Genomic DNA, 144,179 nt, shown 5'->3' with positions numbered 1-144,179 from the left:
GTCAATTGATAATGAGCTGACAGCTGATTGTCACTATCTTCTAGAAACTGGAGCTTTCATTTATAAAAAGAAGTGGCCGGAAAATTTGTCCTCTCAATAACTTTACAGTTACATTGGCATGGAATTTTTGGAAATTGGTGTTTCAGGACTTCAAATGGACTATGCTTTTTCCCTCTTAGAACTAATGTCTTTTACTTAAGAATATATTTTTCCGTGGAAAGTCTCAAATTATTTAATAAGTGCTTCATGGTAGAGATGCACATAATTCAATCCTTCATAGACCCTGAAATCATAGGGTAGATTTTGAAATTTTCTAGCACTGTCCAGAAATAATTGATTAACTGATCAGTTCTTAAGTAAATCAATGACTGAAGATAAAATTGGTTTTATATGTCAAGAAAGCTTTAATGAGTGAATTGTGAATATTATATAGACCTGGTACTGCAAAATTTCTGTATTCATTATACAGCTAAGTATGCCCCACCTCACATTAAATTTTTGAGGGCCTGATTAAAATCTTGATCCGAATGGATATAACCTTTCTTTTTTTTTTTTGCATGGTAATAGGAAGTTGTGCCATGAGTCACTGAAATCACCCAGCTCCCAAAATCCAGGGACTTTTATCTATTTATTTTTAAATGGACTAATTTTTGTAGAATATTGGCTGTGGTAAGCAATGAAAAGATTGATTTTGACAAGTAATAAGGGAAGAAGTTAAAATGCTTAAAATCTAACAGCTCTTAAGTCTGGATAATTTACAATTACTTAATATCTTTTATATTGCTCATTAAGCAAATTGTATGTGAAGGGGTATCTTGATTTTATGTTGACTAGGAACCAAAAGGAGATTTTAAATTTATGATAGTTAAAGGAAAAGATGTTTCAGAAATACATTGGTGATATGTCATCTGTTAACATGGGAAATTTGAGGTTTCTGGTAATTGTCTTTTTTAGCATTATACAATTTAAATCTAGACTAGTGTGAGGTAAGGTCCAGCAATCTTGAAATTTAAAGAGGTAGAGGGACTGTGTGCCCAACCACTTTCCCCATAATAATTTATATAATTTTTAGTGGCCTGTAAATGTTTTGAAGTAATACTCTGAACATGTCTTTCTTGCAGCGGAGCGTGCTTTGGACACCATGAATTTTGATGTTATAAAGGGCAAGCCAGTACGCATCATGTGGTCTCAGCGTGATCCATCACTTCGCAAAAGTGGAGTGGGCAACATATTCATTAAAAATTTGGACAAATCCATTGATAATAAAGCACTGTATGATACATTTTCTGCTTTTGGTAACATCCTTTCATGTAAGGTAAGCAAAAATGTGACAGGTAAACATTTACAGTGTTTTACCTTCTTATAGTTTATTCCTTAAAAGAGCAACTATGCTGTCTGTTAATGGTAGTTTTATTTCCCAAATACCCAGGCTAGGAGGCTGACAAGTTCTCTCTGAACACTGGAAAAAATGCTAAATCAATAGCAAGTAATGAAAAATTGGTATCCATTTTTCCCTAGGTGGTTTGTGATGAAAATGGTTCCAAAGGTTATGGATTTGTACATTTTGAGACACAGGAAGCAGCTGAAAGAGCTATTGAAAAAATGAACGGGATGCTTCTAAATGATCGCAAAGTGTAAGTATAAATAGTTAATCATATTTCAAATCTGTTTTTAATAGTCCAAATCAATTCATTTTACAAGTTAATATATTTGTGCTCTTAAAGAGATTCAGCTGGAGTGAAAATAATAAACCACATTTTGGTAGATTTTATCATTGTGTTTTCTCCTTGTAACATACGAATAACTGAATTAATACAATTGGGTCAACATTCAAGTGAAAAAGAAAAAGAAGATAAGTATACTGAGATACAAAGCTTTTTCAAAATAAGTGCATAGTTGAAAAACTAGGAATCTAGACAGAAACTTTTAATCATAATTCCTGACGTAGTCATTGACCCATTTTACATTTGAGGAAACTGAGGCTAAATGTATTTACATGATGGTTCAACAGATAAGCTGGGATATAAACCCAGTGGTCTGAATTCAGAATCTAAGTTGGCTCTTTACTTCGCCATACTACTACAATTTATTTATTTATTTTTTTTAAGATTTTATTTATTTTTTTGTCAGAGAGCACAAGCAGGGGGAACGGCAGGCAGAGCAGGTAGAGAGAGAAGCAGGCTCTCTGCCAAGCAAGGAGCCCGATGTGGGACTTGATCCCAGGACTGGATCATGACCTGAGCCGAAGGCAGACGCTTAACCGACTGAGCCACCCAGGCATCCCACTACTACAATTTATTGATGGACTTGTTGTTTGTTTTACCTTTTCACCTTCCTTCACCCATTTAAAAGTAAAGTAGAATTAAACCAGAAATCTTCATCATTAATCTATCCTGAGATAAACTTTTTTTTAAAAATTGCAAACTTTTTATATAATGGCACTGATAAAACCTATGAGACTATTTCTGCTGCAGGTTATAAAATTAAGATTTTATGAGCTCAAAGAAATCTCAAATTTTTTATCGTTAGTGCCAGTGGATTTTGTTTAATTATCTAGACAAATTCAGCTGTAAGGTCATCTTATAAAATATCTGAGTTGGGATTGGTTGTTCTTACAACTCCACTGCATCACTCTTAAGGTGTGGTTCTTATAAATCACTTCATTAAGTGCTGTGGTCAATCTGTACATGAAAGAATCATTACGCACATGGTGTTACCTATTTGAATTTTGTGTCGCTGCATGATTAAGGAAAGACTTTGTAATGTGTAAAGAACTCAAATAAGTGTAAGAAACCAGCAGTTCCTCAATGTGAACAATGTTTACAAATGCTAATTGTTAGAAGTAGTACATCCTTTTTTTTTTTTTAAATAGTACATCTTTGAGAGAAATATTTAGCATCGTTAGTATTAGAAGATGAAAATATCTTACAGTTTGTCTATCAATGTGTTTGGGGGCGGGGAAGAATGTCCAGCATTGGTGGGTGGGGGTCTAGATTATTAAATAAAGACTTAACTTATTGCTGTTTTGAGTATAAAATAGTATAACCCTTTTGGAAAACAGTTTGATTGTATATATAAACTTAAGGTCATTTCTATGCCTTTTGAACTATCATGATTTCTGCAACTCTATCGTAAGAACATATAACAGAAAGTCTCATTAAGTTCCAGCATTATTAACAAAAGCATAAAGTTGTGATACCCACAATGGAATAGTATGTTCTTATTGAGAATGTTTGTAAAGCTAATAGCATGGAGAAGCACCACAGTATGGGTGGGGTGGGGAAGGTTAAGGAATAAAATCATGGGTATCTGCATTAAAACAAAAAGACTTAGGAAAAGTCGGTCATGATTTGGGTGGTATCATGGAAGATGGTTTTTTACTTTATTGTCTATTACGATAGTCTTTAATGACATGTACTACTTTTATATTAGGGGAAAACTAAATTTTTAAAACATTTAGTTGATAATGCTGCAAAGAAAATTTGCCAAGCTGTTATGTGTTAGAGTACAGAATTCAGAAGTTTAAATTTCCATTTTAGGAGATCACAAACGATGTGCAAGGGCCACTTTGAAATAGCAACGATGAAAGCTTTTATGTCTTTTCCTTGGCATGGTTCGTGTGTTTCTCCCACTCATTTATATTGATAGGCATGATCTCTTTAACCCTGGGTTAGCTAGAAGGAAGGGAGGGAAGTGTTTATGAAGAAAAATGCTTCCTTTTTTCTTGTAGTTAAGAGGTTTGTTCTTATTTTATGCTTCCATTTTTTCACTTCAGGCACTTGTTTTTACTGTGCTCTTTATTCGAGATTCTGAAATTATCAGTAACAGTTACAAAATCAACCATCAGGCTTAATTAATCTGAACTTAATAAAATAGAACCTAATTTTATAGTCCTTACATATTTTATTAGATTTGTTGGACGATTTAAGTCTCGTAAAGAACGAGAAGCAGAACTCGGAGCTAGGGCAAAAGAGTTCACCAATGTTTACATCAAGAATTTTGGAGAAGATATGGATGATGAGCGCCTTAAGGATCTCTTTGGCAAGTTTGGTAATGTGTCTGAATTAAATTTTTACACTCAAAGTTCTGAGTAATTGCTCAACATTAGTTTTGGCTAATACTTTATACTAAAGTGAATGAAATGAAACTTAATACGGTATTTAAAAATAATTGTCATTATCTGGATTAAACTACTGATAGTCCATTATACTACAAAGTAGTATATAAATAAAGGTTAATAGTGTTGTATTAGCACAGTAAGGTGTGACTGCCTAATTGGAACAGATTTTAAAAGGTTATGCTACAGTAAAAAATTGTGCTGGATTTATGCACTTACAGATCCCATCCCATCAGAGGCATGCACATGACACAGCCAACTTGGGTTGGAATGCAGTCTTTAGTTATGGGACAGGAAAGCTGGCCAGCTTTAGGGTATTTGGCCAGTCTTAAAAGCCTCATGTTTGAGCAATTTGAAACAATGACATTCAAAGACAAAGCCAGAGATCCTGATTCCCGTGATATCTCCTTGGGATGGCCTTCTGAATCCATGGGATCTTAATTTGTTCCTTGCATTTCAAATTAACTTAATTAAATTTTAAATCAGTGAAGTGTAACCAGCCTCACTTTAGATAGCTGTAACTGATCAGAAGATGAACTTTAAATTGAATGCTTTTGCAGGTGATTTGCTTTTCCCTTATCATTTGTTGAACTTACTAAGTAGGTGGCTTTTTTTTTTTTTTGAGCACCTCAAATGATACAGAATTAGGAAATCTAATACCTTATTGCCGATCTAGCATGCCACATTGAACCCTCCACTCCTTTGAGCAAAAAACTTGCCCTTTCACACAAGATAAATTGTGGCTTGCATCTTACTCCAAATTCTCTTTAGTGACTGGTTTTGTATATTTCATCTGTCTTTTTTAATTAGAAGCTGTTTCTAAAGTTGAATATTGTTAATCAGTGATCCCAAATGAGTAATGCTATGTGAGGTGACCACCAATATGTAAATTTGTCAAATATTTTTTTTGGCTATTTCTCATAGAGATTGGAAGTACAGCTTTAGGACTAGAGGTACATTCAAAAGAAACAATCTACCTGTGCCCATATATCTTCCATATTCTCTGTAATCAAATACGCTTTTTAACCTTTTCTGGCCCCACCTACCTTAGATAATACCCACCTCAGTTAAGTGTCTTTTTCACTTGGGAGGATTGGGGCATGTGTCTTCAAATATGTGCTACTTTCTCCAAGTAATACTGTGTTTTGCCAAGGGTCAAACCCTGTATTCCCTCCACTCTCAATTGAAAGTCAAATGGGCCAAGGGTTAAGAAAATCTTATTTCTTAATTCTGATGTCAAAAAATTAAATTGTTGGCTAAAAAAAAGCAAATCTGTTTTGCACTAAGAATAAAATTTCATCCTTCACAATTGTCTAAAACATGTACCTCCTTAAATGGAGGGAGAAGTGTTTCAGGGAATAGAGTACTTAGCTTCTTAGTAGAGATACAAGGTCTTTGAAGAGACTATTTTTTAATTTTTATTTTTTTCATGGCTTTGTTTTTGTGTGTCAATTTAAAATGTATAAACTAAATGTTGTGTGGAATACCTTTGAATCATTTAAAAAAATTTTTTTAGGACCTGCCTTAAGTGTGAAAGTAATGACTGATGAAAGTGGAAAATCCAAAGGTTTTGGATTTGTAAGCTTCGAAAGGCATGAAGATGCACAGAAAGTAAGACTCAAATATACTAACTAAAGATAGTATGAATTTCCTGTATTTTATAAGGGAGATGATAGGTTTCCTTGCTCTCATACTGAAATGTACATGCATTACATTGGCTGTCTTACATGTGTTCTTTTGAACTACTTGCATTTTATGTATTAGTTTTGGGGGTATAAATTGGGAATTTATATTCCCAAAACATTGAAGCCAAGTTTTTATGAAGGGTCCATGTTTAGCATTCATAACCTAACACAATTTCTTTATTGTTAAAGAAATGAATTTCTCTATTGCAAGTTAGTAATTAAAATTTCTGTGATTTCTATAAGGCTGTGGATGAGATGAATGGAAAGGAGCTCAATGGAAAACAAATTTACGTTGGTCGAGCTCAGAAAAAAGTTGAACGGCAGACGGAACTTAAGCGCAAATTTGAACAGATGAAGCAAGATAGGATCACCAGATACCAGGTTCATTTTTAATTGACAAGCAAAATAAGACAGGGATGAGGAAACCTATTTTACGTTCATTTCAGTTACTGCCAGGTAACTGGAGGGTTTGTGAGGGGAAAGGAGAAGAAACATGGGATAAAAATACTAGGAAGTGTGCTTAAGTACCACTGTGGTTTTCTTCTTCTTTTTCTACAGTTTCTTTTTCTTTTTTTTAGGGTGTTAACCTTTATGTGAAAAATCTTGATGATGGTATTGATGATGAACGTCTCCGGAAAGAGTTTTCTCCTTTTGGTACAATCACTAGTGCAAAGGTAAAGCGTATGGTATTTTAAGATTTGGGGAATATTCATGCCCATTGATAATGCATATGTAAATTTCACATTAATATGCCAGAGTATTTTTCTTATTTTGTAAAATGAATAGTCACATAGGTTTGTTTTTTTTCTTCCAAAAAAGTCAGTCTTTTTTTTTTTTTTTTTCTTTCTTTTTTGGAAATCAAATTTTTTCCTCATTGTTCAACAGACATTCAAATTTGAAGTAGATGTTGTAGCCTTGATGGTTTATTTTTTGCAGGGGATGAGTTCTGAATTCTTCCTGAGGAAGGCTGCATTCATTGACCATAGTTAGTGATTCATCCTCACATAATATGCATTGTTCTACTCTTTTCAACTATTTTCCTGGTTAAAAGTGGCAGTTTATTAGGGAACTATAATTGTTATCGGGCAAATTTATATTCACTTACACAATTCATTCTGGGGAGTCAAACTTTAAGTTCCCTAGCAGTAAAGATAGATTTTCTTTCACTTGAAATCAAAAATGAAGAATTACAGCAGTACGATTCTATTCTGAATTCTGGGATTTTGATTTAAGAACCTCTGTTCCAGGTGTTTTTTTCTGATGTCCATGGCCCAAGAATTCCTCTGTATGTAAAGCTTTGTGCATATGTATTTTGGGGTATGGGAGGAGTGTCTAAAACTTTAGTCAGATTCTCAAGAGTACAGGAAAAATTAAAATTCAGTGCTCCGGAATGACCTCATGGCTGATCTTCCTACTCATCTTTTCCTGGCAACTTGATTAAGGAAGCTTCTGTGATAGGAAATGTTAGGGGCATGCTAGATGAATACAAATAAAAATGAAGAGTTGGGGTTACCTTGTGTTTTACCCTATGCTTTTGAGTACTTGGAGTATTGCTAGAATTTACTCCTGGGTGTCTTTACCCTTAGTGTGTTCCCTGAAAGTTGTTGAAGTTGAATATTGTGCATCAGTTTTTAAAGTCCTTTGTGGATCATAATATCACTCCTTGGTGGCAAGGATGTGAAAATTTGGCAAGAGTTTATTCTGGAGGAAGAGGTCCTGTGTTAGTAATGCTTGCTGAGAAAAAATATCAAAGCAGAAAGGTAAAAAGTGAAAGGTGATTTCCCATATCTCCCATTTGGGTGTCCTTCCCAGATAATCTTTCATGTTTGTCCAAATGCTTTTTGTAGATGTATAAACAATTTTGAGAAGACCAGGATCATACTATACAGATTCTGTGACTTGCAGTTTTACTTAACAGTAGGTCTAGATACATATATTCATTTCAGGCTTTTTTTTTTTTTCCCCCTAAGGGCTGAGTATTCATTGTATAGATATACCGTAATTTATTTTACTGTAACCTATATTGATAAACATATGGGTTGCTTTGTGTGTTTCCACTGTTAGACCCACCATTCTAATAAACATATCTTTGCAAAAATGCCAGTTTTTCTAAAGTTCTAGAATTAAAATAGCTGGTTAGTGAGTATATTTAAAAATGATACAACCAAATTGTCCCAAAAGGCTGGACAAATTCTTGCTAGTCTTGTCAATTTAGTAGAAAGTGGTATACATCTTTTCCAGTGGTGACCTGCCTTTCATATGTTGACTAGTTCTGCCTGTTTGTATATTTTTATATTAGATTGGTTGTCTTTTTATTGATTGGAGAGATTTTATGTCAGCCTTTTTTTTCAATTGCAAATATTCTCTCCCAGTCTTTAACTTAGGGCTTCGGGAGTTTTTTGTCATCTTTTCCCATATTTTTGCATTTTATGTTCAGATTCAGAATCTGTTTGGCAATTTGATTTTTCAGTGTGATATGAATGAGAGATGTGACTTAATTCTCGGTTGTCTCAATGTACTGTGTACTGTATAATGTAAAGTCCATTTTTTCTGTGTTATTTTAAAATGTTAACTTTAACACACTAAATTCCCATAACTGCATGGGTGGGTATGTTTTAGGGTCTAGTTTTAGGTACAACTGACATATTCAGGTGTATAACATAATGAGGTTTGTGTTGTATATGTTGTGAAATGATCATATTCCATCACTATACATAGTTAACAAAATTGCATTCCCAGGATTTAATTTATAGCTGGGAGTTTGTACTTTTTAATTGATTTCCCCTGCTCACCTCCCTCTGCCTCCAGCAACCATGAGCTCAGTTTTCTTTTTGGGTTTTGGTTGGTTTTTGGTGTTTTGTTTTGATTCCACTTATAAGTGAGGTCATTGGACTCTTTCCTGTTTGTCCTGTGCTACCATATACCGTTGAATGTAGTTGTAGAACATGCTTATGTATGTTGCAGGGCTAGTGAGGAGTTCTTTGCATCTCGTCATTGCTCCTTTAGAAGATCTTTTCAGTATTTGAAAGCTTCCTCCTGGCCAATATTTATGGCCCTTTGGTCTTGAATGTGAAATTTTTATTTTGAAATGTGGATGTTCTAAGATTCAGCTGCTCCCCCTTCACCACTAAAGAATAGTAAAGCACCTTGTCAACTTGAATTGCTAAAATTTTAGTAGGGGCCTTGGTTGTATCATTCAGATTACTTAAACCTTAATATTCTGTTGACAATCTAAAATCTTAGCACATTTGCTGTCTTATGTCTACCTCTTTACTTTCTCTTGCTTGGCTGAGATGCGTGTGTATAGCTTGCCCTTAATATTTAGGTATTAAGGAAAAATTGTGGAAAAAAAAGAAAGCATTAACAGTGTTTACTTATTTGAGTCAGTAGCTGTAATTGTAATAGTAATGCTCTCAGAGCCTCATTCTGTCATTGAATTAACTTTTTTTTTTGTCTTTTAATAGGTTATGATGGAGGGTGGTCGCAGCAAAGGGTTTGGTTTTGTATGTTTCTCCTCCCCAGAAGAAGCCACAAAAGCAGTTACAGAAATGAATGGTAGAATTGTGGCCACCAAGCCATTGTATGTAGCTTTAGCTCAGCGCAAAGAAGAGCGCCAGGCTCACCTCACTAACCAGTATATGCAGAGAATGGCAAGTGTAAGAGCTGTGCCCAATCCTGTAATCAACCCCTACCAGCCAGCACCTCCTTCAGGTTACTTCATGGCAGCTATCCCACAGGTACGTTTCAGAAGAGAATAAAAACCTTATACAGGTTTTCAGTTTTGGTCATTTTTAGTGTCTGTGCCCTCCATAAAGGCCTAAGATTGGAACATGTGAATTGTGATTAAACTTGAAAAAATGCTTTGAGTGTAAGGACTTGCTGAATGTTCTCAGAGTATATAGCTAGCTGCAATATTGCTTTTTTTCATTACATGATGCGTCTGTTTGCTTTCTACAGACTCAGAACCGTGCTGCATACTATCCTCCTAGCCAAATTGCTCAACTAAGACCAAGTCCTCGCTGGACTGCTCAGGGTGCCAGACCTCATCGTAAGCCTTTTGTTTTTAATTAAGGTTGTGAATTATTTGGACTAAAAATATGTGAGATAGATTAGCTGTTATATTTCAACAGTATATTAACTGTTGCTTTTTGTAATTTAGGCTTATAGGTGTTCATTTTGGGGATCCTAGTATTTTTTCTTCTTTTTTTATTATGTTAATCACCATACATTACATCATTAGTTTTTGATGTAGTTTTCCATGATTCATTGTTTGCATATAATACCCAGTGCTCCATGCAGTACGTGCCCTCTTTAATACCCGTCACCAGGCTAACCCATCCTCCCACCCCCCTCCCCTCTAGAACCCTCAGTTTGTTTCTCAGAGTCTATAGTCTCTCATGCTTTGTCTCCCCCTCTGATTCCCCCCCTTCATTTTTCCCTTCCTGCTATCTTTTTTTTAACATATAATGTATTACTTGTTTCAGAGGTACAGGTCTGTGATTCAACAGTCTTACACAATTCACAGCACTCACCATAGCGCACACCCTCCCCAGTGTCTATCAATCACCCAGCCACCCTATTCCTCCCACCAGGATCCTCGTATTTTTTAAGAAGAATCCTGAAATGCCTCACCCTTCCTATCTTATTGAGACAGTAATTTCCATGCTGGTTTGATTTTCTTTTATAAGTTTGGGAATGGATCCAACTCTTAATTTCATATTTGGTTAGGCAGTAGTTTTAAAAAATCTTGTTCCATGTGTGAGGATCAGAGTCCTGGCATGTTTAGCCTTGCCTTGTGGCCCAGTGCTCTGTTGCAGCAGCACTTGGAACCAGGTTTGTGTGTCATGTTCAGATAATAAGAAGTCCTTGTTCTTCTGAATGTGTGTTTTTATGTATTCATTCTCTGGTCTGGGAAGTCTGGGGAAATGGCAGGTGAGAGACTTAGCTTTAAAACACGATATTTGCATTTAGTCACTCTTCGTTCCTTTGTTCAAATCTCAGCTCTAACAAAGCATTGAACACTTCCAGTGCGTTTTTTCCCAGTTAATGTGTGTTCTCATATCTTTAAATGTAGCATTCCAAAATATGCCCGGTGCTATCCGCCCAGCCGCTCCTAGACCACCATTTAGTACCATGAGACCAGCTTCTTCACAGGTTCCACGAGTCATGTCGACACAGCGTGTTGGTAAGCCTTAACACTTTCTGTAAAAATTGATTTCCCGTTTGAAAAAGCGAGATAAAAGTACAAAACCCCATGTTTATTTTTTAGCTAACACATCAACACAGACGATGGGGCCACGTCCTGCGGCGGCCGCTGCCGCGGCAGCACCTGCTGTCCGCACCGTTCCACAGTATAAGTACGCTGCGGGAGTTCGCAATCCTCAACAGCATCTTAATGCACAGCCACAAGTTACCATGCAGCAGGTAGGCCTTTAATTTCTGTATAAAGATGGCAGTCCTTGGTTGCAGTCAAAGAAACTGAAAACAATTATGAGAGCTGAAGCTATCTAGAACGTTTTGCTAATTGATGTCCCATTAATTGACTGTACATAAAAATGTCTTCTATTGTGGGAATTAGACAGGCATTCAGCATTCCTTACCCTGAATTATTTGTGTGCTTTGAGAGCTTTGTTAAGCATAGTTGTAAGGAAGAAAGGGTGAAATACAGTTTGTGAGGTTTAGCTCACCCTCTTTTTTTTTTTTGACCCCGAGACCCAAACTGTCATGAACATAATAGAAATAGAGCTCAAAAGAATACTCCGGGTAGAAAAGACTACCTTGGTCTGTACTTCTGAGGGACTCAGCTTCTCCTATTCATGTTTAGAGTGCAGTCTTCATCATTTAGTGATTTTTTTTCTAGTGAGTATGTGCCATTACTTCTGGACTTAAAAGAATTTTTTAAAGCAATTTGAGGTGGGTAGAGGGAGAGAGCAAATCCCAAACAGACTCCCTCCTGAGCACGGAACCTGACACAGGGCTCGATCTCACCCCCCTGAGATCATGTCCTGAGCTGAAATCAAGAGTTGGACGCCTGACTGAGCCACCCAGACACCCCTACTTCTGTACTTTAAACTTAGGAAAATTCCTGGTTTTTTCTAGCCTGCTGTTCATGTACAAGGTCAGGAGCCTTTGACTGCTTCCATGTTGGCATCTGCCCCTCCTCAAGAGCAAAAGCAAATGTTGGGTAAGTGCCTTTGTCCCACCTAGTCAGTTACAGAGAGACTAGAAAATGGGGAAGATACTTAGCTATCATTTTTAGGTACAAAAGTAGGCCTCAGGTTACAGGATTGGTCTGAATTGGCATGTCTGCTAAACTTCTTAGTAGTGTTCCAGGCTTTTAATTAAATACTTGGCTTTTGATGATTAGGATAATAGGGCATTATTTGCCATGGATCCCACTACATTTTTGGAGGAGGGAATTTGAAGTAAATGAAAAAGAAACGTCAAGCACAGAATTAACAACTTCATTGCCTTGTGGTAGATCTTAATTGGTTTTTAACTATCAAAATGGTGGGTTTGGGGTTAGCATCTATTTGCTATATACAAAAGTCAGGTTGTTTACCCTAGTTCTAATAATGGTGGATGCCTTTACACTTCTTCTGACTGGGGAATTTTGTATGTTTTTGTTCCTAGGTGAACGGCTCTTTCCTCTAATTCAAGCCATGCACCCTACTCTTGCTGGTAAAATCACTGGCATGTTGTTGGAGATTGATAATTCAGAACTTCTTCATATGCTTGAGTCTCCAGAGTCTCTCCGTTCTAAAGTAATTTAAATTTGTCATTTATCTAACAGCCTCTTATACTATGTATTCCAGGGCTTTTTGTAGAAACTTGAACATTACTAAGTGCTTTATATAAACCATGGACAGTTCTGAGTTTTATAAATTTTAATCACCACCACCACCTATGGTGCTGTTATCCCCATTTTGTAATCTAGATGGGGAAACAAGTAATCGGGGGTTGAAAATGTACCCTGTGTTCACACAGCTAGGCAAAGGCAGAGCTTGGTTTCACTTCCAGCTTCTGTGCTGCTGTTTGTGAGGAGAGAGATGTTTGCCATTGTTTCTCAACTTTGGGGCGAGTTTTGGTGAGAGAGGAAGAAGTGCAAGAGGGTTCATAATTCTAGAATAGTGGTGGAGTAGAACCCCAAAGGATATGGATACAGTTGAAATGGTTTTTTGTTTTGTTTTTTTTTTTTAAAGATTTTATTTATTTATTTATCAGAGAGAGAGAGAGAGCACAAGCAGAGGGAGAAGCAGGCTCCCTCCTGAGCAGGGAGCCCGATGCGGGACTTGATCCCAGGACCCTGAGATCATGACCTGAGCCGAAGGCAGAGGCTTAACCAACTGAGCCACCCGGGCGTCCCTTTTGTTTTGTTTTGAAAGCAGTTCTTCCCACTTGCATATGAGGAAAGGAGTTTAGTTTGCCTTTGTTGGACATTTATATGTTGTTGTGAATTTGAAATTCTTTTAGTTACTCCTTTTCAGAGCCAGTTTGTTGTTTTTTTAGGTTGATGAAGCTGTAGCTGTACTACAAGCCCACCAAGCTAAAGAGGCTGCCCAGAAAGCAGTTAACAGTGCCACTGGTGTTCCAACTGTTTAAAGTGAGTGTTCCTCCCTGGGTTTATTGGTTTAAGCTTGTTTTTATCAGTTTGAGCATATTTTACAAAAATTCATTTTACCATTAATACAAATGTATTGCTAACTTTTCAAAAAGAAGTAGAAATAGAAACTAAAAGAAATTTTACCTGTTAGCCTGGTTTTGACTTGAATTTTGAAATCCAAGCACCTTCAAACGTTTTGTATTATAATTTGTATTAAATGGGCTTGGCTTTTTTGTGTACTTATTCTCCCAGGACTTTCATAGCTTATACCTTTCCTTGGGTTGCAATACTGAGAGTTGCCCAGGGCCTGCACTCTTATCCTTCATTACTTCCAAGAAATGGGGTAATGGAGCTGTGTAGCCCAGACCAGAGATTGGGCAAAGCTTTTCTGTAAAGGAACAGATAGGAAATACTTAAGGATTTGTGGGCCATGTTGTCTGTGTTGTAATTATTACAGTTTTAGTGTGAAAGAACTCCTAGACATTACATAAATGAATAATTGTGTCCGGGTGCCAATAAAACTTTACAAGAAACAGGCTGCAGACTGAATTTGGCCATGGGCTTTAAATTTGCTACTGACAAGTGCCAGTATTGGTCATCTTGTTTTGTTTTTGGTACTTGGCCATTTGCGTGCTATACACTTTTTAAATTTGCAGTGTTATGTTTGATACGTTTATACATTGTAGTCTGATTGCCAGTGTAGTAATAACTAGCAGCCCTGTCACTTTATGTAATGATTATTTTTAGCAGTTAGAATCATTAAATCCTAGCCTCTTGGCAAGTTTGATTACATTTTTTTTCTCCCTGCATTCACAGATTGATCAGGGACCACGAAAAGAAACTCGTGCTTCACCGAAGAAAAATATCTAAACATCGAAAAACTTAAACATTATGGAAAAAAAACATTGCAAAATATAAAATAAATAAAAAAAGGAAAGGAAACTTTGAACCTTATGTACCGAGCAAATGCCAGGTCTAGCAAATGTAATGCTAGTCCTAGATTACTTATTGATTTAAAAACAACAAAAAAAAAACAAAAAAATAGTAAAATATAAAAACAAATTAATGTTTTATAGACCCTGGGAAAAAGAATTTTCAGCAAAGTACAAAAATTTAAAGCATTCCTTTCTTTAATTTTGTAATTCTTTACTGTGGAATAGCTCAGAATGTCACTTCTGTTTTAAATAACAGAATTGATAACTGAGCAAGGAAACGTAATTTGGATTATAAAATTCTTGCTTTAATAAAAATTCCTTAAACAGTGCCCAGTGATGTTACGCTATTTCATTTCTCATTGTAATTGGTTTTGCACAAATAGGTGATAAGCTGGAATTGGCAGAAGAACCTCTTCCATGAAAAAGGTGCAGTTAAGTTCAAGGGTATCATAGTTGTTTTATGGAAAAGGGGCACAAGAATTTCTCCAATTTGTCGTATGAATTTAGATTTCCATGTGAATTCTTGAACCAGGGTATATCTGTATTTAACATTTTTTGAGATGATGCCAGTGTAAGGTTTCTAAGCTGGAAGTTAATTAGCTTAACCCCTCATCATATGGTGTGAAACAGTAACAGCACTGGCTCCTAAAGTTAGGATTAGTTTTAAGCCTTATTTTTGAAAAGACCTTTAATTTGATAGGAAATGAAGTCACAATCATCAACTAATACCTTGTCCCCTAAAGTACTTGTGAAAATCCAGTTTTTGGGGTTCTACCTCTAGAAGATGGATTTAGAAAAAAAATACCCTTGGCAGTTAGAATACACTTTTGGAGAATGGTCTAGTTTTAATTTCTATTCCATTCTCCACATATACTACTAACAAAGTTAAGCTTTCTGAGTTGCACATCTGATATATCTAAGACCATGCTAAAATTATTTCAACACCAGCTCTTGAGCAAATAATCCAGATAAAACCATGAATATGACAGTGTCATCCTTCTCTGCATGATGAAGCTTTTAATGCTTTTCACCTCAGCTGCTTCTCTTGAAACTCAAGATGTACATGTTAACCCCCACATACCCCTATGGCTTAAATACTACACCCAGTAGGCATTCTAATTCTTTTTATTTTGTCTGACCATAGACTCACCCTCTTAAGAGGCTGACAGAATACTTACTTAGATGAAAACAATTTCTCTTAGTCACAATGAAAGCTTTTTTCGATGCTTTAAGGCAGAAAAGTATATACCATTTTTTCAAATTTGAATACAGAATGGTTCAAGCTTTGAGACTTTAAAGGAAGAGACTTTAGTTTGAGACACCTTAGAAGCTGTATCCATAAAATTCCACACTTACATTCCAAAATTTAAAGTAGCAGATAGGATTTGCATAGGCGGTAGTGGCTTGCTTTGTACACTGCATAGTTGGGACTTCTTGTGTGAGAAGATCTGTCGTCCCCATCTGTTCTTTTTTTTTTTTTTTTTTTTTTTTTTTTTTTTTTTTTTTTTTTTTTTTAAAGATTTATTTATTTGAGAGAGAATGAGAGAGCACATGAGAGGGGGGAGGGTCAGAGGGAGAAGCAGACTCCCCGCTGAGCAGGGAGCCCGATGCGGGACTCGATCCAGGGACTCCAGGATCGTGACCTGAGCCGAAGGCAGTCGCTTAACCAACTGAGCCACCCAGGCGCCCCCCATCTGTTCTTATAGCAAACTTTCCATGACTGTTGAGAGGAACCAACAAAAGTGTGAAGTAGACCTTTGTGATCTGCTTGTAGGAATTAGGAAAAAAAATAATGTACAGTTGGTCACTTGATCATATATTTGCAAATTCATCTACTCAGCAAAAGTTACCTATAGCCCAGAAATCTGCATGCCTTTACAGTCATTTGCCAACATGGCACTGAAAATTTGAGTTGAAACACGTTCCCAGCTGAAGTCGAATAAGCCTGCTAACCTTTTTTCAGTTTTCACACCATAAACAAGTCTCCTTTTTGAGGTCTATCTACTGCCATGTTCTTGATATTTTTGTGTTTGTTGGTGATTGTGCTGTTTAAATTGCTCCTAAGCATAGTGCTTAGGTGCTGTCTGGTGTCCCTAAGTTCAGGAAGGTAGATAAGCTTCATTCAGGCATAAGTTACAGAGCTGTTGCCTAGGAGTTCAAGGTTAACTATATATTAAATAAGGTGTCTTTAAACAGGAACACACAAAAGCAAGGATATTATGAAAATGTGGCTGCTTACAGGTACCTATTGCCCCTAAGAGCAATGATTCAATATTTGCCAATACATTGTTAGCGAGACTTCATAGAACATAATAACCACAATTAATGAAGGCTAGTTGTATCATAGAGATATAGGTCATAATCTACAATAGTTTATTTTAAAGCACCTAATTTCATGTGGGATTTGAAGTGAAACCGAGTAAGACCACTGATGTGCTACTGTACATTTTTCTAAAGCCTATTGTGGCTGCTTTGGAACTTTTCAGACGAATTGATAGGATGTGTTTTTCTGTAGACACTGGATGTATAATCTAGGCTAATTGGAAACTTTTTAGCCTAGAATCTTCATTTCAACACACCCCCGAAGACTTGCATGGTAACGTATCTTGTTTCATAGTATCCCCTCTTTGACTATACTTCTTACCTTCCCATCAAACTAACGGATCCCAAGTGAGTGACATTGTGGAGAGTACTTTGAAATTTTCTTAATCTTTTGATGTAAAACCGTGGTCCCAGATTATTTATTTGCAGTGAGTAAATGACTTTGACGAGGACCTGGATATTTGGGTATAATGAGTACATTATCCCTATAACACAGTTCTCGTGGGAACAAAGTCAATCAGAAGTTTGGTTGAAGTTGGAAGCAAAATGGGTGGAGTTGGGTCAGTACACTGGCCAGTATCCTTAAACTGTAATAATCTGGTGCACACCACTCTGCTAGGAGACCAAATGGTCAGGAGGACATCTGAGTCTCCTTGTCAGGACAGCCACACCTTTGGACAACGCCAAAGCTACACTGGATTTCTGTTGCCCTTTTTCTAGGCTTCATACGGACTCTTCTGGAAATATAACCTCTTCAGTTAGACAATCGGATTGGTTTGATTTAAGGGTTCTTAGTTACCACTTTGATAACTTAGATGTTGCCGAGTCTTTTTAAACCACGTAGGTGCAAGTGTTAAGCATTTACATGGCAGAATTAGAGGGTAACCCAATTTCAAATTTTAGGTGTTATCCTAGCTTTTTATCTTATCTCAAAATCATGGCAACTTGGGAAGAAAAGATGGTCTTATCCACAAAGGTAGAAAAACATGCAATTTACCTACTTTGTTACTGACGTTATCCCCAGAAAACTTGAAACAACATGGGATATTTATTAGTCTAAACTAACATTCTTTCTGTAGAGAAAAAGCCCTTCACATTAGACGTCAAGAATATTCGTATTTTTTTGGAATGTTCCCACAAGTTGTGTAATAACTGTTGATAAGGTATATATGAGCAGATGAATTTATATGGTGGGTTTTTTTTCAACGTACCGCCCCAAGTAAAAAATAACATTATACGTTTGTAATATAGAATGAGCTGATGCTAAATTGAATGTTAAAGACCTGTCCTTTCCATTTTTAAATTTGAGTAGATTTTATTTTTTACAAGTAACATTGTGACTTAATTTACAATACCAACTGTGATGCACTGGTAATTTGGTGGCACCATAATTACGGCAGACAGCGAAAATGGTGAACTAATGAGGAATGGCGCTTGTCACTGACAAGCAGTGCCGGGCTGCTATAGAGGAGGGGGTCTTCGGGCAGGGCGTGAAAAGTCATGGAACCTTTTCTAATCATGAAAGATGCCTGCTTTTGAACCAGTTAAGTGTTAACTGCTGATATTGAGCATGTACAGCATGTTTACTTACCAAGTGAATTCTTTACATGCACTATTATTAAGCCCACCCTGTGAGATTCAGTAATACACTCCCGTCTTACAGTAGAGGGAACTGAAGCTTTGAGAAGTTCAGTGATTTGCCCAAAAGCACATAGTAAGTGATGGTGAAGCTGGAATTTGAATCCAGACCCACAGGCTCTACAGTTCATGCCAAGGCTCGGGGTAAACGGTCTTTTTAAAAGTCCATTTATTTAAAAAATATTTTTTTAAAAAGTTCCGAAAAAGCAGGTATTTGGGCTTACCTTCAGTCTGGGGGGCGAGAGGTGGCATGACCCAGGTCTATCAAAGCACGCGGTAGGAAGCCAAAACAAAGATGCTTTTCTCTTGCCATATTTTAGGGCAGCCAAAAAAAAAAAAAAACCAAAGGAAAGAGTCATTATTTAGAAGAAAAAGGTCTTTAATGAAGCTGAGCTTAAAATTCTAAATCAGAATATTTTCCTTCCTTCTGAGCATCAGGGACTGCCTGGGAATATCAGACATTTCCTTTAGCAACCCTGTGATGGCTTTTCTGAGCTCATTCGTATTTCCATTCTAGGTTCTCTTGGAATTAATTGGTAAATGGATTTAATCAAAACCTTTTAATTATCATGAGTTTTTTTTTTAAACCTGTGAAATTGACCTTCTGACCCCTGTATTGCATTTCTGTGCCGATTAGGAAGGTATGAACATTTTCTCAACAGTTTCTAAGAAATGCGTTTGATATAATGCCAAGTGCTGCTGCTAAAGAAGAAATTTCCAGCAAATTAGGTATGTTTTAAGTAACACCCACTGCTCGTAAGTAGCAAAGCCAAATCTAGAACTCTAGGCTCTCTGACTTGAGTCAGTGCTATTACTAGCTTTTACTTTAATTTAGCTTTTATTTCTTTTGCTAATCCTTTACGCTGAAAAAATTCAACAGATAGGAATTCCGTGTATTTCCTTTATCAAAATATGAATAGATAATAACTTTTTAAAGATAGAATTTTTTTCTCTTGTCATTTAAACTTAGCTTTCGTCTTGTCTCAGAGATCACTGTCTCAAAGTGATGTCAGAATCATGGTAATGTTAAGTCATTCCTCTTTCCTCTCCCCTTTTATGACAACTAGGCATCCATAACTGGGCAAAAGTGCCTCTGCAGGTTACCCCAAGGGACACACCAGTCCACCTGTGCCCCCCCAAAATAAACAGGTCCTCAGTAAGGGCTACAGATCCAAGGGATTTGGTGAACCCCTGTGATGGGGGATAAAAAGAGCCTGGAGAGTGCAAAATTGGGCAGATACCAACTGACAGAACCCATGGAAGCCAGCCTCCAGAGGGGAAATTTCAGCATGCCATCAGAATAAGGCAGAGAAGGGTAGAGACAGGTTTGGATGCAAAGGAGAGGGAGGAACTCAAGCAGGGCAGTCCCGCCTCCAGAGGGTGATACTGCAAGGGCTGGGCTTTAATACACCTCTATGGCAGAGGAGATGGAAAGTGAAAATGGTGAGTGGACGCCAGGCTACCACAACTGTGCGAGACAAACCTGTTTTTCAGCAGCACCCAGATTTCTCAGGAAGGACCTCTGTGACTTGTAGGGAGGAAGGAGAAAGGGAAGGAGGCAGATAAGGAGGTCAGAGGGCATTAACAGCAGGTGTGTTTGTCAGGACTTCAACAGGAAGTCTGCCCACAAACCTCTGGGAATACCCCACGCCGGGGTCCACCCGCACCAGGCTGTGGGCACCTTCAGTACTCTAAAAACCAAACCCATACCTCCCCACCTCTGCTGTCGGCTCCTTGTGTGCACTCCCAAGTGCCTCCCAAGAACGAGCTCCAGCAGACACAGAAGATGCCCAGATAATAGGCCAAGCTCAGTGCCTAAGGGAGAAACCACAAACTTGAGCTATAGCACCACAATCTGGAAGACAAAAGAAAGGCCAGCCTGTTGAAATGTTAAGAACCAAAGAGGAGATAATATGTTAAAGTGCTTGCTACTTCAAAATGTGAAGGCAGAAATACATACCTACAAACACTATCAAGGAAATACAGTATCTGGGACACCTGGGTGGCTCAGTCAGTTAAGCGTCTGCCTTCTGCTCAGGTCCTGATTTCAGGATCCCGGGATCGAGCCCTGTGTTAGGCGCTCTGCTCAGCAAGGAGCCTGCTTCTCCCTCTCCCTCTGCCTGCAGCTCCCCCTGCTTGTGCTCTCTGTCTTTGTCAAATAAATAAATAAAATCTTAAAAAAAGTACAGTATCACAAAAAGAAAATGATAATTCTCCACCAGGAAATGCAAAGGACCAGAATAATATGATCTAACTGATAAAGAATTCACAATAGCTTTTATGAGGAAATTCAACAAGCTACAAAAAAACCCCAATGAACTCAGGAATAAAATTAGTGAACAGTTATTTACCCAAGAGATTAAAATTATTTTAAAAACCAATGAATTCTAGAGCTCAAGAATTTAATGAATGAATGGAAGAATGCACTAGAGAGCATCAGTAACAGGACAGGAAAGATGGAAGAGAATAAATGACTTGAAAAACAGGAATATAGAAATAATTCAATTCCAGAGAAGAGAAAACTAGGATCTAAAAGGAGTGAAGAAATGCTACAGGAGCTATTGAATTTGATCAGGAAGGCAAATAACAGAAAAACTGCTGTACCAGAAAGAGAATAGAAGGAAAAGAAGGCAGAGAGATTATTTGAGGAAATAACAGCTGAGAATTTTCCAAACCCAGGAAAGGGCTTGGACATACATGTCTGAGAAGCTAACAACACCCTATTATTTCAATGCAAAAAGACCTTCCCTAAGACACATTAATTATACTTGAATTTAAATAAAGAAAACAACATGAGCAAGTAGGATTAATCATGGAGATGAAAAGATGGTTCAACATATGGAAATCAATAAACGCAATGCATTACATTAATAGAATGAAAGATAAAAATCACATGGTTGTCAAAATAGATGCAGAAAAAGCACTTAACAAAATACAATATCCCTTTCATGATAAAAAACCCTCAACACATTAAGTATAGAAGGAACATACCTCAACATAATAAAAGCCATAAATGAAAAGCCCACAGCTAACATTATATTCAACAGTGAAAAATTGAGAACTTCCTCTAAGATCAGAAACAAGACAAATATGTCCACTCTCACCACTCTTACTCAATATGGTACTGGAAGTCCTAGCTAGAGCAATTAGGCAAGACAAACAAATAAAAGTCATCCAAATTGGAAAGGAAGAGGTAAGTGGCACCTGGCTGGCTCATCCAAAGAGCATGCAACTCTAGATCTTGGGGTCATGAGTTCAAACTCCATGTTGGGTGCAGAGATTACTTAAATTTTTTTTTAAAAAAGGAAAGGAAGAAGTAAAATGGTCATTGTTTTCAGATGACATAATTTTATATATAGAAAATCCAAAAGACTCAACCAAAAAATTGGAGGAAGTAATCAATGAATTCAGTAAATTTGCAGATATAAAATTGACCTACAGAAATCGATTGCATTTCTATACACTAATAATGAAATATTTGAAAAAGAAATAAAGAAAACTGTCCCGTTAACAATAGAATCAAAACCAATAAAATACCTAGTAATAAATTTAACCAAGGAAGTGAAAGATCTGTACAATTACCACAAGACTTTTTAAAAGAAATGAAAAAGACACAAATAGACATCCTGTATTTATGGATCAGAATAATTAATATTGTTGAAATGTCCACACTACCCAAAGCCATCTATAGATTCAACTCAATCCCTATCAAAATTCCAATGGCATTTTTCACAGAAATAGAACAAAAAACCCTAAAGTTTGTATGGAATCACAAAAAAGCCTAAATAGCCAATGCAATCTTGAGAAAGAAGAACAAAGCTGGAGCCAATACTTCCTGATTTCGAACTAAACTACAAACCTGTGATAATCAAATGGTATTGGTATAAAATAGATATATAGACTAATAGAACAAAATAGTGAGCCTAGAATTAACCCCTGCATATACAGTCAAATAATATTTGATAAGGGATCCAAGAACACCCAATGGAAAAAAGGATAGTCTCTTCAACAAATGGTGCTGGGAAAACTGGATAATATATGCAGAAAAATGAAACTGGACCCATCTTACACCACTCACAAAAATTAACTTGAAATGGATCAAATTAGACATAAGTCTTGATAACATAAACTTCCTAGAAGAAAACATAAGGAAGAACTCTTCAACATTGGTCTTGGCAATGATTTTTTGATAGGATGCCAAAAGCAAAAAAAAAAACAAAAACAAATATGACTACATGAATCTTAAAATCTTCTTCACAGCAAAAGATATAATCAACAAAATGAAAAGCAAACCTACAAAATGGGAGAAAATATTTTGCAAACCACATGTTAGATAAGGAATTAATATCCAAACTATATAAGGAACTCATAAAACAAAACAAACAATCCAATAAAAAATGGGCAGAGGAACTAAATAGATATTTTTCCAAAGAAGACATCCAGATTGCCAACAGGTCCATAAAAAGAGACTCAACATCATTAATTATCAGGGAAATGCAAATACAAACCACAATGACATTATCACCTCACACTTTACACTGTTTTCAAGAAGATAAGAGAAAACAAATGTTGGTGAAGATTTGGAGAAAAGGGAACCGTTGTGCACTGGTGGTGGGAATGAGCTAACTTCAGCCACTATGGAAAACAATATGGAGTTTCCTCAAAAAATTAAAAATAGATCTACCTGGTTCAGCAGTTCCACTTCTGGGTATATACCCAAAGGAAATGAAAATTGGGTATCAAAAAGATACATGCAGTTCCATATTTATTGCAGTATTATTCACAATAGCCAAGATACGGAAACAACCTAAATACCCATCAACAGACAAATGGATAAAGAATAGGTGGATTATTATTTGGTGTGGACCTCAATGGAATGGAAAATTATTTGGTGTGGACCTCCTACACACACACACACACACACACACACACACACACACACACACACTGGAATATTATTTAGCCATGAGAAAGAAGGACATTTTGCCATATCTGACAACACAAATGGACCTTGAGGACATTATGCTAAGTGAGATAAGTCAGACAGAGAAAGACGAATATTATATAACTTATATGTGGAATCTACAAAAGAGAAACTCATGGGGTTCCAGTTCAAGACAGTGATGTAGGAAGATCCTAAATTCATCTCCTCCCATGACACACCAGATCTACAGCTACATCACTTTCTTCTGGAAAAAAACCCACAAAACTACCTGAGTGAGTCCTACATATCAAGCAAATGAAAAAAGTAACCTACATCAAAGCAGGTAGGAGAGGCTGAAACACAGTATTACCACAAACCCCACCCCTGCTGCAGACACCCTGAATCAGGAGGGAACTTAAACCAGAGCTTCTCTCTGCAGAGTGAAGAGTTTGACCCTCACATCTAGCACCCCAACTTTTAAAACCTGCCTCTGAGAGATGAGCCCCCCAAAACATCTAGCTGTGAAAACCAACAGGGCTTGTGTCCACAATACCACATGGATATAGCAAAGTGAGAAATGATTCCTACAGGGCTCATCTGTCCCAGGGACACAGCAGATTGAGAGGTGCCCAGATTTCCTGCGAATGAGGCTTATGTGCTTATCTTAAAGCATTGGCCTAAGAGGCAGGCATCTAATTTAACACACATCTGGGAGCTTGCTTGGGTACTCTTCAGGGATGGAGGCGGATGGATGCTATCTTTGTCCTCTCCCTCTACCTTGCTTCAGCTTGCTGGTGTCTCCAGAAAAAAGAGTTGGACCCTCTTTTAATGCTCTGATTTTTGTGGTTGCTATCAGGGGACACCTTTAGATTGTCTGGCTTTGTTGGCTGGTGAGGCTTATGTTCTTGGTGCTACAAGACTGTAAATAATGGAGAAAGTGTGCTTAACAAGCTACCACCCTGGGGCACAACAAGGGGCAGCAGACTGAACCCAGTCATACTGTGAAAGATCTAAATGAAATAGAAAATTTAAAGTACTGATCATAAAGATACTCACTGGACTTGAGAAAAGAGTGGAGGACCTCAGTGAGACCCTTAACAAGGGGATAAAAATAACATATCAGAGATGAAGAACTCAATAAATGAAATTAAAAATACAATAGATGGAATAAATAGTAGGCTACAGAAGGAAGAGGAATGTATCAGTGACCTGGATGATAGAGTAATGGAAAGCAATCAAGCTGAGCTGGTGAAGGACAAACAAATACTGCATAATGAGAATAGACTCAGAGAACTCAGTTCACCATCAAACATAACATTTGCATTATAGGGATCCCAGAATGAGAAGAGGGAGAAAGCAGGGCAAAAATGTATTTGAAGAAATAATAGCTGAAAACTTCCCAAATCTGGGGAGGGAAACAGAGATCCAGATTCAGGAGGCACAGAAAATCCCCCAACAAACTCAACCCAAGGAGGTCCACAACAAAACACATAGTAATTAAAATTGCAAAAAATAGTGATAAAATGTTGCAAGAGAAAAGAAAACAGTTACATACAAGGGAAACCCTAAAAGTTTATCAGCTGATTTTTCTGCAGCAACTTTGCAGACCAGAAGAAAGTGGCACAATATATTCAAAGTGCTGAAAGGTTAAAATCTCCAGCCAAGACCACTCTATCCAGCAAGGCGATCATTCAGAATAAAAGGACAGATAAATAATTTCCCAGGAAAAAAAAAAAGAATTCATGACCACTAAGCCAGCACTATAAGAAATGTTTAGGGGAACTCTGTGTGGAAAATAAAACCGTAAGTAAGAGTAAGAAAAATAGGAAGCACAAAAACAAAAAAAAAATTCTGTAAAACTCAGTCAAGAAAAGCACAAAATAAAAAGATGCATAATATGATACCAAATATCTGAAACATGGATGGGAGAGGAGTAAAGAATGGGTTCAAAATTAAGTGACCATCAACTTAATATAGACTGCTATATGCTGAAGGTGTTATGTATTAACCAAATGGTAACCACAAATCAAAAAACAGTAATAGATATGCAAAAAAAAAAAAAAAAAAAAAAAAAAAATAAAAAGTATGAAAAAAAAAAAAAAAAAAGAACAAGGAATCCAAGTGTTTTGCTAAAGAAAACCAACTAAGCAGGAGAAAACAGAGCAAGAGAGAAAGGAACAGAGAGGATCTACAAAGACAACCATGACAACAAATAACAAAATGGCAATAAGTACACACCTATCAATAATTACTTTGAATGTAAATGGACTAAACACTCAAATCAAAAGACATGGGGTGATGGAATGGATAAAAAAACAAGACCTATCTATATGCTGCCTATAAGAGACCAAAAGACACATGCAGATTGAAAGTGAAGGGATAGAGATACATTCATCATGCAAATGGAAGTGAAAAGAAAGCTGGAGTAGCAATACTTAATATCAGACAAACTAGACACTGTATAAAGAAGATATAACAAATGTAAATATTTATGCACCCAACATGGTAGTACCCAAATACATAAAGCATAGCAAACATAAAGGAAATAACCTATAGTAATACAACAATGGTAGGAGACTTTAACATCCTACTTACATCAATGGATAGATCATCCAAACAGAAAATCAACAAGAAAACTGTGGCTTTAAATGACACATTGGACCAGATGGATCTAACAGATCTATTCAGAACATTCCATCCTAAAACAGCAGAATACACACTGTTTTCAAGTGCACATGGAACATTCTCCACAATAGATCATGTAATAGGCCACAAAACAAGTCTCAACAAATTCAAAAAGACTAAAGTGATACCATGCATCTTTTCTGACCACAGTGCTATGAAACTAGAAGTCAACCACAAGAAAAAACCTGAAAAGCACACAAATACATGGAGATTATAGGACAGGCTACTAAACGATGAATGGATCAACCAAGAAATCAAAGATGAAATAAAAAAATACACGTAGACAAATGAAAATGAAAACACAACAGTCCAAATCTTTGGGATACAGCAAAGCTATTCTGTGAAGGACATTTATAGCAATACAGGTCTACTTCACGAAGCAAGAAAAATCTCAAATAAACAACCTAATCTTAAATCTAAAGGAACTAGCAAAAAAACAACAACAAAACCCAAAACCAGCAGAAAGAAGGAAATAAGAAGGATCAGGGCAGATACAAACAAAATAGAAACTAAAAAAAAAAAACAATAGATCAATGAAACCAGGAGCTTGTTCTCTGAAAAGATCAACAAAATTGATACACCTTTAGCCAGACTCATTAAAAGAGAGAGAGAGAGAGAGGACTCAAAATCAGAAATGAAAGGGGAGAAATAACTGACATCAGAGGTACAAAAGATTGTAAGAGAATATTATGAAAAACTATATGCCAACAAACTGGACAACTTAAAAGAAATAGATAAATTCCTGGAAACACAGAACCTACCAAAACTGAAGTAGGAAGACACAGAAAATTTGAACAGACTGATTACCAGCAATGAAATGGAATCAGTAACCAAAAAACTGTCAGCAAACAAAAATCCAGGGCCACATGGCTTCGCAGGTGAATTTTACCAAACATTTAAAGGAGAGTAAATACCTATTCTTCTCAAACTATCAAAAAAATAGAAGAGGAAGGAAAACTTTTTCCTAATTCATTCTGGAAAGCCAGCATTACCCTGATGCCAAAAGCAGAAAAGTCACTACAAAAAAAGAACTACAGGCCAATATCTCTGAGAAACATGGATGCAAAAATCCTCAACAAAATATTAGCAAACCAAGTCCAACAATACATTAAAAAGATCGCTAACCATGATCAAGTGGGATTTATCCCTGGGATGCAAGGATGGTTCAATATTCACAAGTCAATCAATGTGATACATCACATCAACAAGAAAAAGGATAAGAGCCATACGATCATTTCAATAGATGCAGAAAAAGCATTTGCTGAAGTACAACATCCATTCATTATAAAAACCCTCAACAAAGTAGGATTGGAAGGAACATACCTCAACATAATAAAGGCCTTTTATGCCCACAGCTAACATCATACTCAATGGTGAAAAACTGAGAGCACTTCCCCTAAGGTCAGGAACAAGACAGGATGTCCACTCTCACCACTATTATTTAACATAGTACTGGAAGTCTTAGCCACAGCAATCAGACAAGAGGAAGGAATAAAAGGCATCCACATTGGTAAGGGAGAAGTGAAACTTTCACTATTTGAAGGTAACATGACAGCATGTATAGCACATCCTAAAGTTTCCACCAAAAAACTACTAGAACTGATAAATCAATTCAGTAAGGTTACAGGATACAAAATCAACATACAGAAATCTGTTGCAGTTTTGTATACTAATAATGGAGCAACAGAAAGAGAAATTAAGAAAGCAATCCTATTTACAATTGCACCAAAAATAATAAAATATCTAGGAATAAACTTAACCAAGGAGGTGAAAGACCTGTACTCTGAAAACTACAAAACACTGATGGAAAGATATTGAAGATGACAAACAAGTGGAAGGATATTCCATGCTTATGGATTGGAAGAATAAATATTGTTAAAATATCCATACTACCTGAAACAATCCACAGATTTCATACAGTCCCTATCAAAATACCAATGACATTTTTCACAAGACTAGAACAAACAGTCCTAAAATTTGTATAGAACCACAGAAGACTCTGAATAGCCAAGCAACCTTGAAAAAGCAAAGCAAAACAAAATAAAAACAAAAAGCTGGAAGTATCACAATTCCAGATTTCAGATTATACTACAAAGCTGTAGTAATAAAAACAATATGGTTTTGGCACAAAAATAGGCACATAGATCAATGGACTAGAATAGAAAGCCCAGAAATAAAGCCATGTTTATATGGTCAATTAATCCTTGACAAAGGAAAGAATATGCAATGGGAAAAGGACAATCTCTCCAACAAATAGTGTTGAGAGAACTGCATGGGTACATGCAGAAGAATGAAACCAGACCCTTTCTTACACCATACATAAAGATAAACTCAAAATGGATTAAAGACCTAAATGTGAGACCTGAAACCATAAAAATCCTAGAAGAGAGCACAGTCAGTAATTTCTCTGACATCAGCTGTAGCAACTTTTTTCTAGATCTGTCTCCTGAGGCAAGGGGATAAAAGCAAAAATAAACTATAGGGATTATATCAAAATAAAAATCTTCTGCACAGCAAAGAAAACAATCAACAAAACTAAAAGGCAACCTATTGAATGGGAGCAGATATTTGCAAATGACATATCTGATAAAGGGTTAGTATCCAAAATATATAAAGAACTAATATAATTCAATACTTAAACAAATAATCCAATTTAAAAATGGGCAGAAGACAGAAACAGACAGTTCTTCAAAGACAGCCAGATGGTCAACAGACACATGAAGAGATGTTCAACATCACACTGATCATCAGGGGAACGCAAATCAAAACTACAATGGGATATCACTTCACACCTGTCAGAGTGGCTAAAACAACAACACAAGAAACCAGAAGTATTGAAAGGATGTGTAGAATTAGGAACCCTCTTGCTCTGTTGGTGGGATGGAGGTTACTCAAAAAGTTAGGATGGAACTACTCTACAATACAGTAATTGCACTATTGGGTATTTACCCCAAAATACAAAAACACTAATTCAAAGAGATTCATGCACCTCTGTGTTCATTGCAGCATTATTTACAATAGTTAAACTATGGAAGCAACCCCAGTGCCCATCAATAGACAAATGGATAAAGAAAGAAGATGTGGTATATATTACATGGGATATTACTCAGCCATAAAAAAGAATGAAATCCCGCCATTTGCAACAATATGTCTGGAGCTAGAGAGTAGTATGCTAAGAAAAATAAGTCATTCAGAGAAAGACAAATACCATATGATTTCACTCATGAGGAACTTAAGAAACAAAGTAAACTAGCAAAGGAAAAAAAAGAGAGACAAACCAAGAAACAGACTCTTGAGAACAAATTGGGTTACCATAGGGGAGGTGGGTGGGAGGATGGGTGAAATTGGTGATGGGAATTAAAGAGTATACTTATCATGATGAGCATGGAGTAATGTACAGAATTGTTGAAACACTGTAACATACACCTGAAACCAATATAATAATGTATGTAAACTATACTGGAATTGAAAAAATAATAATAAAAAGAAAAAAATACCTAGGAGTAAATTTAACCAAGGAGGTGAAAGATCTGTACACTAAAAACTATAAGACATTGATGAAAGAAAGTGAAGACACAAATAAATGGAAAGATATTCTGTACTCATGTATTGGGAGAATTTAGATCATTAAAATATTCATACTACCCAAAGCCATTTACAAATTTAAAGCAATCCTTATATCACAATTCCAGTGGCATTTTTCACAGCAATAGAACAAACAATCCTAAAATTTGTAAGGAATCACAAATGACCCCAAATTACCAAGGCAATCTTGAGAAAGAAGAACAAAGCCAGAGGCATCACACTTGGATTTCAAACCACAGTTGACCCTGAACAACATGGAGGTTAGGGACTCTGTGCCACCCATGTAGTAAAAAATCTGCATGTAACTGTGACTCCCCCAAAACATAATTACTAATAGCCTACTATTGACTGGAAGTCTTTCCAATTACATAAATAGTTGATTAATACATATTTTATATGTTATGTGTATTATAAACTGTATCCTTAAAGTAAGCCAGAGAAAAGAAAATGTTAAGAAAATCATAAAAAAGGAAATATTTTTATAAAACTCTTCTGTATTTTTTTAAAAATCCATGTTTAAGTGGACACATGCAGTTCAATCCTGTGTGGTTCCAAAGTCGGCTGTATATTACACAGCTCTATAATAAAAAAACGTATGGTTTTGGCATAAAAATGACTCCTAGATAAATGAAACAGAACAGAAATAAACCCAGGCATATATGGTCAATTAATTTGTGCCAAAGGAATTAAGTATAGTGGAGAAAGGACAGTATTCTTTAATAAGTGGTGTGATAACTGGACAGCCACATGCAAAAGAATGAAACTGGACCCCTCCTACATCATAAACTAAAATGAACTCAAAATAGATTAAAGATTTGAATGTAAGACTGGAAACCATAAAACTCATAGAAGAAAACATAGGCAGTAAGCTCCCTTGACATCAGTTTGGCAATTATCTTTTGGATTTGACACCAACAGCAAAGGCAACAAAAGCAAAAACAAACAACTGGGACTACATCAAATTAAAAAGCTTTCAGCAAAGGAAACCATCAATGAAACGAAAAAGGCGACCTATGAAATGGGAGAAAATATTTGCAAATCATGTATCTGACAAGGGGTTAATACCCAAAATATATAAAGAACTCAATGGCAAAAACAAAAAACAAATGTCCCCCACCAAATAATCAAATTCAAAAATGGACAGATGATCTGAATAGACATTTTTCCAAAGAAGGCATATTGATAGCCAATACCATATTGATGGTACATGAAAAGATGCTCAACATCACTAACCATCAGGGAAATGCAAATCAAAACCAGTGAGATTTCACCTAACATCTGTTAGAATGGCTATTATAAAAAAGACAAGAAATGACAAGCAAATGTTGGTGAGGATGTGGAGAAAATGGAACCCTTATACACTGTTGGTGGGGGTATAAATTGGTGCAGCCATTATGGAAAACAGCATGGAGTTTCCTCAAAAAACTAAAAATAGACCTACCGTATAATCCAGCACAACTACTGCTGGGTATAAGGTAATGAAATACCTCAAAGAGATATTTGCACGTCCATGTTCTTTGCAGCATTGTTTACAATAGCCAAGATATGGAAACCATCTAAGTGTCCACCAGTGGATGAATGAATAAAGGAATGTGATCACACACACACGCGCGCACGCGCGCACATGCAACGTAATATTACTCAGCCACAAAGAAAGAAGGAAATCTTGCCATTTGTGACAACATGGATGGACCTTGAGGGCATTATGCCAAGTGAAATTAGTTTAACACTAATCCAAGCAAGACCCTAACTCTCTTCAATTCTATGAAGGCTGACAGAGGTGAGGAAGCTGAAGAAAAGTTTGAAGCTAGCAGAGATTGGTTCATGAGATTTAAGGAAAGAAGCCATCTCCACAGAATGAAAGTGCAAGATGAAGCAGCACATGCTGATGTAGAAGCTACAGCAAGCTCTCCAGAAAATCTAAGATAATTAATAATGGTGGCTACACTAAACAACAGATTTTCAATGTAGGGAAAAAAACAGCTTTCTCTTGAAAGATGATGCCATCTAGAACTTTCAAAGCTGGAGAGGAGAAGTCAATGTCTGGCTTCAAAACTTCAAAGGACAAGCTGACCCTCTTGGTAGGGGCCAATGCAGCTGGTTACTCTAAATTGGAGACAGTGTCATTTACCATTCTGAAAATCCCAGGGCCCTTAAGAATTATGCTAAGTCTACTCTGCCTGTGCTCTAGAAATGACACAACAAAGCCTGGGTGACAGCACACGTGCTGACAACATAGCTTACTGAATAGTTGAAGCCCACTGGTGAGACTTACAGCCCAGAAAACAAATTCCTTTCAAAATATTACTGCTTAATGACAATGCACTCTGTCACTCGAGAGTTCTGATGGAGTTGCCCAACAAGATTAATGGCATTATCATGCCTGTTAACATACATTCTGCATCCTGTGGATCAAGGAATAATTTCAACTTTTAAGTTTAATTATTTAAAAAGTACATTCATAAGGCTATAGCTGCCATAGATAGCAATTCCTCTGATGGAGCTGGGTAAAGTAAATTGAAAACCTCTTTGGAAAGGACTCACCATTTTAGATGCCATTAAGAACCTTCATGATTCGTGGGGAAAAGGTCAAAATATCAACATCAGCAGGAGGTTAGAAGAAGTTGATTCCAACCCCCTCAGAGATTACTTTGAGGGGTTGAATACTTCAGTAGAGGAAGTCACTGCAGATGTGGTGGAAACAGTAAGAGAACTAGAATGAGAAGTGCAGCCAGAAGATGGGACTGGATTGCTGTGATCTCGTGATAAACTTTGAACAGATGAGGAGTTGCTTCTTAGGGATGAGCAAAGAAAGTGATTTCTTGAGATGGAATCTACTTCTGATGATGATGCCATGAAGATTACCAACATGACAACAAAGGACTTAGACTATTACATAAACTTAGTTGATCAAGCAGCAGCACAGTTCAAAAAGATTGACTCCAATTTTGAAAGAAATTCTACTGCGGATAAATGCTATCAAACAGCATCACATGTTACAGAGAAATTGTTTGTGAAAGGAAAAGTCAATCAAGGTGGCAAACTTCACTGTTGTGTTATTTTAAGAAACTGCCACAACCACCCCCAACCTTCAGCAACCACCACCCTGATGGGTCAGCAGCCATCAACATCAAGGCAAGACCCTCCACCAGCAAAAAGATTAGGACTCACTGAAAGCTCAGATGATAGGGCGCCTGGGTGGCTCAGCTGGTTAAACGACTGCCTTCTGCTCAGGTCATGACCCCAGGGTCTTGGGATCGAGCCCCGCATCAGGCTCCCTGCTCAGCTGGGAGTCTGCTTCTCCCTCTGATCCTCCCCCCTTCATGCTTTCTCTCTCCCATTCTCTCCCTCAAATAAATAAAATCTTTAAAAAAAAAGCTCAGATGATGATTAACATTTTTTAGCAATAAAGTATTTTTAAATTAAGGTATGTACACTATCTTTTAGATACAAAGATACTTCATAGACTTCAGTATAAACATAACTTTTATATGCACTGGGAAACAAAAAAATTCCGTTGACTCACTTTATTGCACTATTCACTTTATTGTGTTCGTCTGGAACCAAAGCCACACTATCTCCAAGGTATGCCTGTATGTAAATATCCAGTTCCTCCTTAAACATTCCATTTATTGACTTTTATATCTGTATGGATTCACGGTTTTCTACTTTATTCAATGGGTTATAATCTGTTACCACCATTATGAATTACAGTGCTCACATTGTCCATGATGTGAGTAGTAGCAGTCCCTTCAAGCTGGCTTTTGTGTCCCTTTGACAGGTTTCCACTATTTTTTAGCCCTTTCTTGCTTTGGGGTATAAAATGTTGTAGGCTCTTCTTATATGTTTCCTGCTTCAACCCCTACAATTAGCCATATCTCCAAGGAGGTTTCTCCTAGTGGAAAATAGCACTGACAAGCCAATATCTGATTGTCAGATATGCTCATATGTATTAAGAGGGTCATTGCACTCAAGTTCTCTCAGTGAAAAGTACTAAGGAGTATACCCAAGACCTACTGAATCAAAGTTTGAATTTTAAACAAAATTCCCAGATGATTCATACGCACATTAAAGTTGGAGAAGCACTGCTCACCTGCAGACTCTGTCCGAGCCAGGGGTCGCACCAGCCATCATGGCTGCGCCTGAGGCAGCAGGAAGGCAGAAGGACTCATCTCCCTGTTGAGGCAGCTTCCTTTCATCCCAGAAGACTCTCACAACAATTCTGCTAACATCTCATTACTTAGAACTTAGTCACGTGGCTGTATGCAAGGGAAGCAGGAAAATCTAATCTTCCAATTGGGCTTATTGCCACTTGGAATCCAATTGGAGCCCTGTTTCCAATGATGAAAAGGCATGATGGATATTGGGTCGGTTACAGGATCTCTGCCCCTCTGGCCTTGCTTGGTAATCCTCTGTCCTCTTAGCATGCTGCAAAGCTGTTGGCAGGAGCAGCCACTCTGGGCACAGCTACCAATCACCCAGATGTAGGCAGCAGGGGGTCACTATGGTCAACCCAATACTGAAGCACAAAGGCCTGGCCCCCAACTGGAGCGAGGGCCCGAATTCAAGGAGCAATACGGTAGGGCAGGAAGTACGGAAGGCACAGTTTAGCTCAGTGGCTCAGCTGGCCAACTCTAGAGCCAGACCCCCAGTGCCATCACCTATCAGCGATAGGGCTTCAGTAAGTTATATCTCCTCCTGTTAAAATGGGGATGAGAGCCGGGCTACCTCGCAGGTTGTTGTGAAGGAAATAACCCATACAAAGCTCTTGGAGTGCACCTGGCCCACGGTGAGCTTCCATAAATAGTCATTATTCCTGAGCAGAACTACCATGGGCAAAGATAATAGCCTCCTTGGAGACAGCTACCAACCCTGATGGTGGGCTTGGGCCCAGAGACCTGTCTCACAGGAAGGACAGAAACCACCAACTTGGAAGTTACTTCATATTTTCAGCCCGACATTCCTATCCATTTAGAGAAGGCTGCAACCAGCTCCCCTTTACTATTTAACACCCTCGTGACAAATACCCAGGATTTTCCGGTTTGTTGTTCTTTTATGGCACAGCATCTTTTCTTTCCTTGAGTTTGGTTTTCCCTTCTTGACGACTTGAACCCCTTCCAACACATTTCTTAACAGTACTGGAAAAAAAAGGAAAGAAAAAACCAAAAAGCCCTCCACACTGGATACAGCGTCTGGCTTTGCACACAACCTTTCCACAGTAAAGCCCGCGGCCACCACTGACCCTTTACAAGGACTTAGCAAATGCTGGCCCATCCACTTCGGTGGCTGGATACACAAAAAGCAACACTATCATTTTCTTAGACAAACATCCTGGGCAATTTGGCTTCTTTCACTTTGTCATTAAAACAACTGGTCTCGTGGAGTACCTTAGGGGGCCTTGAAAGGCCAGTTCCTGTTATTTTAACCTCCTCGCTGGCTCATCACTTGGGTTTATAATTCATAGTTGCCAGGGGCTTCTAGGTACCACCGAAAATGATACGGAAGAAAGAGCATTATTTTCTTCTGAAGAGTCGGGTTTCCATGACATGATGGGAAAAGATTTAAGGAACACCAGGTATGTGTGAGCGTGTGTTTGTGCTTATGCAAAACAAGCACTAAGAGCTCCTGGGAGCCCACTTTAGCTCCTTCACCACGCCCCAGTTTGGCGGAAAGAGCTAATGTCTCTGCTTTCTTAACCTCTGATTAAAGCTGGAGCCTAGGGGCGCCTGGGTGGCTCAGACGTTAAGCATCTGCCTTTGGCTCAGGGTTAGGGTTAGGGATCGAGCCCCACATCGGGCTCCCTTCTCGGCGGGAAGCCTGCTTGCTTCTCCCTCCCCCTGCTTGTGTTCCCTCTCTCACTGTATCTCTCTCTGTCAAATAAATAAAATCTTAAAAAAAAAAAAAAAAAAAAAAAGCTGGAGCCTAAAGGACATCTGGTTGGCCACCTCAGGGACCAGGGAAGGAAGTGGGAAGAGGAACAGCGCCCCCTCCAGGTCTGTGCCGGGACAGTGAACTTGGCTATCGGAATTCTCAGTCAGGGTCCCCCTGAAGCCCAGGCCTGTGTTCCGTGGTATCTGGCCTGATGGTGGCACACTGGTGACGAATGGTGACTGCAGGTATGGCGCTTGCTGCCCGTCTCTCGGGGAGGCCCGAGACTGCCCCCCCCTCCCCCCGGTGATCTCTGCCGTGGGCCGTGGTAGCCGCGGGCTGGGGGCTGTAGGCCAGTTTTCCCATTCCTCTTGTCCTGGTAACAGTACCCCGTCTCCCTCAGGAACTCTCTCGCCCACTCCAGGTGAAGAGTGGTTTGACAAGCCACAGTGGCTGACATTATGATCCAGCCGGGCTGCTCTTCGTCCTGCACCCCTCGGGGCAGTGTTGAAGAAGCAAGGGGGTTGGAGGTCGTCCTCGACACCAATCTCTCCTCTACCTGCCACACCCAAGCTCTCAAGGCCTGCCAGTTTTACCTTTTGGGTTTCTTTCCTGTCCGTCCCTCCTATCATCCTGATCGCAGCTGGGACCATCTCTGTCCCGAACCACTGCTCGGCCTCTGAAATGACATTCCCAAGCTGGCCCGCGCGGCCTCCGTCCAGCCTACTGCAGTGGAGTCATGCTTTCAAAGGACAGATAGGATCACGTCACCCTGCCCCTTCCCCAGGTCTAGCCTGGCTTCCTGCAGTCTTAGGAGAAAGAGAAAATGCCTTAACATGGCCCACAAGGCACTGTGTGGCCTGTGCCATCCCGCGCCCCCTCCCCCCACTCCCATTTCTCCAGTCTCCTGAGCGCTGCTTTCTGCCTGGTATTGTCCCTCTCGCTCCTCAGGGGTTAATGCACTGCCCTGTACATGGTGCTCCTTCCGCCCTCACCCCCCTTGCCCTAACCCTGCCACCTAGGTCACTCATCCTTTTGATCCTGGCTCAAACATCCTTTACTTAGGGACACTTTCCCTGACCTCCAAGGTCAAGTCCTCGTGTACTTTCACAGTACCATCTAGCTCTTTCTCCATGCACTTGCCACAGGGCAATATTGTACTCAGCCAATTGATTGAGGTTTGTCTCCCCCACTGATTATGAGCTTCATGAGCCTCAGCATGGGGTCATTTTGCTCACAGTATTTGTTGAACGCCTGACAATGAATGAATTGGTTCGAGTGGTGGGCACCCAACAGGCCAGGCCCGCTGGAGCCCTTCCTCAGAATTTCCCAAATCAGAGGTGGAGGACAATTGTTCTCTTTTCCTTTGGGCTCAGGAGTTACCAGGAGGGAGGCTCTGGGTTGCAGAGGACCCTCTTCCCTGCCCCATGGTGCTCACCCGTCTACAATGAGACTTGGCAAGTGGTAAGGAGAGAAGGTCCTGCCAGAGCAGCGTCCCTCATTCCATCCCCCATGCCCCTGAGCTCAGCAACTCTCCCCTCAGTTCTCTTGTGCTCCCCGAGCTATCCCCAGCTGCAAAAGCCAATAAATCCCCAGTTTATGTAAGCTGGTCTGAGTTGTGGTGTCAGCTGCAACAGAAAGATCCTTGGCTAAGGCAGGTTAACCAGGTCGTGTGACCCAAGAGACCTAGGACTGGAGAGACATTGGGTCAGGGCTTAAAAAAACAAAAGGCAAGTTAAACTGTATTTGATACAGCACATTTTGCCTACTACAAGTAGAGTGCATGGATGCCCGTCGCCACCTGCCATACGAATAATGGCCCTAACCCGCTGGCAAACATTTGGGGAATAAGCTCAGGTATGTCATTCAAAGGCTGAGTTCATCTTGGCAGCGAACAAGCAGCACCCAGTCAGACTAGCTATCCATTCCCGCAACAAGCATGTGTTGCACACCTACTATGTACACCACAGAGCCCACAGGCCACAGTGAATAAGAGCCAGTCCCCGAGAGGTTGACGGCAGACTTTGCTGGGGGTATGGCGCAAACATTAACAACGAGAGAGCAAGTGCTCTGAATTCCCCTCGGGTAGCTGACTGCTCAAGGCTGCATGAGGGAAAGGGCAGCACGCCAGTAAGAGCTGGCTGTGAATGCTGGCTCTTCTGCTCACGGACTGAGGCTTAAGTCATCTCCTCTGCCGTTAATGGGGCCAACAACACCCTGGCAGGTCAGGAAGAGAATCAAAACAGATAAAATATATGAAGTGCAAAGCAGAAAGGTTTCCAGCAAATTGGAGTTAATGTTATTATGTGCTCAGACGGTACTTTGAGAACCACCTGGAAAGAGCCCCCGCCCCAAATTATCCCTCCACCCATCAGCCAGAGCACTTGAAATCCCAGCATGAGGGATTTGGGTTTTGGGTTTATGGGTTGATTGCTAGAAGGTCCCTGTTAAAATGCAAATGTGTTACTTGAAAGCGTTAGCACAGTGAGTCCTTAGAAGATGTGAACACGTATCAAGAAAGGGTTAAGTTGGGGCGCCTGGGTGGCTCAGATGGTTAAGCGTCTGCCTGCCTTCGGCTCAGGTCATGATCCCAGGGTCCTGGGATTGAGCCCCGCATCAGGCTCCCTGCTCGGCGGGGAGTCTGCTTCTCCCCCTCCCTCTCCTTCTCCCCCTGCTCATGCGTGCTCGCTCTCTCTCTCTTTCTGTATCTCTGTGTCTCGAATGAGTAAATAAAAAAACCTTTAAAAAAAAGGGTTAAGTTGATCAAAGACAGAATAGGACTTGGAGAATAAGGCAAAAAGTTAATATGATCTAGCTACGTACCAGGCACTGTGGCCGCATGGCCTTCATGCTCTTCATGCTCAACTGACCTCAGCTCTTGGTGCTTGGTTTCCTCATCTGAGGACCCTAATAATAACAGTATCTCTCTCATAGGACTGTCCTCATAATTATGATAATGCAGGAAAGGTGCAAGCCACAGGGCCTGGACGAACCAGAATCAAAGCCCAGGCCTGTCTGAGTGGTTTGGAAAGCACTTGGAGCCACAATCCATCTAGTATGAAGGAGGCAACAAAAGAAGGAGTATTGAGGTTCGTGGGCCACCCGGTGCGGTTAAGGATGCTGTGGTAACGTGACAACGTTATACTGTTTAAGCAGCTGATTTCATTTCCTTCAGATGTATCACCAGGAGTGAGATTACTGGTTCAACTAGTTCTATTTTTAATTTTGTTGAGGAACATCCATGTAGTGTTCCATAATGGTTGTACCAATTTCCATTCCCATCCAGAGTATACAGGGATTCCCTTTCCTCCACATTGTCACCAATGTATGTTATCACCACCCCAAAATGGCCAACGAAGGGAAGGAAGATGAACTAGTGATGGCGCCAGATCCTCTCACGGTGGCAACCCAAAAGCAAAAGAGGGGATCAGACCTCACTTCCCTTGAGGAAGTTTGTTCCTGAACTTCCACCAATTCCACAAATATTGACTTTTAAGGAGTGTTCTCCCTTCTTGTACTTTCCAAGGCCTGAGACAAGTCCTGTGTCTAATATTCTAAGACAGGTCAACTGACAATCAAATGATGAAGACAGGAAAGAACGGAGGTATTTGGTTAAAAACTATAAAAGCAGTGTCAACACGAAGATTTTGTGTTGCAATAGTCCCCACGGGTCATTGCACGTCCATTCATAAAGTGGGGTATTTCCTGTTCCATCACTAGCCACTTGAAGACAAACAAATCCTACACGCAGACAAAGGACAACTCTGTTATTCTCTTAGTGGGCACGCTTTCTGGTCTTCATGAATTCATATTCCTCCTCTGACTGGAATGCAAGGGTTGATTTTTTAAAAAAAAGGTCAAAGGCAACAAAAGCAAAAACAAGTGGGACTCCATCAGACTAAAAAGTTTCTGCACAATAAAGGAAACCATCAACAAAATAAAAAGGCAATCTATCAAATGGGAGAAAATATTTGAAATCATATGTGATAAGGGGTTAATATCCAAAATATATAAAGAATTCCTACAACTCAATGGCAAAAAAAAACCAAAAAAACGTTTTGAATTAAAAAATGGGCAGAGGATCTGTATAGACATTTTCCCCAAAGAAGACAACAGATACATGAAAAAGTGCCCAACGTCACTAATCATCAGGGAAATGCAAATCAAAGCCTCGGGTGAGGGTCCCGGTCACAGGCAGATTCACAGCAGGCAATCACAATTTAGATTTTGTGGAATCTAAAAAACAAAACAAAAACCTGAGCCCATGAATACAGAGAACAGACTGGTGGTTGCCAAAAGTGGGGATTTGGGGGGGTTGGGCAAAATGGGTAAAGGGGGTTAAAAGGTCCAAACTTCCAGCTATAAAGTAAGTCCTGGGGATATAATGTACAGCATGGTGACTATAGTTAATAATACTGTATTATATATTTCAAAGTTGCCAAGAGAGTAGATCTTAAATTTCTCTTATAGGAAAAAAAAATTGTCACTATGTATGGTGATGGATATTAACTAGATTTACGGTAGTGATTTCACAATATATACAAACATCGAGTCATAATGTTGTACAACTGAAACTAATATAAAACATGCCAACTGTATCTCAATAAAATATACGTTAATTTTAAGGCAGTCCGTCCCTCAGCCCGAGGTGTGGAGAGAACCAGGAGGTGGGTGGAGATTTCCAAACACTGGCCAATCAGCCGGTTGCACTAGGATCACCTGGGAAGCTTTGGACACACACAGTTCCCTGCCCCTTGGAGAACCTGCTTCAATCTATAGGTCTGGGGTAGGAGGTGAGAAAAAGGGGGTGGCAGAGACTTTTATTGTTGTTAACAGCTTTATCAAGATATAATTCACATACAATCCATGCATTTAAAGTATACAATCCAGGGGCACCTGGGTGGCTCAGTCAGTTAAGCGTCTGCCTCCGGCTCAGGTCATGATCTCAGGGTCCTGGGATCGAGCCCCACGTCAGGCTCCCTGCTCAGTGGGGAGTCTGCTTCTCCCTCTCCCTCTCCCTCTGTGTGCTCTGTCCCTCTCTCAAATAAATAGTCTTAAAAAATATACAATCCAATGGTTTTTAGTATGTTTATAGTTATGCAACCACACCCATGATTAATTTTAGAGTATTTTTCATCACCCCTCCCCAAAAAACCTGTGCCTATTAGCCATCACTCCCCAATCTCCCTATCACCCCAGCCCTAGGTAACCACTAATTACTTTGTCTCTATGGATTTACCTATTCTGGACATTTTATAAAAATAGATTCATATAATTGCATTTTTTTGTGACTGGTTTCTTTCATTTAGTATAAGATCTTCAGGGCTCATCTATATTGGAGGAGGTATCAGTATTCTGTTTTAATGGCCAAATAATATTCCTTTGTATGGATATACCACATTTATCAATTCATCACTTGATGGATATTTGGGTTGTTTCCCGTGTTAGGCTACTATAAATAATGCTGTGCACATTCATGTACAAGTGTTTGTGTGGACAAGACTTATTTTTAAACTGAGCCAGGTCGGTGGTTCTCAAACAGGGGTCATTTTGCCCCCCAGGGGAAATGCGGCAATGCAGGGAGTTTGGGTTGTCACACCTGGAGGAGGGATACTCCGGGCATCAACTGGAGAGACGTCAGGGATGCGACTGAACATCCTACAAGGTACAGGGCAGCCCCACAACGAAGAATTATCCCCTTGAAAATGTTAATAGTGACCAAATTGAGAACTCCCTGCCTGAGGGGACGGAGGAACAAAGGGAGGAAGTTGGGGAAACCCTGAGTATTCGCATTCTTTCTTCCAATTCAACCACATCTGGACAATTTCAAATTTCTAAAGCCCAGCTTTATTTTTAAAAAGAGGGCTCACATTCCTTCAGAGCGGTCTGAGATTTCTTGTTTATACCAGGGGAGCTTAATCTGGGATCTAGGGCTGTGCGGAATTCATGAGCCACCTGAAATGGTCTACAAAATTGCAATGTGATGGTTAATGTATCTGGATAGAGGGTCTCATTCTAAACGGGCCCATGACCCAGACCTTAATGTCTTCTAAACCAGTCTCCTCCTACTTGGTTCTCTGGAGCAACACCTCACAGGCAGAAAATTCTGTTGTCTAATGTCAGTTAATCAAGGCTTAGAGAAGAACATGAGCTCCTGGGCAGATAAGATGGAGGGGAAGCTGCTTGTCCAAGGTCACTCTGACAACTGGTGGCAGACGCAAGCCTAGACCTTCCCTCTCTCTGTGCCTCACAGGGAAAGAGGCTTCAATAAAATAATCTAGCAAAGCGGTTAAGAGTGCAGGCCTCGGAGCCAGGTGGCCTGGCCTGGAATCCCTGCTCACCACTTCCTGTTGTAAGATCTTAGGGAAAACACTTACCCTTTTTGTACTCCAATTTTTTTTTTTTTAAGGATTTTATTTATTTATTTGACAGAGAGAGAGAGAGGGAGGGAGAGCATGAAAGAGAGAGAGGGCACAAGCAGGGGGAGCGGCAGAGGGAAAGGGAGAAGCAGGCTCCTGGCCAAGCAGGGAGCCCGATGCGGGGCTCGATCCCAGGACCCTGAGATCATGACCTGAGCTGAAGGCAGACGTTTAACTGATTGAGCCACCCAGGTGCCTCAGATGAAACCTCCAGATGAAACCATTCTAAATGTAAATAATCTCCCTTCAACATGTCAGTGTGAGGTTTTGTTTTTGTTTTTGTTTTTGCTGCCTCTGAAGATATATTTTTTAATTTTGGGCACAAAAAGTATACTCAGTGTATCTTCAATAGCTAATCTGTTGGATGGTGGTAAGTGCTCTGAAGAAAAATGAAGCAGGGCAAGGAGAGTGAGGGCAAGGGTGGCAGGAGGGCACGAGGGTTTTGCACAGGCAGTCAGGGAAGACCTCTCTGCGAAAGGGACAGGTTAGCAGAAGAAAGTGACGGAGGAGCCGGGTGGCCATCTGGGAAGACAGCGTTTCTGGCCGAAGCAGCAGCGAGTGCAGGGGCCTAGACCGGGGGCGCTTGGCTCCACCATGAATCCAGAGTGAGCAGAGGAGAGAGCAGTGGGTTCAAGTGTCCCTAGGGAGAGAGGAAACTGCCTAAGCTTGGAGAGGGAGAGCCAGGGCCGGCTTAGAGCCTCCATTTTTAAAATCCAGGTGAGAGAGGATGGTGGTTAGGCCAGGTGGAAGTAGTCGGGAGGGTGAGAAGGGTGGGATCCTGGATATATTTTAAAGGAAGAGCCAACAGGCTTTGTCGTTGGATCAGAAATGGGATGTGAGCGAGAATTAAGGCTAGCTCCAAAGTACACACCAGCCCCTTCCACAACTTAGTTCAATTCCTATAAATGTCTTAAGCTTTGTATCTACATTTCATATAATCAGTTTTAAGCATTTCCAAAGCTGGACTAATAAGCATAACCTTCCCCAACACGTAAGCAACCATAGAAAATCGGATGAATCAAATGAGTAATGACAGTGATTCGCCTGTTATCTTAAAAGTTGCAATATTGTTAATAAACTTAGGTAAATTCTACCATACTTTTCAACTTAAAATCTAAAGACTACAATTGATTATTCAGTTACACATTTTACGTTAGCATCCACGAGGCTAATACGTTGCATACCCTACAATGCCAGGTCCTTTCAAACATGACCAACATGATAGGTCCCCAAAGGATAAATATTTCATAAGCCATTTTTAAGTTTAACACAAAAATATTAATACAATGGGGTTAACTTCATCGTCTCTAAAATTAAGCCTAAGACTTTCCAAGAATAAAGTCACACACTCAGTAAGAAAACAGTTATCAGCCCAAGTGAACTGGGGAGGGGATACCTTCTCTTTGACTGGGCTGAGACTGCTAATCAATTAGATAGTGTTGGCCAGGACACAAGTTCTAAAGATGCAGAGATCCAGGGAGAGTTGTAGGTGTGTGTTTAAGGAAGAGCACGTTGAGCTTACATGGAAGGACTCCTTGCCCTCCCAGTAGGCTATGGTAGGGTGGGAGTCTAAGGCCCCATATCTCCTAGACTCAAATTACTCATTCCGAATTCTTTTGTAATCTCCTTTATTTTATTCCCAGATTTGATGAGACAATATCTTAGAACCTCCACCCTGGTTGCCTCACCACTTGATCAGATTCAACCATGGGTGTGGTTCTCAAATTTGGCTGCGCAGGGGAATAAGCTGTAGAGCTTTATCAGTACTGAGGCCAGGGTCCGATGCAGAGACGCTGGTTTAATTGGTCTGGTGTGAGGCCTGGGCATCCATTCAAGTTTTAATAGCTCCCAGGTGACCGCACTGTGCAGCCGGCATTGAGATCTGTTACTGGAAGGTGTGATTCTTATCCAATGTGGGTGGTATTGGCCACAACTTCTCAAGTCCTTCTAAACTTGTGAGGATTCAAAAACTCCTTAAATTCTTGTAGTGCTCGGGGACCAGAGTGGGAATACTCAGCATCACCATTCATTCCTCTAGTGTTTGTTGCATGCTTACCTTATGCAAGTCATCCCTCTAGGCCCTCGAGTTACAGTGGCTGCTCAGCCAAATCTCTGCCCTGTTTAAGCTTACATTCCAGAAGAGAGACAGTTGATAGTCAAAGAAGAAAACAGATCAACCATAATGTGAAGAGCAGCCATATAACATAGTGGTTAAGAGTGTGGTCTTGAGCTGGCTGGAGTCTAAATCCTAGCTGTGTGTGACTTTGGTCAGTTTCCTCGTGTATAAAAAGGGGATGATAATAGTAAGTTCACTATCAAATCATAGAATGAAAAGTTAATCCATGTAAAATGCTTAGACCAATTTCAGATGAACAGAAACTATTCAATAAGATTTAACTATTACTTAATATCAGATACTGATAATATTATGAAGACAAATCCAACTAATGGAGGATAGTTGAAAGAAAGGCAGGCAGGGGCAAGGGGCCCTATCCTAAGAGGAAACTACCCTTAAAGGAAAAAGCCCCCATCCTGTTATTCTACACCACCCTGAAAGGAGCCCTCCACCCTTTCCCATGTAAACAACTACCTGATAGGTAGATGAGCATGTGGATAAAAACCTGATTGAGTGACAGGCGCCTGGAGGGTTATTCAGATTAATAGAGCCTGCCAACAATCTCATAAAAACCCCTAGACTTAGAAACTCCAATGGCAACCCTCTAGGGCCCCCTCCCTCTTCCGGAGCTTTGTACTATCGCTCAATAAACTTTGCTTTGCTGCCCACCACTCTTCGTCTGGTCTACCTCTTCATTCTTTGAAGCAGCGTGAACAAGCGCCATGGGCACTAAAGGCAGAGAAATCCCGAAACACAACTGGGTTAGGGAATAAAAGAGATGGGAGTGAGAGAATAAAAGGCTGGGAGGGAAAAGGGAGGATTGTTATTTCGGTTGAGGTAGTCATGAAAGGCCTCTCCAAGGAGGTGACATTGGTGTAGAGGCCTGAATGAAAAAAGGGACAGATTTGCCAAAAGTCTGGGTTCAAGAGAACAGCAAAAAACAAGGTCCTGTGGCAGAAAACTGCTGTGGAGGTCTGGGAAAAAGAAAAGGACTGGGATGCATGGAGTGAATGGGGAAAAATAGCCCATTGTGTCACTCAGCACATCTGTAGACTGAGATCTCTCACTAGACTATGAGTTGCAAGTCTTTGTGTCCTTGTACCATCCTGGGCCATGGAATAGGTTCTATGAATGTTTACTGAATAAAGACATTCATTATTAACCATGTATTGCCCCTCAGCAAATTAGAAGATCAGGATTCTAGGCCCAATTTTTCACTCCCTAGTTCCACGCAAAACCCATCTAGAAGATGTTACATGGATGGTGATCTCCTAAGGCTTTGTTTTATAAAAAATATGGTCAGCAGCCCAGGAGAAGGAACATCAGATGGGCCACCAGTTTATAAGAACAATGCAAGTCCTTTCCTTGGTTCTCATAAGTGAGTGGATACAATTCCCTAGGGTACCATTATTATGTATAACTGTTTATATGCAGTCAAGGGTTACCAAAATTAGTGCTTTGCTAGTGTTTCCTAGGGACTGATTTAACATTCAACTGATGAGCCTGGCTGCCAAGCCCTTCTCTTGGGTGTTGGCCCTCCCACTGTTTGTGTGCCCAGCATTGCTGGAATTCCTGCCAATTTTAAGTGGAAGCTTTGTTATTGCATCATCAATGTTGTTTAGAGTTGATCGTGTTTCTTTCTTCCAGGTTTTCTCACCTTTTAATGATAACTTCCTGTATCTCTCCAACCTTCTCAGTATGGTGTGATGCAGGTTTGTTTTGTGAGCCCTGCAGGCTGTAGTATAAAGTGGTTCATCAACATTTTTCCATTACTTAGGTTTTAAGTTGTGTATTTCGTTGTGTGTTTAAGTGTTTAGGTTGTGTTTTTGTTGCTTTAGCCTGTCCAGCTTTCCTTCCACTTTTTTTTTTTTTAAAGATTTTATTTATTTGAAAGAGTGAGAGCAAGAGAGAGAGCATGAGCAGGTTGGGGGGGGGGGTCTGGGCGGGGAGGGGGGAGGAAGACTTCCCGCTGAGCAGGGAGCCTGACACAGGGCTCAATCCCAGGACCCTGAGATCATGACCTGAGCTGAAGGCAGACGCTTAACCAACTGAGCCACCCAGGCACCCCTCCACTTTCATTTAGTAATGGCATCGCACTTTTAGCTTGGTGACTCCTTCCCCAACTGCATTGGCCCTAGTAGGGTTGTTTAACTTGGAGTCTCGCCTCCCCTGCCTCCCTCCCTCCTTGTCCCTGCCGCAAGGTTGCTTACCTTACCTGGCTAACCAAGACGAGCACTTCCTTCCACTAGTCACAGTGAGCCCCGAGTTCAGGGATGGGTCCTGACCCATATTAAACCATTAGGGTCCTTACTATCCGTTGACAAATCAATGCTCCTTAGGGGGGAGAGCAGCCTGCCCTCTTCCTCTGGATAGTGGTTCTTAAAACCAACAACCTTTTTATAAACAAGTATTTTGTTATTATCCCTTTAATATACCAAAAGAAAATTCATAGATAATACCAATGTCATTTAGAAAAATCAATGATGTCCTAATACAAAAGAGAAATAAAAGTAACATAAAACATAAAAAATAGCTTACTGTAAAATAAAACATAAATATGTAAACTCAAGGACATGCCTACACTAGAAGACAAAATAGGATAAGCAGATGCTTGCCACAAACAGAATCACCATGAGTGTGACAGTGACAGATGGAGATGTGTGCAGGTGACCTGTGTAGTACCTCCAATACTACTAGTGTCATAACCATTGGTGATATCTGAAATAGCAAAATAGTGAGCATTACTTGGTAAAATTTCAAACAAAAGAAGTACAGTTTTCCCCTCATTGTACACATGGTAGTATTCATGGACAATTCAGTGTGTCCCATGTAACCCATGTACTGCCCCACTGAGATGCTCCCTGGGGACAGAGGCCAATGGATGTCATCTTTGGGCTCCCCTCCTCTGCCTCACTCCAGGTCACCAGGATCTCCCCGAAAGGAGCTTGTATACTCAGGTGGCACCCTGGTTTTTGCAGCTGCGACCAAAGGACACCTACACCACCTGGCCCTGGTGGTCGGTGGGGCTTATGCTTGCAGGTGTCCAGGACTGTAACAAATGAAGAAAGAATTCTTAACCTGCTGCTGCCCCAGGGAGATAAGAGCAGCAGAGAGGCAACAGACTGAGGAGCCAGTCTTTTTCTGAAAGAGAACTTCTAGCTTGTCCCTACAGCTGTGACCTGAGGGGCAGGGTTATAAATACACATCTAAGGCCATGTGTAATTCTTTCCAAGGGCTTCCAAGGGTAGGGGCCATCTTCCTGCTTTCTCTGTCATGCTTTAGATCATGGCTTTCTCCCTAGAGTGGAGCTTGTACATGCCTCTGGTGCCCCATTTTTTATAGCTGATGCTCTTTGTGGCTGCCACCCAGGGAATACCCCTTGATTGTCTGTCTCTGGTGGGCAGCGGGGCTTATGTTCACAAGTACAAGGGGGTAGTAGCAGAGAAAGAAAGAGCTCTTAACTGGCTATCACCACAGGGCTCAGCAGAGAGGGAACAGTCAGAAATGCCTAACTCCTAGTCTTCCCCTGGAAGAGATAGCTCTATATACTTTAAAAGATTTTGTCAGAGAGAGCATGCTCACAAGCAGCGGGAAGTGGCAAGCAGAAGCAGGCTCCCTGCTGAGCAAGGAGCCTGATGCAGGACTCAGTCCCAGGACCCTGGGATCATGACCTGAGCCAAAGGCAGACGTTTAAGGACCGAGCCACCCAGGCATCCCCAAGGAATATCTGTATACTTTAAAAGCTGCTGCCTGAAGGTCTGGGTTCCAATCAGCCTGAATCCAGGTGCTGAATAAAATCTTCCCCTTTGGCACACTGCTAGGTCTTGGCATACCCTCAGCTATGGAGAGCCACTAAAAATAAGTTAGGCTGCTTGGGCAATTACAAAGGTTTAAGAGACAACCAAGAACTAGGGCAGGGTTGAACATAAGGCTCATCTTCAACATGAGGCCACACCTTCAAGAAAGGGAGAGGTGGCTGTTTTATCTAATGCATAAAAACCAGCAAAGAGTCAAAGAAAATGAAATAGAAATATGTTCCAAAAGAAAGAATAAGATAAAACCTTAGAAAAAGACATTAATGGAGAGAAGTGATTTACCTGATAAAAAGTTCAAAATAATGATCATAAAGGTACTCACCAAACTCAGCAAAGAATGGATGAACCAAAGGAGAATTTCAACAAAAAGATAAAAAACATAACAAAGTACCAAACTGAACTCATAAAGCTAAAGAATACAATAGATGAACTGAAAAATACACTAGAGGGATTCAACAGCAATATAAAATAGAAGAAAGGATCAGTAAACTGAAAGACAGGGCAGTGGGACTCATTCAGTCAGAGCAGCAAAAAGAAAAAAAGATGAGAAAATGGTAAGATAGCTCAGGGGACTTGTAGGACAACATCAATCAGACCAAGATTCATATTATAGGGGGTTACAAAGAGGAAGAGAGATAAAGGGGGCAGAAAACTTATTTTAAGATAATGGCTGAAAACATCTCACACTTGGGAAAGGAAACAGACATCCAGATCCAGGAAGCTCAGAGTTCCAAAGATGATGAACCCAAAGAGACCAACATCAAGACACATTATAATTGAGGTGTCAATTCAATTCAATTAAAGTTAAAGGCCAGGAAAGAATCTTAAAAGCAGGAAGAGAAAAACAACTTGTTACATACAAGGGAACGCCCATAAGACTATCAGGTTTTTCAGCAGAAGCTTTGTGTACCAAAGGGAGTGGCACCGTACATTCAAAGTGCTGAAAGAAAAAAAACCTGCCAGGGTGCCTGGGTGGCTCAGTTGGTTAAGCATCTGCCTTCGGCTCAGGTCATGATCTCAGGGTCCTGGTATCGAGTCCCGCCTCAGGCTCCCTGCTCAGCAGGGAGTCTGTTTCTCCCCCTGCCTCTGCCCCTGCTTGGGCACCCTCTCTCTCTCTCTTAAATAAACAAACAAACAACCTTAAAAAAAAGAAAACCTCCCAACCAAGAATATTCTATCGTCAGAGTTGTCATTCAACAGTTGTCAGAATTGAAGGAGATATACAAAATGTTCTCCAGAAAAGCAGAAGTTAAAGGAGTTCATATCACTAGACTAGCTTTACAAGATATGCTTAAGAGACTTCTTTAAGCTAAAACCAAAGGATGCTAATTAGTAAAACAAACAAACACAAAACACAAAAAAACATACGAAACATAAATCTCACTGGTAAAGGTAAATATATAATAAAATTCGGAATAATCTAATGTTGTAAAGGTGGTGGGTTAACTGTTTAAATAGCTAGTATGAAGGTTAAAAGAGAAAAGTAGTGAAAAAAACTATATATAACAATTTGTTAAGGGATATATAAGATAAAAAAATTTAAATTGTGACATCAAAACATAAAACATTGTTGGTGGGAATAAAAATGTGGAGTGTTAGAAGGTTTTCATACTTATGTTGCTATCAATTTAAAATAGATTCTTATAAATATAAGTTGTTTTATGTAAGTATCATGGTAACCATAAAGCAAAAACCTATAGTAAATACACAAAAGATAAGGAGAAAGGAATGTAAGCATACCACTACAGAAAAGTCATGAAATCACAAAGGAAGAAAGAGAAGGAACACAAGTCTTACAGAACAGCTGGAAAACAGTTAACAATAGGTCAGTAGTACATACCTATCAATAAGTACTTTAAACGTAAATGGTCTAAATTCTCCACTTAGGGGCACCTGGGTGGCTCAGTCGTTAAGCGTCTGCCTTTGGCTTAGGTCCTGATCCCAGGGTCCTGGGATAGAGCCGCGCATCAGGCTCCCTGCTCAGCGGGGAGCCTGCTTCTCCCTCTCCCACTCCCCTTGCTTGTGTTCCCTCTCTCGCTGTGTCTCTGTTAAATAAATAAATAAAATCTTCTAATAAATAAATAAATAAATAATACATTCTCCACTTAGTCTCTAGAGCATTGAATAGATTAAAACAAAAACAAGACACACTATATGCAGAATACAAGAAACTCACTTCAGATGTAAGGACATACACAGACTGAAAATGAAGAGATTGAGGAAGATATTCCAAGCAAATGGAAACCCAAAGAAACTTGTGAGAGCTACACTTCTATCACAGAAAATAGACTTTAAGAAAATGTTTACATAATGATAAAAGGGTCAATCCAACAAGAAGATATAATATTTGTAAATATATACGCACCCAAAATAGAAGCACCTCAATATATACAACAAATTTTAAGCAACCCGAAAGAAGAAATACACTAATAATAGGGGACTTTAATACCCCACATTCATCAATGGATAGATCAGACAGAATATCAAAATGGCCATAAATGACACGTTAGAACAGATGGACTTAAAAGACATAAACCGAACATTCCATCCAAAAACAACAGAATACACATTCTTCTCATGTGCACATGGAACATCCTCCAGGACAGATCATATATTAGGCCACAAAACAAGTCTTAATAAATTTAAAAAGACTGAAATCATTTCAACCATCTTTTCCAACCACAATGGTATGAAAACTCAAAATCAATTACTAGAAGAAAACTGGAAAATCCACAAATATGTGGATGTTAACCAACATGTCACTGAATGAGCAATAGATCAAAGAAGAAATAAAAATGTTGAGACAAATGAAAATGGAAATATAATATTCCAAAACTTATGGGATGCAGCAAAAGCAGTTCTAAGAGGGAAGTTCATAGTGATAAAGATCTACATCAAGAAACAAGGAAAATCTCAAACTAAACTTACACTTCAAGGAACCAGAAAAAGAACAAAGCCCAAAGTTAGTAGAAAGAAGGAAACAACAAAGATCAGAGCAGAAATAAATTAAATATAGACAAAAAGGACAACAGAAAAGATCAGTGAAACTAGGAACTGATTTTTTGAAAGAAAAAAGTAACAAATCTTTAACTAGACTCATCAAAAAAATAAAAATAAAAAAAAGAGGACTTGTGTAAATAAAATCAGCAATGATAGAGGAGATGGTTCTGCCAATACCATAGAACTACAAAGGGCTCATAAGAGACTATTATGAAAAATTACATGCCAACAAATTGGACAACATAGGAAAAAATGGATAAATTCCTAGTAACATACAACCTACCAAGACTAAATCAGTAAATCTGAAAAGACAAATGGTAGTAAGAATATTAAATCCGTAATCAAAAACCTCCCAACAAACAAAAGTCTAGGACTAGATGGCTTCACTAGTGGATTCTACAAAACATTTAAAGAAGAATTAATACCAAGCCTTCTCAAACTCTTCCAAAAATAGAGAAGCAGGGAATACTTTCAAACACATTTCATGAGGCCAGCATTACTCTGGTAACAAACCAGACAAGGATGCCACATGAAAAGAAAATTACAGGCCAATATCCCGAATGAACATAGATGTGAAAACCCTCAACAAGATATTAGCAAATTGAATTAAACAATATATTAAAAGGATCATATACCATGACCAAATGGGATTTACTCCAGGGATGCAAGGATGCTTCAATATCCACAAAATCAATGTGATATCACATAATCACAAAATAAGGAATAAAAATCATATGATTGCCTCAATAAATGCAGAAAACACACTTGAAAAATATAACATCTGTTTATGATTAAAAATAACTCTAAGAAAAAAAGTGGGTATAGGGGAAACATACCTCAACTTAATAAGGGCCACAGCTAACATCATACAAATAGTGAAAAGCTAAAAGATTTCCTCTAAGATCAGGAACAAACAAGGATGGCCACTGTCCCCACTTTTATTCAACATAACAATTCAACATAACAATTAGGCAAGAAAAAGAAATAAAGAACATCCAAATCAGAAAGGAAGTAGTAAAACTGTCACTATTTGCAGATGACATAGTATTATATATAGAAAATCCTAAAGATTCCAAACACTGTTAGAATAAACAAATTCAGTAAAGTTGCAGAATACAAAAATCAACATACAAAAATCTGTTATATTTCTATACACTAATAGCAAACTATCAGAGATTAAGGAAACAGTCCTATTTATAATTGCATCATAAAGAATAAAATATTTATGAATAAATTTAGCTTAGGAGGTGAAAGACCTGTAAACTGAAAACTATCAGACACTGATGAAAGAAACTCAAAAAACACAAATAAATGCAAAGATACTCTGTGCTTATGGATTAGAAAAATTAATATTGTTAAAATGTCCATGGTACTCAAAGCAGTCTACAGATTCAGTGTGATTCCTATCAAAATTCCAATGCCATTTTTCACAGAAATAGAAAAAAAAAAACAATCCCAAAATTTGTATGGAACCCCAAAAGACCCTGAATAACCAAAACAATCCTGGGAAAGAAGAACAAAGCTGGAGGGATCACATGCCTGGATTTCAAACTACATTACAAAGCTATAGTAATCAAAACAGTATCAGAGTAATCAAAAACAGACATGGAGATCAGTAGAACAGACTAGAGGGCCCAGAAATATAACCACACACATGGTCAATTAATTTATGAGAACAGGAGCCAAGCATATACAATGCAGAAAGGACAGTTTCTTTAATAAATGGTTTTGGGAAAACTGGACAGCCACATGCAAAAGAATCATGCTGGACCTCTAACTTACACCATACACAAAAATCAATTCAAAATAGATTAAAGACTTGAATATAAAACCTGAAATCATAAAACTCTTAGAAGAAAACATAGGCAGTAAGTTCATTGGTCTTGGTGATAGTTTTTTGGATTTGATACCACAAGCAAAGGCAACAAAAGCAAAAATAAAAAAGTGGGATTATACCAAACTAAATAACTCTGCACAGCAAAGGAAACCATCAACAAAACAAAAAGGCAACCTTACCAAATGGGGGAAAATACTTGCAAATCATGTATCTGATAAGGGATTAATATCTAAAATATATAAATGATTCACATAACTCAACAGCAAAAACAAAAACAAAGAAACCCCCAAACCATCTGATTAGAAAATGGACAGAGGATCTTTTTTTCCAAAGAAGACATACACATGGCCAACGGGTACGTGAAATGTTTTCAACATCACTAATCCTCAGGGAAATGAAAATCAAAATGAGATATCACCTCACACCTGTTAGAATGGTTATTCTCAAAAAGGCAAGAAATAACAAGTGTTGGAGAAAAGGGAACCCTCGTGAACTATTGGTGGGAATGTAAATTGGGGTGGTCCCTACGGAAAACAGTATGGAGGTTCCTCAAAAACTAAAACTACACTATGATCTAGGAATTCCATTTCTGGGTATTTATCCAAAGGAAAAACACTAACTCAGAAAGATACACTCACGCCCATGTTCAGTGCAACATTATTTACAATAGCCATAGAAGTAATCAAAGTGCCCATGATGGATAAATGGATAAAGACGATGTAGCATATATATATATGATGATATATATATATGTGTGTGTGTGTATATATATATATATACATATATATATATATGATGATACACACATACACGATGGAATACAATTCAGCCATAAAAAAAGAATGAATTCTTGCCATTTGCGGCAACAACAGCTGGATGTTGGTACGGTATGCCATGTGAAATAAGTCAGACAGAGAAAGGCAAATACCATATGATCTCATTTATAAGTGGAATCTAACAAACAAAAACCAAAACTCCTAGACAGAAGGAACAGAATGGTGGTTGCCAGAGGCAGGGGATGGGGGTGGGGGTGGCTGAAATATTGAAGGGCCTCAAATCATAGTCTTCCAGTTATAAAATAAGTCCTGGGGATGTAACATGCCGCATGGGGACTAGAGTTAATAACACCATATCGTGAATTTGAAAGTTGCTAAGTATGTACATTTTAAAAGTACTCATCATAAGGAAAAAAATTTAGAACTATGTGTTGTGATGGATGTTAACTAGACTTACTGTGGTTGATCATTTCACAATACATAAAAGCATGGATCCCTGTTTGTACACCTGAAACTAATAACATTTTATGTAAATTTTATCTCTGTGTAAAAAAAAAAAAAAACCTGCAAGGACTTTATGTTTGTATATAAAATAGGGTTAAGTCTAGGCTCGGTTAATTATAAGTAGGCTCTGCACCTACATGAATGTCCATTGGGACAGTAGAAATACGTATGGCACAGGAGGTAATTCTTGTCTAAGAGTGTCCCTTGCTTTGCAGGATATCTAAGCATTAAAGTCAAGGAGTAGCTCCCCACCCTCGTTGTGACAACCCAATCTTTCCCAGAAGTTTCTGAGATACTCTCTAGGGGGCACTGTTGCCATTCAACTCCATACCTTGAGAGGCACTGTGCTGGGATCATAAGTTCTAAGCTAGAGCTGCTTGTAGTCCTCTCCCAGCTTCCTGGAAACCGCCATCAGTAGAACATGCGAATGAAGCCAATGTGCAGAGGAAGGTAGAACTGAGAGGTGGCACGAGAGAGAATCCTAAAGACATTATTTGAGCTCCTGGATCCATGTGTGCCTGAAGTCAGAAAACGTGTACTTTCCACTTTACCTGAGCATCAGATTTCCTTTTGGTTTCTGATGCATGCAACCCACCCAAAATTTAGTCTAAGACATGGTTCTAAAGGCAGTTGTAGATATAATTATCCTTTTTGGGGGGCTTGTTTGATGATACTTTATCATTACTATTGACTTTTTTCTTCTGCAAAGTATAAACAGAAAGGGCAAAGTGAGCTCCAGAGTATTATGTCTTAGTAGGTCAGTCTTAGTAAGGTCTTTTTTACATTTTACTTAGATTCAATTAGCCAACATATAGTACATCATTAGTTTCTGATGTAGAATTCAATAATTCATCAGTTGCATGTAACATCCAGTACTCATCACATCACATGCCCTCTTTAATGCCCCAGACTTAGTAAGGTCTTGAGTAAATGACCTTTTCTTTTTATCATGGAACTGATCTACACATACATACATACACACACACACAGCCCTGGCAGACATATTCCTATACTATGGCCACATTCCCTGGGCATAGCTGATTGGTCCAGAGATGAACCAATCAAATTCCCTTTCCCAGGAATTTCAACCCAGGTCCCAGTGGACTGAATCACTCTCTCCAGGTCTGGAACGGTTATAGGTAACATGAACATTAGGGTGGGGGGAGGGGAGAGCTGTAAGGCAGCAATGGTCTACCAGGTGACTTAGGGAAACAGCAAAAATGGATTAGCAAATGTGAAGGAAAAGTTTCAGAAATGTTTCAGTTCCAAGCCCCATCCGTTCCCAAGATCCAGCTATATCCTGCCCTTGTAAATCCTGCTTTTGGTTATATCTCCAGGGGGCTTCTTCACTTGCCTCTAAAGAATTCTAAGCTAATACCTTATTCCCATAGGTATTTTAAGTTCTCTCTTCACCCCAAATCAGATCACCAGGAAGCCACACCACACAGTGAGGGTACGGGGCGGGGGGGTCATCCACTGCAGAACCACCTGGCTGGGGGGGGGCGGGGAGCGGGGCCGGGGAGGGGGTAGGTGGTACATGGGTAGGTAATAGGTTTTCTTTGGCTTTAATCAAAGGTCAACACAAGAAACAACCACACACTTTTTTTGTATTCAAACCCAGGCTCTGACCCTCATCCCTGGAGTTGTTTTCTGAGCCTCAGTTTAGCTCTAAAATGGGCACGTTTTTAAGGGCTTACAGGAATCAAGCAGGACAACATGGTCGAACGCTCATCATCTCATGGAAAAGCCAAACATTCAGCAAGAAGCAAACTCAATGGTCAGTTCCAGCTACAAAAGCTTCGACACATTAGCTCCCTTCTGAGAGCCTCATCTTTCTCGTTAGTTCCCTGCCTGAGCTCCTGGCTCTTCCACTCCAGCTTGATGGCCTGGTTTCTGTTTCTCCAAGAGAACCAGAGGCTTTTTCACATTTGCTGTTTTCCTGCCTTAAACAATCCTCTTTCTAACCCTCTACACAGGCTCTTCATCTAACCCAACTCACATCTCAGGTCTCAGATAAGCCTTCCACGTGCCTCTGACTCAGGGCTGCTCCCCACACTCCCAACCCTGTTCATGCACCATGCTCTAGGCTTCATAGAATGGGTCACACCTGGAATATAGGTGTATGAGCACAGGGACCACATCTGGTATGTCCACCGAGGTAGGCAGAGCCCAGGCACTGGGCCAGATGCACAGCAGATATCCACTAAACATGCTCTTCCCTCTTGACTGAATACCAGTCCACCTTGCTTGACTGGCTCACTGCTGGAACCACCAGCTCAACCTTGCCCCTACAACTCCCTGACCAGAGATGCAGAAAAGCTGGTTGTCCCCAAGTTCATGTTTACTTAACCAAAATCAAAGTCTGATAGCTGAATAGTAAGGCTCAGCAGGCGGGACATACCCCAGCAGCGCGTCCTGGCATGGCTGGTAATGCCCTTCCTTTATCCCCAGCCATGGAGCTGTGCCTCTCATTTCTGTTGAAGAAACAGAATCTTCTTTATATGAACCCTCAGACAACAGGGTTTCAAATGGTAGAGAGAACCCCATTCCGACTGTCTTGGAGCTGTGGGGCATTGCCGTAATTCACACAGTATCCTCGCAACTGAGGAAGAGGAGCCAAAAAGAATCAAAAGCAAAAACAAAACCACTTTTCTGCAAAGGCATTCTGCGAAAGCCCCGTGCACACAGAAATGGGCTGGTTGGGTTGTTTCCAGTTGTGCTGTCGAGAAAAAAGCTATTTCTCTGTAACTCTTAACTATGAAGATACTCCTCCAGGACTATTGTATAGTTATGATTTTCACTCATTTGTTTTTAAAAGCAAAACATTTTAAAAAACTAGGCCAACGGTGTCGTGATACTCTATTGTTGGAACAGAGAGAGGTCTAGTGCTGAACAAATTCATACCTAGAAATGTTCTCCATTCAATGAAAAGCAGAAACAGAGGTTCTAAGGGGACTTAAACATGTGGCAGGACAGTTTAGATGGGAAATGATGGTAGTTACTAAGAGCTTGGGTATTGCAAATACAAGGTACAACCGCCATCCCCCACGGCCATCCCCAGCCCATGACAAGCGCTGCTAAGGGATCGTGGCAGTGTAGCACAACAGTTGAGAGTGTAGGCTCTGGAATCACACTGGGTTTGAATCCATTTAACAGCTGCATGACCTTGGGCAGGTTAGTCAATCATGCAGGGCCTCACTTAGCTCACTGATAAAGTGGGAGCAGAAGCGTACCTACCTCATGTCCTGGGGTTGACTGAATGACCAAATGATTTCCTACATATAAAACACTTAGAAGAGTAACCCAACGCAAGCACTCAAGAAATCTTAAGTCCTTATGCCAAAAACTAGACATAACCCAAGTGCTCATCAACAAGCCAATAAATTGTGATATACACATACAGTGGAATACTACTCAGCAATGAAAAGTGTAAAAAAAAACTTATTAACACGCACAACAACTTGGTTGGATCTCAGAATAATTATGCTGAACGAAAATACACCAAAAAGGTATATATAGTAGATTCCATTTACACAGAACTCCTGAAAATGCAAACCAATCTATAGTGATGGAAAGTGTATCCATGGTTGTCAGGGAATGGCAAGGCAGGGAAAGGTGGGAGGGAAGGATCACAAAGGGTCGGGAAGAAACTGTTGTGGGTGGTGGATATGTTCACTAGGCTGGTTGTGATGATGGTTTCGTAAATGTGTATATATGTCAAAAGTCAAATTGTACACTTGAAATGTGTGATCTGTTGTAGGTCAATTCTCTCTTACTCAAGTTGTTTAAGGAAAAATATCAGCCATTATTATTTCCCACTGACCCCATCCCTGATGGTCACTACTGGGTCAGGGTCAACATTCAATTTGAGTCTTATTGGCTATCCTTGGCTTAGCTGAACTTTTTTATTCTCTTCCACTTATGAGGATGTAGGATTCTAGAATTTACTAGTCCTTGGGCCTTAGACAAGTCACTGAGTGTTCATCAGTAATATGGAAGTTGCAGTAGCTACCTGCCTTTCTGGACTGTTGTGACGGCTGGATGCAGAAATGCTCATCAGACTACTCCGGAACACTGCACAGTGTTAGGCAAACGTGAGGGGTGATACAGGCCGTACGCATTCTCACAGTTCATGGGTTTGCCAGGACTTAGCTGGCCAGTAGAACTTGATGCACCTTTTAAAGCAGCCCTTTAGCAAATATTATTCCAATGTATGAACAGCACGTTTTCAGGGTTGGCCATCAGGATCTGTGGGAGGAGGACTTCAGGGAGGAGGCTGCTTGGAGAGGCCCAGCCGGCGCTGGCAGGAACTGTCGTATATAGACCTTCCTGGGTGGAGAGTCTGCCACATAGAGAAGCTTCTTCCTTCTGCCCAGGGGCCCGTGCCCTTTGATGAATTAAAGCCTGGTGCTGATTGGCATAGCCGGGCCTGGCTTGATCCCTTGTGTAAAAGCAATCGTTTATGTCACTCTACAGAGCCCCAAGGGGTGTTTGCAGGAAACAGCAAATGTTAAGAGACCACATTTGGGGGGATGGGAAGGAATAAACCCAGAGTAAAAAAAAAGACTGGAAAGATACAAACTAAAATTGTACCAAATGCATGCCAAGAGATACAAATCAAAACACTAACAGTAGTTACTTTTAGTCTTGGGATCTGAGAAGTTTTCACTTTATCTGTGTTGTTTTCTACAGTGAGAGGCTATCACTTCTTGCAATAAGACCAAAAAGAGGAAAAAAAAGGTCACAACGTATTTCTGGTATGGAATTGCTGCTACCTTTGTTCGGAAGAGCAAGAAACATTCTAGTTACCTCTAATCAATAGAGATAGCCATCAGCCATAAACACACGCAAATAATTTAAATGCCTCAAGCCTATGCATGTTCTGGCCAGCTCAGGCATCTGACCCTGACATCTGTACCACATGGTAGTTTCTGGAAAGTCCTTCTGTGCCCCTTGACACCCAAATGAGAAGGACAGGGATGTCCCCCAAGCCTCCTTATGTCCTTTAATGCTAGATCTTGCTCTGTAGTCTATACGTAGATCTAAATTCTTGAATCAACAGGTTTTCTGCCTGTAGGACTCAGCTTGAAGTTAATTGAATTGTACCCCGAATTCCCCCAGGCCTATCAGCCAGTGGGTCTAGAGCAGGTCCAGCCAAGAGTGATGAAATGGTGCTCACCGGTTCATGGCCTTCGCCGTCAACCAAGCCCTGGACCCACAACAAAGAACCTCTTCATGATATAGGATCCCCAGAAGCATCTCGTGTGTGTCACACAAACTTCACTCCGGCCACCACCGTCCGATGGTCTCCCTTGTGGAGCCAGCAGTGTCCTTTTGCCCTACATTTCTCTGTAGAGCCCAGGTGGATTTCAAATCCTGCCGTAAGGATTACCAGCTGTGTATTCTCGGGCGAGACACTGCTCTGCATCAGTTTCCTTTTCAGTCAGATGGGCACAGTACTACCTATTTCCTAGGGGGTTTGTGAGGATTAAACGAATATTGCAAGGTGCCCTGAGATGTGCCTGACACAGTAAGCACTCCCTACACGTCCACTGGTATTGCTACTCTCGGCCAACGCCTCTACAGCTTTCGAGAACCCACTCACTCTCTCTCTGCAGGTTCCTGGCAGCACGTGAAAGAATCTTCATGCTACCAATGGATGAAAAAGACTTTGAATAAAACCCTAGGCTTCAGTTTTGTCCCAGTGAGCTGCTTGGATGAAATTCCTAATGCAGCTTTCCCGGGAGGCATTTTTCCAAGACTAGATCTCCTCTCTTATAGAGTGAGCTGGAGCCAAAGTCAACCTTCAGAATTCTAAGAGCTGGGAGGGGCTCTGGCCACGATGGGTTTATTCACTCTCCAGTAGCTTTCATACATGGTTTAGGGTTTAGCCTGGGCTCCCCAACTAAATAGGGATAGCTGAAGGGGCGACCCAGGCATTATTTTTTTTTAAGAGAGAGTGAATGCATGCAAGGAGTTGGGGGGGGGGGGCAGAAGGATAGAGAGAATATTAAGCAGGTTCCATGCCCAAAATAAAGCCTGATGTGGGGCTCCATCTCACAACCCTGAGATCATGACCTGAGTCGAAATCAAGAGTCAGACACTTAACCGACTGAGCCACCCAGGCGCCCCTGGTATTTCTTTAAAACCTCCCCAGGTGATACCAATGTGTGGTCAAGGCTGAGCTGTGCTGCTTCCGCCAAAACCAAAGGCCATGCTGGGAAGGTTTTCACAGGAGTCATGGATCACAGGTGGTGGTTAGCCTATGGTCATATTTAAAGATACAAGCAGAGGTTAAGAAACTGACAAGATTGGGGGCTCAGAAATGGGGTCCATAGTATATCAAAGCTCCAGGGTATTTTCTCACCTTTTTGGAAGACTTAGTTTGAGGGACTCCCCAGGTAGTATGGTTTAGGTCTTGTTATTTAGAGTTCTAGGGGAAGAGTTCCTTTTATGATTCCACCACCCCTGCTCTCAATTAGAGCTCCCTGCCTGAGTCCAAAGGCAGGGCTGGGCAAAGGCAGATCCCAGCCTCCTCACAGCTCTGAAGTGGCCCTGACCTGGAGGCATTCAGTCTCTCAGTGAGAGGAACAGAGCCAACCCTAGAGTACATGCTGAAGGTGGGACAGGAAGCTGTGCCTTGAAGCCTAGGGAGGGGGACTATGCAGAATTTCTGAAGAGGCTGGGGGCAGCTGGGGGGCGGCGCGGGGGTGCACTAGGGAGAGAGGACAGGTATGTCCTTGGGAAGGATCCCTAACTACACTGTGCTTCAGATTCTTCAAACGTCAAATGGGGACAATAGTACCTACCTCACAGTCACTGTGAAGATTGAGTTAGTATAGTATATGTAAAGAAGGTAGTGCTGGGCACTGAGAAAACCCTTACAAGATTAGCTGAGCTCATCATTATCATTGCTGTCAACATTATTGAGCAGCAATGGTTATTCAGACTCTTCTAGAACCTGGATGAAATTTTCCTTGATAATATTCCCATCACCTTTGAGAGGCAGCAAACCCCTTTTCATGGTAGCTTTTGGGTAATGCTTTGGGTAGTCCTTCAAATTCTGATATTCAAGGTCTGTGTGTTATAATAGCGTGTTTGCACTTTATATTCCATTTCTCTAAGGTCGTTTGTGCTTCTCATTAAAACCAACTATCTTTTTCCAAAAAAAAGTTGTGCTGCTCTTTGGGATAATTGCCAAAGGAGCACTCTGGGCCTCACACAGAGTCCTAACAAGTGCCTCCTGTGGCCACCACGGACCCGCCAGGGTACCTAGAAGTGGTCAGGCTCAGAAAGGACAGAAGAACCAAGCTCACAGGACACCAATGTACTGGCCAGGCTCTGATTTATTGAATTACAGGGGGGAAGGCACTTCTTGGTGACAGGACATGGCTGTCTGGGCTCTCTGGAGCACCACTCCCTTACTGGCATCCCCCAAACCCAAATTACTAAGAGAGGGCTGTTAGGGAGCCTCAAGTCCAAGCAGAGGAAATTAGATGGTCAGGAGTGGTAGCTCATTCCAACTGTACAAAAGCCCAAGTGTTCCCTGCCCTACAACTCTAGCGATTAGAATCTCCAAAGCTACAGGGTGCATATATCACTTCTTCCCCTGGGCAGAGCTTGGAGGAGGATCAGGAGGAGAAGCCTGGGCTTCTTGGCCCTCTCCCAGGTATTCCACCAGTGAGAAGCCATTAGGGTTCCACATCCTTTTTTTAGACACTCAATATACAGAACTGGCTAGGTTACAGCTCTGATTTCCTTCATTCCAGAGAAAGTCTTCTAGTCACCTTGAGCACACCTGACAGGTTTTTACTAGGGTACCATAGTGTGAGCCCACTTCTCTCCTTACCTTCTGTGCCTTTGCCGGGTGACTGCATCCTCCCCTGTGACTGTGACCTCCACCTGTATCCCCCTGATTCCCAGTCATGGTTTCATCTTCCAACCCAACCTGGATATCCGAACCCTCCAACTGGCTCCCTCTCTACCACATCCAAACTCAGTGTGGGCTCCCCTACCCCCTCCCTGCTACTTCCCCACATGGTCACCCTATTGTCCATCCAGACTTTCCAGCCCAAACCCTGAAGCAGCCTTGGGTCTCGCTTACCTTTCTTCACTCCCAGGCCTCATCAATCCAAGTCCTGCATAACTTCTCCTAAATTTTTTTAAAACAATGTAACAGAACATTGATTTATTGCAAGGTAGGATACACAGTGACATGCCATCCTTCTGTCTATGTGAGCTTGGTTAGTGAGGAAAGCAACTGTTGAATGTTTGCCCTTGCTCCTTTATTTCTTCAAAATTCAATCCCGGTTTGCTTTTTCCATATAACACCTAGCTGCCAGACTGGGACAGAGCAGGGTCACCTCCATGAACTCCAAAGCTCCTTGGCCAGTGGCCCCAGGCTTCAGAGTCTCTGGGCCTCGGTCTGCAGTCCCACCATGCACCTCTTCTGGCCTCACTTTTATTTCCCTATAACACATTTTTTTTTTTTTTTTAAATCATCCTAGGCCCTTGCTGGCCTATGTTTCAGGAATGCTCTTACCAGCCTACCTCTACTCATCTAGAAAGATTCCTGCCAAAGCTCACCTTCTCCAGAAAGCTTCTCTGCCTACCCGCCCCCCCCATACTGGCCAGCACAGCACAGCGCCCCGGAGCTCACCACAGTGGGGTCTAGCTGTGTCTGTCTGGCCCCAGTAGGCAGTGAGGCTGTCTAGCTTTCAACTCCCACCCCTAATGCTAATGTGGTACCTGCACAAAAGGGAACCTCCCAGCAGCACATTTACATCCTCCTCTAAGGGGGTGGCTTCTCTAACACCTGATTCCCAGTGTCACTTCCATAGCGTCAGCCCCTCCTGACGTCAGTGCCCAGATCTGGGGCCCTTGATTTTTGAGAGTTCTTCCCATTAGCAGGTGCAAACTGAAAGGTTATTTTTGTTTGAAGAAGAGATAAGGAATCTGGAATCGGGGTGCCTGGATTTGAATCCTGACTCCCATCATATACGCTGTGTGACTTTGGACAAGTATTGATCTACCTCAGTTCCGTCTCCCATAAACAAGGAGGACCGTTGTGTCGAGCTCCTACGATTGTTCTGAGGGCTCAAGGAGTTTGTATATATGAACACAGTCTGGCCCATAGTGAGCACTGCATGAGAGTTAGCCAGTCCTGGGATTATTTCCAGAACACTGTCACTCAGATCACAGGTCGCCTTTCCTCTTGGCTGCTCTCACCTACTTCATCTCCTCAGAGGCACACGCGTGGCCTGGGGGCATAACCCTCTGTGCTCTGGCAAAGTCCCTATTTCCAATTAAGGCTTCATTCAGAGCTTCCAGGTGTACCTGAATTTTTGGAGGACACTATCCAACGGACTCTAGTCAGTCTCTGGGTTTAGGTGTTCCAGACCAGATAATTACCCAGGAACTCCAGACATTACAGAACTACCTATTACTGGTGTAATTTTGCAGTGCTCTCACATTTCCTATACTCTTGTGTGTCAAGTTCCAAAGGACACTAAAGCATTCAACATAGCCCAACACACGTAGAGTCAGGACAGAGACACAGCCCAAACTCTCTAGCCTTACCTTTCTGACTCTTTCTTCTGAACCTCCAGAGAATAAAGAGGATGCTGACAAATGAAGCAAGAAAGATAAGGTGGGAGGATTTAACTCCATACCTCTTGCCACTCTCATACCTTTGTGTGTTTGCTCAAAAAACCTGCCCATTGACAGGAAACTCTCACATGTTTGCTCAAGTCTCTTTGTTCATATAGTCTAGAGCTTTGACTATTGGTTCCCAAAGCCTGGGCTATAAGAGGAGCAAAAGGCACCCACAGGCACAGGATGGGCCCCTGCAGTGTACATATAAGAGCACCAGCCATTAGGAACCACCTTGCTGGCTCTGTAGCAGACCTACTACCCTGTCCATCCCAGGGACCCAAGAGTGTGAAGGACTCAGGGGAAGTGGAAAGCTCCACAGTTAAGACAGAGCCATACCTCATCATTCACACCCCCAAAGAGTGTGGGTACCAATATGAAAAGACCAAAAAGATTATATGAAGTAGATAGGCTACATGCAAATAACATTTAAAAGGCTTAAAAAGCAGCACTGTTCTTGGTTATAGTATTACTAACTATGGATTACACTACAGAAATTGCTTCTTTTCTTATCTGTAATCTAGGCTGCAGATTCTGTGAGGTTAGGAGACTGGATCTGTCACACCGTAAGAGGCACTCAATAAATAGTCCTTGGATGAGGAAATGTTAAGCTTTTATTTTATATGGCCACCATGTGTTAGGCACAGAGTACATTAAAATAATCCCCGGAAATAATATAGAATTGATTCAGAAATGGAACACCATAAAAATTTACTTAAAACTGTGTTAAGAGTTAAGACCCATAAGTGGCATGACTGAACACCACCCGGCAGAGAATCAGTTCTCGTAGAGTGTTAGCTATTATACATCTCTGGTGGGCATGTTTGAGCACCATACCTTGCACAGCGTAGAGTACATGGAAGGAGCTCAATAAAGTTTGCTGATAAATTATAACATCAATAAACTAAAATGTGAGGTGGGGGTAGAAGTGAAAGAATTTTCACATGCTATCCAAGTTAACCTACCAGCTCAAAATAGGATGTTATAACTATAAGACATTTTATGTAAGCCCCACAGTAACCACAAAGGAACCACCTATAGGAGATACACACAAGATTATGATAATGGTATCAAAACTTACTACCACAAAAAGTAATCAAATTAAAAAGACTGCCAAAGAGAAAGAAAGGGACAAAGGCATCATAAAACAATCCGAAAACAACGAACAAATTAACAAGTCTTTACCTATCAATAATTACTATAAATGTGAATTAAATTATCCAAAAGACAGAATGGTTGAATGGAAAGAAAAAAAAAAAAAACCCCAAAACACTAGATCTAATGATAAAGAGACTCCCTTTCACTTAAAGATCACACAGCCTAAAAGTGAAGGGTATGAAAAAAAAAAGATATTCCAAGTAAATAATAAATCAAAGAGCAGGGTAGTTTTACTTTTATTTAAAAAAAAAATACTTTGTGCTACAAATGGTCACAGGTGACAAGGAAGTTCATTATATAATGATAAAGGAATCAATTCATCAAGAAAGTATAATAATTGTAAATTTTATGCATCCAACATCAGAGCACTGAAATATATAAAGCAAATACTGAGAGAACTAAAGACATCAACAGGGGCGCCTGGGTGGCTCAGTTGGTTAAGAGTCTGCCTTTGGCTCAGGTCATGATCCCGAGTCCTGGGACCGAACCCTGCATCAGGCTCCCTGCTCAGCGGGAAGCCTGCTTCTCCCTCTCCCTCTGCTGCTCCGCCTGCTTGTGTTCTCTCTGTCAAATAAGTAAAATCTTTAAAAAAAAATAAAAAGACATCAACAGCAATACAATAATGGTAGGGAACTTAAATAACTTAAATAAATAACACAGTCTCAACCAGATCTAATCCCAGGCAGAGAATCTATAAGGACACAGTGGATTTCAACAACACTATAGACTAAATGGACTTAATAGACCTACAGAACATTCTATCCAACAGCAAAATACACATTCTTTTCAAGTAGAAGTGGAACAATCTTAAAGAGGGACATGTTAGACTATAAGACAAGTCTCAACAAATTCAAGAAGATAGAAATTATATCAAGTATTTTTTCTGACAATGGTATGAAACTAGAAATCAGTAACAAAATTCGCAAACACATGGAAATCCAACACACATTCTTTTAAAGATTTTACTTATTTGACAGAGAGAGCACAAGCAGAGGGAGCAGCAGAGGGAAAGGGAGAAGCAGGCTCGCCACTGAGCAGGGAGCCCAACGCAGGCTTAGGCCCCAGGACTCGGGATCATGACCTGAGCCGAAGGCAGACGCTTAACAAACTGAGCCACCCAGGCGCCCTCAACACACTCTTGACCAACCAATATATCAAAGAAGAAATCAAATGGGACATCAAAAAATATCTTGAGACAAATGAAAATTGAAACACAACATACCAAAACTTAAAGGATGCAGCAAAAGCAGTTCTAAGAGGAAATAACTATGACAACCTACCTTAAGAAAAAAAAAATCTCATATAAACAACCTAATAGTACACCTCAAGGGACTAGAAAAAGAACAAACTAGGCCCAAAGTTAGCTGAAGGAAGTAAATAAAATTAAAGAAATGAAATAGAGAATAGGACAAAAATAGACAAGATTAACAAAATAAGAACTGCTTCTTTAAAAATATTAAGAAAAAAAAGCGACAAACCTTTAGCTAGACTCCCCAAGGGAAAAAAAAAAAAGGACTCAAAAATCAGAAAAAGGAGCCATTACAATACAACTGATATCATAGAAATAAGGACAAAGGATCAGAGACCACTATGAACAATGTTACACCCCAAAACTGGACAGCCTAGAAGAAATGGATAAATTCCTACAAACATAGAACAGAATAATGAAGAAATAGAAACCCTATACAAACCAATGATGAATAAGGAGATGAGGCATTAAAAACAAATAAACAAAACCTCCCAACAAACAAATTTCAGGACCAGATGGCTTCATTGGTGAATTCTACAAAACATTTAGAGAAAAACTAACACCAATACTTCATAAACTCTTCCAAAATATTGAAAAGGCACTCTGAAACTAATTTTAAAAGACCAGTATTACAATAATACCAAAGTCAGATAAAGACACTACAAGAAAAGGAAACTATAGGCCAATATCCCTGATGACCATAGATGCAAAAATTCTCAATATTAGCTGGATTTGACAATACATTACAGTGATCATGCACAAGGACCAAACAAGATACATCCCAGAAATGTAAGGATGGCTCAACATACAAAAATCAATATAGGTGATACAGCATATTAGTTGAATGAAAAATAAAATCTTAGTAGATGGAGAAAAAGCATTTGACAAAATTCAACATTCATTCATGATAAGAACTTTCAACAGATATAGAAGGAACTTACTTCACACAAAAAATGACATACATGATAGGCCCATGGCTCACATCATACTCAAGAGTGAAAGGTTAGGGGCGCCTGGGTGGCTCAGTCGTTAAGTGTCTGCCTTCAGCTCAGGTCATGATCCCAGGGTCCTGGGATCAAACTCCATATGGGGCTCCCTGCTCAGCAGGAAGCCTGCTTCTCCCTCTCCCACTCCCCCTGCTTGTGTTCCCTCTCTAGCTGTCTCACTCTCTGTCAAATAAATAAATATAAAATCTTAAAAAAAAAAAAAGTGAAAGGTTAAAAATTTTCCTCTAGGATCAGGAACTAGACAAGGATGCCCACTCTCACCGCTTCAATTCAATATAGTACTGGAAGTCCTAGCCAGAGCAATTAGGACAGAGAAAGAAATAAAGGGCATTCAAGTCAGGAAGGAAGAAGTAAAGCCGTCACTATTTGCAGACGACAGGACATAGTTTATAGAAAATTCTAAAGACTTTATAAAAATACTATTAGAATAAGTGAATTCAGTAAAGTGGAATGGTTCCAAATCAATGTATAAGAATCTGTTGCATTTCTATACACTAGCAATGAAATAGCTGAATAAAGAAAACAATCCCATTTGCAATAGCAACAGAAGGAATAAAATACTTAGGAATAAATTTAACCAAGGAAGTGAAAGATCTGTGCACTGAAAAACCATAAAACATTGATAAAAGAAATTTGAAGAAGACACAAATAAGTGGAATGTTATCCCATGTTCACGGATTGGAAGAATATTGTTGAAATGTCCATTCTCCCAAAGCCATCTATAGATTCAGTGAGATGACTATCAAAATTCCAATGGCATTTTTCATAGAGAAAACAATCCTAAAATTTAAATGAAACTACAAAAGACTCTGAAAAAGAACAAAGCAGGAGGCCTGACACGTCCTGATTCAAACTATATTACAAAGGTATAGTAATCAAAATAGTATGGTATTGGCATAAAAACAGACCTATAGATTAGTGGAACAGAATTGAGATCCTAGAAATAAACTTCTGTATATATGGTCACTAATATTTGACAAGGGAGCTAAGAATACGCAATTAGAAAATAGTGTCTCCAATAAATTGTGGTGGGAAAACTGGATATTCACATGCAAAAGAATGAAACTGGACCCCTATTATATACCCCTCACAAAAATTAACTCGAAAATGGATGAAAGACTTAAATGTAAGACCTGAAACTACAAAACACACAGTGAACACACACAGAAAAAGCTCCTTCATATTGGTCTTGGCAATCAATTTTATATATAGGACACCAAAAACAACAAAACAAGTAGGCCTACATCAAACTAAAATTCGTCTGCACAGCAAAAGAAAATGAAAAACAGCTTATGAAATGTGAGAAAATATTTGAAAGCCATATATATGGGAAAGGGTTAATACGCAAAATACATGATAATCATGTAGCTCAGCTAAAAAGGAAATAATCTGACTAAAAAATGGGCAAAGACAAAACAAGTCTTTTTTTTTTTAGAAGACTGAAATCATATTAAGCATCATTTCTAATCATAGTAGTATAAAACTTGAAATCAATTACAAGAGGAAATGTGGAAAATTCACAATTATGTGGGGATTAAACAACATACTACTGAACAACCAGGGGATCAAAAGAGGAATAAAAAAATATCTTTAAGACAACTGAAAATGGAAATACAACATACCAAAACTTATGGAATGCAGCAAAAACAGTTCTAAGAGGTAAGTTTATAACGATAATGCCTACATCAAAAAATAAGGAAAATCTCAAATAAACAACCTAACTTGACGTCTCAAATGAGAAAAAGAACAAAGCCCAAAGTTAGTAAAATGGAAGGAAATAACAAAGATCAGGAGAAAATAAACAGAGACTGAAAAGGCAATAGGAAAAAAAAAAAATCAAATGACTAAGATTTGGGATTTTTTTTTTTTTGAACAAAATCCACAAACCTTTAGCTAGACACACCACAAAAAGAGAAATCAAATAATATCAGAAATGAAGGAGGAGACATTACAGCTGATAATACAGAAATACAAAGGATCATAAGAGAGTACTATCCCAATTATACACCAACAAATCAGACAATGTAGAAGAAATGGGTAAATTGCTAGAACCATACAACCTACCATGGACATACTTAAGCATGAAGAAATAGAAAATCTGAAAAGACTAGTAAGTACTAGTAAGGAGATTGAATCAGTAGTCAAAAACCTCCCAACAAGCAAAAGTCCAGGACCAGATGGCTTTGCTGGTGAATTCTATAAAACATTTAAGGAAGAATTAATACCAAGCCTTCTCAAATTGTTCCAAAAATAGAAAAAGAGGGAATACTTCTAAACTCACTTTATGAGTTTAGCATTATCCTGATACCAAAATCAGACAAGGACACCACAAAGAAAGAACTATAGGCCAATATCCCTGATGAACACAGATGCAAAAAACCTCAACAAAATATTAGCAAACCGAATTTAACAATATATTAAAAGGATCACACCATGATCAAGTGAGATCTATTCCAGGGATGCAAGGATGATTCAATATCCACAAATTAATCAATACACCACATTAACGAATAAAGGATAAAAATCATATGATCTCAAATGCAGAAAAAGCATTTAATGAAATTCAACATCCATTTAGGATAAAGAGAAAAGAATCTCAACAAAATGGATATAGGGTGATATACATAAACATAATAAAGGCTATATAAGAGAAGTCCACAATTAATATATGCAGCAGTGAAAAGCTTTTAGCTTTTCAGAACAGGAACAAGACAAGGATGCCTACTCTCCCCACTTTTATTCAACATAATATTGGAAGTCCTAGACAGAGCAATTAGGCAAGAAAAATAAAAAGTATCCAAATTGGAAAGGAAGAAGTAAAATAGTCATTATTTGCAGATGACATTATATATAGAAAACCCTAACGATTCCATAAAAAACTGTTAGAATAAACAAATCCAGTAAAATTGCAGGATATAAAATCAGTATGAAAATCTGTTGTATTTCAGTTATCAGAAAAATCATAAATTGTATCATAAATAAAATATGTAGGAATATGTTTAACCGAGGTGAAAGACTAGTACATTAGACAGTATCAGACACTAATGAAAGAAATTGAAGACAATACAAATAAATGGAAAGATATCCTGTGCTCATGGATTGGAAGAATTAACGTTGTTAAAGTGTCCATACTATCTAAAGCAATCTACAGATTAAATGCAATCTCTATAAAAATTCAAATGGAGGGCACCTGGGTGGCTCAGTTGGTTAGGCGACTGCCTTCGGCTCAGGTCATGATCCTGGAGTCCCTGGATCGAGTCCCGCATCGGGCTCCCTGCTCGGCAGGGAGTCTGCTTCTCCCTCTGACCCTCCCCCCTCTCATGTGCTTGCTCTCTCATTCTCTCTCTCTCAAATAAATAAATAAATAAATCTTTAAAAAAAAAAAAAATTCCAATGGAATTTTTCCACAGAATTAGAACAAACAATCCTAAAACTTGTATGGAACCATAAAGACCCTAAGTAGCCAAAGCAATCTGAGCCTCATGAGCCCTGATTTCAAGCTATATTACAAAGCTATAATAATCAAAATGGTATATTATTGGCATAAAACAGACACGTAGATCAATGGAACAAAATAGCCCAGAAGTGAACCTATGAGGCAAGAATGTACAGTAAGGAAAGGACACGTTCATCAAAAAATGGTGTTGGAAAAACTGGACAGCCACATGCAAGAGAATGAAACTGGAGCACTACCTTATACCATACACAAAAATTAACTCAAAATGGATTAAAGACTTGAATGTAAGACCTGAAACCATAAAAATCCTCAAAGAAAGCTTGGCAGTAAGCTCCTTGACATCAGTCTTGGGGATGGTTTTTTGGATTTGACACCAAAAACTAATAATACAACATAAGCAAAAATAAACAAGTGGGACTACACTATACTAAAAAGCTCTGTACAACAAAGGAAACCATCAATAAAATGACAAGGCATCAATGAAATATTGGCAAACTGAATCCAATAATACATTAAAAAGTCATTCACCACAATCAAATGAGATTTATTCCAGGGATACAAGGATAGTTCAATATGTACAAAAATCAACATGATACATGACATCAACGAGAGAAAGGATAAAAACCATACAATCTTAATAGGTGAGGAAAAAGCATTTTACAAAGTACAACATCCATTCATGATAAATAACTCAATAAGGTAGGCTTAGATGGAATCTACCTCAACATAATAAAGGCTATATATACATATATATATATATATAAACCCAGTTAATGTCATACTTAATGGTGAAAAATGGGGAGGTTTTCCTTTAAGATTAGGAACAAGACAAGGATGTCCACTCTCACCACTTCTATTCAATATAGTACAGAAAGTCCTAGCTGCAGCAATCATGCAAGAATAAAATGCATCTAAATTGATAAGGAAGAAGTCAAACTTTCACTATTTGCAGATGACATGATACTGTATTTAGAAAGCCCTAAAGACTCCACCAAAAAGCTATTAGAATTCACAAATTAATTCAGTAAAGTTGCAGAATTCAAAATGAATACACAAATCTGTTGCATTTCTATACACTAATAATGAAGTAGCAGAAAGAAATGAAGAAAACAATCCCACTTAAAATTGCACCCAAAAAATAAAATACCTAGGAATAAACTTAACCAAGGAAGTGAGAGACCTGTACTCTGAAAACTATAAAACATTGGTGAAAGAAATTAAATAGGACACAAATGAAAAGACATTCCATGCTTATAGATTAGAAGAACCTATATAGTTAAAATAGCCATACTACCCAAAGCATTCTATAGATTTAATGCAACCCCTATCAAAATACCAACAACATTTATCACAGAACTAGAATAATACAAAAATTTATGTGGAACCACCAGAGACCCTGGATAGCCAAACAATCTAGAGAAAGAAAAACAAAGCTGGAGGCATCACAGTCTGAGATTTCAAGATACTACAAAGCTGTAGTCATCAAAACAGTATGGCACTGGCACAAAAACAGACACATAGACCAATAGAACAATAGAGTACCCAGAAAATAAACCCACACTTATATGGCTAATCAACCTGTGACAAAGGAGAAAAGAATATATCATGGGTAAAAGACCGTATCTTTAACAAATGCTGCTGGGAAAACTGGACAGCTACATGAAAAAGAATGGAACTGGACCACTTTCTTACGTCATAAACAAAATAAACTCAGAATGGATTAAAAACCTAAATGTGAGACTTGAAACCAAAAAACTAGAAGAAAATAGGCAGTAATTTCTTTGACACCAGCCACAGAAGCATTTTTCTAGAGGTCTCCTTAGGCAAAGGAAACAAAAGCAAGAATAAACTATTGGGACTACACTATCCAGTAAGGGGCTAATATCCAAAATCTGTAAAGAACTTCTAGAACTCAACACCCCCAAACCAAATAATCCAATTAAAGTGGGCAGAGGACCTGAACTGACATTTTTCCAGAGAAGACCTACAGATGTCCAACAGACACATGAAAAGATGCTCAACATCACACATCATCAGGGAAATGCAAACCAAAACCACAATGAGATACCATCTCACATCTGTTAGAATGGCTAAAATAAAAAAGACAAGAAATAATAAGCATTGGTGAGGATGGGGAATAAAAAGGCACCCTCACGCCCTGTTCATGAGAATGCAAATTGGTATAGTCACTGTGGAAAAAAGTATGGAAGTTCCTTAAAGAATTAAAAATAGAATTAGCATATGATCCAGTAATTCCATTACTGGGTATTTGCCTAAAGAAAACAAAAACACTAATTGGAAAAGACATATGCATCCTTACGTGTATTACAGCATTATTTACAATAGCCAAGATATGGAAGCAACCCAAGTGTCTATCCATAGATGAATGGATAAAAAAAGATGTGTGTTTATATATATTATATATTTTTATATATATTTATATTTATAAATCTATACTTACAAATTTATATAAAAATATATAAATTTATATATAATATAAACCATATACATATCATATATATATACACACATATATAATGGAATATCATAGAGCCATAAAAAGAATGAGATTGTGCCATTTCCAACAACATGGATGGACCTAGTAAAGTCAGAGAAAGACAAATACCATATGATTTCACTCATATGTGGAATTTAAGAAATAAAAGAAAGAAAAAAGAAACAAAAAACCAGTTTCTCAAATACAAAGAAACCTTGCCAGAGAGACGGTGGATGAGAGGATGGGTGAAATAGATGAAGGCGATTAACAGTACACTTATGATGAGCACTGAGTAATGTATGGAAATGCAGTATATTATACACCTGAAACTAATAACACTGTATGTTGATTATCCTTCAATTAAAAAAGATTAAATGGCAAAAAAAAAAAAAAAGAAAAGGCAACCTACTGAATGGACAAAAATCTTTATAAGTCATGTATCTGATAAAGGGTTACTACACAAACTATATAAAGAATTCCTACAACTCAATAGCAAGAAAACAATCCAAAAATGTGCAGAGGATCTGAACATTTTTTCAAAGATGACAGAGATGGCTAACAAGTACATGAAGAGATGTTCAACATCAACATGCAATCAAAACCACAAGGAGAGGTCACCTCACACTTATCAGAATGACCATCAAAAAGACAATAACAAATGTTGGCAAGGATGTAGAGAAAAGGGACAGAACCCCTCACGCACTGTTGGTGAGAGGGTGAATTGGTACAGCCACTATAAACAGTATGGAGTTTCCTTAAAATATTAAAAACAGAACTACTTTAGAATCTAACAATTCCACTTCTGTGTATTTATCAGAAGGAAAAGAAAATACTATTTCAAAAAGATATATACTCCCCCACAGTCATTGCAGCCTTATTTACAATAGCCAAGACATTGAAGCAACATAAGTGTTGGGTGAATTAATAAAAATGGGGGCACCTGGGCGGTTCAGTCGTTAAGCATCTGCCTTTGGCTCAGGTCATGATCCCAGGGTCCTGGGACAGAGCCCCGCGTGGGCTCCCTGCTCCGCGGGGAGCCTGCTTCTCCCTCTCCCTCTGCCCCTCCCCCCACTTGTGCACGCTCTCTCTAATAAAATAAAAATCTTAAAAGAAAACGTGGTATATATATGTGTATTATACAATGGAATATTTAGCCATAAAAAAGAAGGAAATCTTGTCCTTTGAGACAATATGAGTAGACCTTGAGGGCATTAGGTTAAATGAAAGAAGTCAGACAGAGAAAGGCAAATACCGTAGCATCTCACTTACTGTGTGGAATCTAAAAAAACAAGAAAAACCCTAAACTCATAGATAGAGAGAAAAGAGTGGTTGCCAGAGCTGGGACTGGGGGAAAGTTAGGTGGGGGGAATGTAATGGGAGAAGGTAGTCAAAAAGGTACAAATTTCCAATTATAAAACAAATTCTGAGGATACAATGCACAGCATGGTGACTGTATTAATACTGTATTGCATATTTGAAAGGTAAGAGTGGGTCCTAAAATTTCTTATCACAAGGAAAAAATTTTCTAAGTATATGTGATGATGGATGTTAACTAGGCTTATTGTGATGATCATTTCACAATATTTACAAATATTGAATCATTACATTATACACCTGAAACTAACATACGTCAATTATATCTCAATTTTTAAAAAAAATGGGCAAAGGGCCTGAATAGATATTTTTCTAAAGGTTTACAAATGGCCAACAGGTACATAAAAAAGTACTCAACATCACTAATCATCAGGTAAGTACAAATCAAAACCACAATGAGATATCACCTCACACTGTTAGAATGGCTGTTATCAAAAACAAAAGAAATAAGAAGTATTGGCCGAAGTGTGGAGAAAAGGGAACCCTTGTGCACTCACTGCTGGTGGGAATGTAAGCTGGTGCAGCCACCGTGGAAAACAGCATGGAGGTTCCTCAAAATATTAAAAATGGAACTACCACGTGATCCAGCAATCTCTCTCCTGGGCGTAAGGAAATGAAATCACATCTCAAAGAGATATTTGGGGGGGTGACTGGGTGGTTCCGTTAAGCATCGCCTTTGGCTCAGATCATGATCCCAGGGTCCTGGGATTGAGTCCTACATCAGGCTCCCTGCTCAGCAGGGAGCCTGCTTCTCCCTCTGCCTGCAGCTCTCCCTGCTTGTGTTTTCTCTTCCGTGTGCTCTCTCCCCCTCTCTCCCCCCCTCCCCCCCTCTCTTGCACTCTCTGACAAATTAAAAAGAGAGATTTGCACCTCCATGTTCATTGCAGCATTATTTATAATAGTCAAGACATGGAAACAACCTAAGTGTCCACAAGTGGATGAATTGAAAAAGAAAATGTGACACACACACACAGCAATATTAATTGGCCACAATAAAGAAGGAAGTCCTGACATTTGCAATAATACAGATGGACCTTGAGGACATGAAAAGTGAAGTCAGAGAAGGACAAATAACAGATGATCTCACTCATATGTGGGATCTAAAATAACTGAATTCATAGAAAGCGTAGAGTGGTGGTTGCCAGGGGTGAGGGGTAGAGAAATGATGGACAACGGGTAACAACTTCCAGCTAGGAGATGAATAAAGTCTGGGGATCTAATGTCCAGCATGGTGACTATAGTCAGTACTATATTGTATATTTGAAAGTTGCCAGGAGTTGATTTTAAATGTTCTCACTACAAAAAAACAAAAAAAGACCCCAAAACACCCAAATACAAAAATACAAATGGTAACTATGTGAGGTGATAAATGTATTACCATATTTCTCAATATACATGTGTATCAAATTATCATATTGTACCCTCAAACTCACACAATGTTATAGGTCAATCCTATCTCCGTAAAGCTGGAAAAAATAAGATACAAAATACTCTGGCAAAAAAAAATAATGTTCATTGAACGAGTGAAGGAGAGGGGACTCTCAAGAGCAGAGGCTAGTCCTGGTCCAGGCCAGCTGCAGGGTTGGCTTGGCGAAATGATGAATGGCCATTTGATCAATGCTATGAGGCAGAGGCTGGCCCCAAACAGGTGGAAGAAAGTTCCCAGGAGGATGGGCTCTGCTTTGCTGCCCTGAAGACTGGGCCAGATCCCAGAGCCTACCTGATAAGCCTCTACCCCAGGGGACACTCAGGGATACACCTGGTCTTGGTGTAGGGCAGACTTCCAGTTCAGAGATGGCCCACTGGCAGAGGAAAAACCCTAAGTCCCATCTACCCTGGACTGAAAATCCCAGAGTACAGGTTTTTTTTTGTTTGTTTTGTTTAATTTGACAGAGTGTGCACAAGCAGAGGGAGAGGGAGAAGCAGCCTCCCGTGCTGAGCAGAGAGTTGGATGCGGGGCTCCATCCCAGGACCCCGGGATCATGACCTGTGCCGAAGGCAGACATTTGAACCGACTGAGCCACCCAGGCGCCCCCTAGAATACAGGTATTAACACGATTTCATAAAGGAAGAAAATTCAATGTAAGAGTCCACTAACTTGCTCAAGGCCCCGCAACTAAAAGCCACTGGAATAGAAATTCCTCTTGCCATTCTTAGTCTCTACACTATACCGCCTCCCTAACTTAATGGTCCTAAGTCTTCATTTCCGGGCGCCTGGGTGGCTCAGTTGGTTAAGCGACTGCCTTCGGCTCAGGTCATGATCCTGGAGTCCCGGGATCGAGTCCCACATCAGGCTCCCTGCTCAGCAGGGAGTCTGCTTCTCCCTCTGACCCTCCTCCCTCTCATGCTCTCTGTCTGTCATTGTCTCTCTCGCAAATAAATAAAATCTTAAAAAAAAAAAAAAAAAAAAAAAAAAAGTCTTCATTTCCTTTTCCAGAAGACCAGAACCATCAATGGTTCCTAGCTCACAATACCTGGGGAAATTAAGCGGTAGAACGAACACGAGAGCCTGACACGCAGTAGGCATGCAGGAAATAACGAGTGTTCGGCAAATGTTGGTTCTCCTTCCCTAGTTCCAGATCCCCCTTCAGGCACTCAGCTCTCACCCGGTGAGGGCTTGCATTACAGAACCAACTGAGGAATGATGGAGGGAGGTGGGCGGGGGAGGGGCTAGGTGGGTGATGGGGATGAAGGAGGGCACTTGTTGGGAGGAGCACTGGGTGTTACATGTAAGTGATGAATCACTAAATTCTACACCTGAAACCGGTTTTACCATATACGTTAACTAGAATTTAAATAAAAACTTAAAAAAAAAAAAGGACTTTCAGTGTTATCACTGAATCCTAGAGTAAACCACTCAGACCAATGGGGGGGTGGGGGAGGAAGGGAAATCACATGTGACCTTGGAAAAGTTCCTCCACTCTGGGCCTGTTCGGTCAGTGGCAGGATGTTGCCCTTGATGTTTGCCGGTAAGAGTTAGGAGATTAAGGAACAGGAGGAAGTATGGAGGCAGCCCAGCACCTGCCTAGTGACAGGCGCACAGGTAACTGCAGCGTCCCCTTACCCCAGTGGCCATGGCCAGAGGGGCAGGAATTCTACTTTGATTTCACTAGAATAAGGGAATTAGGAGGATTACTTTACACAGCTAAAGATCAAAGACTGTTGAAAGAACTTGGGCTGGTTAGTCCAAAGAACACAGGGTTTATACAAACCCAGCTAACTGGATGCCGGCACCTATTTAAAACGAGGCTTCCTGGGGATCAACAGAGGCCCAACCCACTTTCATCTGATAAGGTTTCTGGTATATCAAGGGAAAAAAATTGTTGAGGTTTGCGGTATATTATTGGGAAAGTTTTTTTAAAGGAAGAATATTTAGTCTTAAAAAAATACTAAATCGTGGTTATAAATATTATGGCATACCTTCAGTGTTAGATTTAACAAAGGTTACCACACAAAACTAAAGCTAATATAATTGCGCTAGTCCTAGGACAACTACTAGATTTATGTATTTCTTGAAAATCTTAATTCGCAGTGCGCTGCATGCGGGCTTTGTCCACAGGTAACGGGACACAAACTTTTTTCAATCCTGTCGGGGCACCTACCTGGAGAAAAGGTCAACTTTTTGAGCTTGAGGGCGCATCTGCATGGGATCGGTCTCTCGCTGCGTCTCTCCCTGTCTCCCCCTCACGCGACAGGCCCGTTGGAAGGGGGGCCGGACATTCCACTAGCCACGGAGTCAGAATGGAGCCTTGGAGCCGACGCTTGGAGAAAGCGGGTTTCTCCAGGGCAGGGCAGGGCATCCCCCCTCCAAGCCCCCCTAGCACGTAGCCCCACCCTGAAATGTTGGGGCGGGGTGGGAAGTAGCTCCTTGGTTGGCACGTGGGCAGGACATTTATGTGGCTGGAGCAACCATTTTAAACTTTTGGGGATTCTGATGAAAATCCGGAGAAAACCTAGGACCTTCTCCCCAGAATTCTATCTCCCCCGCACCTACGCACGCACGATTTTCCCGCCAAGGAGCCGGGAGAAGTCCACACCCAGGGTGAAACCCCCGACGGGCGTGTGTTCCGTCCCACGCCCCGCTGGCCCCTGGGAGCCCGGCTCCCCGCAGGCCCCGGCACCCAGCCGCCCGGCCAGAGCTGGGCGGGGCTAGCGGGCGGCGTGGCCCGGGGCCGGCCCCACCTGTCGACGCCGGGGCGGCGTGGCCAGCTCCCCCACCCCCGCGGCCACCGCCCCGGGGCCCCGAGACTAGGCCCGCGCTGCTGCAGAGCCGGGACTCGCAGACTGACGCGCCGCCGCCGCCGCGGCTCGGCTTGCCAAGCGCTGTTCCCGGGCCGCCGCTGGAGCCATGAAGATGCACTTCTGTATCCCGGTGTCCCAGCAGCGGCTGGACCCGCTGGGGGGCCGCTTCGTGGTGCGCCGGGGGCCAGGGTCCGACTGGGCTGGGGGCAGGTCGGTGACCTGGCGGGGCGGGGGCTCACCTGCTCGCTCAGCTAATCGGGGACGGTCTGTCTCTGTGTTGCAGCTGTACTCCGTGTACCTGGACGGCTACCTCTTCTGCAGGGTGCGCTACAGCCGACTGCATCGTTGGAACGAACAGGTGAGCAGGTTCGAGGCAGGTGAGTGCGCCCCAAGACACCGGACTTTTTGAGGACTCCAAGCTCCTGATCGGCAATTTGGTATTGCTTGGCATACCGCTCCTTGTATATAGGTTGCCGCTCCTAACCATCTACGGCTGGGAGATGAGGGGATAGGCTCAGGTCATTCTCCCAACCCCTTTCCAGCCCAATGATCCCCCCCGCCAGCAGCCCCACCTGGCAGGGTGCTCCATTTCAGTTTCAGCTGTCCTCCAGGACAATGGCCCCATTCAAAATGAGCATACTCAGTCTGGACCAAGGTGCCTTAGGAATCTTGTACGTAGGTGTTTAATCTCCTCTCTCCCAGAGTTTCTTAGGCGGACTTTTTTAAAAAGGTGTGTTTATTTTTGTTTTCAAATTCGTGTATTTATAGGCTTCAAGTACTGGCAGGCTGGAAACCCAGGAAGCAGATGACTTATCAGGACAGGAGGCCATTTCCCACTATAGTTTCTCACTCTGATGTCCTGGTAGCATTTTCTTTGGGAGGCAGCCTGATTTATTAACCTGCTCTAATGGGTTTTATTGTCCTAATAAGGAAGTGTTGCAGGTCTTCAAAATGGGTTGGAGAAGTAAAAGAAAGTTTGGAAATAAACTTCACCCTCCCTCTACCTCCACGCGTAGTGTTTTCTTTTTAATTAATTTTTTTTTTTTTTAGATTATATACCCTGATTTTAAAGAGAATATACCTAAAATTAGAAAGAAAGGGGAGCCTGGTTGGCTCAGTGGGAAGAGCATGTGACTCTTGATCTCAGGGTCCTGAGTTTGAGCCCCAGGTTGGGTGCAGAGATTACTTAAATAAATAAAACTCAAAACAAAACCAAGAAACAGACAAACTTGCCCAGGCAACAGCTATTAACATTTTTAGGAGAATCCTTCCAGGCAATCTGGGTTTCTAGTGAGTAGATATACCTTCTGTTGAAGGACAGCTCTTAATTTCATTTTTTTTTTTTTTTTTTTTTTTTACTATTGCAAACATTGCAGTGAGCCTTCTTGCTCGTATCAGAGGGCATTGGAAAAGTCCATTTTCAAGATATGATTACGTTTCTTTGGAGTCAACAAAAAACAGGTGTAATGTGCTTGTATCTTGTAATATGCTTGTAATTTGTGTGGTCCTCTCTGAATTGCTAGCACCTGCTGCAGTTGCCCCAGAAGGTTCTCGGGAATGATGGTGGGCAGACTCAGTGAGGAAGGCATGGATTCAGACTTGTGCAAGATGAGAAGCTACTTGTGACCAAAACCTGTCTGGGGATTTGAGAGGACTGCTGAGGTTGGCAGATGGAGATCTTAAGGGAAGAGAAAGTATAGGTGTGTTAGGTATTTGGAGGAGGAAGTTGAAGTATCATCTCCCCCACTAATCTGTCTTCTCTAACGTGAGGTGGAATTGGGGAGGTTGCCATTCACAGCATGAAAAGCAGGAGACAGCAGTGGGGAGCAGGAGGGTGTGGAATTGACTGACCACTTCCTGGCTGGTCACCTTACCTCTTCTCTGACCTTCAATTTTTTCATCAAAAACAATAAACAAATAGGTGGTTATAGGTGTCCACTTTCCAGGGTACTTGCGAAGAGTAGGGGCCAGTTTCCCCCAGAACCTCGGATGTGGTACATGCTCAGTAAATATTTGCTGACTGATTTAAGATTTTATTTATTTGTCAGAGAGAGAGAGTGCACGCACAGGCAGGGGGAGCTGCAGGCAGAGGGGAAGCAGGCTCCTTGCTCAGCAAGGAGCCCGATACACGGCTCCATCCCAGGACCCCAGGATCATGACCTGAGCCGAAGGCAGATACTTAACCAACTGAGCCAGCCAGGCATTCCCCCCGCCTTTTTTAAGATTTATTTATTTGAGGGAGAAAGGTGTGCCCATGATGGGAGGGGCAGAGGGAGAGAATCTCAAGCAGACTCCCCACTGAATGTGGAGCCTAACATGGGGCTCAGTCTCAGGACCCATGAGAACATGACCTGAGCCGAAACCAAGAGTCAATGCTTAACTGACTGAGCCACCCAGACACCCCACTGCAGTGGACTCTTAAATATTGAGTTGCTACAGCCTGGTGCCCAATGTGGGGTATAGAGTAGATATTAATTAATACTTCATATTTGTCCCAAATTTTTCAAAATCCAAAAGTGGAGATTTCTTTATCCAGTTTCCAACTACCTTACACCTTGCACTTAGCATTTTTCCTCTTTCAGTAGGAACAACTTCATTTTAAAGAAACTATTTAGAACTTAGGTGGCTATTTGCATTATTAATTTAAAACAACAACAAGCAGTTACTGTGTGTTAAGGTTGGTGCCAAGAGCTTTACGTGTAATAGCATGTTTAATTTTTACAGCAGTTCTATGAGCTAGGATTATAATTAGCCTCATTTAACAGATGAGAAAACTGAGGCACAGCTTGCTCATAATCAAACTGCTGGTAAGTATTGGAGCCAAGATTTGATCTCCAGAAACTGCTCTGACCCATTACATTTTGTGGTTTCTTACTAAAGTCAACAAAATAAATTGTATCAGTAAGACAATTGGGTCCTAAAATAACAAGGTTTTACTCTATTTTGGAATAACATGAAAATTCCCAATTTTAGGTGTTCAATGTGGTGAATTTTGGTAAATGTATACAATACTACCACCATAATCAAGATAAAGAAAAGTTTTGCACTCTAAAATTCCCTTGTCCCCTTTGCCGTTGATCCTCTCCCTCCACTTCTTACCCCAGGCAACCAATATCTGCTTTCTGTCTGAGTTCCAAGCACAGGATTTTATTCAGACTGCCCAGCAAGCCTCTGTGGGGTCAGCACTACACTCATCATCATGACTCCCGTTTTGTATGTAGTCTGAGTAAGGTTGCCAGATTTAGCAAATAAAAACACACGCTCCCTAGTTAAATGTGAATTTCTGATCAACAACAAAGAAATTTTTAGGTAAGTAGTTCCATGCAGTATTTGGGACATACTTAACCAGGCATCCTTTATTTTGTCTGGCAACCCTGAGTCCGAGAAAGTTTGGGGGATGTCTTTCAGGCACTTCTCAGCTAGATCTTATTCTTCCTCTTCCACTGAAGATCTGAAAATGGCTCAGAATTCTTAATCTGATTTAATACAAAGCACTATAAAAAGGGAAACAATAAAAGGCCCCATCTGTGTGTGCATTTGAGTATATTTCCTAGGAAGTTCTGTATCCTGATAGAATAAAAATGTCATCTTATAGAATTAACTGCTTTATTTACTTAAGAAATATTTACTAAGTTCCTATTAGATGGTATGCACTGTGGTATATTATGTGCAGATGGCACTTCAGCACATGTGATTTTTTTTTTAATTTTATTTGAGAGAGAGAGTGTGTGTGAGAGAGAGAGCACAAGCAGGGGGCAGCGGGAGAGGGAGAAGCAGGCTTCCCGCTGAGCAGGGAGCCCGATGCAGGGCTCGATCCCAGGACCCTGGGACCATGACCTGAGCCGAAGGCAGACACTTAACGACTGAGCCACCCAGTCGCCTCAGCACGTATGATTTTTGACTTTAAGTATTGGATTTCTATTTTGTATATTGGATAACTTTGAGATTGAGGAAGGGCACCTGCCCAGGCAAGGTGGCCCCTGCTCTTTCTCTGCCCAGCTGCGTGGAGGCTAATGCATCTAAGACTGCCCCTGGGGAACTGAACCTGGCTGTTTTTCAAGATGTCTGTTGTGACTTGTGCCCTCTGAAGTCATCGCCTGCAGCCCTGTCCCATGGTGAGGTTCCTTCCAGGTCTGGCAGCTTGCCCCTCTGCTGTTGAGAGCTGTTCATCTCTCTGCCATGTGAACTGCCTGACCTGACTTCTCTCTGCGCCTTTGGCTAAATAAAACCAGTTTGATTTATGCTCCACTCTTGCCTACACCACCTTCCTCTAAGGGATTTAAAGAGACCTTCGAAGGAAACATTTAACTAGCTCATTTTGACCAAGTGTTAAAGATGAGGCCATCCTGTATAAGCGACACTGGACTCTATGAAAAGGATGCCCGCGCCTTTGCAAACATTCTGCCAGTATCAGACATGGCAATGGGCGCAAGCCATAGAATCTTGCGAAGGATCCTTCCATGGTGATGGAAATGCTGTGTGAGCCCATATAGGCTGGTTTAGTCTTCACCACTACAGATGCTAACCCAGCCTAGCTCCTTCCCCTCTTTCCCTACCTCAGATTCTCTGTATTAGACTGGCCCATTCATTACCTCTGTCTACCTCACTTCCCTCTCCTGGGAAGACCCCTGCTTTCTGGTCCACTGGTCAGGGACCAGCCCTTTCTCAAGACCCATCTCAAGCCTCACCTCCTCTGGGAAGTCCTCCCTGATTGCATGAGATGCCTTTCTCTGATTCCTGTGTCACTTCATGTTTAGACCTTGTCCTGTTCCTCCTTTTGTGTATATATTTTCTTTCCCTTGGTTATTTAGTTACAGAAGCCAAATATTTAAATGAAGGAATGAATGAAGGCTGTAGGCATAGTATACCCAGCATGGAATCCTTCTTTAGTAGATGCTCAATAGAGATTTGGTGGAGGAGAAGGAAGGGAAATGAGGGAGAGAAGGGAAAAGTAATGAAAATCTGCCACTTATTAGCTTATAGGACCTTGGTTAAAGTCACTTCATCTCCCCGAGCTTCAGGTTACTGTGATTATCGTGTAGCTTTGATGTGAAGGTGGCAGGATGACATTTTAATGGTGATGATGATCATCTACCTCACAGGGCTATTTTGAGGAACAAATAGAATAATATACAAGCTCCAGGCTAATGTTATTTGGTGCCAGATGCCACAGTCTGGATTGCTTTGAGCTGTGGCCCTTTATCTGGTAAATCTGGGGTTTTGATTCGAAGGGGCCTTGGAGAGGTGGAATGGATAAGTCAATATTAGAAAGGACACCATTTGTGTCTGTAATTCCACTTGTCCTGGGTCACCACTTTGGGATAAGTATGGGGGGCTGGGAGTGCATAAGGCGGGGAAGGAGATGATATTTTCCATTGGCCAGTAAAGTTCTCTTCATGTTAAAAGGCAGAACTCTATGATGGAGAAATCAGTGCAGGGGATTGTGCTGGGATTAAAAACATGTATTATCTAAACAGGGTCTTTCAAAAACAAACAAAAACCCCAAACAAAATATCTCATAATAAGCAAAAGAGGTGTGTTTTCCTTTGGAGAACTTTGAACAATTTTTGGGAAGTCTTTGGGCTAAACTCTAATACCAGGTAATTCTTACTATGCTGTTGGTTTTAATAGCTAAACTGTGTGCTGAGACCAGTAGCAAAGGTTATATTTTGATGGAGTTGAAGAACTTGGGGAGTCAATGATTGATGTTTGGCAGACCTAACTATTCAGTTTATTATATGTTTATCTTCCCCCTTAAACCAGTATTAGAGAGCGGAGGGGAAATATTCCTTGAGAAGTCAGCTCAGGTTGTAAAACCTGCTGGGAGAGTTTGGGCTGTGTTGGGTAATAGAACCTTAAGCCTTGGTGACTTTTCCCCCCAGCTCTTGGCCTTACAGTAGGGGCTTCCCCAAGATGCTCTCCTGCCCACGGAAAACCCAGATGGCTTAAGGATGCTGTGATTCAAACCAATTTGGGAGCATCTTCGACACTTATGAACGCATGCCTAGGAAGACAATTGCATTTTAAAGATCGCTTAATCCATTAATCAAGAAATAGTCACATGCAAAGAAGACAGTTTTCTGCTCCTAGTTCATGGAATTAACAGAGATGGGGTACATAAATCCCAGGTTGTTTGAGCAGCCTTGCCTGGTTTGATGCTCCAACTGGGGTGTCTTTGGGCAGTGTTTAGCATAACAGGAAAATTGCCTTGACTTAAAAAAAATTGTTGCTATAATATTTTATACTACCAGATTTAAAGGAGGAAAGGTTGCAAACTTTGATGGCTATTGGGGTCAGGCAGGTAATTGAAATGAGAGGCGTGGACCAGGTGAGAGGCAATGGGGACTGGTGGAAACTGCTTAGGCCTCCTCTAAAGGGGATGATTATCTGAAGAATGTGAACGCAGTGATTCCAGAACCTCTGATTTTTCAAGAAGCCAGAACATCAGGTTTTTTTTTTTTTTTTTTTTAATGAGCTTTATTTTTGTGGACCAGTTTTAGATTTACAGAATAATTGCGAAGATAGTACAGAGAGTTCCCATATATCCCCGCACCCAGTTTGCCCTGTTGTTTTCCATTAGTAGGGAACATTTACCATTAATGAACCAATATTAATACATTATGATGAACTATAGACCACAATTCAGTTATATTTCTTTAGTGTTAACCTAATGTCCAATTGCTGCCCCAGAATCCCATCTAGGACACCACATTACATTTAGTTGTCGGCTTACTCTCCTCTTGACTGTCAATTTCACAGACTTTCCTTGTTTTTAATGACCTTTCCGAGGTGCCCGAGTCAGTTATTTTGTGAGATGTCCCTCTGTTAGAATCAGACGTTTTTCACATGGCCAGGCTGGGGTTATGGAAGACCACAGAGGTCCCTGTCGTTCTAATCATATCACAGGAAGAGCACCTACCATCAACATGACTTAACCACTGTTGATGCCTCGATCACCTGGCTGAGGCTGTTTGTCAGGTTTCAGCACTGTGGAGTTGCTCTTCCTCCTCCTTTTCCAAAGTGTGCCCTTTGGAAGGCAGTCACTATGTGCAGTCCACACTTAAAGAGTGGAGATTAATGCTCCATCTCCTCATGGGATGAGTATCTACAGAAATTATTCAGGATTCTTCACGGATTTGTCTCTTCTGTCCTCTGTGTTTTTTCAGTAATTGATAGCTGCATAGACTCCTGGATAGTTACTTTATGCTTTGGGTTATACTTCAATACTGCTTTATTCTGCTATTTTACCTGTTCCAGCTTCTGCCCATGGGAACTCCTTCAAGTTTGTTCCTGTAACTCTTGCACATGTGCCCGTTGTTGTTGTTTTGAGCACTTTCTTGTTTTCTGGTGCTACAAGATGCCCCAGATGCCTCTTCCATATCTCCTGCTTCAGTTCTAAAAAATCAACTATGTTCTTCATGGAGCCCTGGTTGCTTTAGTTGGGGAATGGTTAAGAGAAACCAAGATCTCGGACTAGGTATGTTCGTTGCTACTATCGTGTTGTTGCTTCGAGGCTCTCTCAGCTGACAGAGCAAGGAAATATGTGTATACACATATCTATAACTCTCTTTATACATAACCATCTGTATCTATGTTAAGCTAAACATGAGTTCATACCAAGATCTCCAACTATCATCCACCACCACATGGATCATTCCAGCCTACTGCCCTTGCTTATCCGAAAACTCTCACTTCAGGAATGAAGAACCTGACTCCCATCAACTGCCATCCATTTACTTCATATATCTCACCTACAGGCAGGCATTTACTAACCTTTCTAGATCTTAGACCAATGCTGTCCAATAGAACTTTCTGTGCTGATGGAAATGCTCTATGTTTGCTTTGTCCAATTCAGTAGCAACTTACCACAAATACTGTTGAGTATTTGAAATGTGGCTAGTACAACTGAGGAACTGAATTTTAAATTTTATTTCATTTTAATTGATTTAAGTAGTCACAGGTGGCTAGTGGACATCGTGTTGAATGGCACAGCTCTTGGCCATTGCAAAGATATTGACTTTCCCTTGAGTGAGATAGGAAGCCATGAAGGATTTTGAGCAGGGCAATGGATTGATCTAGCTTACCTTTTTAGAATGTTACCTTAGATGCTGTATTAAGAATAAACTGAAGGGGGTCAAGGGCAGAAGCAGAAAGATCTGTTGTAAAGCTGTTGCAGTAATGGGGCAAAGAGAGGACAGTGGTTTGGACCAGGGTGATGGCAGTGGGGGTGGAGAGAATTGGTAAGTTTTGTTTTTTTTTTTAATTTATTTATTTGAAAGAGAGAGAGGGAGAGACAGAGAATATGAGCAGGGGGAGGAGGCAGAGGGAGAAGGAGAAGCAGACCCCCCACTGAACAGGGACCCCAATGTGGGGCTCGATCCCAGGACCCTGAGATCATGACCTGAGCCAAAGGCAGATGCTTAACCGACTGAGCCACGCAGGCGTCCTGAGAATGGGTAAGATTCTTGATGTATTTTGAAGCTAGGGCCTATGCATTGTAAATATTCACCAGATACACACTGTTTGTGACAAAGTCCACTAGGAATTAAAATTTCTACCCCTTTGTTTCTCTTAAATCTGTTTTCATTTTCTTTAAGCCACTGACTACGCAATAGTAAGAGTTTTAGCCCTTCTGCAGAGGTACCATGTTAAAACCTGATTTCTGGCTAGTTTCCTTTCTCCTATTTTATTTTATTTTATTTTGATTTACTTATTTCAGAGAGGGTGGGGAAGGACAGAGAGAATGAGAGAGAATTTCCAGCAGGCTGAGCGTGGAACCCGACACGGGGCTCCATGTCAGGGGCTCTGACCCTGAGATCATGACCTGAGTCAAGAGTCAGAGGCTTAACCGACTGAGCCATCCAGGCGCCCTTCCTTTCTCTTTTTTTAAAGAGAATGATGCCGTGCCTTATCTTCAAGCTGCTGCTGTAAGTGTAGGGCTAGCTACACTTCATTCTTCATTCTTCAACTGTAGGGCATGGCTTCCTTCAAGGAAGGAAGATGCACTTTTGATTATCTAAATTTAAAACATATTTTTGATACATCCACTATTTAGCTTGCATAAAAATAATTGCCACCTTGGTCTTGGGTCAATATTTGGGTGAGTAGGAGGGTGGGAAGGGCCTCACTGGGTTGCTACTGGGATCACATGTCAGCCTTATAGGAATTTTATAAGCCAGCACTGTCCAGTAGAAATATAATGTGAGCCACTTATGTAAGTTAAATTTTTCTGGTAGCCCGATTAAAAAGCATAAAAAGAAACAGGTAAAATTAATTTTAATATACTTTATTTAATCTAGTATACCTAAAATATTACCATTTCAACATATAATCAATATAAGGAGTTATTAGTGAAATATTTTACTTTTTTTTTTCTCTGTACTAAGTTTGGGAGTCTGGAGTGTGTTTTATTTTATTTATTTATTTTTTTAAAGATTTTGTTTATTCATTTGAGAGAGAATGAGATAGAGAGAGAGCATGAGGGGGGAGGGTCAGAGGGAGAAGCAGACTCCCTGCCGAGCAGGGAGCCTGATATGGGACTCGATTCCGGGACTCCAGGATCACGACCTGAGCCGAAGGCAGTCGCTTAACCAACTGAGCCACCCAGGCGCCCTGGAGTATGTTTTATCCTGATGGCATATCTCAAGTCAGACTAACCATATTCCCAGGGCCCATTAGTACTGGCCAGGGGATACCATATCAGATCGCATGCTGTAAGCATCTGTTATGTTCAGACTTGGTGGAGGTGGGGTGGGGAATTAAATTCCTAACTATTGCTCATCGTTATCACAGATACTATTGGAGAATGAGTTAAAGAAACATTGTATGGTATGAGTGGTGGGCAGTCTTACAAAAACAAATGAAAAATTAAAAGGTATCCCAAATCTACCAAACTCAGACTGGAGAGGTCATTCTGTAGTATGTCTAATAGTATCTTCAGAAACCTACCCTGAAATAAACTCCTTCCTAAGAAAATCAAATCATCCCCTTTTCCTCCTTTTGGCCACCAGGAAGGGTTAATTTTAAATTAAGTACTAGAATGAGACTTGCCCTAAGAGGAGGCTTTGGTGTCTCATCAACCTTGAATTGGAGGTTCTTTGCCTTAACTGTGTGTTTTCTGGATCTTTCAGCTGAGGCGGGTCTTTGGAAATTGCCTGCCACCTTTTCCACCAAAGTATTATCTTGCAATGACCACATCCATGGCTGATGAGAGGAGGGACCAGTTGGAACAATATTTGCAGAATGGTATGTATTTGGATTTTATTTTTACGGATTTATTGAGATACAGATCATATACTGTAAAATTCACACATTTAAAATGTGCAGTTCAGGGCACCTGAGTGGCTCAGTCAGTTAAGCATTTGCCTTCGGCTCAGGTCATGATCCCAGGGTCCTGGGATCGAGCCCCATGTCCAGCTCCCTGCTCAGCGGGGACCCTTCTTCTGCCCCCCCATTCTCTCTCTCTCAGATAAATAAATAAAATCTTTTTTAAAAAGTTGTACAACTGAATGGTCTTTAGTATATTTACAGAATTGTGCAACCATCCGCCATAATCTAATTTGAGAACATTTTTGTCACCCCAAAAAGAAACCTTATACCTATTATCAATCACTCCTTATTCCTCTCCCCCACATGCCTCTATCACCCCCTATACTAATTTCTGTCTTAATAGATTTGCTTGTTCTGAACATTTTATATAAATGGAAACATACAAAATATGGCCTTTGTATTTGGTTTTAAAAATACTCTGTTTTCACATTTGCCTTTGGGTGCTGTATGTTGGCTTTGATTGTAAAAGTCAAAGACCTATTACCTGGATTGAGACCAAAATAGAGGGCTGAGATGAACTGTTTTCCTGAAAGCTCTCAGGAAATATCAGAGTTGCATTTCCATCTCTGTCCAACAACCAGGGAGCCTCAGAGGTCTGCTCTGACCCTAATGAGGCTTGCAGTACCCTGGTCCTTGGCCCTTGCCTGCATCCTGCAAATGCTGTGCACAGCAAGGGGGTTTCTCAGAAAGGGGGTTTGGGAGAAGTAGCAAAATTGGCATTCAAGTATTGAAAAGGGGAAATAGTATATACACAAAATATTTGAAAAGTAGATCCTGTCCGAAGAGTATAAAATGAAAGGTACATTCCCTTCCAGCCCAGCCCCCACCCCCTTAGGCCTCTAGAAGTAAACACTATGACTTATGTATTCCTTGGAAGCAATTTTTGTGTCTACTGGTGTGTATGCACATCCCTGTTTGTTAAACACAGATTGGAATGTACTCTATATACTTTTTGGTACCTGATTCTTAAAAACTTTATTCTGAAGGAATTTCTGACTTACAAAAAGATGCAGAAATAATGCAAAGAATTTCTGTATAGTCTTCACCCAGATTTCCCAAATGCTAACATTTTATATTTGCTTTATCATCCTCTCAATTTCGGGGTATGCGTGTGTGTATTATATATGTTTTGAGAGGCCTTTGTTACATACACAAGCCACTTTCCCCTTAAGTACTTCAGTGTGTATTCCCTAAGATCAAGGACATTCTCTTCTACAACCACACTATAGTTATCAAAATCAGGCAATTAACACTGATAAAATAATGTTATCTAATCTAGAGACCTTTTTCAAACTACACCAACTATCCCACCAATACCCTTCATAGCATAAGAAAAAATGTGTTTTTCTTCTGTAAGTTGATTTTTCCCTCTTAAAAATCTATATTTTATAGACCATTCTAGATCAGCAATTATAGACTTACTTCATTACTCTCATGGTGGCACTTGTTTCCTTAAAGAAGATAGTAAATAAAAATTCTAGAAGTCCTCTATTTCCCATTTGTCTTTTGTAATGGAGAATATACCTCCTTTAGACCTGTTAAATAAGCCTTTTCAAACTCAAAATGTAACATCTGTTGAATTTTTCTTCTCTCTTGGTTTGATTTCTCATGTCTTAGGGAAATACTCCTTTAACTGCTGGCCTCTCCACAAATGATCACAGGGCCTAAGGGGTTGCTTTTCCAGGCCTGGCCTTTGTGCACATCATGGGGATATCTCCTGCATCCTCCTCTGGCAAGGCAGAGCAAGGAGACAGTGTGACTTAAGACATGGGCTCTAGAGTCAGACCCAGAGTCAAATCCTAGGTTTGCACTTCACTGGCTGTATGACCTTGGGCAAAACATTTACCTTCTCTGAGCTTCAGTATCTATCTGTAAAGTAGAGATAATATTTATCCCAGAGTTTGTTGTGAAGATTAAATGAACTAAAATAGACAAAGTGCTTAGCATTGTACCTGGTTCTTAACAGTTGCACAGTAAATACTAATCGAATGAACACTTTTTTCAACAGCTTTCCCCATCTCCAAGAATCCATGCTAACAATTATAATGTTAATTTGCATATCCACCACATAGATTCCAGAAAATAAGACAAGGGCTCCCCACCCCCCAAAATCATCTCCCTTAAAAAAGAGGGAATACCTTTTATAAAAAGTTTCTCAGGGAGACTTTTTTCGTTACTTTCTTTTGAAAAATGTTGCATTGTTGGGAAAGATACAACTTGAAATGACTTCAGTCAGTGCTAGTTTTGAATGCTGGTAGAAGTTACAGTGAGGCAGTCAATTGAACTGGCAAGAAAAAAAGAAGGGAAGGGAAGGGAAGAAGGAAAGAGCAAGGTAAGGAAGGAGGGAGGGAGGGAAGGAAGGAAAGAGAAACAGAGAAAAAAGAAAGAAGGAGAGAAAGAGAGAAAGAAGGAAGGAAGGAAAAGGCATGGTGGGGGTGGAGGGAGTGAAGGGAAAGAGAAAGACATTTGCTACAGATTTAGTAAGTACATAAGTTTGGCTAGAGTGCGGGGTCCAGGAGAGGCATTACAGGCAGGAGAGTAAGAAATGAGAAAGCAGGCTGGAGAGCACCTCCTACAGGAGTTTAGATTTCTCAGGGGAAAGCTTCTGCCCTTCTGCTCTGGCCACAGCACCTGAATATTGGTATCTGAGCTTTAAAAATCAAGAGGGCAAATACTCTTATAGGTATAGAAGAATAGAAAACTTTAAATCTCTCTGACAGCCTTATAATCACTTCTCTGGGGATAACCTCTTGAGAGCTCCTATTAAGAGAGGTACTCTCAATCAGGGTTTCTTGGTTGATTTCAGATTTTCAAATTAAGAAATGTCTTGCCAAAGTGGGAGTCCAGGTCCAAGTTTTAAGATCTTTTTGCTTTTTCACATTAACTTCATCATCATCCTGGTAGGGGAGCAAGCTGGATATTGAGCGATATGGGGATGTGTGAATAAAGTGAGACTCCTGGGACTGATATGATGGGTTCACATTGCTGTGAAGGCTGCCTGGAGGAGGCAAGCTTTGTGGATTTTCATGTATCTGCTATGTCATATCTCCATTGCCCAAGGAGGCAGGGGTGCACTGGCAAGGGCTTCAGGGCTCCCTGGAGGACAGAGCAATTTAACAGAGAAGTCAACCCAGCCCCATGCTAACCTGGCTCACCATCCGTATTTTTCAGTAACCATGGACCCAGACATGCTGAGAAGTGATGTCTTCATTGACTTTCTAAAACTCGTACAGCTGGTAAGCATGCTCTTCTTTACTAAGATCATTATTTTGCTGCTGAACATGTCTCTTAGTTACCATGTGTGTGTTTCTGGCCATCGACCCCACACTGGGTAAAATATATTCATTTGGGGTAATTGGAGGATGGTTCCTATTTCAGTTGTTTTTTGTTTGTTTGGTTCGGGTTTTTTTGGAGGTTTAGATTCTAGATGGAAAATAAGCATGTCACTTGACCTTTGAACTCACTTAAGTAAGCAGATACCTTTTAAATCCTGTAGCCTAAGCATTGTACATCTCAAAACTGGTCATGAGAAAGAGAACCTTTCATCATTAAGGGCCTTCACAACAATTTGGGAATCTTCCTTCTGTAGATGGGATCCACTGTGCCACAGTGAAGACATCAAGACAGCAGGAAGAGCTGGGCCAACTCTTACTTGTATCTTCTCTGCTCCTAACTCTGTGGTAAATGGATCACAGAGAAAATTCAGTCTGAACAGAATGACATAGAGCAACTCCCTTTCCTTTGCTGGTCTGCAGAACCACTGGCCACTGGCCTGTAGAGGTTGGAAGTTTGCCAAGTAGGCTTGGTTAGCACACCACTCATTCTCGTTGTACATGGGGGAACATTTTTATGCCTACAAGTATGTTCTTGACTGAATGGAAAGCTTTGCGAAGATTGAAGTCATAAGAATAACGTGATATTATTGAACTGGATCCCTAGCTAGGGGAGGAATGATACTTTGATGGGATTTGTAAAAAATGGAAGCAAATTTCATTTATTCCGTGGGTCAACCATGTTGCTATAGTAACTGGTCCATTCAACCTGAGAAATGACCCTCAAGTCTCCCACTGTGTCACCGTTCATATTTTCACATATACTTGATGGCTCAAAAAATATATACTTTCTTTGAAAAGTTTGTTGTTGAGGTGTTGATAGTCATAAAATTCAAACAGCACAAAAGGGCATATGATCCCACCACCGACCTCCAGCACGCCTCTTCAGAGACAGCTGTTTCCATTTAATGCGTGTTCTTTCTACATGTTTCTGTGCATTTACATGCATTTGTATGTATGCATATCCTTTCTGTTTTACAAATAAACACATACTCCATGCACTTACTGAAACTTGTTTTTTAAAATTCTGCATCTTGCCAATCCTTCTACGTCAGTCCCCAGAGGTACATTTGGCCTCAGTTCTATCATCTTTTTTGTGTACATTATGACTTTTGCTTTCAGTGCTTTTTAAAAACCATTCATGGGGCATCAGTGTTTTGGAGCTTTGTTTGAGTGTCTTTTCTTCTGATAATCTGAAAGATTTTTGCCTGGTTTAATTCTGTTAGTGTTCTACCTTACCTTGCTTACTCTGATGAGATTTTCACTTTTGTAATGGCTTTATTTTTCTCTTCCGTGTCTTCCGTCAACTTTGTCAGCTTACTTTTCTACCTTTTTATTATCGTACCTCTTTTTTGAGGCCTTCAGCTATTCTTTGAGTGTCATCTCCTTAGTGGCATGGTGTGGGGAATATATTTTTTACCCTTAGTTGGTCACGATTCCTCCCCCCTTTCCATGCAGGAGTTTTACTGGGGGCTCTTACTCTTTCTTCTCAGGCAATCACTCAGCTTTGGAAGGGGCTGTGCTTTGTGAGCCAGCTGACACGTAGTGTTGAGGAGGAGCTGGGGTTGAGTCATTTGAATCTGTCCATTGTACTCCTGGATCTTACCTCTTGTTTCTGAGCCCTTTCTCTGACATTCTGCCTGGAGGCCCGCGCAGTGTGTCTAGCCCAGAAACCATAGCCACGGGTGCACACGACATGATCTAGCATTTTAAAACCCTCTTACCGACTAAGTAGTCTCAGGACTGGCTTAGTGGTTAAGAGTGCAAGTGAGATGACCCAGGTTTAAATTTTGGCTGCCTGACTTCTAATTTGTACGGCTTGGGGCAATTTACTTAGCCTCTTTGTATCTCAGTTTCCCCAGCTGTAAAATAGGGAGAATCGCTCCTGCCTCACAGGGTTGTTTTGAGGATTAAGTAAGCCTTCAATATCTCTTAAAGCACTTAAATATCATCTGGCAAACTTAACACTTAGGAAGTACTTGCTACCATTAACACCAGTCCTTTCTTCTCTTCCCAACCATGTTAAGAGATTGCTTTCTGCAAAGATGATGTGTCTGCACATTTTTTGTGTGTGGCCTCCCCTGCCACTAGGTAGTGGCCAATGGGCCGGCAGTTGTACTCCCAGACATGCTAGGCCCTGGGGATTAACTGCTTGAAGACGGCTTCCGTGTAACTTGAGTTCCCTGGCACCTCGATACCTCTGCTTCTCTCCTCCCTGACCAGGTCCGATTTTCACTGCCCTTGGCGGCCCCCTCTGAAAACCCAGTAGTGGTTCAGGCTCGGGACAATTTTCAGCTTCTTCAAGGATGATTTTCCTTCCAGTTGTTTTCTCTCTGTCTCCAAAAGGAGAGCAGGACAGAGGTAACTTTGCTTCCAAAGATGTTTATAAAGGAGGTTGATGATTTTGAGAAAGGAGTTTAAATCAGGAAGGTGGTTCTGTGCTCACTGCATCCCTGTCCTGCTTTATGCTGTCCTTTATCATTCATACATTGAACAAATACGTAGTGAATGCCCGCCGAGAGCCAACACTGCTCTAGAGGTGGGGGGAGACACCAGTAAATAGCAACCAGTCCAGCTCACGGAGTTTACTGGCTTGTTGGGGAGATAGAAAAGTCACTGGGCATGGCACTAAATGTAATGGATACTGTGAGACGGGGCCGCGCACTGTGATACGGGAGCGTGTGCTGTAAGACGGGGCCGCGCACCGTGATGCAGGAGCACGCGCTGTGAGGACCAAGCACCGTGATGCAGGAGCGCGCGCCGTGAGACGGGACAGCGCACCGTGATGCAGGAGCACGCGCTGTGAGGATCGCGCACCGTGATGCAAGAGCGTGTGCCGTGAGACGGGACCGCGCACCGTGATGCAGGAGCACGCGCTGTGAGGACCGCGCACTGTCGTGCAAGAGCGTGTGCCGTGAGGAACGTGCACGGTGATGCAGGAGAGCGCGCCGTAAGACGGGGCCGGGCACCGTGACGCAGGAGCGCGCGCCGTGAGACGGGACCGCGCACCGTGATGCAGGAGCACGCGCTGTGAGGACCGCGCACCGTGATGCAGGAGTGCGCGCCGGGAGACAGGGCCATGACCCAGAAGAAGGTTAGGGCTGTGTCGAGATTTCTGTCCTCTCAGCCATGGTGCAGCATGTGGGGGCCCTGCCACTCCAGTGGCTTTGTGCCCACTTCCCCCAGTGTGAAGTACAAATACCGTTCTCTACGTGTGACCCATGAGAAAAGGGCCAGGAGACACTGCCATAGGATGAGTGTGTGTCTGGGGGACCTTCTAAAGGAAGTGACAACTGAGCTCGTATTGGAAGATTTCTGGGGCGGGCAGGGAGATCAGATCATACTCTAGCTTTTTCTTCCCATTAGGGACAAAACAACAAACCACATAGTATCCGGCGTTCTGGAAGCCTCAGCACTGATACTAGTAAAAGGGAAGAAATAGCCACTTAGCAAGGAGGGTGAGTCTACTCCAACTTCCAGGAGACCCTTCCCTGGCCACCTTGCAGGGCCAAAGCGATTTATTGGCGGTAAATAGATGCAGTCAATGCAAACCACCAAGTTTGCAGCCAGATTGCCAGTGCAGGGCGCATGGGAGCTGGGAGAACTGGAATGAGCAGTGGTGATACGTGGATTTGCCAGACTGTGAAAGGAGCCACAGGAACAGGGATTGGGCAGTTTGCCCGGCTCAGTATTCTACAGACCTGCATATTTTCACCGCTTCTGGTAAGTGCTTGGCCTGCACTTGCCAAGTGATTATTGCCATGTAATCCCATGCTCCCAGGCCTGGCTCTCCAAGCTCAGCAGTACAAGAGCATCTTCTCTCTGGGCAAGGACATAGGACATGAGAAACCTGAATGCGTGCAAGCTTTCTGGCCCCTCCTGAGGAAAGCCTTTATCAAGGATGATCATATGCAAGTTGCAAAAACAAGAAGGGTTTCCCTCTACAGGGTGATTTAATCTGGGCGAGGCCTGGTTCTTTATGTGCACTCTCTCCTTTATCCCCCACTTGTTGAAGGAGGTGCCATTAGGATCTCTTTTTCAGGTGAAGTAACTTGTCCAAGGGCATATGTCTCATACATGAAAGAGCTGGGATCTGAACATAAGGAGCCTGGATCCAGAGCCCCTGCTCCATCGATGTTATGACGTATTTCTAGATAGCCCACCCAGCCCTGCCCCTAACCACGTCCCTCTTGTTTTGTGTGTCTAGACTCCCTTCACTTACTACATTCTATGTTTTTGCCCTGTGATCGCCTTGGAGATAGATGGATTTTTGAAAAGGCAAAATCAAAGTCTTTAAAGACTTTTTTAATGTTCTTGATTCTTAAACTGCAGTATTCTGTGGCCTTGTGTGAACAACATATTTGAGAAAAAGAAGACTGAGAAGGTATTTGGAGTAGCTTTTGTGCACCTGGGAAGTTAGGGGCAACCTACTGACCTGGGAAGTTTAGTTCACTCTGGCTTTGTTTGGGGGATCTGAGAAGTGACTATTTTCCTCCCTTCCTCTTAAGAATGTTTATCACATACTTGTGTGATAAAACCTCCATTAAAATCCCCACACTGTGGGGTGCAAAGAGCTTTGGAGTTGGTGAACATGCCAAGATGCCGGCAGGGTGGTGTGCCCAGAGAGGGTATGGAAGTTCTGTGCCCCTTTCCACATGCCTTGCCCTAATGCATCTTTTCCATTTGGCTGTTTCTGGGTTGTGTCCATAATAAGTGAATTATGGTAGGTAAAAAGAGCTTTCCTGAGTTCCGTGAGCCATTCTAGAAAATTACCAATCTTGAGGAGGGTGTCATGGGAACCCCCGATTTCTAGCCGGTATTCAGAAGTGTGGGAGGCCTGGACTTGTGATTGGCATCTGAAATTGGGGAGGTGCCATCTTGTGGGATTGAATCCTTAACCTGTGGGGTCTGTGCTCACTCCAGATAGATAGTGTCAGAAGTGGTATGAGTGGAGAAAAGCCGTGTTTTTCCTTGTAGCATCCTGTGAGCAATGCTAAGGCCAGCGCTGGTGGTATAGTGGGGAGCCTGGCTGCCTTCCATGAGCAAGGGAAGGACACTGGAGGGTTTTAAGCAAGGGGAGGACATTTTTAGGCTTGCATTTTAAAAATATTTCTTTGGCTGCTATGTGGAGAGTGCTCTGTAGTGGGGTAAGAATGGAAACCAGGAGGCCATTGCAGGAGTCTAGGGAGAGGAGATGTTAGTTGGGTCTAAGGTGCTGGTGGTGGAGATGAAAAGTGGATGGATTCAAGAGATGATAGTGTAAGATGTAAAATATGCACAACTCAGAACTTGATTGGATATGAATGTTAAAAATATCTTCCTGAATCTTCTCTTGAATCCTTTATTTCTTATCTGTTGGCGCCCATTCTAATCCAAGGGACATAACTTCCTCCTCATTCCTTGTGCTAGCAATAACAAAACAATATAACCACCAGTTGGGTGTTTGCAGTGAGTACCGTTTCAAGTTCCACACGTTGCTTTCTTGAATCTTGTCCACAGCCCTATGAGGTGGGCACTATTACCATCCTTATTTTAGAGCTGAAGGAATGAGGAATACAGGGGACAAGTAACCTCTCCAGGTTTGCACAAGGTCCCATGTGGTGAGTGCGGGAGCTGGGCTTGGAGCCCTTTTCCTCACATGGTTCAGCCCAGTCCCTTGGTACCTCCAAGGGGATTGTTGCAGCTAAGCTCTGAGTTCTACCCCCTCCCCCCACCCCACCTTCTCTTCCCACCCATTTTTGCCACACTACCAGACAGATCTTTCTGTAACGCTGTTTCCATCCTTCTGCTTCCTTCTGCCTTTTTAATAAAATCCTCAAGTGTCTGACTTCAGGGCCCTCTATAATCTGACCGACTCTGCCAATCCAACCTGCTTTCTCACTTTTGCAGAAGAATTTAATAAAGGTATGTATTTATATCATTTTTGCTGTTCATGTAATTTAGCTATCTTACCAGTCTGCAATTTAGTTTGAGTTGAGAGTTGCACTGAAGTAATATAAATTAATGCTAGGCTTTTCTTTAGAATCTGACCAAAAAGTAATGGCATTCCTTTCATTCATTTTGAGTGTTTATCCCCTGAGGTAAGAGATCTCTGTGATGATAGGCCCCAAAACTTGAAGAACCAACATCTAGGCAAAGATGTACCTAGAAAGGGACTATTTACAACAATTATTTTGGGGGAACCCATAGAAACTTAGTAATTGTACGTACATGGTGGGGAGGGGGTAGTTAAAATTTAAAGTCAAACCTTGCCCTTTGATAATAAAATTAGGAAAAATAAGCCTGTCAGTAATGTGATCGGCCTTTTGAGGTACCTGGATAATGCAATTGAGTTGTTGGATTCCCTCAGTTCCCTACAAAACCTGATCTGTTGTATCCGTGAATGTGGTGGGGGTGAGGAAAGGGGAGGTGTTGCCTGTTGAGGGGAAAGGTCCCAGTTGGTCAGCTCACCTGAGCCCAACTCTGTGATCTCCACACCATCTTAGGATTGGCCCTTTGGTTCTTCTCTCGCCCAGCCTGATACCAGGAAGGCAGTAACCTGGGCTGGGTGCACATTGTCTAGGCACCCCTGTATTACTAATATTCTAGCTTATATGGTAGGCTTAGAACACAGACAATGATTTGAGTGACTCTTTTCCCAGTTCTCTCCAGGATGATACATACCCACTGGCATTCTAAATGCCTAGGAGAGAAGCGAACTCATTGCGTACAGTAGATGCTTTGGTGCATTAGGGTTTAATCCTATCGTAGAACCTGGGAACAGAAAGGCTGTGACCTGAATCAGCCTCCCAGAGATGAGGCAGCCCTGTGGACTGACAGCATCCCACTTGGGAGGTGCTAAAAACAGCCTTCCCCCAGACACAGCTGCCCTGTGAGACTCAGCTGGGCAGCCACTGGCCATGCCTCCTCCGGGGGTCCCTCTCTCTGTTGTCACTGAGCACCAATTGCAGCTTTACACTTTCCCAAACTCTGAAGGCCTTCCCAGTGTCTCTAGCATGTCCTTCACATTTTAGAACATTCCATCGAAGAACTTCACAGGCCCCCAGGTTTGCAGTCTCCTCTAGCTCACACATCCCCTTGCAGAATGCTTAAGTGCAAGCAAAGCAGGACTGAGCGGGGGGTGCTGGTCCTTAGCTGGACACTTACTCACCAGAGAGTGACGTGCTTTCTCATTCAGGCCTCATGGTTTGCCTACTTCAGATTTTTGCTATAGCAGAATCATAAATTATTGCAGATTATGGACTTTTAGGGATGCCTGGAAATATTCAAAATGAGAATTAAAATCTGAGATGCCCCAGGGTCACATGGATAGGTTTGGGGTTTTTTTCCCTAAAATGGATGCCTTATTGTTTATTTGGAAATTATTCAAGCTGCATGTCGTTGCTTTGTCTTGGCCTCTCCACACGCCTCCTCATCCCACCCTGCCCCTCAAGACAACATCCCCCAAATTTCTGCAGTCAGCTCTGTGTGTTTCTAGATACTGTATGCCCCAAGGGTCCAGGTAGAGGACTGACTGTTCCTGCTCCGGGTGCCCCATTGAAGGGCACTGTGGGGCTCACTGGACTTTTCTTTTGCTTGCAGGACACATTTAACATCACTACCAAGACAGCCTCCCTGGATATATTTCTGCCAGATGGAAGGAATATTCCAGTCGAAATTCTAACATCAGATACTGCTGAAAGAGTCCTAGAGGTAAACTTCGTCTAAACTCCAGAACCAAATTTAGGAATCATTCTTTTTGAAGGCAGGGACTAGGATAAGATTACCTTCCAGAAGCTTCCTCCCTATCATTTTACTCTGGATGACACATCTGTTGAGATGCTGGGATTTTCTGGAAGATGGACCAAGGAGTCTGAGCTACAGCCAGTCCTCCAGAGCATCTTTGGTTTTACTCTCCTTGTGGACATCAACTTCCCAGACATCTTTTAGGCCCTTCCTAAGGCTGCTGTCAGTCACCTGGGATTCAGCCAAGGATGTGCCCTGGAAATATGCCAAGTGCTTTATTTTGGGATGCCTCATAGTTGGGAGCAGGAAAGGGAGTGGAGTCCAGATGAGTCTGAAATAGGCTGTACCCAGGTAGGCTGGTGACAGGTTCAGTCAGAGTGACAAAGGAACTCTTAAAGGCTAAGAGTTGTCCCTCCTCCCCCACAGGGAAAACCCCTGAAGCCAACACCCTAGCAGGTCTAACTCTGGGTCCAGAGGGCCAGACCTGAATTCTAGTTGGTTCTGTGAAGAGTCTGAGGACAAGACCCAGAGACTATCCTCCCTGTCTTTAGATGGCAGCCGTTACCAGCTCTGTCCCCAGGGCCTTTTCTCCCTCCCCTGGGCATCAAGGGGACACCAGCTTCTCACACCCACACACTGTTCCCAGGTCCTTTTCCTTTGGAGGGTTTTAGTTCTAATCCTCCAGAGAAGTATGTGAGGGAAAATGTAAAGTTATAAACAGGTGGATGTCAGAAAGTTTCTAGGGCCTTCCCAAGGACAGGACATTCTTGTGCTGGGGACATGGTACCTGACACCTCCTGGGCAGGAAACAAGCCCTCCCTGTTGCGTTCCCAGCCCTCGAGCCCACCTTCACCTGAAACCGTGGGGTGGGTGGATGGCCTCTCCCTACATCATGGCTCCTCATTCTAGCTTGGAGATTCAAGCCGGTCCATGCCCTCCTGGTCTCCAAAGAGCAGTTTTGTCCCCAGACTAGGAAATGTCCCTTCTCTAGGGTCTTGACTCTGCCCAAGAGTGATCATTTTCGACCTTCCTTCCTATGAAAGTCACTGCGCACAACCTTTTCTTGGCTCCTGTACCGCTGTCCTGGTTGAACGGGATCAGCAGCCACCTCATCGCCAAGGCTATCCATTGAGAAGTTACCCTAGGGCCCCCCTCCTTCACCACCCCCAACCCCCCAAATCCTACTGACCTTGTGTCCCAAGTCTCTCTCCTAATAATTCCCGTCTTCTCATTTCCTCCTCTCCAACCTCACACCCTTAGTTTGAATCCTCATTTCTCAGCTAGATTTCTATAGCAGCCCCAAAACCAATCCCTGCTTCCAGCATTGCCAGTCTTCAATACTGACCTCCAGAATGACCTTTCTAAAAAGACACTTAATGCCTGAGGGGATTTATAAAAAAAAAAAAAAACCCAAACCTCTCAAATACAAAAGCACTGTTCCCTAAATTGTCCTCGTGGGACCTACACAGTGAGAGACTGACACATCAGTGAGGGGAGGAGGACAGTAATAGGAGGGCGGAGGCCGCAAACACAGACACCTCCAGGGCCAGGCCCGTAACGCAGGGGTGCAGATGAGGGACGTGAGATACTTTGGGAATGGTGGGGCCCATGGAGAACTGGAGAGCCCCTGCCCTGCCCGACAGCATCATTATTGACCTGTTTTCCGCATACTGGGCTCACTGGCCTGATGAGACATACCTGCAGCTGAAGTAGGCTGCCCGCTGGGAGTCTGGGGTCTCCTCCCTGCTGGAGTTAGGGCAAGAGCTGAATTCAAGTGACCGCACTGCCACGTCATAGCTGTGTGAGTTTGGGTAAGTTGCTTAACCTCTCAAGACAGTGTCTAAGTAATTACAGAAATAGCTCATGTTCCATCAACAGTGGTGGTTATGGTTATTTCTCATTATGGGTATTATTATTGATGTTGGAGAGAGTGTTGAGTCAGTATTGAGTAGAGTAGTAAGTCTAGGGTTCCACAATACCATCATCTCTTTTGCCCGGGTCCCCTTGTAACTAATAGCGAAGTTTAACAAGGTGCATTTGTGATCTCAGAAAAATATACTTTCCCTCTTCTAATCACACCGACTTGTGAGAAATTCAAACCGCTGACACTGACATCATTAACATCAGGTAAGTTTACCTGGAGGTTCTGGCCTCGAAGTGGTGGCGTTTCTATAAAAAGTAAAATGAGCAGTTGGCCAGGCAGGCAGGTGAATTCTCTTCCAGGGGCTGGGAACTTCTCCAGCTTGCATAAAAATGTAATTTAAATTTTGTGATTGAAAATCATTGTTTATTTCTCCTCAAGCATACTCGCCCCAACTCTCCACCTCACCGCCATCCTGCTGGGCTCCTTTAAGGAACCAGCAACAAGCTAAAATCTCATTTTGGTTTTTAACTCATTTGCACTAATGTGGTTTTATTGGTGGTGGTTGTATTTTGAAGTATCCTTAACATTTGCTAAGAAGAAAATATTACTGTGTCTCTTTTTGTCGATGCTTACTCCTCTCGAAAGAAGGTACGTGTGTTTATGTCTTTATAAATTATAAAAGGCTTCTCCATTCTTCCCCCAGCCCCCCCAACTCCTTTATCTGCCCTGGCACGTAAGCTTGCTATTTTCACTGAACAAGTCAGAGAAGAGAGAAATCAAATCTGAATGGACATGGATCACACTCTAGGAAAAGATGTCTTTGCAATCTGTTCCATCCCAGCACACCCTCACCCCTGCCACACAGGAACGCTGGGTTTTGGTTTGGAGGTTTTGCACTGGCGTGGGGATGGGCGAGGTAGAAGGGAGGCGAATGGGGACAAGCCTTGAGTGAACGTGTGAAAAGATCCCAGGCTCTTCTTTATTTTCAAAGCTATGCCGAGAACACCCACTCATATCATCCACCTAATAGGACTGTCTCATGAGGTAATTTACAGATCTCTGACAAGAAAAGTACCCCTTTGAGCCTCGTATTTGCCACCTTGAGAACTTGGAGCTGTGGTTAAAGCATCAGCTCACACACATGACAGGAAAGGTGAAGCCTCGAGTGTCACAGAGGTGATCTAGTGAATTCAGGGTGTGCAAGCAAAGAAATCACTCTGGAGCCCAGGCTTCAAGAGGGAGCATCTGGGTGGGTGAAGAAGGGGAGAGTCTGTGGTGACATGGACATTCCCACTAAGGGAAGGTGAGTTACTGTAAGACATGATGAGGTTCCAGCCTCATGACCCACTGGCAAAAATGAAACCATTGGAATGAAAGCCATTTGACAGAAAGGCCAAGGAGGAACATGAAATGAGAGCAGCCTGTGCCTGGGATCTGAGGTTTCACTGAGCAACCGCCATACAAATTAGCCTTGACCATCACAGGAGACGTCAGACAGAGGCAGGCCCAGGGGGTCAAGGACGGCCGGTAGCTCATGCACTTTCACCTGCCAGCCAAGGGGCGGGGCACGTCCCTTCTCCCAGTGTGGGATAAGCCAGCCCATAGGAAGGTGATCTGGTGTGGGGGCCCCAGCGGCAGATGTTGCAGAAGGACAGACAGACATGGAGAATGGCTGCTGACCTCCAGTGGGCTGTAAAGACCAGATTCTCTGGGAGACACATCTGTGTCCGAGATGGACCAACCAGCCTCGGCAGAGGCCAGTTCGTGTCCGTTGTGTTGGGGCTGATTTTTATTTTCTTCGCTCTAATGTTTTTAATTTCTAAATTTTCTAAAATTAGTATTAAAGTTTTAGATTCAGAAAAGATTCCTTTTAATGTCGGCGGCCCCTTAAAGCTCCCTCTTATCGACGTTTACAGGCAATTTCAAATCCTGCACATCACCGTAAGCATGGCGGACACTCCTAACTTTTCTTGTCTTTGGTTAAAGGTGGTGTCGCACAGAATGGGACTGTGTCAGGAGCTCTTGGGCTACTTCGGCCTCTTTCTCATTCGGTTTTGCAAAGAGGGCAAACTGTCTGGTAAGGAGAGAAGGAACGCAGGGCAGCCAGGAGCCGGGGAGGGCACTCAGCCCACAGGATGCAGGAGACACAGCCGAGGGCAGGGCGGCGTGGGGGCCTTGCTACTGCCCTCAGCCCCTGGATCAAAAGGGGGGGCTGAGAGGTTGTGTCAGTGTTCAGGGTGAGCCGGGGATGAGCAGCTCCCCGGAGAGGTGGCCCGGGCAGTAGCAAGACGTCAGGTCCTTCCAGCAACTGCACTTGGTCTTGTGCCTGCCCCAGCCCCACGCCTAATGTCTGTCTCGCCTTGACCCTAGCCGCTGACCGCCAGCCATCACACAACCCCCTCAAAAACGGAGTGCGAGACTCCAGGTGTCAGGACATCTCATCACACCATCACTTCTCCTTGTTAAGGAATGTTGGCTATAAAATGTGGATGCTATAGATAAGTTCTCAGATTCTTAAAACACACATAATGAGGTAGTGAAAGAGGACAGTATGATTCACATCACTTTTGCATTTCTCTGCAGTGTATGTCTAAGACATTACAAGTTATTTACTTGTGAAATGGTATCGGTTATCTGAAGGCAGTTTACATATGTTCTCAAGAAGCTGCAGAGAGGTGGTCTTGAGTTGGATGTTAAGGGGTTTGTGTGGCAGCTCGGCCACTGAGGTCCGCAGTGTGCTGGCGAAGGCAGCAGACCTCTCTGGACCTCAGGTTCTTCTTCAGTATCACTGGGTAAAATATCCCCTCCTAAAGGTGTTGATATTTTATGAGGATCAAATGCTATTTATCTTTTGAAGGAATTTCAGAAAGTTAAAAATTGTGTACAAATGCAAGGGAATATTATTGTTGTGATTTTATTCTTTCTAATGGTAATGATTTATTTTCTCATTTCAAAGCCTCGGTATGTAAACTATATGTGCTGTTTCAACCAATAAGACTCTCTTTCCCCTTTCTCTAGTCATGAAAAAATTGGTGGACTTTGAACTCCCTTATGTGAGTCTTCGAAGCGCTGAAGTGGAAAACTGCAAGGTCGGACTCAGGAAGTGGTAAGCATTTATGGTGATGGTAGGTATTTGAGGATGTTTTAGATTCCTGCTGAGAATTTGTTGGTCTCACCCTGTCTGCCCACAACCTAACAGCTAGAGAGGGACCAGGAACTTGGAGACAGTTGAGAGGAGAGCAATAAAGAAGAGAGAGTGGAGAATGAACCAGAATATTTGTCCTAAACAATAGGAGGTTGAGGATGACCTTCACTGGTCTCCAGTAAGTACTTGAGGGATATTGTCATGAAGATGGTGGCCATGAAGGCAAGGCTTGAAAAGTAAGTGCTGTTGGGGTGGGGATCGAAGCAGGAATGATGAGAAACTGCAGGTTGTGGGCTTGCTTTGGAATGGGTTACCAACTGTATTAATTGACGGAATTTGTTGATTACAAGCAGGTGCAGTTCATCTGTTGAACTGTGGTATTCCCTAAAGGCCAAGGGTGGACTCAGCCAACTTGCAGTGAATTTGAACTCTTAAGTATTCAGCTTACATTCCTAAATGATTCCAACAATAAATGCATATAAACCAGGGCCAGCCATACTCCTAGATTGATTGAACACCTTGCAGAAAATACTACCCTTTCCCCCAGAAACAAGAAGCCCTATGGAGAGCTAACAAGCGGAAAATAACAAGAAGCACCCTGGGGCGCCTGGGTGGCTGAGTAGGTTGAACATCTGACTCTTGATTTTGGCTCAGGTCATGGATCTCAGGGTTGTGAGATCGAGCCCCATGTCAGGCTCCACGCTCAGTGGGGAGTCTGCTTGAGATTCTTTCCCTCTGCCCCTCCTCCCATTCTCTCTCTTGCTCTCTCTCAAATAAATCTTTTAAAAAAATAGGAAGCACCCCACATATATCCCATAATCTGTAGTTCGCAGTGTTTATTACCATGGCTGTATTGGATTGCTTCTTTGGTTCCCTCTCTCCCAGCCCAGCTATTCTGTAATCTGAGCACAGAAGTCTTATAGAAAGGCATTTTGTAATCTAGGAATAGTAGCTATCTCGACCTCGTGATGCCTTGCTTAGAGCTCCAGTCTGTGGTTTTGAATTTTGGAAGGATATTTTGGGCAAGGCTAAAAGTTCATATACTGCTATTCAAAAGTATTCTGAGAAACTGTCAAAACCTGTGGCATGGAACCCTGAGAAGGGGAAAAGGAAAAACCCTGAGCAGTTCCATCTAAGTGTTTCTGGAAGCTGCTTAGTATAACAAGTGGCTGAGCATGATTGTTCCTGGGATCAGAGTATGTGAATCTAAATCCCAGCCCTCTCAGGATTTAGCTGAATAACCTTAGCCAAGTTACTCAAGCTCACTAAGCCTCAGTTTCTTTACCTGTAAAATGGGAATAATAATAAGAGTCTACCACAAACAATTAATATGAGGGTTAAATAAAATAATTCCACATGCTCAATAAATTTTGGTCTTGTTTGTTACTGTTATATTGAGGATAATAATGATAATAGTAATAACAATAACAACAGAAATCCCTGGGGCTTAGACTGTTTGCTCATGGGCTCTCCAGAGAACTTGACATCAAAGAAGACATGAGGATTCTGTCCCTCACCTTGAAGCCTTAATTGGAAATTGGGCTTAGCCTATGTCTTCATTAAATAGGTATATTCTAGATCATCAGTGCAAGAGAAAATGTCATTCACTTGTCAGCGTCTCGGATCCAGGTGGGTTGCCTTTGCTTAGGGGAACTGGGAAGAAAGGAGGTCCCACTCCAGTTGTTAGAGCTGAGGGTCAAGTCACCCGAGGGGGAGAGCATGGAGTAGGATCCTGAAGGTGACTTGTCCTCTTTCTAGGAAAAATCTAAGTGAGTGGGAGCAGGGAGGCTAGCTTAGCTGCCATGAGCTAAGGGGATTCCCAGCAGGTGAAGCATCACAATGAAGCCTAGCCAGCATTTGGGGGATTTTTCTCTGTCTGTGAATTTTCTGGTGCATCTCTCCAATTATGATATGGTTCCTTCCAGACTGGAGGGAGCCCACCCTGGCCTCTCAGAGCCCCAGTGTGGGATGCATCTGGGGGCTCTCTAGCTCTGACGTAACAGTTGCTATTCTCTGCCATGGAGAATAGGGTGTATGCGCTGCATGGCAAATTAGCTAAATAGAATATAACAGAGTGCTTCTGTTGCTCCTCCCCCAGGAGGAAGGTGATCTTCAAGTTACATTTTCATCCTTTCCTAATCTATGCCAATCCCATTGGTCTATTAACCATTCACTTCTAAGTGCAGTGATTCTACTTACGTCTGCCTTCAGATTGGTTTAGACCAGCTGCAGTGGATCCTTTCCTGACCGTTTCCATCCATTCTCAGCAGCTCCTGTGCTTATACAGGAGCCATGATTTCAGTTTATCCTGATGATTCTGGATCCGTTAGACAGACATGGAGCCCTGCCATTTGCAAGTCACTTTGTGAAGGTCCAGAGGGGCAACTCCAAATAGGATGCAGCCCCGACGTACCTGGTATCAAGATCAGCTTGATGAGAGCAGTGATCAGGATGAATTCAGAGTGCTAAGGATGCACAGAGGATGGAGTGGAAGCCTTGGGGAGTGGGGACCAGAGGATGCCAGGGGAGGCAGATAAGTCAGGGATGGAGGCTGGGGAGGACAGTGGTCTTCCAAGCAGAGGAGAGAACACATGGTTGGAATGTAGAGTGTGAGGGAGGGAGGTGGGTCATAGATGGAGCTGGAAATGAAAGCTAGGTATCCCACGATGAGCACCATGGAAGGGAGCAGGATGAGTGATCTAACTCCTGGGACTATGAGAGTCCAAAGATTACTCAGGAAAGAACACTCAGGTTCGAATGCAGAGCCTGAGACTGAGGGGGGCAAGGCTGAGGCGGATGGCCTGACAAAGAGAGCAGCTTGGGGGATAGACGGGGGTGGCCTGGGTGCAGGGCAGTGATACAGATGTGGGTACGGGGCTGAGGAAGACACCAGGTCCTGTGGGGGGGGGAGAGGGCATCCACACTTGGGGACTGGCAGTGGGGCTGAGCGTGAAAGGGGCTGTGGACCATTTTCCGTCAGCTTTATTGTTTGGCATCTTTACTCTCAGGGTCCACCAGGCTAGGGTTTATAGTGTAAAGAAAGTAGGAGACAGAGAGGTGGAGGGACAAACTGAAAGCCAGGCGAGGAGAGGGGTGTTAGAAAGGGGGGGGCTCAGTTTAAAGTGTGGGGGGCCACCACTTCAGAGAGCACTTTCTCCCAGGTGTGCCCACCAGCCATGTCATATGAATGACCTTAATGCTCCTGAATCACACAGGTACATGGACCCATCCCTGGACTCCGTGCTGATGGACTGCCCAGCAGCGGTAGATTTGATCTATATGCAGGTGAGGGTGACCGAGGACTCTCAAAACATCAGATGTTCTTGACCATTTGAGATTGAAACCATTAGAAAAAATTTGTAATAGCTAAGAATTCTACCTCCATAGCTAGAAGAGGGAAATTCACAGAGACAGAAAGTACAATAGAAGTTATTAGGGGCTGGGGGGCAGGGAGTTATTGTTTAATGGGTACGGAATTTTTGCTAGGGATGCTAAAAAAGTAGGTATAAGAGAGTGTTAATAGTTACATGACATTATGAATGTTTTTAGTGCCACCGAATTGTACACTTAAAAATGGTTAAGAAGTGGGGCACCTGGGTGGCTCAGTCAGTTAAGCGTCTGCCTTCGGCTCAGGTCATGATCCCAGGGTCCTGGGTTGGAGTCCCGAGTTGGGCTCCCTGCTCAGCTGAGAGCCTGCTTCTCCTTCGGCCTCTCCCCCTGCTCACACGTGCGCCCTCTCTCTCTCTCTCTCTAAAATAAATAAACCTTTTGGGGCGCCTGGGTGGCTCAGTTGGTTAAGCGACTGCCTTCGGCTCAGGTCATGATCCTGGAGTCCCTGGATCGAGTCCCGCATCGGGCTCCCTGCTCGGCGGGGAGTCTGCTTCTCCCTCTGACCCTCCCCCATCTCATGCTCTCTCTCTCATTCTCTCTCTATCTCAAATAAATAAATAAAATCTTTTAAAAAAATAAATAAATAAAAAAATAAAATAAATAAACCTTTTAAAAAATGGTTAAAATGATAAATATTATATGTATTTTACCACAGTAAAAAAATTTTAAAAAGAAGCAGAATTTAGAAAGAAAGTTCTACCTCCATTTTAACAATCTTTCTGAGTTTTCTAGCCGACACTCCATCATCTGGGCCAATTTCCATGAGCTTAGAAATGATGTCCCTGATCATCTAAAGCTACGTGTGGTCCCTAAATCTCATTTTAGCATCATCTTCTTTTTCCCTGAGCTGACAAGCAGCGTACCTGCCCACAGGCCCCGCTTCAGGGGTGTGTAGCCTGTGAAACAGCACTGGGCCCCAAGCTCAGATGGGCCCCACACTTGTTTAAGATTCTGCTGTCGCCATCTTGAAATCCTCAATTTTGGAACAACAGACCCCACATTTTCATTTTGCATCAGGCTCTGCAAATTATGTTACTGGTGCTGCCTACCCCGGTGCCCTAAGCCCCAGAAAGTACATTTAGAGTTTGGCTCCTTTCCTTTCCCGGACTCAGGAAAGGTGGTGAAGGTTCTACTAAGCAGTGGGACGGTCAGCGGACGCTGCCTCTGTGATACGTCTCCAGTTACCCCCCGACCCCCCTCTGTTCTCCTGCCTCACCAGCCCCCTGTCGCTACATACACGATGTTTCTCCATGGAATGGGAGTTATCACTTACACAGAAAGGCAAAGACAGGGTACCTGGTGGCTCAGTCAATTAAGCGTCCGACTCTTGGTTTCTGCTCAGGTCATATCTCAGGGTTGTGAGATCGACCCCACATCAGCTCCATGCTCAACAGGGAGTCTCCTGGAGATTCTCTGTCTCTCTGCCCCTCCCCTCGCTCACTCTCATTCTAAATAAATAAATAAAATCTTTTTAAAAAGGCAAAGACAGAGTGGCGGATTTCCCTTTTATATTCATAAAGCAAAGGCTCATCTTTGAAGAAATGACCACACTTCCATATTATCTTGTAAAGCAACGAGCAGGTGCTTTATGCACCCAGAGAGAGGGAAACTGCTCGGTGTTTTACTAAAGCTGTATGCAAAAGGACTGCCTGGCACAGGCCAAGCAGGGCAGCCGAAGGCAGGAGAACTCACCAAATGCGTCAGAAGAACTAAAAGTAATTACCAGCTGGGGAAGGTGGGCATGGCGTGTTCACGCACCATGCACCAAAGTCACAGGGCACTGTGCCGCCATTTAACCGGCAGTGTTTTTACTTAGTGTCTCACAAAATCATGGTACCAGAATCCACAGTATCTTCAATTTGACAAAGTAGAGCATCATTGACATCTGTATTTTCCCCACTAGACCACCAGCCCCATGCAGGGACCTTGGCTTTTCCAACGCTGGATGCAGCACCTGGGGGTAGGACTGAGCAGACACAGGGAGCCCAGCGGCCAGAATGTCTATAAGGGGTCACAGCCCTAATACCCACTCCTTCTTATATGACTTTTTTTTTTTTTTCAGATTTTATTTATTTATTTGGGAGAGAGAGACAGAGATAGTGAGCAGGGAAGAGAGGAAGAAGCAGACTCTCCACTGAGCAGGGAGCCCAATGCGGGGCTCGATCCCAGGACCCTGGGATCATGACCCGAGCTGAAACCAAGAGTCAGACTTAACCAACTGAGCCACCCAGATACCTCTCTTCTGTGACTTTTTAAGAGACCAAGGCAATTTAATAAATCATCCTCACAAAGCTCTTCTAAATTCTGAGGAGGCAAATCAAAATATCACTTATTACATGTTTAATGTTCACTGTTGTAGTTTAATGGCTAGAATATAGTTTTGAGTTCATTTCTTATCATATTTTAATTAAACCCACGTTGCGTGAGTTGGAACATAACTTGCCATTTTAAATGTTTACTGAGGCTCATTGCTGTTGTACCCCTGCTGTTACAGCACGTTATTAGTTGTGTCTGGTCTATTTGATACCACGTCCTTGGGGAGAATGCATCACCCAATTCTATTGTTCTGGTGGGAAACAGAGTCTTTCTGGCCTGGTTTCCAGGATACGTTGTGGTGAGAAGTAGGACCTGCCAGCATCATCATAGGAATTTTATCTGTCTTCATCAAGGAGTTGTAAACCAGAGAGAAATGGACCGTATTTCCTCTGCTTATAGCTGGGGAAAAAAATGGCTTCACAGAAAATGCACTGAATTCAGTTTCAAAGATGCGTTCTGTCCCTTGCTCTGCGGCAGGCTGTCTCTCCATGTGATCTGGGGCCCGCCACTTCATCCTCCTGAACCCGGCACTACAACGTCCCCCTGTTAAGCAATGAGATTGAACGAACAGTTTCTACGTTCTCCCTCCGCCCGAATAGACTGGTATTCAAACTGTAGCTCTTTGCCTGGCAAAATCTGCAAAAGATTGTAGTTGACGTTATAATCATCTGTGCCATTATCATCAGTATTCTCATTGTTCACTGAGTCCATGCAGAGGTACCAAGAAGTCGGCCCCAGGGAGTCATGACCACCATTGTGGTCTCTTTTGGTGAACTCTTCTCAGCTCCCCTCGAAAGAAAATGCCTCCCTCCCTCTCTGCTCCTGTGGTATTTTGTTTATACCCTCCATTATGGTGCTTCTCACCCAGCCTTGTAAATACTGCTCATATACCTATTTGCCTAACTAGACTCTGAATGGCCCAGGGCAGAGACTGTCCTGGGAGCTTAGGGTGTGTGAAGGTATGAGAAGCAATCATCCTTTTAAGTAAGTAATGCAGAAAGTTCTTCGGAGTTCTTCCGATAAATAACGATGCCATCATAATTAAGGGACACCCTTTTGATTATTCTAAAGCAGGTGTGCCAAGTGAGGTCCTAGGAGCCAAGTGGACTCCCACATGTTCCCTTTCTTTTTCTTTTTTAAAATTTGAGTAACATTAACAGAATGGAAGATTGTATATAAAACTATAAATTTCTGGGTTTTCTCAAAAATATTGAGGCTTGGTCAGTTCTGGGCCTGCATTTCAGCACCACTGGCCAGTTTGGTTAACTTTGTGCAAATTAGAACAAGAGGTCCCTTCCTCCAGGCCGGCCTAACCCTGTTGTCAGGGCCGTGGCTCGGGGAAGGGAGCACGGGTTGACCGTTAGCTTCCCCGGAGCTCCATGGGCCGGTGCCCTTTGTGCAGAGACTGGCCTACCCGCCCAGGCCTGGCCTTGCTCTGCCATGCCTCCACCAGCTGAAGCTGAGTGGCTGATGCCTTTCTTTATGTTCCTCACTGTGTACCCTCTGCGGGGGATACAAGATATGTGTGTTTGAAGCTCATGAAACCCATGGCTTAGGTGATTTCACTCGATTTTAAAAAATTAGTTTCTACATCAGTCTCCAGCAGCCAGTCTTTGGGGAGCCAGAGAACTGAGCAGAGCCATTTGTCTAAACTTGACTCTCTCATTGTTAGAATGAGGTCCTGTATGTCATGTATTTGATGACTCGTGAGCCCATAATCAGGGTCAAATCTTTTCAAAGGTAGTGAAACAAAAGCAGTCCGTTCCTGCTGATGTAGGGCATTTAAATCTCTGTGTCTGAGAGTCCCAGGTCCCCTAATGCTGAATGACATATCTTCAGTGAGTCCTTACTGTTGTGATTGCTGTTCACCTTTTTAGCCATGCTTTTCTCTTTGAGATCCCTGCCCTGTGATAACAGCCCTTATAGGACTCGACCACCAAGTAGAATTCAGGAAAGGAAAAGGTGTTCCGTTCTTCACACCCACGTCGATTCCATTCAGGCATGGTGTCTAGGTTCAGTTTTGAGAATAGTTGGTGACCATGAGAAGGTCTTGGGGAGGTTAGGTGCCTACATGCTCAGAACTCAGTGGCTTGGGCAAGGACTTGGTGCAGTGGCCAAATCGGGATTTTAACCCAACTCTTGCCACTTACTTGTCGGGTTGTCTCGAAAGCCATAACCTCTCTGGAGGTTTACCCATTTGTAAGATGGGGGGATGTTCCTACCCCACAGAATAATTTGGAAAAAGTCAATAAGAAAACCTTTCTATAACAGGTTCTCAATAAATACTATTTTTCTTCTCCTCTCTAAACCCATCTCCTTTTCCCCCAATCTAAATGGCTAAATCAAAACTTTATTCAGCTTTTCATTCTCTGTTTGGAGATAAAGCATAACCAATAACACTGAGGGATGGAACACGTAAATTTACATTCAGACTAGGGTGTAAATAAGTGCCTGACAATTGGCAAAGAATTGTTGAGTGTTGGCTTTGTGTAAGACCTTGGACAAGGTACACTGAGGCGAAGGACTCAAGGTTTTCCCCTGAGGGGTTAACAGGCTAACTGAAGACCAATGGAAAACTTCTTTTAAATCATGATAAATAAAAATAGCACAGGCTAATCGGCAAGTTTAAATCCCATCAGTTCTGTATGGAACTTCCTGTTTCCCTAAACCCTTGCTAGCCCTGATTATTATATATATTTTAGTCTTTGCCAAGTTGAGAGGCAAAAAAAAAAAAAAAATTACTGATTACTGGTGAGGTTAAATATAGATTTGTAATTTGGAATTCCTTTTTGTTGATTGCTGATACACATTCCTTATTGACATTTTTCCTATTGCTTTACATGAATAATACCAACTTTTCCCCCACATATGATGCAGTCATTTTCTCTGGTTTGCCATTTACTTCTTAGTTTTGTTCTTGATGGTTTTTATGTACAGAAGTTTTATATTTTCATGTAATTATATATTCCTTTATATTTAAAAATATTATTCCTTTCCTCAAGATCAGATTTTTTTTTCTGAATCTTTTTTTTTTTTTGAAACATCTAAACCTTTATCTGGATTTATTTGATTGGGTGGCATGGGGAAAGAGCTAACTGTATTTTCTCTCCCAAGTGTGGCCAGTTTTCCCCAAACCATTGGACGATCTCTTCCTACACCCACTAATTTAAAAAGTAACCTTTATAACATGCTAAATCCTTATGTATGTCCACTGGGGTCTGTTTCTATAGCCTTTCATACATGAGTGTGTTTTTGCCAGATTAATTCATTTCTGCTAAGGTTGCTAATCCTACAACTTCTGTTGTTTTAAGGCAATTCAGGACTTTGAAAAAGAATGGGCCAAACCCACACAGGCTCAGAGGCAGAAATTAGAGGCTCTCCAGAAAGAACACAACCAAACCAAGGTAAATCAGATACTGTACCAAGAGAAATCCCTTGGAGGGGAGTTAAAGAAACATATTAGAATTGAGCTGTTTCTTAATTTATAAACCCATCAACCACTAAAAATGGGGTTCTTTTAAAAAATGAAAATACTGTCATTAATTTTTCTGATTATATTATTTAAAGATTCTGAAAAATACAGACAATAGATTGTGGTGAACGCTTTGCCCACTTAATATAGACCCTCAGCATTTTTTTTTTAACGACCACAGAGTATCCTGTTTTATAGTTATCATTTAGCTAACCAATTTCTTATTATTGAAAATCTGGTGGTTTCCTGTTTTTGCTGCTATAAATCGCTTTGGCAGCGAGTACCATGAGGCCCAGGACTGTGTTTAATTTACACATACCCTGGAAATTCCCAACACCTGGAACGGTTCCTAGCTGAAGGTCCCTGAATACTGCAGGCCGCATCCTCTGTCTTTGCGTACGTGTTCTGTTATTTCTTAGAATATATTTCTAAAAGTCCATTTTTAGAGTTCCATGAAGATCATACCAACTCACACTCCCCCTGTCCCCAAGCAGTGATCCGAGCCTGACGAACAAGGCATATTTTAACAGAAGAAATGGACTCTGCTTCATAGTGTTGTCTTCTTTATCTTTTAGACTTTGCCAGTGGTCACCACTTTGCCAGTGTTCACTCATTGATTTTAAACAAAATGCAAACAAAATTTAGAGGACTCATACCTACATCAATATAGAAAGTAATTCTTCAAAAGCTCAGATGTTTTGAGAATTTCACTGATGGGCAGGATAAGAAAAGGAAAAAGCATCTACTGCCATGATTTAATATTTTCCTTCCTTGGTATCCTGCGTCAGGTTTGTCACGAAAATTTTGGGGTTCAATTTCAGTTATAGTGTTTGTTTTGATGGATAGGATATTTAGATATAATCAGATACATCAGCTGCTTTGGATACAATTACAGATTCTAAGTGCATTTCTGCTCCCTAAACTTTTCAATTTAATAATTTAGTAAGAATATTGTTTTTACCATGTGCTATACTCCACCAAAATTTGTATTTGTATTTTTGACATAAAACAAATTTTATTTTCTATGATGAATGTTTTACCTGATTTTACCATACTATTTGTAATAGTCATCTTTAAAAAACTTTACTTTGAGTGCATGAATTAGATGGGAAAAAAAAAAAAAAAACAAGAACTGAACCATGATTCAAATTAACTGATACTCTCTTGAAGCATCTAAGGATACTGGCATAAAAGCCAGCATTATTTAAGTGTTTATAAAGTTCTTCTGCTAATAGATTCAGCACATTAACAACTATTGCTTTACTTTATGTCCATGTGCAAGAAAACCTGGAGTTGAAAATGAGTGAAATTAGGGGTGCCTGGGTGGCTCAGTTGGTTAAGTGTCTGCCTTCGGCTCAGGTCATGATCCCAGGGTCCTGGGATCGAGTACCGCATCAGGCTCCCTGCTCATTGGGGAGCCTGCTTCTCCTTCTGCCCCTCCCCCAATCGTGCTCGAATACCCTCTCTCAAATAAATAAATAAATAAAATCTTTAAAAAAAGAAAAGAAAATGATGAAATTAATTTAAAGGAGCAATTAGTTGATCTAAATCATAGATGGGCTAACTACAGCCCATGGACCACTGTTTTTGTAAATGAAGTTTTATTGGCACACAGCCATTCATTTATATACTGTCTAAGGCTGCTTTTTGTGCTAGGATGATTAAGGTGGGTAGTTATAATAGAGACAATATGCCCAGAAAACTGAAAATATTTACTATATGGCTGTTTACTAAAAAGTTTGCCAGGGCGCCTGGGTGGCTCAGTTGTTAAGCGTCTGCCTTCGGCTCGGGCCATTGATCCCAGGGTCCTGGGATGGAGCCCCACATCAGGTTCCCTGCTCAGCGGGAAGCCTGCTTCTCCCTCTCCCACTCCCCCTGCTTGTGTTCCTGCTCTCGCTGTCTCTCTCTCTGTCAAATAAATAAAATCTTAAAAAAAAAAAAAAAAAAAAAAGTTTGCCAACCCTCAATCTAAATGAAAATATATGAACATACCTTTTGTAGTTATGCTTGTTAAACTATCTTTTTCAGGTGTAAGCTTCTTTAAAAAACTTATTTTCTTTAAAAAAAAAAACAACCCAACTAATCCTTGCAGATTTCTTTTAGTTTGCATATGGTCAGTAACATCACTACACCTGCTTATTGACTGACAAATGCCCACAAGCATTTTGAACAAGTTACTAATTCATCACTGACTTTCTAGAGAAATGGAGCTTAACTTTTAAACACTTTCCGTCTCTTTGAGAGCATTGCAGCCAAGAGTTGATTACAAAACGTTTTTTAAAGTGTTACCAAGCAATAAGATAACGATTTGTAGCATATAATAAATAAGAAACTATTGTAGCAAGAGCTTAAAACTGCTCTGTATGCTGGTGGCAAGATTACTCAGCCCTTCCCCGACCCCTGCATGCATAGCGTAACTCAGGACCTGTCGTTTCTGCAGTTTCCCATTGACCCAGAGGAGGGCCAGGCAGCTTAACGCATCTCCTAAATTGAAAGCGTGAACCACAGCAAATGAGCTGGTACAAGGAACGATGTGAGGCTGGAAGGGACAGGAGCCTCAAATACCTCTCCCGCCTTGTAGTAACAGTCAGCTGCCCCTCACTGCTCATGTCTGGGCACATTTTACTTTCTCAGAGAGGGCTTCGTATAGTCCTTGAAAGGACTTGCCTTCCTTCAAGAAAGGATCTGGAAAGTGCCAGGTTGTCACTGAGTGATCTCTCTGATTTAACCATGTGTTCAAGTGAGAACTCCCTTTTCTTCGTGCTTATCTCCCACAGCATCAGGCAGGACCATGGTGAAAGCTGGAAGAACCAGGGAGAGGTCCCCAAACTGATATCAGCTTATTAAAAACCAATGGGTAATAATAATGCTTTGTTACAAAAATGAAAAGTCCCGGATAGATATTGTCAGGACAGGATGCCTGGACCACAGGTGTGAACTGCAACTGTCCTCTGTTCTTAAGCCAAGTCAGAAGCAGAGGGAAAGGGGGCACCTGGGTGGCTCAGTCAGTTAAGCATCGGACTCCTGATTCCGGTTCAGGTCATGATCTCAGGGTTGGGCAATTGAGCCCCGTGTCCGGCTCTGTGTTGAGTGTGGAGTCTGCTTAAGATTCTTTCTCTCCCTTTCCCTCTGCCCCTCCCCACTGGCTCTCTCTCTCTCTCTTAGAAAAAAAAAAGAAAAGAAAAGCAGAGGGAAAAGCTAAACCTTAAAAGTTACATAAAGGTGTTCCCTTGACACTATTGGGCTGTCTCTAACTCTACTTAGAAAGCAGACTCACTTTCTCATTTTATTGCCATTTGCAAAAACTCTTCCTCGGACAATTCATACCATCATCATATAATGCAGACTGTAAAAATTAACTACTTTCTTTCTACATAGACCTGAGCTTAGTTTTTTTTTTTAAAAATTGCCTTTTTTTTTAAGGAGGCTCAACATCAAATATAGGGATTGAACTCACAACCCTGAGATCAAGAGTCACATTCTCTACTGACAGAGTCAGCTAGGCTCAGCATTTCATTTATTTATTTATTTATTTATTTACTTATTTATATCTATTTATCTATTTAATATTTTCTTTCTTTCTTTCTTTTTCTTTCTTTCTTTCTTTCTTTCTTTTTCTTTCTTTCTTTCTCTCTCTCTCTCTCTCTCTCTCTCTAAGAGAGAGAGTGCACACAAGAGAGAGCACAAGCAGTGGGGAGGAGCAGAGAGAGGGACAAGCGGACTCTGCACTAATCACAGAACCTGATGCGGGGCTTGATCCCAGGACCCTGAGATCATGACCTGAGCAGAAACCAAGAGTTGGCTGTTTAACAGACTGAGCCACCCGGGCGCCCCCAAACAGCATTTTAAATGTACACTTTTTGTTTATTTTGCTGTTGTAATTTGCTGAGATAGAATCCTATCTACTCATTCATTTGATTCACTCTATTCTTCTCCATTCATCATTCAGTCACTGAATATTTTTGTTCCCACTATGTACCAAGCACTGTAATGGGAGCAGAGACACAATGGTGAATGAGGCAGAAATGGTTCAGCCTTGGCAGGATGCACCATGAACTTCCCCAGGCCTTATTGTCAGGGAGCACAAAGGACATTGTCTTCGTGTGTATCATCCAGAAGAAAAAAGTGCTTTCACTGTGGCTCAATTCCATGTGTTCCACGAGAATGGCAGTAGCTTCTGACATAAGGTTGTCACCTTTTTCAAGCAGTCTCTTGCTTCTTTTGCCCTACCTTCAACCCCGGAGCAGTTTCTGGAGCTGTCCCAAGAGGTCCGGCACTATGGGTACTTGCAGCTGGATCCGTGTACCTGTGACTACCCGGAACCAGGCTGTGGGGCCGTCCTCTCTGTTGGCAATAATGAGATCAGCTGCTGCATAACCCTGCCTGACAACCAGACCCAGGAAATCATTTTCCAGATGAACAGAGTGAAGTGCTGGCAGGTCACTTTCCTTGTAAGTATCTTGGCACTTTGCCTTACCCATGATTTAAAGTCTCTACCCGTGGTTTAAAAATCCTATTGTCTTTGGATGACAAAGTTGGCAGTAGGGAGATGGGCCTGCCATTTGCATCACTACCTTGAGTGGACCGGCATCTAAGCCACATGAAGCATCACCTAATGGTAAAACCTGTCTCTTGTCTGGTGCAAGTGGCCCATCCATAACAGTAGAGACAGCCGTCTTTCCACTTGGCAACAACAGGCTTCTTTACTGCTTGGAGGCTGGTTATAGTAATACGGCATAGAGAAACAATGGCTACTGTTTATGGAGTACTTAATACAGACTCAGTACTGACAAGATTTCTACCCTTGGAAACTGGATGCTGACCAGTAGAGCTCTCCTTAAGGATCCCCAGCCTCATACTTACATTGCCATCTCCTCCCAGAGGAAATGCTATGATCAGATGTATTGAGTGCCTACTTTGTATCACATGTTCTGGGTGCTGCCACATCTATTATTTAATTAAATTCTTGCAATAACTCAGTGAACTAAGTGGGATTATCCCCTTTACACAGGAAACTGGGGTTAACTCGGAGAGGACAAACACTATTAGAACAACTGTGACCCCCAGTTGCTAAATCCTTGGAATCCACAGGGAATTTTTGGCTGGCACGATACTAAGCCTCTCTGTGGCATTTGGTGTTGTCAACCATTACTTGCTTCTCAGAACTCCCTCTCCTTCCTCCTGTTTTGTGGGCTGCCTCTTCCTCTGAGCACTTCTGAAGTGCTCGTTTGCCCTGGGGTTCCATTTCCATCTTTCCTCTACGTATTCTCTGAAATCAATTGCCTACCTCCCTGTCGAAAGGTCCAGTATTTCCTAATGCCTTCTGGACATCTACACCAGGTGTCTCATGGACATCCCAAACGCAGCCTTTTCCCAAACCAGACTCATCCTTGCCCTCTCCTGCCCATCCTAGAGATCCTCCCCACTGTGTTCCCCATTTTGGTAAATACGACTTCTACCACCTGCTAAAGGCCAAACCAGCAATCTTGACATTTTCAGCATATGATTTCAGTCTTTTAAACTTACAGGAACTTGTTTTATGGCCCCAAATCTGGTCTATCTTGGTGAATGTTCCATGTACACTTGAAAAGAATGTGTATTCTGCCACTATTGGGTGAAGTATTCTGTAAGTTATCAATTAGGTCAAGCAGTTGACAGCGTTCAGATCTCCTGTATCCTTGTACGTTTTCTACTTGTTCTATCCGTTACCGAGAGAAGAGGAATGTTAAAACCTTCAAACCTAATTGTGGATTTGTCTATTTCTTTGAGGTTTATCAGTTTTTCCCCTCTTTTCCTGCCTTCTATTGATTAAGTATTTTATGATTCCATGTATTTACACCATTGTTTTTTTTTTTAGTTGTACCTTTTCATTTATTTATGGTTACTTTAGACTTCTTGAACTTATTACATTCCACTTTTAATTATTATACTACACAAAAAGTGTAACAACACTGTACTTCTATTTCCCCTTTTGTGATATTTATTGCCATATTTCTACATATATAATCCTCATGCTGCATTATAATTATTTTTGCTTTTAAACAGTTGATTCTTTTTAAACTTTTAATTTTGATGTAACTGTAGGTTCGCATGCAGTTGTAAGAAATGGTACAGAGATCCTGTGTACTCTTCACCCACTTTTCTCAAATTGTTAGTTACATCTTGCAAAACTATAGCACAACATCAACACCAGAATATTGGCATTGATACAAGCAGGAGTCCAAACATTTTCATTATCCCACGAACCCCTCATGTTGGCCTTTTAGAGCTCTACCCACTTTCTCTCGCCACACCTCTCTCTAGCCCCAAGGAACCACTAATCTGTTTGTTATTTTTATAATTGTGTCATTTCAGGAGTGCTACGTAAAACTTTTGGAAGTGATGGATATATTCATTACTTTGATTGTGGTGATGGTTTCCTGAATGTATGCTTATGTCCAAACTCATCAGATTGTGTACATTAAATATGTGCAGGGTTATTTTTTTACGTCAATTACACCTCAATAAAACTTAAAAAAATAAAAACACAAACAGGTTTTAGAAACCTAAAACAAGGTTATGTACTGGTCAGTTGATGAAAATGTTGTGACCAGAGGTTTGCAGGAACCTAACCCTGCATTTCCCCTGGAGCAATGACTCAGTGTTCAGTAATGCAGTGTTTACAGTGACTTTATAGAACAGGACTACTGTGAATAATAAGAATTGACTGCATTTAGGAGGCAAAAATATAAACAAAAACAAGGAATTGATTACCTTACAAATGTTCTTTAAATGGAATCATATGTAGCCTTAAGGATTGGCTTTTTTTACTCAGCATAATTCTTTAGTAATTCATTCAGATTGTTGTATATATCAGTAGTTTGGTTCTTTTTATTGCTGAGCAGTATTCCATGATATGGAATGGACAAGATTTATTTAACCACTCACCCAATGAAAGATACCTGGTTGTTTCCAGTTTTTAGCTATTATGAATAAAATTCCTATAAACATTCATATGTATGTTTTGGAGCACAAATCTCCATTTCTGTGGCATAAATGCTTGGGAGTACAATTGCTAGGTTATTTGAAAGTTGCATGCTTAGTTTTTTAAGAAATTGCCAAACGATTTTCAAGAGTGGCTGTGCTAATTTCCATTCCCACCAGTGATGCATGAGTGATGGAGTTTCTCTGCATCCTCATCAGCATTTGGTGTTGTCACTGTTTTTCAGTTTAGTCATTCACCTAAGTGTGGAATGGCATTTCATTGCGATTTTAATTTGCATTTCCCTCCTGGCTGATGGTGCTGACCATCTTTTCATATGCTCATTTGCCATCTTGTCTATCTTCTTTGGTGAAATATTTTCTTCCATATCTTTTGCCTATTTTCTAATTGATTGTTTGGGTTTTTTTGTTTTGTTTTTTTTTACTGTTGTTTTGAGAGTACTTCATATATCCTAGTTACTAGTCTTTTGTTGGATATGTGGTTTGCAAATATTTTCTCTCACTCTCTAGTTTTTCATCCTCTCAACAGGGTCTTGTACAGAGCAAAAGTTTTTAATTTTGATGAATTCTAATTCATCAGTTTTTCATTTTATAGATTGTGCTTTTAGTGTTGAATCTAAGAACTCTTTGCCAAACCCTGGTTCCTGAAAATTTTTTTCTTAGAGTTTTTTCCTAAAGGTTTTACAGTTATAGGTCATACATTTAAGTCCATGACTCATTCTGAGTTAGTTTTCATCTAGGGTGTGAAACTCAGAACGACATTCCCTTTTTTGCCTGTGGAAGTCCACTGACTCAGCACCATTTGTTGCAAAGCCTGTCCTTTAAGTGACTTGCTTTTGCACCTTTGTCAGATATCAGCTGGGCATATTTGTGTGGATTTATTTCTGGATTCTCAAGTTTGTTCCATGATGCATATGTCTGTCCCTCCCCCAGTACTACATACACAGTCATTCCCTTCCTTTGTAACAGCTTTATCAAGATATAACTCACATACCATACAATTCACTTATATAAAGTGTACAATTCAGGGGTGTTTAATGCATTCCCAGAGTTTTGCATCCATCACCACAATCAGTTTTAGAATACTTTCATCACCTCAGAAAGAAGTCCTGTACCCCTTAGCTCACGTCTATATCCCCCCATTCCTACCAGTCCTAAGAAGCCACCAATCTGCTTGTCTTTATAGATTCACCCATTCTGAACATTTCATGATTAATGGAATCATATATGATCTTTGTGACTGGCTTCCTTTACTTGGCATAATGTTTCCAAGGTCCACCCTTACCATAGCATGTATAAACACTTTATCTTTTTCATGATCAAATACTATTTTGTTGTATGGATATACTATATTGTGTTTATTCATTCATTCATGGACATTTGGGTTGTTTCTCTCTTTTGGTTGTTATGAGTTATGCTGCTATGAACATTTGTGTATAAGTTTTTGTGTGGACATAGGTTTTCATTTCTCTTGGGTATATGATTAGGAGTGGAATTGCTGGTACCATGATGGTAATTCCATATTTCATTTTGTGAGAAACTTCTAGACTATTTTCCAAATAGTCTGCTTGATGTTATGTACCCACCAGTGATGTATGAGGGTTCTCCCCATACATGGACAGATCGTTATTCAGCCAAACATCTGAAAAGAGCTCTCTGGAGCTCTTACTCTGTATAAAGTCCTTGTCTGTGATCCTCTGCCCCACAGATTGCGTCCAGATTAGGTGCCCATCCTACCTCCTTCCATAGACCTGGGTTTGCTTCCCTTACAATACTTATAATACTTATCATACCAAACTGTGGTAACTTACTTTCATAGCCCCTCATAGACTGACAGCTTCCCGGGGATAGTGACTATATCACTTGTTTTAATATTTTGCCCAGCAGTTAATAGCTGCTTAAATTTCTATTGGAGATCAAATACTATCTTTTCTCTGTAGGGAACTCTGCCGAATATGGAGGGACCCCAGCGAACTCTCAACCAGAACTTAGAGCTCAGATTTCAGTTTAGTGAAGACAGTGGCTGGCAGTGGTTTGTTATTTACACCAAGCAGGTGAGTTCTTGGGACAGCACATGAGAACCAGCGCTGAAATGCTCTCCTGCTTGCTGGGGTGAACAAAGCACATTACCCTAACCCAACCAGAGCAGAGTACTAGAATATGCTATACACCCTCCTTTTTGGCCTATAATACTGTTTTTTTGGGTTTATTTTTTGTTTTGTTTTATTTTACTGGTCACCACGGGCTTCATGTCCATTACAAATGAATTTAGTTACTAAATAACAGAAGACTCAACTAATAGTGGCTTAGACAAAGCATTGGTGAACTTTCTCTCAAAGGGCCAGATGGTAAATATTTTAGTTTGGGGGTCCATCTGGTCTCTGTTACAACTACCCAACTCTGTTGTAGTACAAAAGTAGCCACAGACAATATGTGAACAAATGGATATAGTTGTTTGCCAATAAAAATTTATAAAAACAAGTGAGGGGCTAGATTTATTGACCTCTGACTTAGACAATACAGATTTTTATCTCACTTAACAAGAATACTAGAGGTAGATGATTGACATCCCTTTTATCTGGAAGGCAAAAGCTTTGCCTCAGAAGCCCCAGTAGACTTTCCATTATGTCTCATTGACCAGAACTGAGTCTCGTGACCACTCCTAGGTGCAAGGGAATCTGAGAATCAAGTATTTAGCAAAAAAGAACAAAATTCATGATCAGCTTAGAGTAAGCATGAGCTGGGCACTTTGTCATCAGACGAAATCAAGGTTCTATTAGGAGAGAAGAGACTGTTGGACAACAAACTATCCAGGTCTTCCATGGCTTTGTAATTAAAGTTGGAATAAAATTTTTTTTAAAAAAGACTTAATTTTCTAAACACCAAATTCAGCTGAAAAATTCTATGAAATAACTTAAGCTATTTCAAATTAGAATCAAAACTACAAATGTTCTAAAACGAAACCAAAATATCAAAGTAATCTTTGTGTCAGCATTTCATTCAACTTAAGTCGCTGGCGATCACACTAAGTTCCATGGAGCACTGTGGTTTCAGGTAACCAAAGCTCCCTGAGACACTCTACTTTTAGTATAGTTGTGATCACAAGATAATAGATACCAAGGTCCTCTGAAAAACATGAAGAGCTAAACCAAATTCTAGGGTAAAGAAATGGGCCATCAGGTTCACCTTGAATATGAAACATCCTTAGGGAAATGGTAGGATGGTTTGCAGTCACTTGGAGAGATGCAGATAGATCTTGGCAGTGAATCCACCTACCCTTGCCCAGAATGCTAAATGCAGTAGTTAAATTTTATTATGGTCTTTTAATCTAGTCTGTACCAAATGAGTTTAAGCCGCTATTGAGAGTGCAATAAACATTCTTTTAAAGGATTCCTAGTAAGCTCTTATTTCCTTTGGAGTGTGGGTTTATTGATACGTACCCAAGAGCTACTCCTGCAAAAGGAAGAAATGTGGCTTGTGTGCCTTGCAAATACAAATGAGGCCTTGGACCCCAATATTTTCTAGACCCTTTAAACAATAGCTCACTGCCTTTATATTGAATAAGCCTTACCTGGTTTATAGCCAAGTCTTAACCTACATATTTGTGCACATCGTATGGAATATGGAATCGGTCCACATCTTATGGGGCATTATTAAACACCCTTCCAAGCTCTATCAACTCAGGTTATGTTGTTTAACTATTTCATATCCTAGTTTTGTGTAGGTTATATATATGCACAGATAAAAGAGTTAGTTTTTAGCTAAACCAGGAAATCAGAATTTGTTTTTGTATGTAAATCCCACGTCTTCTACTCTTTTCCCTATTGGTAGCAGTGCCTTTCTTCTCTTCTACCTCCTTTCTCTCCCCTTAAATGAAATAAATTACAGTCAATCTCTACAGTCCTGCAAGACTCTGAGATGCTACCCATATGTAGCCATTCTCCCTCTAATTCTACTTTCTATGTCCTATCCTCCAAGAGTCTCTGCTTTGGCCACGATCCCAACCTGGGTTTTCTCTCTCTTTCCTTTCTCCTACTCTCCATCACTCCCCTCCCTTCAGTGCAGTGACCATCCTTGAGCATAAATTTATACTAAGAGCCTATAACCTCAAGCTTTGAGCTTCAGTTGTCTCAAACTTTAGTAGGGCCAAAAGAGAAAAGTGCAAGCCAAGCATTGCGAGCAGGACAAAGGAGAAAGAGGATTAGTAGGAAAGGAGCAAGTGGGGAAATCGCAGGGAAACTTAAATGGGCACGTGGAGTGAAGATCCTGGAAAAAGGAAACCCCAGCTTTTGTGTAGCAAGATGTCTAATGTGGGTCTTGGCACCAACGATGAGCCAACAAAAAGCCACAGGTGATCATGGGAGCAACCATCAGTCTTAAAAGTGAGTGATTAAAGATGCCAGAAAAATAAGAAAGTGCTGAAAAACAATTTTTTGGGGTTCAGTAAAAGCCATAAGGTGTTAATATACCCTTTCAAACAGACAGGTTTATGCCTAGTAACAGGTCTGTCAATAATTATGTATACAATTAAATGTAAGATCAACCATCGTCAGTTGATTTGATTACAATAATAAGCACTTTTTATTATTTGTTGCTTGTAAAACATGAGCTGCTTACAAAGTAATAGGAAAAAATAGGAGGGGAAGTTTTAAGAGGGAAAATGATTAGTAAATGTAATGATTCTCTGTCTTTTTAAAAATTTACCCTAAGTACATCCATGTAATTAAGAAAATGTATGGCTACTTGCTAATTGCATATTATGCAAATTTATGGAAATTAAAGATGAAATCGAAATTCTTCAAAGCGTGCTATTGGAGAGCAGAGTTCAAAATCTGCTTTGTGGTGTGAGGAGGGAAGAAAGACAAGATCTCTTCAGTTGAGAGACTTTATTTCTGGATTCTTCAGGCCTTTTTGCTGAGTAGCTGCTTGAAAAAGATGATCTCAGAAAAGATGCTAAAGCTAGCTGCAGAGAATCCAGAAATGGTAAGTGCTCTTATCTGTGTATCTTTTTCACTTTAAGTTCCCACCATCAGCCAACATTAACCTACAGGGGTGAATTCTGATCCTCTGGTGAAGAACTAACCTCCCAGAAATGAGCTCCTCTGCCTTCTCTAATGAGCTGTCTTTAGAATTCAAGCCATTTTTCCAAGAGAAGTGTCCTTACATTGCTCTGTATCCTTGTATCTCTGCTTTCCCCCAGATGGAAGATTCCAGATTTTCCATAAAAACTACATCATAAAGTCAGGATCCTGAGAGGTCTTTAACACAGCAGCAATGAACTTAAATAAACTCTACAGTTTTGTCTCTAGAAAGAACTCAAAGTTTCTTGAAGCTTCGACTGTGCCAAATTAAAATGCCATTAGCAGTCAAAAGAAGCCATAGAGCAAAAGAAGCTCTCAAGGCTATAAATTTTTCTCAGTGTAAAATTAAACTTTGCTTTTCTAGTCTGTGTCTCTTCAATAAAGGCCTAGTAACTCATTGAAAGGGTTGGCGGCAGGCTGTAAAAAGAGACACTGAGATTTTAAACTTTTTGACTTGCCTTGTCACCATCATAATACAAGCATATCCCAAATAAGACAGTACAATTAGAGTTTTAAAGATGATTACAAATACTAATGCCTAGTTGATATGTATAAACATTTTTTTTTTTTTGCAGAATGTTATACTGATCTTTAAAAATGCAAAAGAAAACATTTGGAAATGTTCCCTAATGTTTTCATTTAAATTGAGTCCTTTATAAGAGGATGGGTGATATCTTTCATTGAACATTGCTCTTTACTAGACTTTACAGCTTTTTTTCTGAGAAAATGGTTGCATTTTATCCTTATTTCTCTTTCTTCTAGAACTGAAAATATTTTCCTAGGGAAAATAAAATTTACTGCCCCTTGGTATTCAAACAATTCAAAATGTACTATAGAGTAGCAAATCAAAGCAATGAAAGAATCATGGATGCTTGTTTTTAAAGAGTCATAAAATCCAACCTCTCATGCAGGATGGACCCCCTTAGGCTCCAATTATTATATATATATAAAAAGAAGAAGAAAAAGTAGTTAACTGAAGTAGCCCCATTAAAAGGGAGAAGTACTCTCAAATGTGGCTGAATCAAATGTAAGCTACTTGATGTAGGAAATACTTGTACAATGAATAGCTAAAGAGTATGCTAAATAATAGAAGGTGGTGACCTATTTAAAGTTTAAAAAAACAACAACCACACTAACTACATTCTTTAGATTTGCACACAAATTGAAACCTATCCTTTCCCGTGACTGATAGTGAAATCAGCATAGTAGTCAATATTGCATTGCTTAATCCAAATACTCAACAAGTTTTATTTCCACAAGGTCCTTTTTTTACTTTCTTATTTTGGTTCTTGGAAAGCAAAGTTAAGACCCTTCCTCTGGAAAATTGGTTTTTTTTGGGGCACCTGGGTGGCTCAGTCGGTTAAGTGTCTAACTCTTGATTTCAGCTCAGGTCATGATCTTGGGGTCCTAGGATCGAGCCCCGTGTTGCATCAGGCTCTGCACTCAGCAGTGGGAGGGGCTGCATCTGCTTGAGATTCTCTCCCTCTGACCCTCCCCTCGCTCACTCTTGCTCTCTCTCTCTCTAAAGTAAATAATAAAACATTTAAAAATTTTTTTTAAAAAAGAAAACTGGGTTTTCAAGGGGATGTTGTAGGGATAGTTCACATTTCAACCTGAAATTTCATCTACAAACCCCTGGGTAGAATGAGACCCTAGAAAGTGAAAAGAGCAAGCAGATCAGCTCTTTGAATGTATACTGAGTTCTGGGCTTCCTCACAAAGCACAGTTGACCAGAACAAGTCATTCTATGGAACTTAAAGTAGCCATATAAATGTATGACTGTGACATTCACTCATTTTCTAGGTAAACACATGAAGTCTGAACTGACACGTATCATTTATAAAAGGCTTGTATGGACTAGGATCCAGAGGTCTCTATTTTGCAAGGCAGACTAGATTCCAAGATTTTGATAATCATGAAGAATCTGGAGAGGGGGAGAAAAATTAAGGAAACTGTAACCAAATGAACCCCATAAAAAAGCAGATAGTCCCTAGAAGCAGATTAAATAGTATTATTTTATCCTAGTAAGAAGAAAGGCTTTGAAAGAAGAAATTTAGTGCTAACTTTAATTACAGCTAATTAACTTAGCTACAGGCAATGCTTTCAAAGGTGAGACTTGAACCATTTCTGAAGAGATCATTAAAATTTGAAGTCAAATGCACTAAAAAAATGTAAACACACAACAAAATCATGTTACATTCTTTTTTTTTTTTTTAAGATTTATTTATTAGAGAGAGAAAAAGAGAGCATGGGCAGGGGGAGGGGGAGAGGGAGAGAGAAAGGGAGAAGCAGACTCTCCACTGAGTCGGGAGCCGGACACAGGGCTCCATCCCAGGTCCCTAGGATCATGACCTGAGCCAAAGGCAGACACTTAACCACTGAGCCACCCAGGGACCCCAGAATGTTATATTCTTAAAGGCAGTATAAATTGCAAACCAGAAGCAGAAAAAAATTGTAACATTCTTTTTAGAGCTATGCTCCTATGCAAAAACCTTTAATAAATAAATTTTGTTATTATTTGCTCCTTTTAACTAAACAAAACTTTAAGAATTATGTGAAAATGAAGTGTATTTGTTAGTAGTAGGTTTGGCTATATGTAATGAAGAACAAAACAAAACAGAAGAAGTGTCCTAGGTAAAATAAAAGTTTGTGTCTTTCTCATCTAAAAGAAACCCAAAGGTAGGCAGTCTAGGGCTGGGATAGTGGCCCCATGATGTCACCAGAGACCTTTTTGCTCTGCCATCTTTAGTGTGTGGCTTTGCACTCGTGTTGAAGATGGCTGCTGGAGCTCTAGTCATTACATCCACATTCTAGGCAGCAAGTATGAATGGAAGTGTGAATGGCTCATCTCTTTTCTTTAAGGAAGGGTCTCTGAAGTCCCACAGAATTTCAGCTTATGGCTCATTGGCCAAGAGTTAGTCACACTACAGGCCTTCACCTACCTGCAAGGGAGTCTGGCAAATGCAGTCTTTTTACAGGGTATGTTGTCTCTCCAAATAAATTTGGGTGGTATTACTAAGAAAGAAGGGCAGATGGATAATAGAGTAGGCTACCAGCAATCTCTGCTATTGAAAGAAATCTAAAAGACATCAAGAAAAGAAAGCAGATATATTTTATGCAATAGATGTGTTCTTAATGAGTTTCTGAAAGTGTATCATTATTATTATCTTGTATATTGAACCATAATCTGAATACATGAGAGGTATCAGGAATAAGATGGTGACTAATTTTCTGAATTGAAAAACAGTTTATATTTTTAACAATCCGTACCTAGTTTGTTTTATTAGTTTATTTTTTTCCTTAAGTTTACTAAAAAGTGGTTCTGAATCTCTAAAATGGTTTTCTGGAAAATAGCAAAGAACCAAATGGCTTTCTGATTCTGGCTTGCCTCATACCTCTCACCCCCAATGCCAACTACCATCACCATATGTATTTTCCTCTCCACTCCTCTTTCATTCTGTGCAAGATCAGACAATGTAAAAGGCCACTGGGCTCAGAGATCATGCTTTGAAGTGTGTTTCTGTCACATGTGAGGAGGGGAAACAGCAAGGGCAATATTATCTGATGTCCCAGGAATGTCAGCCTTCGAATAGTTGGCGCTGTCTAGAAAACAAAAAAAGTACAGATATATTCCAGCCCACTTGAGACTGGTCTGAGCATAGCAGGTGGACAGAATTTTAGAGAGCCAGGGGGAAATTACCATGTGAGCATAAGTAGACTATTAAAAGAAACTACCTGTTGATGAAGAAGAGTGTATAGGAATACTGCATTATGAAAAAAGGATTTGCTCTCTTCTCCCCCCCCCCCCACAACTTTATTCCCCCTGGTATATAAAATATTTAAAGCCCTTATTCGAGTAAGTCAAGGAAACAGATATCGGAAATTGCTTAACATTCATAGTAGGTTCTGTTTTATTTATTTCAACATAGGGAGGGGAGGAAGATGAAGGAGAATAGGAGAGAGAGATTCTGAGCTATTTTCGCCAACTTCTGTATTTCATTGCACAAGGCTACTTACAAGCTCTAATGTAATATTGTAAGCAATAACAATAATACTATAGCAAAACACGTAAGACAACAGAGCATTAATTTCTCATTTACCAAGACTTAATAACTGATTTTTTTTAAAAGATTTTATTTATTTATTTATTTGAGAGAGAGAGCGTGTGAGTGGGGAATGGGGCAGAGGGGAAGGGAGAGGGAAAGGGAGAGAATCTCAAGCAGCCTCTGCACTAAACATGGAGCTGATGTGGGGCCCCATCTCAGGACCCTGAGATCATGACCTGAGCCGAAACCAAGAGTCAGATGCTTAACAGACTGAGCTACCCAAGCATCCCTAATAACTGATTTTTTTTTAATTATTAAGCTAGGCTTCAAATATATGAACATTTCTATTAATACCAACCTAAAGGAAGTCCTTTGCATCCTTCCAAGCAATCTATTTTATTACAATATTAACTATAGTTAAAAGACAAGGCTCTTTTGCGGTGTCATGTTATTTATCCCACTTATTTTGAAACGTTCCTCCTTATATTCTCATGAAAAATACGCAGTAATAAACAATTTAATTCATCCACACCTCATTCTTGCATTTACAAATGCCTCTATTTACCATGCAGTCGTTGGAAACTCGAGGATCCAGAGTCAAGGAGTTTATTTGTTGGAGGAGAAAGGCAATAGAGTGATACGTTGAGACCCGCACATAACACTAGTTGCTTAAGAAGAGTGTTCTTTTCCTCGAAGAAGAGTCTAAGAGCTGTTCTCCCGAGCCCTGCCTAGGTCACGTTTCTTGGCTGTGCCAGACAACTGCTAGCCTTTCCCGGTTCCCTGTCCGCTCTCCCCCACCCCCGCTCTGCGCGCCGGAGACTCTCCGTGTGCTGCCATCTTGCTCTCGGGCCTCCCACTGGGGTCACCCATGGGAAAACCCAGCGAGAACGGATGGAGCGTGGAAGAAAAGTGAGATGGCGCGATTTATTTCTCCGGTTCTGTTCCTGCTGGCACAGCCTTCTGCGGAGGGCCGAGCTCCTGGAGGTGGCCTCTCCTCCCCACCGCTCTCGCTCCTCTCGTTCCAGTAGCAGCTGCTACCCGTGCGCCTTCAGGCCCGGGAGCCCCTCACGGCTAGCCCCTGGGGGCTCCAGCATCCCTTCACTGACTCACTTTAATCCTGGCCGCACCTCCATTAAATAGCTCCTTTTTTAAAACGCTCCTCAGCAGTGTGTCATCTGTTTTCTGCCGGGAGCCTGACTGTTCTATTAAGCTTACCTTATGTACGTGAGGTATATTCAAGTGTCTTGAACTTCTGCTTGATCTTCACTTGATTCATGGTGCCTTTTGATTAATCCAAGCCGCATTTGGCTTTGATTCAGCGTATGCATTGGGGCTCTGTGGATTATTTCAGGATTTAGGAGTTCATTTCGTGTGAAGTCCTTCTAGAAGCTCTGTTAAATCACAAAATCTATAGGCAACCACCAGTGTTAAACATGAAGCTTCACTTCACTTTTAGGGGCTCGATTTCTGCAACGTTCCTACATTTGCAAATGAAGGGGGGGAAGGTGCGGATGGGAGGCAGGTGTGCCCGCTGACTGGCAGCCTTTGAGACCATTAAGAGGATTATTGTGGAAGGGGAAATGTGCTAGTTAAATAGATTATTTGTGTGCTTGCTTCCCCAGGCTGTGCTGACATTTTACTAATCTATTTAGCAGATTGAAGTTCCAGAACAAGGCAAAAGTAAAAAATACCACATTCAACAAAGCCAGGTCTGTGAGTAAAATTATGTAATTGATACATTATAATTTTGATAAATCTGTCCTTTTCCCCCTTTAAGTAACCAAAGTCATTCTACTTTTAAGAATAAGCCAGAATTTTCGTACTCAGAAGCTCCTCCATGTAGGATTGGGCCAATTGGAGGACCATCACAGAAGTATAGTATTTTTACTGTAATACCCAATAGGGCCAGGAGACATGCTCTCCTGAATTTTTACATAGAAAATTTCTAAGAAGAACATAAAATTCTTTAGTGATTTTCTTCTACACTCCATGCATTTTTTTTTTTTTAATCCTCTTTCTGGTTTACATTTTCGTTTCATTAATTCTCTGCAGTGTACTCCGTAGAAAACCTTTAAGTTTATTAAATACTGTTTGGAGCATTTAGGTTTGTTGGGCAGATAACAATAACAGTAAATATCATTCTAGAAAGCATTAGTAGGCACTTATTGCTAGGCACTGTTGTAAGCACTTTTATGTGGATTACCACATCATTCCCACCAAAGTCCTATAAATCACGGGAGGAAACAGGCGCAGAGAGGTTAGGTGACTTGCCCAGGTTGCACAGTAATCAATGGGGGAAGAAGCAGACAGTCTGACTCCAGAGCCGTGCCCTTAACTAACTCTTCCTTTCTATGTTCAAATCCTAGTGTATGTAAGTGAAATAAAGATGACCTCCAAGTAGCATTTGAATGGAATTTATTATCAGTCCACTCCTGTTACACAGTCTGCTGTGTATATAAAGGTACAAAGTATATAAGGACAGTACTTATGAAAATATAAGGGCCTCTCTTGAGTGACTAAGCTCAGTAAAAAAAAATTTAAAAACAGACTAAATGCAAAGCTTACTCTCTTTCATAATACCAGCATTTCTGGCTGCTTAGATCAGAGACAGGAGATAAGAACTCCACCACAGACTGGTGATGTGTCCTCAGGCAGATCAAAAAACTAAATGTTTAAGGGACTCTTGAGGTGCTTATTAAAATGTAAATTCCTGGGCCCCACTCCAAAAGATTGATTTAGCAAATCAGCATTTATAGCAAGCACCCCAATGGGGAACACTGCACCAAGCTTCAATTTCTTTACCTGTAAAGTGTAGGTAGCAATCACTCCATCACTCAAATTCATCAGCAGCATAGTGATTAGCACAGAGGTTCTCAACCTTGGCTGCATGTTGGAATCACCTGAGGAGCTCTAAAAACAAATCATGGCTGGGCCCCACCCTCAAAGACTCTGACTTAATTGGTCTAGGGGCCTGGCAACAGAATTTTTAAAAGCTCCTCAGGTGGCCTAATGTACAGCCAGGATTGGAACTATTATCCTAGAACAGTGGTTCTCAAAGTGTCATCCCTAGAGCAACGCCATCAGCATACCTTGGGAACTTATTAGAAATTTACGTTCTCAGGCCCCAGACCTACTTCATCAGAAACCTGAGGGATGGGGGCTAGTAATCTGTGTTTAGCAAGTCCTCCAGATGAGTCTGATGCATGTCCAATTTTGAGAGCCACTGTTCTGGAACAATAGATAACACAGAGCACAACTATGATCAACACTGAAACTAATTCAGATGGCCTCCCAGATGAGCAGCAATGCTAAAATAGGCCAACTCCCTCACGCTCTAAGCAGGGCCAGCATGTCAGAAGTTGTCCAAGTATATTGAATTCCAACTTATTTAGCAAACCTTTATATAGAGCTTATCTTGAGCCAAGCACTGTTATAATTGCATTCCACATATAACTCATTTAATCCCCATAACAACCTAGCTATTATTATTATCCTTGGTTTATAGCCAGAGGAACTGAAAACACAGAAAGGTTAAGTAACTTGCTCAAGGCCACACAGCAAGTAAATGACAGAGCCCCTATTGGAACTGAAGCAGTCTTTATCTGTTGTTTAACCAATAAAGTTTGTTTGTTCCTTTAACCACTTTGCCATGGGGCCTCTCTATCAAGACAAATCCCTCATAGAAAAAAATTTTTTTAGCTTATCTGCCCATTGAGGCACATTTATTTCACCAGGGACAAAGGCATGGCCTTGTCTTTGAGATTTCATAAATACTGAAGGCCAGGTATTCACTTACTGAGCAACCATAACCTCTTAAAATGTTTTAAAATACAAAACTTGTTAAAAATTTGTATTTGTGTTGGGTGTGCACTAAAGATTTGGGGTAGAGTTAAAAATGGAAATTTGCATAGCTTTAAGAGATGGGGAAAAGGATGAGAGGCAGCATCCAAATGTCACCTGGGGACATTCCAGTGCCTGGAAAGGCCCTCTGAACAGGTCTACCTCGGCATACCAGCAGGAGGCGCTCTCAGCCCTAACACAGACACCTACCCCAAAATAAAGCTTCTATGGGGAAAAAAAACACTTGAAATAACCATCTTTTAAATAAATGTAACCTTTCTGTTGCCTTTTTAATATTATTTTAACATTCCCGACTTTGTAATTATTATTGTTGTTATGGAAATTATTTCCTCTCACATACATTTCTGACCTCTCTGTTTATTTCACAACAGAAAGACTCTTTTCGTTTTCTACCAAGAAAAAGCAAGATTGAGATGGCCAAAGTTGAATGTGTTTTTGGGATCATAAAGGAAGAAGACCTTTGATGAGAAACTCACGTTTTTAAATGTCCTCTAGGGCTGTCTCAACAGTGAAAGAGCTTGGGGATTGAAAGTGGGCTGCTCACCAGCAGTGGAAGAAATGTGACCCCTTCCCATTTTCTCTTGACATTAAGATGGACCGTATTCACTAAGGGTACTTCAGAACTCTGTGAATCTTAAGATTAAAAAGAAATATGAACCAAAGTTATACAGTTTGCTTTTAATGACTCATAAATGAGAAGTGGCAAATCCAAATCAATTAGTATGAAGTTCTTTTTTTTTTTTTCACTCTAATAGATGTTTACCTGGCTTGATGAAGTCTTCTATATGTTCTAATACTACATGAATGAAAGGCTCAGCCTAAAACACTATAAATGTACTTGGGGTCAAGTTCTGAAGACATGACTCATCACCTGCGGATAATTTGGCTCTAAGAAATGGAATCATTGAAAAAGAAATCTGGACTTCACTGATCCATCCACAGCACCAAGCAAGGAGGTGATGAAATACTAATTTCTTTCCTTACGTCATTCTGAGCCTACCAGTAGGGATGGACTCAAAGTAACAGGCTGCCCCGTTCTCTGTTTCTCCACTGATGTAATTGTATTTTATCTTTAGAATGTGAAATTCAATTCAATAATCACATGCTATTTTGAATATTTTTATTTTGGAAAGCAATGGGGCCCTGCACTCAAAATCAGATAAGTCTCTTAGCTTTAAAACCATGGATATTTTTTTCACTAGATTTTTCCTTATTTAGTTTCAGTTTATCATGATAATAAATGTAATTATATATGGAATTAAGACTGCAATAAGGGAGAGGGACAGAGGAATCTATGTAATGTAATTAAAGTGCCTAATGTTCTTTTCTCACTGGATTGTGTAACTAATTATGTAATAAATATGAAATATATTCTAGTGAATATAAAATTTACTGATGAAAATTCTGAGAATGATCTTTCTGAAGTATAGAATCTATTAAAACCCTGTAATGTTTATAAAGCAGTGCCTCCAGCCATAACTTCTAGTGCCATAAAGTTTTATATTTATATTTTAGGCAGTAGTAGGATGTTTTTGCAAGGGGAGGGGTATAGTAAACATCCCAAATCATCCATGGTAATGGATTAGGATACATTTTCAGATTAAAATAGAAGTTTATCTACTATTTTGCCAATTTAAGAATAGTCCATCGATTTCTTTTTAATTGCAAACACCTGCACTGTGTAAGGGCCTATTGGAGACACTAGGAATGCAAACAGAACTTGTATTTGGGGGTGAGAAGGTGCATATACTAGATTGAACCATATCTGATTGCTGTTTTGCAGGTCAAAAGTAGTTGAATGTTGTCCGTTTCATATGTTTCAACTTGACACCTGAGAGCTAGTAATCCCAGACAACACGTGGTGGGTGTCCAATGTATAGTGTGGACCTGTGTGTCAGAGGGAGTTGGGAGTGGTCAGGAAGGCCCACGGGGAAGAGAGACTTTGAAGAAGGAGAGCCAAGTGGGGGAGCGAAGGGGGCACACATGTGAAAGGATAAGATAGGCCCTAATGGGAAAATGAGTGGGAAATGATGAGCAAACCACTGTGTGCTGGCAAAGTTTTAGGTTAGGGAGTAGTTAGGAGATAAAGCTAAGAGAGAAGAGGGATCAGTACCTATGCATACACAAATGGAGTGAATCTATAGACTAAAGCATATACTGGTAATTTCCAAAGCCATGTCACACCACTTAGAAGTTACCTCAAGGTTTTTTTTTTTTAAGATTTTATTTATTTGACAGAGAGAGAGAGCGAGGGAGAGAGCACAAGCAGGGGGAGTGGGAGAGGGAGAAGCAGACTTCCCACTGAGCAGGGAGCCCGACATAGGGCTTGATCCCAGGACCCCGAGATCATGACCTGAGCCAAAGGCAGATGCTTAACGACTGAGCCACCCAGGCGCCCCACAAATGCAGCATTCCTATAAAATGAGCAGAGCACTTTATCCCTTATTTGAAGATGGCAAAAACAAAAGGATTGTATTTAACAGTTTTTTTCCCAAGACATAGAGATTATCATCAATATAAGGATACGAGAGGAAAGAAGTGAGGAGCACATTCACAGTATATACCATGAAGAAGAAAGGAACTGGGATAGTGGAAGACAAAACTCAAAACTTACTTTGTAAAATGGCACATTCCTTAGCAGTTATGTGGGAGAAGAAAGAACGATTACCCCTTTGGAGATTATTGGGCCTACATTTATGTAGAAGGAGTTCGGTTTGAATTACTTCTGGATCAAAACACTTCATCATTGGGTAAAAAGTCTAAACTCTGACTGCCAGAGTGGCCTTCCCTGCTGCAGTCTCCGAGAGAGGCCAGAAGTAGGCCCCCATCTGTCCTGGGGGTGATGACCTCACTCTTGAGTGGTGCTGCTGGGCAGGACATTTCCAGCAGCCTAGCCCCTCAGCACAGGACAAGACATGAGCCAGTGCGTGAACTTTGTAAAGGCGGGCAGCTACTGAAACCCTTCAGGTAACTTCTAAGTGGTGCGACATGGCTTTGGAAATTCCCAGCATATGCTGTAGTCTGTAGATTCGCTCCATTTATACCTATAAAACTGGTCCCCAGTCAGCCAAATTTTCTCCTGATGCATCTGCCATCACCATCACTTCTCCCCACTTCTACACATATGTATGTGTTTCTATTGCTGTTCATTCTTCTAAAATTACTGGCATAAGCACCCGGCTCACGGGCCAGCCCACTAGTGTGAAAAGTTGACAAAATAGAAGAAAAAAAGGCAGAGCTGATTCAAATGTGATTAGGCCTACAGGGTCTGAGCCCTTATCGGTCCTCTGGAGGGAATCACGTGCAGGCTTTGTCTGAAGGGCTCATGTGCTCCCCAAAGCCAGGTCTTGGTCTAGGTCCGTATGTGGTGAGCTTGTGGCTTGCATGCATCCCCATGTGGGTGGACCCTTGGGAAGCAAACTTTATGCTACATATGTAAGTGAGAAATTAACCTTAAGTTTGCCCTCAAAGTGACTTTGAGAAGAGCTGAGTGATCCTAATTTGTGGAAAATCAAACAGGTTCCAAGCCTCAGTGGGAAAAGAATGGCCAAAGTGATCCTACAGTACAAAACAAAAGAAAACTCAGCAAGGGAGGCAACTCTCCTTCTCCGGGTGCTTTTTAGTCCTCCCCTTGCAGTGTGTGGACCAAGGCTCACCGGGAGAACTGAGGCCAGGGGCCCATGTAGACTCTGCACTAAGGGAGATGGAGTGCAAGGTACTTCTCTCCTTCATTAGGGTGGTCTCAATCCTGTCCTTGGAGATCCCAGAAAAATAGTCAAGAAAAAGTTAGACATATTTTGCTGGCTCTTATCACCCCAAAATAAAGCACGTTGAGTTAACCTAGAAAATGTATGGCTGGGGCACCTGGGTGGCTCAGTAGGTTGGGCGGCTGACTCTTGATTTCAGCTCAGGTCACCATCTCAGGGTCCTGGGATCAAGCCCCTCATTGGGCTCCATGCTTAGTGGGGAGTCGGCTTCAGGATTCTCTTTCCCTCTGCCCCTCCCCCCTCTAAAATAAAGTCTTAAAAAAAAAAAGGAAGAAAGAAAATGTATACCTAACACCAATACTCTCTTAGAAGATGGCCTTTTAGGGATGCCTGGGTGGCTCAGTCAGTTAAGCGTCTGCCTTCGGCTCAGGTCATGATCCCAGGGTCCCAGGATCGAGCCCCGCATGGGGCTCCTTGCTCAGTGGGGCACATGCTTCTCCCTCTGCCTGCAGCTCCTTCTGCTTGTGCTCTGTCTCTCTCTCTCAAATAAATAAATAAAATCTTTAAAAAAAAAAAGGCTTCTCAGCCTTACCATTGTACTCCCCCCCACTTTATTGACATATAATTGTACTTTGCTTATATGTTACTTTATAATAGCTATTTGTTGTATTCTTAGGAGTCATGTGTTGAACAGTTTTCCAGATAAGAAAAATTAGATAGAGCTATGGAAAAAGTCCATGATGGGCTTGGCTCTTTGGTCTAGCCCTGTAGCCGGTGTACTTTTCTGTAAGGCACAGTCTTTAGCTCACCAAATGGGCTTTGGTTGTGTAACATCTTGGAAGAGGTTAGACACTCAGTTGATTTAAAGGCACTGACCCTGGTGATTTTGCACTGCTCCTGCACTGAATGTGGTTTCTGTCCCGGAAATGTGGGAACACAGAGTTGGCTGTACTTCCTAATGGCTTTTCCATCTGTCCACATGAGCCCTTATTTGATGGGTTCTGCGGTGCAGCCGTTGTCTGGGATGGAGGCGCCTGGAGCGGCAGGCTGAAGCCGGGGGTGTGCGCTGGCTTCTCTGTGCGCATGCGTGCTCTCATTCGCACTGAAGACTAGTCACACAATGTCTGGGGAGGTCCCCCTCTTTGTATCGCAGCTAGTGTGCAGAGGAAGAGGGGATGGAAATCTACTGCATCTGGGTCCCCATCAAGGGAAGTTAGAATTTGATTTTCTGCAAAATGCTAAGTAGAACAAGTGAAATGGCAGTTATGAAACATATATGTGGCAAAGTCAACCAGTTGGAGACGGGTTCTATTCAGATCTCAACTGTAGCGATTTTGCTTCACGATAGCTGGTGGTACATGATGCCCAGAGGCCCCATGCCAGCAAGTGCACCTATTTATGTGCAAAGGGAAAGCGGTTCCATGCCCCAGGACTTGTATGGCACTGTGTTAAGGGAGAAAATAGGAAGACTGTATATCAGAGGGTTTTTTTTCATGTATTGACTGAATACATATCATAGCGGTTAAATTGAAGATTTCTTATAGGTAACTGGGTTTATCTCAATTACGTTTGTCGGTATTAGTTTCTCTTTTGCAATTAACTGTGGGTCGTTTGTGTCAAGATGTCTTTTTTCCTTGTTTTTCTTCTCTTGTATCCTTTTTTCCCTTTCCATTTGTCAAAATTAAAACAGAAGTGACATGCGGGCTAGGGGTGATAATGAAGATGGGCTGAGATCTTAGTGAATTCTCTGTAGAAAAAAAAAATCCTAAAACCTTCCTGCTCAAGTGCGGTAAGGACTTGTTACCTGGGACTTGTTAAAAAATCCCACTGGATGATATGACAAAAACAAACACAAAAGGCAACTAACTCCATTTTTTTTTAATTTTAAAATTTTATTTCTTTATTTGACAGAGAGAGAGACAGCAAGAGAGTGAACACAAGCAGGGGGGAGTGGGAGAGGGAGAAGCAGGCTTCCCACTGAGCAGGGAGCCCGATGCAGGGCTCGATCCCAGGACCCTGGGATCATGACCTGAGCCGAAGGCAGCGCTTAACGACTGAGCCACCCAGGCACCCCCATTTATTTTTTTAATGTACCTCGTGAGCTTAGAAGATAAACACATAAAATACATTTTTGAGGTTTATAAAAAATAAAAATCATTTGTAAGTCTTTTCTGATTCTGTTTGCCTTAAAACAAATGCATAGGCTAAGAGCAATTCACATTACTTATCCAACTCCCCCCCCCCCCCTTTTTCCCCTATAAAAATGTCACAAGTTTGCTTTCTTGTTGGTCAGGAGTTTAAGTTCAAAAGATGTATTAGTCCAGTTGTATTGGCAGAAAATAGTTGTCAGAGTAGCCTTGGGCTTTCTCCTGACTGGGGCTTCACAGCTTTGGAAAAGGGAAATGAAAGTCCAGGCTCTGTGTTTTGAGAGGAAGAGAGCAGAACTGAGGCAAGTTCTGATAAAGCTCATTCCCTGGACTATGTTTCAGGACTGAGAAGGAGAGGAGTTTTGCTTCTGTTTGAATGATCGCCAGGAGTTTATTTGGAGACTAATGTGAGAGTTAAGATCCCTTTCAGCCGAAAATATCGGTTCATTGTGAGCCCCCGGAGTGAGCTAAGTGCCATTCCAGGGTTGCAGCAAACCCTTTAACAACACAGATTGCTGGAACCAGCTGCTCATTTTCTGGACCGAGCAGACATTCCGGAGCCCTCTGGGACCAGCATGAACCCTTCCCTAGCTTCTCCTTTGCCCACACTGAACAAACCCGGAACTAGCATGGTCTCTAAGGAGTGGGAATATTAGAAGGTTAGGAAGGAAATTTAGGGCCAGAAAGGAAAGGAGAAAAGGCCAGGCTAGCCTGGGCTAATTATCTCCTGTTGGCTTTCCTTGCCTGCTTCTGAAAAAAAAATTTATAAACCTATTGGCTTCTGAGTTTCTAGTGCTTGTTTTGAAGTATAAAATAAATGATCAATATGTGGACATGATCATTTCTTATGCACTCTGGAGAGTTTTTATTGACTTTTTTTTAACGACATAGAACAGTGCTCTTTGGGAGATGGTTTCTTAGGTTCCCCACATAATCCTTATATGACAAGTAAGATATGACTTTCACATGCCTAAGAGCTCCTATCTCATTACTCAAGGACTGAGATCTGGTGGTCACAGGCATAATTTCTCACCAGTTGCTTTTAAAGGCTTTGCAAAGCAATGCATTTGCTTAAACCTTTGCAAAATGTATTCCCTTACTAATGATCAGTTCCTTAACTTTTGGAAGGGAAGCTTAATCAGGACTAAGCACTATATACGTCCCCATCACATACATTAGTCTAATATATGTGTGAAAATCCGTGTGGTTCTGGCACATGTGGGTAAGAGCAAAGAAAAACAACAAATGGGTGTTGCAGCGAGGAGCCAAGTTCTTTTCTTCTTTCCAGGGATCTAACTCTTATCTTAGTAACTCCAGAAATTCAAGATCTAAGATGTTTACTTTGCAATTAATAAAGGGAGAGAGATCCCTTTCTGAAGGTTTTGCTTGCATACTTAATTTCTAGTTGTGTTGGTTGCTGCAGGGACAGATTATACTCCTAGACTCCAAATTTTTTCCTCAGTGTTGCAGATATAATGCCGGGCACACAAGCGCACTTCATTTTTTTCTGGTGGTTTAAATGTTTAAACTGTTGGGGAACCGGAATAAATCTAACTCTTGTGTAGATAAACATATGCAATTTATTCATTCTATGGGTAAGCCTTGGGAATCCGCAGGGTTGTTAAAAACACCTGATTCTCCCTAGCCGGGAGTGAGAGATGGGCCGCCCGTGGAAGCAACACTTTTGGTAGCATGTCTCCCTCTGATGGTCATTTGTTAGTACTACAAAAACCACCCTGAACAGTCGTAAAGCTCAAAAACAAGTAGAAATTCCTTTTCCTTTGTAGGTATGATGTTTTTTGGGTTTGTGTTGTTGTTTTTGTTTTTTAGAGAGGGAGGGGAAGAGGGAAAGAGAGAATCTTAAGCAGGCTTCACATCCAGCATGGAGCCCCATGCAGGGCTCAACCTCACGACCCTGAGATCATGATGACCTGAGCCGAAATCAAGAGTCAGACATTTAACCAACCCAGGCGCCCCAGTATGGTGTGTTTTTAAAGGACTTTCCCCATTCCAACACATCTCCTTTCTACAGGGACAATTGGTTACACTGGGATGGTTGCTAGATCACTCTGAGTCCCTTCTGATTAGCATTCAATTCTGTTTTTGAAAACCCTTTCTGAATTTTCTAAGACTGGATAGTGATATATAATCAGTTTAGCCCAAACTCCTTTTTTCCCTAACCAGGAAAAAACCACCTAAAGGAAAATCCTACCCCAAGCAAATGTTTTCTGTCATCCATTCATTCATTCACTCGCTCAGTTGTATCCGATACGGTGGTTCTCAGCCCGGCACCGTGGCTGCGTATCGGAATTCCCTGAGCAGCTTTTTAAAATATGGATGCCAGGGCCATACTTCAAAACAGTTCTTACTTGGTTTTGACTAGGACCTGGGTGTTGGTATTTTTAGGCTCTTGTGGTGACGGTGATGTACTGCCAGGGCTGAGAACTACTAAGCTAATATTCTTGAGCACCTACTACATGCCATTCATTGTGGTAGTGCAAAGGATTCAATGGTAGGGACACAACTGGGCCACGCTGACCTCCTCCTCCTCCTCCTTCTCCTCCTCCTCCTTCTTTTTTAAGTAGGCTCCAGGCCCAACATGGGGGCCTTGAACTCAGGACCTTGAGATCAAGAATCGCATGTTCTATTGACTGAGGCAGCCGGGCGCCCCCACAATGACCTTCTGACGTCCCCATTCCCAGGCTGCACATAATATCCCCTCGTCTGGAACACTGCCTTTGTTCATCACATAAATAACTCTTCCTCATCCTTTGTGTCTCAGAGACAATATCACTTCTTCAAAGGTATTGCTGCCTTCCACCTAAATGAGGTCCCATTGTATTTGTCTTTACATAGCATCTCTTCTCTCTTCCCTCATAACACTTATCCCAGTTGTAGTTACAGGTATTCCTCCCCAATGGAAGTCCCACAGTCAGAACTCGGGACCAAACAGATTTTGGTATTGAGGAAGAAGAGGCCGATTTACCTGAAGGGATTGGAGTTTGGGCTTCAGGGCCCTGTAGTGGGCTGAATAACATCCCCTCAAAGATGTCTATGTCCTGGTCCCCAGAACCTGCGACTATGTTACCTTGCACAGTAAAAAGGACTTTGCAGATGTGATTAAGTTAAAGACCTTGAGATGGAGAGATTCAGGATTATCAAGGTGTGTCCAATGTAATCCAAGGGTCCTTGTAATGAGGCAGGAGGGGCAAAGTTAGAGAAGATGCAAGAGTGGAAGCAGAGGTCAGAAGGAGAAAGGATGGAGAAAGGGGCCACAAGCCACAGAATATGGGCAGCCTCAGGAAGCTGGAGAGGGGAAGGAAATGGATTTTCTGTAGAGCCTCCAGCAGAATGCAGTCTTGCCTACATTTTGATTTTAGCCCAGTGAAACTGATTTTGGACTTCTGACCTGAACTGTGAGATGATGAATTAGTGTTGTTTTAGGTCATTAAGCTTGTGGTAATTTGTTACAGGGACAATAGGAAATGAATACAGCCCACCCCTCCCTTGTACAGTTCCCTTCCAAGACCCTGGAAATATGTTCACACGTCAAATGGTTCTGTAAAGCTTGCAAAATTAATATATTTTAACTACAATAAAGACTGCTGTCTCTTTCTACTCAGATTTCCCAAGGCTCTCTTCTCTGGTTGAGTAGCACTGGAGTGAATACAGATATTTTGGGGCTCTTGCTAAGCAGAAATGCAGTTGGGAATACTCTGTTTTGCATTTATTGGGATACGTTCATGCGGTTCATGGTCACACGCAGCATTTATTGTTGAAGTGTAAGAATGGCTTCTGTGAACACTCCTAATGACCAATGTGCTGAATTCCCCAGGTGTGGTGACAAGGAGGCATCACAGAATATGTGTATGTGCATCTCACCCCCTTAATCTCAACAGAGAAAAAAGTTGTCTGCCTAGTGCCGGCATTTTTTCAGATCAAACAAGAACAGTAATTCACAAAGGGGAAGAAATATGTTTGAATAGAAGTAATGAATAGGCTCTCAGATTTTTTGGTAAGCCAATTAACGAAGAGAAGTGCATCCTAATCTCTGTGTATTCCCACATTGGTAAAAGGTTTAAATTCTTTGCAGATTTGACACAATTTATGGGCATCAATGAAGATATTATAAACTCAACCCAAACCACAAGGACGATATCCATGACAACTTGGTTAATAAAAGTCACCCATCCAGAGAGTATTTAATAGTTATGATTAGTCACTTCGCTGGACAATGTGAAATGCCCTGAAATCATAATTCTTTTTTCTTTTTAAGTAGGCTCCACACCCAATGTGGGGCTTTAACTCATGACCCTGAG

At 41.2% G+C, this 144,179-nt stretch overlaps 2 protein-coding genes across 2 annotated transcripts in view; both read left to right on the top strand.

The window, feature by feature from the left end:
• Positions 1 to 14,670, top strand: part of PABPC1 (poly(A) binding protein cytoplasmic 1) — a 17,374-nt gene extending 2,704 nt beyond the window's left edge. The window contains exons 2-15 of the mRNA XM_032421786.1: positions 1,122 to 1,315; positions 1,519 to 1,634; positions 3,911 to 4,050; positions 5,634 to 5,728; positions 6,046 to 6,183; positions 6,381 to 6,476; positions 9,267 to 9,539; positions 9,760 to 9,850; positions 10,877 to 10,987; positions 11,072 to 11,226; positions 11,902 to 11,986; positions 12,436 to 12,566; positions 13,312 to 13,405; positions 14,222 to 14,670. Coding sequence (XP_032277677.1) covers positions 1,122 to 1,315; positions 1,519 to 1,634; positions 3,911 to 4,050; positions 5,634 to 5,728; positions 6,046 to 6,183; positions 6,381 to 6,476; positions 9,267 to 9,539; positions 9,760 to 9,850; positions 10,877 to 10,987; positions 11,072 to 11,226; positions 11,902 to 11,986; positions 12,436 to 12,566; positions 13,312 to 13,404 — 1,718 coding nt within the window. The 3' untranslated portion in view covers position 13,405; positions 14,222 to 14,670. The remainder of the gene's footprint in view (positions 1 to 1,121; positions 1,316 to 1,518; positions 1,635 to 3,910; positions 4,051 to 5,633; positions 5,729 to 6,045; positions 6,184 to 6,380; positions 6,477 to 9,266; positions 9,540 to 9,759; positions 9,851 to 10,876; positions 10,988 to 11,071; positions 11,227 to 11,901; positions 11,987 to 12,435; positions 12,567 to 13,311; positions 13,406 to 14,221) is intronic.
• Positions 14,671 to 78,529: 63,859 nt separating this feature from the next.
• SNX31 (sorting nexin 31) lies at positions 78,530 to 134,771 on the top strand. The gene is made up of 15 exons (XM_032421901.1): positions 78,530 to 78,636; positions 78,748 to 78,822; positions 88,595 to 88,709; positions 91,965 to 92,029; positions 99,707 to 99,817; positions 103,701 to 103,791; positions 104,733 to 104,820; positions 108,075 to 108,144; positions 113,877 to 113,969; positions 118,285 to 118,488; positions 122,959 to 123,072; positions 125,924 to 126,001; positions 131,798 to 131,854; positions 133,324 to 133,326; positions 134,378 to 134,771. Exons 1-15 carry the CDS (start codon positions 78,571 to 78,573, stop codon positions 134,468 to 134,470), a joined length of 1,323 nt encoding a protein of 440 aa, XP_032277792.1. The 5' UTR covers positions 78,530 to 78,570; the 3' UTR covers positions 134,471 to 134,771.
• Positions 134,772 to 144,179: the final 9,408 nt, after the last annotated feature.

The sequence above is a fragment of the Phoca vitulina genome, unplaced genomic scaffold (assembly GCF_004348235.1).
Source record: "Phoca vitulina isolate PV1807 unplaced genomic scaffold, GSC_HSeal_1.0 scaffold25, whole genome shotgun sequence".
In the NCBI taxonomy this organism is placed as follows: Eukaryota; Metazoa; Chordata; class Mammalia; order Carnivora; family Phocidae; genus Phoca; species Phoca vitulina.
Note: the sequence above shows the minus strand (reverse complement) of the source record. Positions and strands in the feature narration are given on the sequence as shown.

Excerpts from the sequence above, each read along its gene's own strand:
- SNX31 (XM_032421901.1), top strand. The coding sequence starts at position 78,571 with ATGAAGATGCACTTCTGTATCCCGGTGTCCCAGCAGCGGCTGGACCCG. Across the intron at positions 78,823-88,594 it reads TGCATCGTTGGAACGAACAG|CTGAGGCGGGTCTTTGGAAA; the intron begins GTGAGCAGGTTC and ends TGGATCTTTCAG. Across the intron at positions 108,145-113,876 it reads TAGATTTGATCTATATGCAG|GCAATTCAGGACTTTGAAAA; the intron begins GTGAGGGTGACC and ends TGTTGTTTTAAG.